Source organism: Lissotriton vulgaris, chromosome 3_1 (genome assembly GCF_964263255.1).
Source record: "Lissotriton vulgaris chromosome 3_1, aLisVul1.2, whole genome shotgun sequence".
NCBI lineage: Eukaryota > Metazoa > Chordata > Amphibia > Caudata > Salamandridae > Lissotriton > Lissotriton vulgaris.
The window spans coordinates 1,728,120,614-1,728,264,792 of record NC_141689.1 but is presented as its reverse complement, the minus strand read 5'-3'; positions in this window follow the sequence as shown (position 1 = coordinate 1,728,264,792).

Genomic DNA, 144,179 nt, shown 5'->3' with positions numbered 1-144,179 from the left:
CAAAGCAGTTTTCTTTATTTTCACCCAATGCATTACGGACTTCGTGAGCCCTTCTTCTGGGGGAAATGTAAACATTAATTAAAAAATCACCATTGCTTTTTGTGTCCTAAATTACACATATGTAACAATTCCTCCAAATCCATATTTATATAACCTCAACAGAATGTTAAATAAATCGCCATTTGAACCATCCATGTTTATGTGTTATAAGTTGCTTTTGACAAAACTAAGCACTCCAACCTTTCAATCTCCAACTAGTCAGCTACCACCCCATAAAGTTCAACGTCCCTTAAAATCACATTTCAACCGTTCACTCTCTTCACTGCACACTTACCATCACACCCAAATCGCTCCCCTCCCTCACTTTCACATTTCCTAAACTTCCCTGACTCGCACCACAACCACTTTCAAGCTCCCAAACTTCCCAGCCAAACTACACATTTACACCAACATTCACACCCAAGCAATCATATCGGACCATTTACGATCTACCAGTTGTCTCCATTTGAACCTGACAATTACAATTAGTCTCTACTCTTGCTTTTACTATCACGTCAGTCACCTCTCTTCACATACCTGCGAATACCGCCTCAAAGCGTCATTCCGAATTCCATTCCAATCAGAGTGATTTCTTCCCCCCGATCACCAACACATTTTAAACCTTCAAACAGCGACAAATACTCTCCCTCATTGGTGCTCAAAAGTTGAACACCTGACCTTCTTTCATCTACCTCTGAACCTCCCCCATTACTCTAAAGAAACTACCAAGCCCATAACCCAATGCGTTCTCAAAAGCCTAATGCAAATAATAACTGATACCCAAAGGCAAAAGTTTTTCAAGCACATTCCTATAATAATATTTAAACATGTGTAAATCAGCAATATTTCAGACGTTCATGATAATCCTGTAAATGTCATTTAGAGATTCTTTAATGTTCCAATTACTCAAAACCACTCTTTGGACATGATGTTATGTCGTACATGTTGTGGTCCTAACAATTGTCACAAAGTCTGTCTTTTCTTGTTTATCGTCGGGTGCAATCCATCAAAAAGGGCAAATATTCACATAGATACTCAGGGTGGTGGAATGCACGCTGCTTTTCCATTTGACCAGTGTTTATCCTGGGTATGTGCCTTGTCCTGTTGGCACACGAGAATTCAAGTGAACGGTGTGGGCAGGGGCGGATTGGCACTGCGGGCATTCGGGCATCGGCCAAAGGGCCCGTGTTTCAGTGCCCTCTGTGGGCCGTTTTTTTTCTCCCCTTTCCCAGTCCACAGAGAGTGCTCTCTGCTGTCTGCTCTCTGTCGACTGGGAAAGGGGAGAAAAAAACGGCCCACAGAGGGCACGGAGACAGAGACAGAAATGAAAGCGCTTCACTGTGCGGCCATACAGCGATTATCAGCTGTGGCCTCTACTCCACCCCCTGCCCTACAAAGCAATCACGATGAGGGTGGGCTGGGGAGGGGTGATTGTTTACAAGAATCGGCCTCCCTGGGGGCCAGGTGTTGCTCAGACCTTTTGAGCCATTTTCACCTTGCCCCCCCTGGGGCCCACACAGCTGGGGAAACAGTGTTAGTCTTAACACCTCGCCCACAGCCCTTCACATTCAGGGCACAGTGGGCGAGGAAGAATGGGTCTGGCTGTGGGGGCTAGGTAATGTTTTGAAAGCGCACAATCTTCACCTTAGCGCCCCCCCCCATCCCCCCCCCCCCGGCTACTGTGGATGATCCAGCAGGTGTGTTTTGTGCTCCCCTGCCAGGACATTGCCCTGAGGCCTGGAGGGCTGATTAATTTACAAATTGCAGGGACCTTACTGCTGTTCATGTGCTCCTGAGCTTAAGGTCTGAGGAGGGCTGAGTATGTTAGTAATAGCAGGGGCTTTGCTACTTTTCAGGTGCTCCTGTGCTGGAGGGCTCGAATAATTTTGTGATGGAAAGGGCCTTGCTGGTTTTTCAGTTGCTCACCATGTAGGCCATTGTCACCTTGGCCTTGTGTCCTGCGCAAGAACAGTATCCTCCCACTTTCATTCCTTGTCTGTGCATAGGCATAGATGGCCTAACGCCAGAGTTGCAGAGATGGGGATTCAAGTTTGAGTCCCAGCGTCTGCTCAACAACCTGTGATTCTGGGCAGATCACTTCCTCGCCCAGGCCCTTAAATAAAAAATCAGATCATGTGTACTGTAATTGGTACTCATGAATTGAACTCAAATAGCCTTTGTCTTGGGCTGAATTTACACTATATAAAACTGCCAAATGGTAAAACAACTATAAAAAATAACCATTTGTTCATGCTTTATGATTCTGCAAAGGGACCATGACACTTAAAGAGGACACTTTATAAAAACATGTCCATATTTTTTAACACATCTTTTCTGATGCACATTTTTTATTTGTATTTAATTCCCCTTAATGCCTCCCTGTCTGATTTTCCTATGTTGTGGAGGCTGCGCTCTTACCCTTGAGTCATTCTGTACCCTTTACTGGGTGCACCATTCTACTTCTATGTTCTTTTTGTTATTCTGGGAGAGTCTAAGCTTGCACTAAGATAACATTTCATAGTATTCATAATTTCCAGTGACTCGCTCCTCAATGGGGGAACTTGTTGGGTGATGTTTGTGGCCTTCCTTTCCCTCCCCAACTCCTATGGCTCAGGAAGAAGACAGTCCTGACTAGGGTGACCAACCATCCGTAAATTTCACGGACCGTTCGTAATTGGAACCTCATGTCCGTTGTCCTTGATGATCCCTTTTACGGACGTCTTTTGTCTATAATTTTGGCCTTTGGGGAACAGCACTGTTCCCCTGCCAGAAGCCTCAACACCCTGATGGGGCCGCCTCGCACTCCTCTGAGCGCAAGAGCAGCCCCATCCCGCCCATTGTCATTCTGTATGCGGCTGATTGCCACATACAGAATGACAATGGTCAGTCTGGGCTTTAAAGCATGTGGTGGCCTCCTACTGCCTCGGGCATCCTGTCAGAAGGAATAAATGCACAATAACATCTTTGCTGCTACAAGAGAATCCAGTTAATCAAAATAAGGCGGTGCAAGAAGTTAAAAAAAAGGGTTACAGTTCTTTCTCAGTATCATCATTTTAGAACTGATGCATTTTCAATATTACATTCAAGGAAGTCATGGTCGCACCAAACCCAGTAGTACAGCAACTAAGTGAATTTACGTCCATGCTCCACTGTCAACCTTATTTTAACACCATTTAATTCCACGTTTCATTCCAGATTAATCGTGTGTTCCTTTCCTCCGTACCACATGTAGGATATGCTGTTTTATAGCTTTCAGTGTTCAAAATGTGCCCATTCGGACCTCTTATCAAGAACATGTAAAACGCATGATTCATCAAAAGCTGTTTTCTTCATTTCCACCCAAACCTCTGTAACTTTTCCAACATCTCGGAGGATAATTACAGCAGGCACAGCAAGTCCATCAAAAGTGAAAGAGAAGGAGAGATCAGAAAGGATAAAAGAGGAAATAAACATAATAAATGCAGTGAGGGCTCCTCACTGTAAGCAGAGGAGAATTGCCCCCCTGACTTGAGGCAGTAAAAAAAAAATGGTAATAGCATAAAGTTATTAACATTTTATTTTGTCCTACTGCTGCAGAAGCTTTGCATCATGTAACAGGGGAGGAGTGGTAGAACTCTCCTAAGTGCAGAATGACTGGTTGGCCCTCTCGGGCAGCCCATAACAGTCATGTGCACTTTTCCTGTTCTCCAAGCAGGCTACATTACACCCTGCATGGAGAACATGCTCAGGCCCCCAGTCCTTGGCTGCACGCCAAACCACGGCGCTCAGGCCAATCACAATGCTGCATTCCTGCTTTGTAATTGGTCAGGGGAGCCTGACTGTGCTTCCTGGAATCTGAAACAGAGTAGATACGCAGCAGAGACACGGGACCCGGTAGCAAAGCAGGTGATTTTTTTTTATCAACATTGTGCCCTGCGCCGCCTCCAGCCCCCAATTTCCGCACCACCCGCCACCCGCGAGCCATGCTGGCCGCCACTGAATGGATAGATGGCAAGAGAGCGAGATAAAGTGAGGGGTTATTCTGAGCATTTTCTCCAGGGCTGTTTTTAATTCCCGATAGACTCCACTCATTAGGCTCTTATGTGTATCCCATCTTTGCTTGGTATACATGAGCAATGAACAGTGATTATCTAAAAAATGACATAGTAACGTGTAAAAACAAACAAAATGCAATGCACGGCCCATGCTACTTTTTATCTTGAAGATGCAATCCTAGTAGACGGTCCTTTCAATCAGATCACAAGCTCAAAAAGAGCTACCAGCTTTCTCTCTCTCCAAGCTCCGCCAAGATGCAGAGAAAAACCGTGCCCTTCCTTGGCTTAACGAACCAGCCTACGTGAGACCCATTAGCCCAAACACTAACAGAACTCTCGTTACCCTCAACAGCCAGGTTGTAGATGATTCATCAAATAATATGCCTCATCCGTCATGGAAATAGTGCATCGAAAATATGCAACAGTAAAAATAATATGCAATAGTAATTACAAATGTTCATAATCGATTGGGAATGGGGGAAAAGGACTACTCCATTGAGTACATTACACATAATGTAATATTGTGGGGCATATTATCAAGGGGGTTTATCTCCGCTTTTTTGGCTTTAAAAGCCAAGAAAGCGGAGATAAAATTATCTCCCTATTACCTAGCTGTCGCTAACACCAGTTAGCGACAGCTAGTAGGAGATAGCGACCATCTTGGGCCCCACTTTGCATGTCAGTGATATTTATCACTAATGACATGCAAAGTGGGCGTGCCAAGATGTTAGCGACTGAAAACAGTCGCTAACATCGCTATCTCCTATTACCAACTTTTGGAGATATTCGCGCTAAGCGCGAATATCTCCAAAAGCTAACACCTGCCCTGAGCAGTTCTTAGCCATGTTATCCAATGGGAGGTGGATAACATGGCTAAGATCATTAGCTCGGTAATGCATGAATATTGCTGACTTTTCAGCGATATTCATGCATTGCGGCGATTTTTATCGCATTTGCGATAAACCTTGGTAATACCAAGGTTTATTTGCGGTAAAAATGGCTGCAGCTCAGCGGTAAATTTTTGTCTCTAACCAAGCAATAGCGATAATTATCGCTATTGCTTGGTAATATGCCCCCGTATTCGTTAGCTTGTAGGCAAACGTAAGTAGTGTAATAATTGCATTACAAAACTTCCACTGGCCTCTATCGCTACTACTGTGAGAAGTGTCTGTTTGTTTTGGGACTACTTTAGGAAAATAATGGCTCGTTTAGTCAATCCCGAAATATGGTGACATATAAGAATTGCATTATGATGGAAAACGTCACATTTAAATGCTCTGTTGTCATTTTCTAAAAGAAAGCATTTAAAGTTAACTTTGCATTTATCTACTGGTGCCGGCCATAATGAAAGATGATCAATGAGGGAAAGGCCTTGGCACTTCAGTGCAGTGACATGAGTTATTTTCTCTTTTATCAGAGGGTATCTCAAAGTACCTCCGGTTAATTCACTGCATTTAATAGGATTTCATTGAGTACACTATGATGTCTTGTGATTAATGAGTACAATTCCTTATCATATCTCCACTATCCAAATTGGTTTTGTGGTATAAAATGGACTGACTTAACAAGAGCACACACATGTCTGATGCAATCATACACAGCTTCATTATGTCACCTAAGAACAAGAACTCAAGAGCTGCTACTGCTAAGATAAATATTTCAGGGTTTACGAAAATCCAATTACTTTCATATCATAGAGTACTTAAAGCATTGCCTGAACTTACATCTAGGATAACTGATGTACTAGGGAGTCATCTAACCCAATTCCATTATATTTCATATTTTTCCCTTTCATTGTTTTTCTACTTAGCTGCATATTTTACACATTTATTGTACCTTGAAAACAGACACTTGCTAACTAAAATAAAGAGAGATGACTATTGATTTATAAAGCTATATCTTATTAATGATGGTCTTGTGTGTAGAATGAGACTACAGTTAGATGTACAGGACGAATTCCAATGCACGCTCAATCTTTTACACCTCTTATAGCATAACATACTACCTAAATCTTGCTTTTACGTTATCCTTGTATTTATTAGCAGTTTAATCATTTTCACCAAAAACCTTGTAGAAGACGTTTTATGAGAAGTGATACGAAATGGCAGCATACATTGGAGGCGTTTACGATTGCCACAAGACCCAGGAAGCAAATAGATCACATTTTTGGAAACTTATATTGAAAGACTTCATTAGTAGAAGTAACAGTGGATCCAAGTTATAATAATTGTAGATTTTTTTTATACAGCTTTACTGAGAGATATGGAGAGGGTGCCTGCCAGGACTATAGAGTGAGATCACTGCCCTGATGTGACTTGTGGCTGACCTCCTACTAGGCAGCAACAGTAAGATTAATATAGGTAAACAATATGAAGCAGAACCTCAAGGTATTCTGCAGAGAATATGTCGAAACAGTGGTATGTTTACGAAACCAACCAAACAACAATGCAATACAAAAAAAGAGTGTCCAGTGCCCATACCATGGATTAGTACGTGAAAAGATTTTATTGTAAATAATTAAGCAAATTGAGGGCCTCATGTACAACCGTTAGGTTTTGCAATTTGCAAATTGCGATTTTGAGTGACTCCCAATTAGCGAGTCTCAAATCCTGATGTGCAACAGTGTCTCAGACAATATTTGCAATTCCCAAATGGGTCGCAAGGGACCTGCCTCATTAATATTCATGAGCTGGGTCATAATTTGCAACTTATTGGGAATGGCCGACACTTGCAGGGATGGTGGACTGCTGGGATCAGCAGAGCACCATGTCTGTGACTGCTTATTAAATAAAGCAATAAAAAAATGCAGCCTGTTTTTCTCAAAGGAAAACCGAATGCATTTAAAAAAAAGGAAACGTTTTCTTATCATTTTTTCAGACGGACCACTTTTTGCTCTGAAAAAAATGTGGGGCCCTCATTCACAAAGAGGGGAGGGACCTTGGGGACTGCTTTCCATTTGAAAATGGCTTACTACCATATTTGAAATTGGTGGTGATCTGCAATTTTTTTGCGACAGCAATTTATTGCTCGCAAAACATTCATACATACTAGTGAGACTCGCTATTGGAGAGGGATACCATCTACACGACTCACAAATCCTATTTTGCAAGTCGGTAATAGATTACCGACTCGCAAAATAGGGCTGGTACACAGGAAAATGCATTTTACTATTCGCAAAGCCCCAATGGGCCCTTTGTGATCAGTAAAATGTGTCATACATCTGGCCCAAATGAATAAATGCGTTAAGGCGAAAATGAAGAAAAAGAGTCCATGTAAAGATACATATCCCTTAACTGGTTTGCTTACAAAAAGTTTCAATAAAACACACAAAAATATTATAATTCTACTATAAAACACCCATTTTTGGAACAAAAATTCTGTTTTGGAAATGACAGCATATAACACCCAAAAAGTAGTCTAAAAGCAAAATTGTCAAACTTAAAAAAATTACCTGCACCCATTTTTCTAAGTGAGGTCAACTTGTGATGCTCCACAACCATAGTACACATTGTGGCAAACCATCTCCCACAGTGGGGTGTGATTTCTGGGTATGCTGAAGTATGGTGGAGGGTTCACTGACACAACATCAATGTAATAAATATTGATTTAAAAATATAGAGTAAAAAATGTCGACAACAAAAATATAGACTCCTATTCGTAAGTACAAAATTATCGACTAAAAATATTGATATGAAAAAATTAGATGTGTAAAATATCGACTGTTTTATAAAAATAAAAAATTATATATTAAATAAATTAAATATTACATTTAATTTTAACAAAATAAAATACATTTAATATATATTTTAATAAATTATAACACATAAACTTAATTAAAAAGATAAACACTCACACATAATTAATTTACATATATATTTACTTTAAAACAATGAATAAACTATTATTTTTATTTATGTTAAAAGTTTAAAATTATACAAAAAATAAAAATATATATCAATGAATTAAAATGTACAAAACCAAAAATCTATATTAAATTAAAACATTTAACAATTAAAAATATTTCAACTTAAATTTCACAATTCAGTCAGTGCAACAGTAGGGAAAGTGCTAGATAGAGGAGGGGTAAAAATTGCTATTCCTACTCCAGTAAGTGCAAAAGTAGGGAAAGTGTTGGATAGCGGAGGGGTTAAAAATTACTATTCTAACTTCAGTTAGGGAAAGTGTTGGATAGCTGAGATTACAAAAATTACAAATATTTCAAACATTGAAAAGAAATTAAATGTATACAAAGAAAACATATTATAATGTTAATTACATATAATAAATACCTACAAATATTATATACATTTAAATAATAAATACATTAAAAAAATCTTTTAAAGAAGAAAATATTTAAAAACAAAAACATTAATTAAAACATGCATTTATTTTATTTCCTACCCTATAACACCACACCAGTATCAACACACTTCAACATTTTAAATTACATTCACTCCCATAATTAACATAATTAATAATCAATTAAAAAAATATTATGAGAAAAAAAGAATAAACATTAATTAACTATACATACTTCAACACTTCGGGGCCCATTACGATGGCGGGTGGACACCATAACGGTGAACGGGACCAACCCCCAGAGGTGCTGCAGTCCTGCTGTGCCCATTAGGATGCAGCCTCCACCCTGGCGGTCGCATCCCGCACATTATACATTATCACAGCACCACTCGCCACAAGGTTAAATATGCATGTTGTGCATTGGCATGCACAACGTGACAGGCACCGTGCGGTGCCTGCCACCGTGTGCATTTCAATGTAGGGGGCTACCATAGGATGTCGGGCGGATCGCCACCACCGGTTGGGCGGTGTCTATACGCCCAACATCATAATGAACCCCAATATGTCCACAGCCCACACCTAAATTAAATTATAAAATAATAAAACACAATTAAAATGTATTTTTTTATTAAATACTATTACTATTAACAACTATTTATAAAGTAATTAAAATCTATTTCAAACCCACCCTGTACCCATTTAAAAGTTAAAAAACACACAAAAATCTAACAATTACTCAAAATAAATATCAAATAATTAATGTTAATTAACAGCTATATATTAATTAATTCAACACAACTTACTTCCCATCATTACCCCTATAAACCTCAAAATACACACCTAAAATTAATTACACAATTACCATAATTAATTACCAGTTCATTTATTATAATTAACAACAAATTATTCGTTCATCAATTAAAAATAAATTACTTACCACCCTTTACACTTATAAACACACACCTAAAATTAATGACACCATTACCATAAGTAATTACAAATCAAATAATTATTATTACTCACCAATAAATTAATTAATTAATCAATTACTAAGTTACTTTACACATTTAACACTATAACATCTCAACTAAACAATTAATAATAAATACAAAATAATTAAATAATTGAATATAATTAAATTAGTTCTCACCCTATTCCCCTATAAACCCACAACCCGCTACAAAAATAAAAACATAAAATTCAAATTTAAAAAAATGTAATAACTACTAAAGATTTCACATATATATTAAAAATACAACCCAAATTAATAACTACTAAAGATTTAACACATATATTAAAAATACAAAAAAAAGTCTTATACAAAAAACATTCATCACATACATTTAAAACATACTAAAATACATAACACTAATTAAAAAATTGATATTTTTAACAAATATAAGTTTGCAAACAATATCAAACACTTTGATATTCTTTAAATCAATATTACTTAACTTAATTCGATATTCTTGACCACAATATTCTTGCTTTCAATATTTCAGAACTGCGAGATTTCGGAATCTATATTTGTGCAACTCCATACTTTAAACTCAATCTTCTGTCTGCACACCATGGTGGAGCAAAACCGCAGCACCCGTCAGCACCCTAGAAGTGTTTACAGAAATATTTAGCGTAGCACTCGCCATTCTCGATACTTCTTTCTGTTAGCTCTGCAAATAGGGATTTTTCCAAGCAAAATGAACAATTCACATTTGACCTGTTTACATCTCCAATATTCAATATTAGTGCACAGATTCACTATACCCAGTCTCCTACGTGTCCAATGCCACCTCTATATTATTTTATGGTAACTCCGTTTTTTGTGGTTTTGTATAAACAAGAGAAATACACCACAATAATTCAAATCAGTAGGAGTATTGTGAAGCAAGGCTAATAATATATCGGTAAAGAAATATTGCATGAATACCAACAATCAATAAGAAAGGGAGATACACTAACATATTAGCTCAATTGAGCTTCATGCAGATATTTATCATGCAATAGAGGTATATCTGCCCTAACTTCATCAGTAATTGCAATCAGCAAAACTCATACTCTTTAAGATGGTGTGTCAGAGAGTTAGAAAATCACTTTTATACCAGTAAGGAGTAGAATCCTGAAACTACTCCTATCTCTGAGACTCAGGTCTGTGTGTATATCAGAAGCTTCAATTCAAGGAGTCGGATCGGTTGCAGACTCAGGTCCTAATTACAATGTCAGTTGGAGTTGCCTCTGACCAGCACGTTTTGATGTGGGAACTGACCAACTGTAGGTCGGCGGTACCACAAACCCTATTACAAAGTGACAGCACAAGGTGCGGTCTTGAACTCCTATTTCCCTATGGAAGCATGTGAGGTAGTCGGAAACTGGCCACAGCTCAAGCTCCCATAGAGTAATGGGAGTTTCTGTACATCCCTACACTGTATGGCAGGCACCTCACGGAGCCTGTAACACTGTGCAGAGATTTACAGAGGGCCCCATAGGTGCGCCCCAGGCCCAAAACCAGAAGCTTTAGAGGCCCAAAGTTGCTTTCTGACAGGCTTTTTATGGCAGTAAGCCAGACATAAAAAACCTGTCAGAAAACATCATTATAGTCCCTCTGGCAGAAACGCCGTCCGTAGGAGATTATGTGCGGCCTCTGACTGGCCGACGGGCTCCTTAAGCCCATCGGAAGCCAGTTGATCTGTCCAGCCAGTTTAAAGTCCGACCATCTACATTGTAATTAGTAGGTTGGACTTTAAGCCATGGATGTCGTCGAAAAACCTCTCACCTATGGTTGGAGGCTTCTCTCCACCGACATCCTAATCAGCCCCTCAGTGTTTACCAAGACAGTGTGACAGATGCCGGTTTCACCTAAATTGTGTTGTACTCAGCCCAAAATCAACTATTGCTACTGCAAATGTTTTCAGTGTCCCAGCTATCAAAAATGGTTTGAGAGAGAGCACTGCTTTGCTTACAAGCTCTAGCCTAAATGCTTCTCTTTTCCCAATCTGTATCCTCCCATTACCCAATATTGGTGCCCCTGTATGTATTTGAGTATGTTCTCCCAATACAGCGAGAGATTTGTGCCAGGCATATCAGGAGGCACGTAACACTGAATGGTCGTATCCAAGAGATCATTAACTCAGGGAGTAGAGTGTGCTGATGCCGCTGATACCTACTATATTACATTTTCTATTTTGACCCATCTTGGTTGTTTTAACGTTTCATGTAAATGGAAGCAAATATGAGCCATCTGAAAGGAGAGCAAGTACGATTCATGGTGGGGTAGACACAAGTCCCCATACTCCTTGAGCCCATACAGCATATCCAGTTTAAGGCACAGTTAATTTTTTTCCCAAATCCATAATTTCAACTCATAGACAGTTCCTATAACATCCTTTTAGGCATTGTGAGGGGTTACATCGCAAACATGTTGTTGAGTAGTGGTGTCACATTCTGACAGAATACTGATTCCAACAATATTGAAGGAAAATAAATATTGAGTCAGAAACATTGATTATTAAAATATTGGTGCCCTATACCTATGATTGTAAGTACAAAAAAACTTTAAAAAATTGTTTTAACTAATCTTGTTCAAAAACATACAAAATATTGTTTTTTAATATATATGCAGTTTAAAAAAAGTGAATCTTAAATAACTTAATATATTGGACTCATGTAATGTAAATTAAATACTTTTAAGTAGCATTAAACAATATATATAAATATTTACTTTTTGGTTTTTCATATGTAGGGGTGGAGCTGCCCAGAATGGGCATGCCAATTCTTCCACCCCCAACAAATGGTACAGTCTTTCTCCCCTTTTGGAGGCAGCTGGGGAAATAGCCCCTTATCTTCCCCCGGGGGGGGGGGGGGCAGAAAGCCGACTAGGCACCAGGATTTTTTTCCTCCAAAGTTCGAGACGGGGGCTGCCCAGAATGGGCATGCCAATACCCCCCTCCCTCCCAAAATAAATACCACAGTCTTTCTGACCCCTAGGACGCAGATGGGGTGTTAGCCCCTGATTTGACCCCCAGGGGCAAAAAGTCCAATAGGTGTCAGGGAAAATTTATTTTTAAATTCAGGGATGTGGGCTGCCCAGAATGGACATGCCAATGCCCCCACCACCACCCCCAAAACACCACAGTCTTTCTGCCACCCCCAGGAGACAGATGGGCCAGTCAACCCTGATCTGCCCCTCTAGGGGGCATTAGAGAGCCCAATAGGTGCCAGCAATTGCACTGACTTTTTTATGCGTAGGGGTGGGGGCTGCCCAGAATGGGCATACAAATGCCCCTACCCTCAAACAAATAGCCACAGCCTTTCTGCTCCCCTTGGGGGCATATCTAGGCAAACCCCCCTCTCATTCCCCCCACCTGGGTGGCAGAAAGGCTATTCAGCACAGACTTGTTTTTAGCAATATGCCTACCTGTGGAATTTGGCCCCCAGGTTGTTTTGTAATAGGTAATTTTGATGTGTCCTCAAAACGTTTTGGGCCCTTGCCTGTCGCGGGTACTTGAACCACCCACGCGAGTGAGGTACCATTTTTATCAGGAGGCTTGGGGGAACACTGGGGGGTAGGACATTTGTAGATCAGTGCAGATTCTAGAACTTTCCCACTCAAAAATTTGAGAAAATGTTTATATTTTCAGCGAAACTTGAGATTTGCAGGGGATTCTGGGTAGGAAAACGTTGGGGATTCCACATAAGCCATATCTTGCTTGTCTCACTCAGGTGTCTAGCTTTCAGAAATGTGTGAGTTTGGTAAGTTTTCCAAGATTGCCGCCGAGCCTGGGGCCAAAACCCATGGTGACCCCCCTTGCAAAACCAGGTTGTTTTGTGTTAGGTAATTTTGAATATGTTTTAGGCCCTTGCCTGTCGCACCATTTTTATCGGGAGACCTGGGGGAACTTTGGGTGGTGGGAAATTTGTGGATCTATGCAGTTTCCAGAACTGTCCCACACAGAAATTTATGAAAAAGGAAATTTTTTTCAGCTAAATTTTAGGTTTACAGTTGATTCTTGGAAGGAAAACTTTGGGGGGCCATGCAAGCCATACCGTGCTGGGTCCCCCGGGTGTGGGTTTGGTAGGTTTACCAAGATGGCCACTGAGACCGGAGCCAAAAACCCAGGTGACCCTGTTGCAAAACTGAGTCTTTTTGTGATAGGTAATTTTGAGGTCTCCTCAATACGTTTTGGCCCTTTGCCTGTCGCAGGCACTTGACCCAGCCACTTGACTGAGGTACCATTTGTATCAGGAGACCTGGGGGAACACTGTGTGGTAGGAAATTTGTGGATCATGCGGATTCCAGACCTTTCCACCACAGAAATGTGAGGAAAATGTGTTTTTTCTTTTATAAAGTGTGAGGTTTGCAAGGGTTTCTGGGTAACAGAACCTGGTGAGAGCCAGACAAGTCACCCCATCCTGTATTTTCCTGAGTGTCTAGTTTTCAAAAATGGGTAGGTTTGCTAGGTTTCCCTAGGTGCCAGCTAAGCTAGTGTTCAAAATCAACAGCTAAGCACTTTGCAAAAAAAGGGTAAATTTTCACTGTGAAAATGTGGTGTGTCCATGTTACGTTTTGGGCCATTTCCTGTTGCAGCACTGGGCCTACCCACACAAGTGAGGCACCATTTTTCTCTGAAGACTTTGGGAAATGCGGTTTGGGTAAAATTTTTGGGATCCACGCAGTTTCCAGACGTTTCCACCGCAGAAATGTGAGGAAAATGTGTTTCTTGTAAAATAAAGTTTGTTTGCAAGGAATTCTGGGTAACAAAACCTGGTGAGAGCCAGACAATTCACCCCATCCTGTATTCCCCTGGGTGTCTCATTTAAAAAAATGTGTAGGTTTTCTAGGTTTCCCTAATTTCCGGCAGAGCTCGGGTTCAAAATCTACAGCTAGGCACGTTCCTGTCACAGGCACTAGGAAGATTTTGGGAAATGCGGGGTGGAAGTTTTTACTGTGAAAATGTGTGGTGTTCACATTGCATTTTAGACTGTTTCCTGTCAAGGGCCCTAGGCCTACCCACACAAGTGAGGTACCGTTTTTCTCTGAAAACCTTCGGGAATGCGCGGTGGGTGGAATTTTGTGGATCCACACAGATTCCAGAACTCTCCACCACAGAAATGTAGGAATTTTCTTTTTCTTTTTACAAAGTTTGAGGTTTGTGGTTTGAAGTGGTTATGGGTAACAGAATCTGGTGAGAGTCAGACAAGTCACCCCATACCGGATTTCCCTGGGTGTCTAGTTTTCAAAAAGGTATAGGTTTGCTGTGTTACCCTAGGTGCCGGCAGAGCTAGGGTTCAAAACCTACAGCTAGACACTTTGCATAGAAAGGGTCGGTATTCACTGTGAAAATGTGGTGTGTCCAAGTTGCGTTTTGGGCCATTTCCTGTCGCGACCACTAGGGCTACCCACACAAGTGGGGTATTATTTTTTGTGAAGACTTTGGGGAATGGCGGGTGGGTGGAATTTTTTGGCTCCACGCCGATTCCAGAACTTTCAACCACAGAAATGTGAGGAAAATGTTTTTTATTTTGACAAAGTTCGAGGTTTGCAAGGCATTCTGGGTAACAGAAACTGGTGGGATCCAGACAAGTGAACCAATCCTGTATTTCCATGGGTGTCTAGTTTTAAAAAAAGCTTAGGTTTGCTAGGTTTCCCTATGTGCCAGCAGATGCAGGGTTAAAAATCTACAGCTAGGCACTTTGCAAAAAAAAAGGTTCAGTTTTCACTGTGAAAATGTGGTGTTTCCATGTTGCATTTTGGGCAGTTTCCTTTTCAGGCACTACACCTACCCACACAAGTGAGGTATCATATTTATTGGGAGACTTGGGGGAATGCAGAATTGTAGAGCAACTGTTATTACCTAATGACTTTCAATGCATTTCTGCCTTTCAAATGTGAGACAATGTGTAAAAAAGAAGTCACTTTGATAAATGTCCTATAATTCACATGCTGGTCCATATGTCCTATAATTCACAAACTTTCAGAGATGTGCAAATAGCTGCTGTTTCTAAACTCTATATTTTGTTCCCATTTCAGAAATACAGAGGTGTCTTTCATAGGGATTTTTCCCTGCCTATATTTTCCCAAATGAATTGCTATGTGCCCGGTACACAATAAAAAACCATTGCAAGACGCTGCTCAGTAATTGGCTCTGGGTTCCTCAGGTTCTTAGTAAACCTGCAAGTCCTATATATTCCCACAACCAGAAGGGTACCGCGGATGTAGCGGTATATTGTTTTCAAAACTCTGTCATACTTAGAAGAAGTTACAGGTGAAAACGTTGGCACAAATGTTTTTTTAGTTTCTATAAGAAATGAAAACCTTGAAGGATCTACACAAATGACACCTTCCTGAATTCGGAAGGTTGTCTACTTTTCAGAAATGTATGCTTTTCTAAGCTCCATCATTACTTTCATACCCATTTGTACTATTAACTGGAAGGAGGTTGAAAGCACAAAAAATAGCACAAATAGGCTATGTCCCAGTAAAATGCGAAAACTGTGGAAAACTGTTTGATCTTCTGACAAAAGTCTGCGTGTCCCTGAAAACTGGGAAGATGGTGATTTCAGCACCACAAGCCCTTTGTTGATACCATTTGCAGGGAAAAAAACAGACGCTTTCATCTGTACCCTTTTTTCTTATTTCCCCCCCAAAAAATATTGTTGTATTCTGGCCAGGGGAATGCACAAACCCTGGGTACCTTTAAAATCCCCATGAAGTTGGAAAAAAAGGTCTTAAATTTGGCCCCAAAGTTACAGGGGCCTTAGATCGAACTACCCCAAATAGCCAAAAAAGGCTTATCATGGTGGTGGTGGGGGGAAGGCCTAGCATGCGAAGGGGTTAATACAAATTCATAAACTTTATTATTAACCCCAAAAAATTATTTGTACAAAAAAATAAAAAAAATGCATAATTATTGACCAATTTAATAATCGTTCATCAATTAGAACAAATTGGCCACTATTTATTCCATAATTAACTTACCACTCTACGCCCCATGGAAAGGGTTATTATCCATGTACCTATCATTACTGCATGGCGTCCCTGCATGTTTCTGACTTTCATCCACTACTGTAAAATTATTTTTGCTGTCACTTCCTGCACCATAAGAGATACCTAGATATTTCTTTTTACTGCTGACCATAGCCCTCTGTGTTACAACATTCTGTGCTACATTAGATGGTGGTGCCATGACTTGGGAGATTACCTTGCCCCGGAAGGATTTTTCATCCAGACAGTCCTGTGGCCTGCTGTAGGAAAGTAAGATCTGCTTCATATTGTTACCCTCAGTTTTTGCTTCGTGTGAAACTGTTTTTGACTAGTCTTACTGGAATCCTACTAATCAGGACCCAGTCAATCTGCTCTCTCCCTAAACTGTTATGTCATGTACCTAGGCATACTCAAGATTGGATACTTATAAATGTAAATGTAAATTGATACTTGTATAGCGCACTACTCACCCGCAAGGGTCTCAAGGCGCTTGTACGAATACCGCTGTGGAACTCATCCTGGCTTTCCCTGTGAGGTGTCCACTCCTGGGCACCCCCAAGGTGGAGGCAAGGCATCCTTAGCGTTGTGGGGGCCGTTGTGGAGATTAAGCAAGCTATTGCCCAGAGTTGCAGAGTGGGACTCCATGATGGAATAGGCACCGAGGCGAGTATTATCAGGTCCATGGAATTTTGAGCCCAAGACCCGCCGAGGCGGGGAATTGAACCCTGGTCCCGGGCCAGACCTCTGCATCAGGGTCTGCCGCTCTAACCATTGAGCCACACTTCTCCGACTACTTGGGTAGCCTTTTCAACCCCTAGCATATGGTACCCATGTACCCAGGGCATGGGTACCCCAGTGGCCTCCCATGGGCTGAAGCATGTATTATGCACCCATGAGAGGCCATGCAAAATGGAACCTACTGGCCTGCCCTTGCAGCCTGTGTAAGTTGGTACATGCACCACTTACTTAAGATATAGGTTTACCATATCTAAGGGTCACTACACTTAAAACCTCTAAGTTACACCTATAGCAGGCCTTGAGAATCCTGAAGGCAGGGTCCTTGGTTCTAAGTGAGAGGGTGCCACTGCATGGGCAGGACACCCCTGCAGCCTACGGAGTCGATTCTCCCGGGCTGTCATTCCAGCAGCCATTTACGACATATAGAGTGGCTTTATGAGACTGCGTGATGACCAACTCTAAAACAGCTGAAAGTAACCCTATTGTGTTTGTTACCAAATATTGTGGAATCATACCCCCACACCGGTAACCGGTGTGGGAGGTATCATTCCACCCCTCAGAAGTGAGCATCATTGGCTTCCTGGTGTCCCAGGTACCAGCCTTCTAGTCCTGGGCAGCACAAAATGGTTGCTGCCGACCAGAGACACATTTCTGCCCTCCTGAAGTAAGGTGGAACAATAGGCATCCTGTCACAGGGAGGTGTGACCACCTCCCAGACAGGATTTAGTGTATTACGGCAGTGTTGGTGCAATTGCCAGTGACCGAAAGTCTGCATGAGGGGCACATTTGGTGTCCCTGTGCATAGTCAAGTACAAACCAGTCCTGGGGGCCATTGGCTCCTGCTCTGGAACAAAACTGGACAAAGGACATGGGACTAACATCCCCACTGTCCAGACTCTCCCCTGGGAGGGTCCCCTGAATCTGTCCAACCCTCTCCCATGAGTACAAATAGCATACCTGGCTGTAGGACCCTAGATTTGCTGTGGTCAAGATTCTGAACCTGAAACCACAGAACTTTGACCGTCTGGACACTCTGTACTTCACTGGATTTAGTTTGGGCCGGACTTAATCTCCCTCTCAGTCTGAAGCATTGTCTGCCCTAGTGCACCATATAGGCTCTGTGGTAGACCTGTGGAGCATTAAGGAACAACCAAAAATATCTTCGTTGGAGTGAAGGAGTCACTCCCCCAAAACTGCAGGCACTATATTTTGACTGACTAGTCTGCTGCTCCTGAACTCCTACGGACTCCGAAGACTCCAGCAACACAGGAGGTAGGTTTACAAGTCTCTTGAGTTCTGAGCTGCCCTCTTACCAGGTTTGAGGCTGTAATCCCTTGTGGGGTCTGCAATACCCATACCCCTGTGCACCACATTCATTTGCAAGTGCATATGCTTGTTGGCATTTCCCGAACAAGTGCACTGGGCTCCGAGTATCCCCAATCTCTGGCACCATTTTTTACAAAGAACTCTGGCCTACTCACACATAGTGATCCGTGGGTAGCTGCTGTGTGAAATTATTTGAGATCCCCTCGCGACTCCTGTGTCACTGGCCTTTGGGTCCACTTGAGGGTAAACACTGCTTTTCTTGGTCTTCCCCTCATTGCTTAAGTCTTGCCCTGACTTAACTGTGTTTGTTGGGTCTCCTGGATCTTACAGGTCCAAACCGTAACCTTCTTTGAATTTCTGTGTGGGTTGCCATTGCCAATGATTGTTGGTGCTCCCGCCAGACACCAACCCCTCAGCACTTGACATCCTTCATGGGGCAACTTCTATCTGGCTCCTGGTTGTCCTCAACATCTCCTGATTTCAGTCACTGAAAAGTCAAGTCCCCCCTCAACACACCTGAAGCACCCGACATCAGTGGGCATTCACCTACCGAGCCCCTGGTCACTCCTGAGTGACCCAGACTCTACCCCCTCTTCTTTCAGGTACTCTAAACAAGAATCCACCTTTGGATTCCAACAGACACTTTTCCTTCATCCAGCAGCGGTCCAGCTTCGAAGTCCTCCATTTGGATCGTGCCACTTAAGACCTATACACCTGGCTTCCCTGGGATAGGTAATTCTGGTACTACAGTATCCACGGGTGAGGTGCCTCTCCTACCTCCTAAGTTCCACAGGGCATCTTTGAAGTCCACTGGGAATGGTCCTTAAACTTTAAAATTTCAACCACAACTTCCCCATTGCATTGTATGGAGCACGCTGTTGTGTTTGGATTTAGATTCCGTATATAGATTTCCCGATTTATGCCCTTATATAGGTACAATTCACATTGCCCTCATTTAGGCATGGAAATCCAGCCATTATTTAGGCATTCTCCATGCTAACCAAATACAGGCATGGCAACCTACATCCGTTCAGCTACGTCACAACAAGTTCTTGGAAAACCAGACTCTTAAGCCTTTAAGACTTCCCCTTGCTCGGATATTGATTTCTCCAAGAACTCATTTATTATCCATTAACATCTATTCCTTAGGGGTTCATTCACGATGTTCTTATGCTTGACTTTTACGTCAATACCGGCATTCCTAAATACCTTCAAGGTATAAATATACCTTCACTTGCCATGGCGAATCACGGTCCACGGTTCGGTTGCCTACTTGCCACAGCAAGTTCGGAAGGAAGACAAATCCTCAACTGACGCACTGACCAGACGCTGCCATCCTCCTTTCAGAGAATCCAGCTCCAGTGTTTCTAACTCCCCTTGTGGGGTGTTCGAGATCAAGACCCGGAAAGAGATTCCAATCGCACTCATTCTAAGGTATGGAGCAGACTAGAACCTAGAGGACTATTGGCAAATCTTGGCACCGATAGCTAAACTAGACTATAGCTAAACAGTACCTACTTCTTCCCTCGTACCACACTTAGGTTAGGTACATTGGGGTAGGATTATTTTAGAAGCATCAGATGAGTATTTTAGCCTGTGTTATTTATTTATGTATTTTTATAAATATATGTCATAGTTACAAGCCATGCTATTGCAATATTATTTCATCTTACTGCTAACGATGTACATATTATACTTCGCATTCTGTCTTACGATTGTAGCAGTTCATATCTCCTGCACGAAAAATAAGACTGTTCAATAAACCTTTTTTATTGAAAACGCCCATCTACATGTTTCTGTGTAAACTATGTAGGTACTAAGCATGCACGATTGACTAAGTGAAACGGTTATCTATTGTTTCCACGATTCTGAAATTGTTCGGATTCTAGGGGAAACAAAGTTGTCATGTTTATGCGGTTGGCAGAAACTAATCCCTTCTTGTTCATTGACCTCTGAGTTAGCTGGCACACACAAGTAATTAAATTTAATGTACTCGATAGAGACACACTGACCTCAGTCCTATGTCAAAACTATAGTGTACATTATTCAAATGCGCAGAGCCTATCGGGGATATAGGAACTACACTACAACGCAGTCGTGTTCCCACACTGCACCCGTCCTCCGTGGGGTCCCTACTTACTCACCTTGGGTGGTTCCTTGGGATCCCAGGATTCTCCATCCTCTAGACACTGTCTTGACTCAAGTCGTGGTTTGTATACTACTATTTTAGTTAATGATTTGGTCTCCCCTGGAGCCCACTGTGTATTAGTGCTGTTTACTATTGTTTCTATGCTACAGTATTTTGTGCTTTGTAATTATCTGCGTGTAGCGGATACTGTGTCATAGTAGAGAGTGTTATATTAATAAATACATATTTCTATAACTACTGTGTGGTGCTCCTTTCATTTAACCAATACTATAAGGTTGCAATCTGGTACAATAAGCTGCTTAACTTTCCTTCAAGACTAAGCCTGAAGGCTGCTTTCCACAACTACCACTTGGATAGCTTTCTAAGGTTATCTTTGACCTCTTAGATTGCCATAAGGGTTTTAAACTGGTGCAAGGTGCCAACTTTAATTAGGGGACAGCATATACCAGGCCAACTTCTCACACCTGCCTTTAGTGCAGGACCAACTGAGCTTGTAGTGCAATTAATATCAACCTTGGTTATTTAGCAAAGTTTAAGTACATTAGCTATGTGGGTCTCAATTGTCACAAAGCACTCCATTATTGGCTGTAGTTGGCCCACAAATCTCTTATAAATCTCCTCGATATCCACATTGCCCATTATAGAATTGCTGGGCTCCTTCGTTGCCATTGTTTATCCCATCTTGAGTTTTGACCGCGAAGCGCAGGCACTGGACTTTTTGCTGTTTGGTGCGGTTTCAGTGTGGGAAATATGTCTGTCCGACCTTGAATGGGGCAGGGAGATGCCAGGATTTGTTTCAGTAATAATAGGTCCTTGCATGGTATTGGTGGACACAGTTTTGCCTGTAGCCTCAGTGATGGCTTCCACCATGGGGCTGCTAGTTTGATCTGCACCAGATCCCTTTGTTAGGCCTCCAACACCATTCCCCAGCCTCAAAGAAAGCCTGTGCTCTACTAGATTGATTTAATTTGACCCCCACCGCAGGACGCGCTCTAACATGGATTCTATACTGGTAGGTATGTTTGGAGGTTTAGGTGAGGGACCAGAGCTTCCAACCATCTTGTGTTTTCCCATACTTAAATGAGAATTGTGAGAAGAGACACAGGAACTATATCACCTCATTGTCCAGTGATAGAATTAACACTCAAATAGGGGTGGCCCAGCCCACCCTCATTTGGATGCGTCCCTCACTTTGGGACTCTGGAGACATTATATAGGCTTGATTGCAAACAGCTGATGATGCATTAAAGGGTTCTGAGAGTTTGAGTTTTGAGCCAAGCTGCTACCCGAGTAGGCGCAAAGAGGCCTGGGACTGAAACAATACAGCCATTTGGTGGGAAGCCTAGGACAGTAAGGGGGTTTGGGAGATAAACTGAACCTCAAAGGTAGAAGAGCAGACGTCACAGGACTCAGGGTAGCCTGCAGCTCCTTGATCCCCAGCCAGATGAGAGCCCCACTAATTAGATTAAGAGATGGGCTGAAAGAGGAGTGTAGGGAAAATATAGCCACACCTGTGTTAGCCAGATCTACACTCCAAGGAGAGAATTTATCCATTTTGATTTTTGGAGAACTGTGCAATTTGGGTAAATAAATATGCCACAATTCTCAGGAAGTGGTCATAGCAGAGGGTGGGAATTTGAACCCCATAAATTGGTGCACTCCCCTACCCTCACTAACCAGCCCAGAATGGGGAATAAATATGGAATATCTTCAGGAGCCTCTCAGATCCCTGCTCGGACAATCTGGAGAAGAAGGACTGCCCTGCTGGCCGGTTGGACTGCACTACAGAAGGCTTGCACTCAGAAGGACTGCACCTGCTACACTCTCAAAGCTCCATATAAGAAAGGACTGCACCTGTCTTAAAGGATAAGGAGTGGACTTCTTGAGCAGCAGCAGGTGGAAAAGTGCTGGAAGAAGCTACTTTCAACAGCTCAAAGAGAGGTCAGACAAGCTGCACCTGTTTTTTTCCTGGAGAACACAGGTGCATTGTGGGAGATTGAGTCCTAGCACCCAAGTGGCAATTCAGAGCTTCTGAACTCTTGGCAAGTGCTAGAGGACACTGATCCTCTTAAAGGAACTAAGCACCAACAGAACTAAAGCGACCTGGACCCATCAGCAATGAGCTCCAGACTTCCAAGAGGCGCCTCTCGGGTTGTGGGCCCTTGGAGTGCTTTCTGAGCTCCTTAATTCAAGCTTTTGAGCTGTTCACAAATGTGAATGGGCCAGTTCGTTCTGGAAATGTGCTGCTTAAATGAAAGATCAGCAGGAGCAGGCGAAACTTAATCTCTTCACTCAGCAATTATAATTGCTCATGACTGCAAGTCTCCAGTCTGTCAGTCCGGTCCTGCAGACTGCCACCAAAGACACGCTCCTTTCGCCCGACAACCATCTCTCTGCAAACGGGACTCTTGTCAAAATTCTTGGGAAGGTAAAACTTCAGCTAGACCAAACTGGAACTGCATTCGACTTGTGCCACATCACGGTTGGCTTGAATTTTCAGATTTGACCCAGTCCAGTGTGACCAGATAGCTGAGGTTGGCACTTTATGCCTTTAAGAGCAATACCACAGTTTATTGTTTTTTAAATCATATCTCCAGTTCCCTACATTGGATTTTTGTTGTTTCATGTGCCATTTTAAAGATACAAATATTCTCTATTTTTTTTAAATTGGTGTTGGACTTAAATTGTGTTATGTCTTTTACTTATTCACAGTTTCGATGATAGTACATGCTTTACACACCAGAAACCTAAGTTTAGCCTGACTGCTCATTTGCCAAGTTGCCATGAGTTAAACAGGGATTCATTTATTAAGACTTGACTTGCCCTTATTAGTGAATGTGGCATTATTACCATCTGTAGGTACCTAACTGTGCCTTTTAATAACAAATCCTTCTACAAGGAGTCACTCCCACCCACAGGCATAAATATGACACCCCTAGGCGCCCATTCAAAACACTACTGTACATGTAAAAGACAGGAGAATGACTGTTCCTGCTGCTGAGACTTGTGAGGAGACCCAAAAGCCTGGACCTGCTCCCACATGTATCCAGTACAAAGAAGTGGCCTCTAATAGTCAGTTAGCTGACCTTCTGTTAGGCTACTGGGACACAAAAGCTGCAGAAAGCCAGCTTTCCGAAAAGAACCCAACTGACCTGTTTCAACTAGACTTGACTTGGGCCCTGCTGGTAGCCTCTGTTGAAGTGAGCCCCAACACTGAAATTCTTTCCTGTAATCCTGGAACCTTTAGCTGGTGTCAATTTGACCTTTTCCCACCTTATCCTAGAAACCTGGTCCTTACATTTTTTTGCACATTTTTTGCCTGGAAAACCATCATGGGACAGGGACTAACCTGCCAGCCAATCCACAGAGGATGTATCAGCTGTCATCCGGACTTCACAGCATCTCCCCTGCAGTCTTCTCAGCAGCAGCAAATCCATTTCAGCAGGCCTGTTGCCAACCGTCGTCCAAGGACGTTGAAACCTCTTCAGCTACAGCTTGTAGCCTTGCCCCACAGAGCAAATTCAACTTCCAGAAAAGAGGCTAAATTTGAAGGCAGAAGGTTTCACTAGGCCCAACACCGAGCACCATCCTATTGATGTCCACAGCTTCCTGAATGAAAACATCCTACTTTTCCCACTTTGAGCACTTCCTGCCTTCGAAAATGGCTTTATCAAGACCTTGTCTTTCATAAACTTGTAGTCAACGAGCCCATCTCAGGATCCAGCCTGAAGCCTTACCTCATTAAAGGAGTCCTTTCTCTTAAATTTTCAAAATGTGAAGGTAACCTTTGACTGGAACAATCTGAAAATGGGTATCCATCCCACGATCCATTGCGGTCGCCTTCAAATAGTTTCCCTGTCTAGTGCAACAAGTTGCCCATGGTTGCTGTTTTGTACTTGTTGGCACTGTCTTTATTTTCAAAAATATAAAATGTATGTCTCCTGTTCCCCTTTTTGGACTTTCGTTAGTGTTTGTGAGGTTGCTTTTTAAATTATATGCTAGTATTAAAAATTGGAGTGGGATTGTTATTATATTGGATTTTCAACTTTTTTAACTGTTTTGATATTCGTATATGCTTTGCAAATGTTCTTAAGTTAATAGATCTGCTCTGTGCTATAACTACCAGGTCTTGAGCTCAGCTTTAAATTTACTGGACATAACAAGAATACTAATGTGTTAACAACAAGGACCCCCTGATACGGATTGATATCCCGAGACAGGGTAAACAATGTATGTGAAATAACACTCCCAGGCATACACTTAAAGCAATTACACAATAGATTAAACAAACAAACTATTTTTTTCATATAAAGCGGTATATCATGAATGCGAAAAGAATATTATATTTTTTTACCAATAGAATGTTGTAACAAACATGTAACTAGTTCGGTTGTATTATTTTATGATAGGAGGCTAAAAATAGTAAAACATTGTTATGATCTTTCTTACAGAAATTTGATGGTAAAAGTCCTGATGAAGGCATAATCTTTATGTCGAAACGCGTCGACCGGATGCCATCTAACCTCTTTTTAACTTTTTTGTGAATACACATGTATCATTATATTGTTATTTTATCAATTTTGATCAATGCACTGACTTTTAATATCTCTCTTTTTAATCAAAATTAAAAAATGTATTTTCTTTAAACTGAACTAGTTTGTTTGTTTAATCTATTGTGTAATTGCTTTAAGTGTATGCCTGGGAGTGTTATTTCACATACATAACAAGAATACTGCCATTTAGACTTGTGTGTGACTACCATCCACCCCAACCATTATAGTATCCTATTATTTGCCTCTTTTGTAAATCATAGAACAGCTGTTGATGAGGTGTATAGCCAAATATTATGGTGCATACTGATCAAAGGGAATGTCCCTATGGCATTGCTGAAAGTCATTCTAGCAGTTTACACAGTCTCTGATAGGATAGATACTGAAATAGGACTGGAATGCGTATTGGCCCCCCTGTTGTTTAACCTTTACGCTGCAGTTATTGGGAACGCACGTATGAAAGCCAGATCATTCCCTCACAGGATCAGTTCACAAAATATTTAAATTCTTCAATATACATATGATCTTGCTATATTAGATCTGACTGACTTGGGCTTACAAGGAGCCCTCCAAGGGGGGTATTCACATAACCAGTTAAATACATTCGTTGTCAATGACAGTAATACAAATGAATCAAATGTAAAAATGAAGCAAAATGGATAGTATCTTGGCCATTCCAAATTGGGATATACATATTCGTTAATCTATCTAGGCATCTGCATTTTGATAACTGGTCAACAGGAAGGCCAATGTTATACTTAAAGAACTAAGCATTGGCATTAAATCTTTGTTTTGTGCAAATTAAATTCAAAACGTTATTGTGTTCACCTGCACAATATTAAAAGTCATGAAAGCGGAACGCCCCCACACTTTCATATCCACAGGATACGTTTCCAGCAAAGCAGATACCGACCGTCAAAATATACTAATGAGCCCCGACACTTAAAAGGAGGGGATTTGCATATGGAAAGATCTAAATTTTTGAAACTGATAGTTTAAATAAAAATCTAATTAGAAGGAAGCACTGAAGCTCTGTTAGAATACAGATACCATTTATGAGCCGTCGTGCTATCAAGAGACTAAACGCCACTACATCATAGATATAACAATGTTTTTGATTTTTTTAAACATGGACCTTTTTTATCCAAATTTTTAAAGGTTTCAGGATTTAGAATTTTGATGATGAGAGAGGATGTGTTCAACAAATTGTATGATTTTAATTAATCCTAAACAGCAGAATTATTCATAGACTCATTCCAACCAAAGTGCTCTGAAGGCATACATAACTTTTGTCCAATAAGATTAGGTTGTCAATATACATAAAAAACTGATATGCGTACCCCTGAACCTTGGAGGAAAAGAATGAACATTAGGAGAGGTGTGTTCCAGCTGGCCACATATAGGTTAGCTAATCCATGCTAATGCACACCACAGCTTTACTACCTAATGAGAGAATGCCTTTGCGGATAAGCATTTTCCTTCATCCAGGCATGTGTGTCCTCAAGTTATGGTAAACATTAACTGAATCTCTTTCAACAGCACTGGACAGATCCACTATTATAAACGTTTATGCCACAATAGTCCCTAATCAACCAAGCCGAATTTCTATGGAAAAACAATAAAGCATGAATGCAGCTGTGGTTCACACTTCAAGGTCTAAAACATTTTTAGGTCTTGGCTAGGTGTCGCATGTGCTGTCTCATGTGTTTGATCTGTGGGCTTCAGCCCACCCACAGGGTTCCAATTTACTCGCTCCATAATTTTTTTATATTCTTTGTCACCATTAGTCCCTGTCATACATGGTCATGCCTCTTCTTGTGTTTAGCCTTCCCCCCAGAACATGGACATAGTACTTGTAAATATCCACTGCTGCCCACTTTAGGACCATTTTAGCACCTTCTGTTTTCTTTCTTGTTTTGCACTCTACAAAGTGCTCATGCTTTTACCAGCCTTGTCTCCTCTCACATGCCCTCCTGTCCCGTCCACAGATCACCCCCTCCACTGTAATTGCTGTGCCCTTCAATGCTGTTGTCCGTTTCCCCAACTCCTCCCTTTTGTCTCTGCTTGCCCAAGCGCACCTCCCAATACTTGCCTCGTCCACACATGACGCCTCCCCCAACCCCAACACTGCTTTAAAACCCCATTGTAGTCTGTTTCGTTCTAGTGAGTGGTGGTATTCTGCTATTTAATGTCCTGTTAGTATGTAGCTGATGTGTTAATTGGAGCATGTGTGCACGGCTAGTATTACTTGGCAGCTGTGTAGTCTCTTTTTATTTTCTGCATGTGTGGGTACTAGGTGTGTGTGTGTATGTATTTACACCATATGTGGTAATTCAGCAATGGTGTTTATAGCTGGAAAATCAGACCTCAAGTGAATCAGTTATGCGTTATAACAGGGCATGTCAGAGCTTCTAAAGTACCTGTGTATTTTTTGTAATTGCATAGCCACGTTTCTCCTGTGTGAAATGATTGGGCTGTTCATGTCTCACCTTGTTGCTTCTCATTTTATAGGGTGCTACTCTATCCTGCTGGGACACTCTCTTACTTTTTCATCATTCACTGTTTACGTTTCTCCATGCGCCATTTTTACTTAACTTAAATTCTCTTCAAAGCAGCCATGCTGAGTCTTGATGTCACCAAGGTCTGCCTGCCTCTCAGTGCTCATTGCAAAAGTAGTCTTTTTAATGTGGTTGCTGAGGTGAACTTTTTCCTCATGTTCACTACTTTAAACCAGTTTTTGTATGCATGGAGAGAGGAAGTGATTTTCCCTGAATCAAGGATGTTAAGTTGACGCCAAAACTCAAACCTGTTTTTCCTAACTCCATAGTCGAAAGCTCTGTTGAACATCAGATGTGCTGCTAGACAACATGGCTAAAAGATATTCACATTGACAAGGCCAATAGCTCGGGCATTGCCGAGGCCTACTGTCTTTGCGAATGCTTGTTATGGATAGAGATTTACCTTTACATGAATCTCGCAAATGCCTCTTTCCCAATCAAGTTATAGAATAGTAGAATCTGGGCCTACAATGAGGAATCCTTTTTTAATTCAGTTAGCAGGGTATTTCTATTGGGGCCCGATGTCCTTGATGATTACAGCTCCCTTATATCCTTTTAAATTCCATTAAAACTTTTTTTAGCGGTCTTAACCAAGGCCCATATCAGTGCCTTTTTCTCAACAAACAGACAATCCCCATTGTCGACTACCCAACATTATGCATCTTCTTCCAAATGTTGAGCAAATAATTAAATCCATAATGTTATATATAAATATCCTTTTTAGAAAGGTAAGCACAGTTTGCTTCCATGGCGCACTTTTTAAAGGCCTTCCATAACTCTTTCCCTCATTACTATGATTGTGGTGGGGAATGGGATATCCCACAGGGCATGGAGGGTTAATGAGAGGTTTGGGTTTTTTGCGGAGATATAATTTAGCCTGCGAGGCCAAGAAGACTCTGTTCCCCCCTAAGCTCTCATCTAGAGAGGATACTTTGTTGTCTGTGCTTCATTTCTATATCCGGCCTTGGCTATCTTTGATGCTCCATGTGATCTTGGTTATCTTTGATACGCCAAGTGGTCTATGAGGCAAGACTGCATACTTGTCTTTGTGATCCCACATACGTACCTAGATTTAGTAAAAACTATTTCGTGTCCTGTAAGGTTTGGTGAGATTTGTAATGCATATTTTTGCAGACCAGCTGTTGTCTGTATTTATCGTCCACCGGTCGGTTCATGCTTCCTGACGTACATTAAAAGGAAATCTCTAGGAGTTTGGCTATCCCTTGACCCGAGCGGAGTGTAGGGTAGCGATTAGCAGTGAAAGCAAGCTCTTTGATTTTTTTAAGCTTTGCAAAGTTTGTACTATTCAAAGCTCGACAATTTAAAAGCACGCAAAATTCCGATTTTCTTCAATTTGCAAAAGTAGGTGTGGATTTCCAGTGGCAACTTCTGTATGTAAAAAAAGACAATGCAGGGCTCCTTGTTTCTAACTGCCTGATTTAGACTTCGATGGGCAGGTACTTCTTCACAAATGTGACAAATATGTGGACCTCCTCATTGCAAGTGCCATGCGACATAATTCACTTTTAAAAATCTGGGCAGGATATCCACCACATTTTCAATGGAGTAACCCTTCTGCCAAACCCTAAATCAGGCCCTAAGTCTATGTTTTCTCAATGCCCTCGTGCCTTTTGTCGCACTGCACGTGTTAGTATTTTGTTCCACTCTCCTTTCAGTAAAAAAATAAAAAAAATTCTTATATAGCAAATATGTTCCTACATTTATGATGTTATCAATGACATTTTTAGTTTCTAATCTAACTCTACCATTACTTTCCCCTAGAGAGACATGAATACGCACTGTATAACTGGATTAAGTTCTCAAATTTCCAACATATCTCAGAACAATAGGACATGTAATATTGTTTCAGCTTTCATTATCACCTTCGAGTGCCTTGGGGGAGCTGAAGGACTCGGCACAGATAACTGAACCAGTGGGATTAATTAGCATGACTTTTTATAAATGTTATAGATGTACAATTTATTCAGAAATGAAGATGGAGAGATTATGCGAGATCCTTGCTGCTTTACAAATGTCTTCATACAATGTGCCAAATAACAAAGCACATCTAGCGAGGCTTTTATTCTAAAATACAAAGTCAAAAGAGAGAATGCGACAGCTTCTGCATATTGTGAATAGTTATGGATTTAAACCACATTTAAATCAAATTTAAGTAAACGCGCTCGCCGTGCATGTTCTAGCAAATATTATTTTTACATTGATAGAGTCTCTTTTTGAGTACACCAGGATTCCTTAATTCAGATATAAACACGAGTTTGGACAGAAGTTGGAATTACAATTCGTACAGTATTATACTTCACCACATCAAACTCAGCAAATAAAGGACAATTAACAAGATTAGTTGTTCTTTTCTTTAACCAACCTCTGCCACATGACTAAGTTAGGGCCATTAAGAAACACTGCCATTTAACATGTAGGCATTTCTAAAGCTGACTTCTTTTACAACACAAAGGGGCATATTGTCAAGGATTTATCGCAGAGTTATCAGCACTTTATCACAGCCAAAGTGGCGATAAATTTACCGCCCCATTCACAAGCTGGTGCTAACAGCTGATACCACCAGTTTACCTGCGAAAGCAGCCGTAAAAAACATCGTCACAGATGACACCGGCAACTATCCCTAATGAGATGCAGAGCAGGCATTCCCGTGCAAAAACCTGGTACAACACCACTCCTCGACATTCACAATGACCAGCCAGATCGGCGATAAGAACCCAAAACAGGCAATAAGGCGCGCTAGCTGCAGGAAAATAACACCTGCTCTGACCTGGTGTAAAGTCGGATGACAACCTACACCAGAAAAGGGAGGCCAGCCCAGAGCCACACCTGAAGATCAACAGATGCCATGGAGCCACTGATCATGCAGCTCGGAGTCCCAACAGGGCCACAACACCCTCCGGCACCACCCCCAGGACCCCTCCAAGACCCCCACTGCCCCCCCCCCGACCACCATAGAAGCAGCACAAAGACAGCGACCTACAGAAAAGGCACCAACCTCACAGACCCAACACCAGAGAATGTCATTGCCCACTACAGGCTCAAAAGGACAACCATCCTCCGCATCCTGAACATCATGCCCACAGGCTGACGGGACCAACAATCCCACCTCAGACACAGCTGCTGGCTGTGCTGCACTTGTTGACCTCTGGTACCTTCCAACCAACAACCGCCAGAGTCGGAGGAGTCTCACAGCCAGCCCAATCCAAGTTCCTCACAACTGTCTTGAATGACATCATCAGCTTGGTACCCCACTACCTATACTTCCTCCACATTGTGCAGGAACAGCTGGAGAACAAGCAAGGCATATACGCCATAGCTGGCTTCCAGCTCCTGTTAGGGGGCAATTGACTGCACACATGCCCCACTGCCCCACTGCCCCATGGTAACACTGCACACAATAACCGCAACAGAAAGCACACACTTTCCATCAATGTGCAGGCAACAGTAGACCACCTGGGAATCTCCACCAACTCGTCGTCAACTACCCAGGCAGTGTGCATGCTTCCTACATCTTCCAACAGTCCATCATCAACTAGCACTATCAGGATGGCACCCATTCAAATGCATTGCTCGTTGGCAAGTACTAAAGGAACACACCACATGCCCCAACTCCACAATCATGCAACTCACAACTCTGGGAATGCACATGTTACAAACTCACATATAACGTGCCACACAACATGCCCACCCACCAGACTCAACAGCACAACTTACTGTGGGAACCTGGGCCAGCCATGTACATAAGCCATCAATGGCATGGCACCTCAGCCTCACAATAGCAGATTGAGGGGAGAGGTGGGGACCAGGAATGTGCGAAGGAGGCAAGTGACCCATGAATGAGAATGTACACAATGCCAAGTGTGACGTGGATATGATGGCCAGACTGCAGCATGCAGACCACACACATATCCATGTTGACATACACCGCTGGTCTGTGGAGAGTAGAGGACAGTGGACGCAACCATGTCACCCCAGCCAGTGGGGAAGATCGGGGAAATGTAGCTTGTTACGTCGCTCCCAGTAAACGTGAGCGGCGTGGGCTGGCCCAGCGTACGCCAGGCCAGCCTCGGGGTGTGAATAAAAAGCACGTAGCTCACTGTGTGGTTCTCTTCCGGAATGCCCAACGTCCCTGCCAGGACGGTGTCTCTGACTCCACCACGAGGCCGACTCCGTCACTGTGAATGGTGCTGCCTGCGATCCTGTGCGCCTGCTGCACCACCGGGCGCTTGCCCCCGAACCCGTCTTGCCCACCCCTGCACACCCAGGCCTCACTGCTCAACTGCCGACACTGGCGTGTGTCAAAGAGTGCCCACCACATGCCGGTGCAAGCTCCAAGCCCGAGGCCAGCGACCTTGGCAGCCTCCTCAGAGCATCATGGCTTCCGCGACACATGCCCGCTGTGCTCCTTTCTCGTTGACGTACTCCACCAGCACACACAGTGGACAAGTAGGTCACACATTTGGAAATGAGTCTTGATTACACTATGGCAGAGTAAATTTTTTATGGCAGAGTTTAGATCACTATACTCCCTTCGATGTGGTGCCGCCAAGTCTGTGTATAGCATTCCAACCACACGTGTGCATGGGCCCTCGCGGACCACTGCCTTCAAGCCACACTGCGCTCGAGTAGGTCACACATTGAAACGGAGTCTTGATTTCTTCATGGCAGAGTTCATATAACTGCATGCAAGGAGAGGTGTAAGAGGAAGACTGGTTTATCAGGAGGAAAAAAGGATCATCGTTACGGAGGTGATCGAACACTACCAACAACTGCCCTGGTGTCACTAACTCTGTGCATCGCGAGCCAATGTGACTGTGGGCCCCTGCTGACCGATGCCTCTGGCCTCCACTGCGGTCGAGTAGGTCACACATTTGGGACTGAGTCTTGATTTACTAACGGCAGAATTCATATCATTGTACCAGCCTCATTGCAGACTGCATCCCCTCTCAGCCCCGGTCCCACTAAGTCTGTTTTCCGACATTCATGGACACTCTCTGGTGTCTATGGACTGGGGGTTGTCTTCATCCTCATGTAGCTGATACCGACTTGGTGGTAATAACGAGGCTGTAGCATTCCACTCCTCCATTTGCTGCTTCCGGATGGCTTCTGCTCTGTACATCATGACCTGGAGGACACCTTCCACTTTCCCCCGCAAACCTCTACCACATTTACCTTCAACATCAACGAGGGCCAGCTCAGTCCGCGTGGCCCTACCTCAGTGCACCAGAAGTCACCATCCCATGGCGGTGTGCCTGTGCCAGCCGCAGTGCATCCTGGGCCACTAACTCTGTGCAGCTGAAGTCAGGTACCACGTCTGATGAGATATTGGATGGCCTCTGGAACGATGGCCTTGGGGGTCATCAACACCATGTGTCTGTGGCCCTGCACCGTACGCTGCCTCCGGCCTCAACTGTGGTCCACCAGGCATCACACATCAAATCGAGTCCTGACAGGCCAGGACATCGCATCACTGTATGAGGCACACACCACCACCGCCAGAACCACCTCCAAATGCCAACTGCCAGAGTCGAAGCAGTCGTACTGGCAGACTAATGGAGCTGCTCACACCTGTCATGGATGCCATCATGTGCCTGATACCCTGCTCAGCACTCCAAGTGCTGCTAAGTCAGTGCACTGCAATTCACGAACACTTCTGTTTGCATATTGGGTGACCTCTGTACTTGATCTGGCTACCACCATGATGCTCCATAATTTTCTCTGTAATGCTGGTGTTTTCTCCTTCTCTTTTAATAGTATTCACTGTTCAAGTTGTTGCCAGCACCAACCATTCCGTGTGGGCTGGCTTACACTCACCCCACAACACACGCCTCCAGAGCAGGCATCACTGTACATGTGACCCTGCCAATAAAGGGGCTGGGCACACATGCCCGTTGCCAGTTCCACAAACTATCTGTATGTGTACGTGTGGTCATAATGAATGCATGAGGTCCCCGGCCCTACAACATTACATTGTGCTGTGTACAGAGGACACAATCATTTCACTGCTGGCAGTGGGTAAGTCCTTAGTCATGTAGCTATGTCATCACCCACTCAATACGTAAAAGGAGTGGACTGGGTCGTTGTACGGAGGTTCAGTGTGGGTGTGTGAATGATAATTGCGGGGCTCTGGGCATGGTTCAGTACAGGAAATGTGCAAATGCATGTGACTGTCGCAGTGTGGGTCTCCTTTGTGGGGTGTAGGTGGTCCCTGATGGGACTTAGACACCCATGTATGTGATCTAGTTCGGCTTCCATGAGCTCTGACCCCACCCGCACCTGTTCGGCCACCTCCTTTTGGCATTCTGACACCTGACATTGGAATGCGATGTGTGCCTCGGTGAAGTGTTGGGAGCCAGCGGTGGTGGCGGGTGCTTCCTGCTGTGTGGTCTGTGCAGGGGCTGGGGTTTCCTCTATGTAAGTTGGCTGCCCTGCTCCTGGGGATGGGTTGCCTAAGATGTCCATGAGCTGTTGTAGGGCGTCGGTGTCGAAGGTGTGATGGTCCTCTCCAGCATCACTGATGAGTTGTCCGGTCTGCTCTGCTCGAGGTTTTGTTTGTCCCTCTGCAAAGTGAAGGGGAGATGCATGTTGATATTGTGTTGGTCCCTTAGCCTCTTTGTTCTTTCTGATGCTGACAGAGCCAGAACGCCTCTTTGCTGAGGTAGCTGTGAGCTATATAAACTCGGATAACAATAACAATAAAATGCATGTTGGCGCATTGTTCTTGTTTACATGCAGACTATATGACAATGCACATTGTTACTGTTTGGGTGGTGCTGAATATTTGATGCGGGACAGTGGACATTTGAACTACATGACAGATGTGAGGTTGTACACGTACATTTTCATCTCACAATTTCCTACTATGTTAGATGTGATTGCCCTGCTTCTGCGCATGAGCAGACCCAGTTGTGTCCTCTGTTCAGCAGTGTCGGTGTTGCACTTTGTACCACATGGTTGTCCGATGTGCTGTTATTGCTCTGTGTGTGTGCTGCAGTGTGCCACGGGGATCAGGGACATGACCCTGTCAGCCGCGGTCTGTAGTAGGAGTACCTGCCGGGTGGTGATGTGGGCAGAGGGAGGGGCGGGGTGGGGGTAGTAAACTATGGATTACAGATGTTTACAGGTCAGTAAACATAAATAAATAAAACAAATTTGTTGAGCGCACTGCATCACATTTGGAGATGCAGTGCATGCAACAAAATTAGTTTTATTAATTTACCTGTTTACTTACCTGTAAATGTCTGTAATCCATAGTTTACTACCCCCCACTCTGCCCCTCCCCCAACCCACATCACCGCCCTGCCCCTCCCCCTCCCCACATCACCGCCCAGCAGGTACTTCCACTACCGACCGCAGCTGGATCCTGGATCATTGTGGGTGTGCAGTGTGCTACACATCATTGTGCATGTGTGTCATTGTTCCCATATTCCCCTGTCCCCCCAGTCCCTGGTTGTTACTCACCCTGTTGATGTTGAGTCAGGTCCTATCGAGCTGTGTCTGTACTCCCAACTCCTTGCACCATGTCCACACTGATGACTGTGGCCTCTATTTCCTCCAGCTCCTCATATGACGCAGGACTCCCACCTCCTGTTGCCGTTGCTGCCTTCCTGTTGGCAGCGGGTTTGTGCTTGGTTTGGCTTTTCACATCATGCCAGCGACTCTTGGCCTCCTCCATTGACCTCCTCGACACTCTGACTGCATTCACGTTTGTCAAATTGACGTTCAGTTGATGGAGTGTTCTGTCACTTCCGTGAGGCTGATCTGCTTTTCCTGCAGACTGCACCCAGTCTTCCTCTTCCTCTTCTCCTTGGCCTTCCCCGACCCAGAGGTTCCTTGCTGGCGGTCTGTGGGGCTTGTGGGGATTGCGTTGGCCTCTGCACTCGGTCTGGGTGCATCCATGGTGCTACGCAGTTTATTTGTTGTTTCTCTTTGTTTTTGTTTTGCTTTTATGGTGCGTTTTCCCGCTTAACGCATGGGAATTGCAGCCCAGTCGCTGGTTTTCGCAGATTTTTGTATCGCGATTGGCCTCATCGCAACTTTTTTTACTTTTGTGTTTTGCATTTTTGCTGAGTCGAGTTGACGTTATCGCAGACATTTGACTCATTATTATGAGCCTATCGCATGGTATCCTCGTGTTGAGAATACAACATTAACACAGAGTTATTTTCCCGCAATAGACTGCGATGTGAAGAGGTGCGTTAAGCTAATTTTGCGTAATTATCACATGTTCTTGAGAATATCCCCCAATGATTTTTGACACACATTTGCTTGCGTGACAGTGCAGGATTAGCTTCTCTGAAACAACATTGCTTACAATTCCACTTTGGAAGTACACTATCATGACACCTTGAACAATCAGTACAAAGCCTAAATACGCATTGTGCAAATGTTGTTGTTTATTATCCGTCCAATGGCAACAGGTTCATCACAGAGACAGTAAACAATGTCGCCCTGGATGAAGCCTCGACATGGAAGCGTGGATACTATTGTTACAAATACACACATATTTCTGTCGTAAAATTAGTGGACCTCTCTGCTGTCACTGCGAGGTCATCGCTACGTTGTAGTCTCTGCCCAGCTGATTTCTGTTTACCCTCTGAGAGGAGGGTTGTCCAACTTGTGACCAAGACGGGGGATATACATATCTTGCCTTCAGGTAATGGTATTTTAGATCATTCAGTAGAGGATTCTTGGCAGAACACCCATCCTAGGCAGCTAGGTTAGGGAATACATAATCGGAGTACACTATATCCAATACTTATATTCCAGCTTACACATTGTATAAGCACGATGGTGGAATCGTTCATTCTTTTCAGTGTTCTTATATTGCTAATCTCTTTTTTCTACTTCTGTCTATTATTCATTGCAGCACATATATTATATACAATAATCACAATGGTTCAATAAATATTGAAAATGCCCCTTTGTGTATTTCTTGTGTATCCCTTTGAGTGAACATGCATGGATAAGCAAAAAGATTCAGGATCTGTTTCCAAGATTCCCTGTGGAGTCAGGGTTGTCATGTTCCGAGTGTGCCCAAACCATTTGTAATCTTGCTAGGTTTATCGGTACTTAGGTGGTAATGTGAGCTAGCAGGTCTATAGGCCGACATATCCTGAGGGGGCATGTGGAATCAGTGTGGCACCATCCCAACGTGTATGTTATCCAACAAATGAACAGTTCCCACTGAAAAAGACAAACCATATGACACCTCCCTACACTATTTAATGTATTCAAACTTGTAAAATCCCAGATTTTTGTGCTCTGCTTTCAGTCCAAATGTGTGATTCTCTTGTATCTAAAAGTTCAACTTTTTTTCAGTTCAAACAACATCTTTTATCAATATGTATAATTCTGAGAGACAAAAAAAAGGTGTGCCACAGACTTTGTTTCTCAAAACAGTACATATGATTCATGACAGTACTATTATTCCTTTTTTTAAACCAAATGTACTTAACAATTTAAAAAGACATTGACTTATTTGAACTCACACACAAAGAAACACAGATGAGCATTCACATGCACACAAACACACACAACACACACTCTATGACAAAATCTTTGCTTGACCTCAATAAACATAGCAACATTGATCAAATGCTACTGCAGACAACACTTGGGTGTAAACAGGAGACCGCCAGAAGAGCTTTAGGCTAAACTGGCTCCTTTCTCCTCTATCACTGCCAGATAGTTTAAATTGGGTTCACAGCATATAATTTCAGAAAGTGTCATATGTTTTTTTGCTCACTCATTTTTAATGCTCAACCAATATACATAACCCCATTCCCACATCATAGGACAACAGGGTACACTTTCAAATCTATGCTGATACCCAGAATCACAGTAAACTGGATACATTCCAGAAGACTAAAATAAGATTAGAATTCGCCTTTTCCACTGTTAGAAATTGGGTTTCTGGTTGGCAGAGGTATGCACCCTGTCCAAGAAGAACCACAATCCTAGTCAGTAGCATACTTTAATTTAACCTGTGCTCACCCTCTGGTAGCTTGGCACAGAGCAATCAGGCTTAACTAAGATTCAAAGTGTAAACTATTTGTGCACAACACTCACAGAAACACAGTGAAAACATCACAAAAGGACTTCACATCACTTTAATTAAATAGCCAATATATTCAATAGCGGAGGTCTGCCCCTTTAATAAAGTTACCTGGCAGTTCAGTATGGAACCCTTGTTGCTCCTGAGGGATACTTACGCATGTACTTTTTTCCGTTTTTAAATCTTTCCATTCTCATTTAAGAACGTTGTTTTCTGAGGCCTTTTACTATTTTTTAAATATTTATATAGTATTGATGTATGTGTAAATGTGTAAATATGTCTTTTTATGGTTTTTAACCGATAATAAAAGCTTTTTGACCAACTGACTGACTGACTGACAATATATTCATGAGTGAAACAAGTCCAAAATGACAAATATCCAATAAGGTGAAGTCAAGATTTAGATTTTTAATCAATAAACTGCTTTGCAGTGCTTTAAAGCTGGAAGCGCCAACCGGGGCTTTCTGCTGCACTTGACTGGGGAAACTCCAAAAGTGCAGGCCAACCGCAATTGTGTGCTGAACAGTACCTTGGATATGTAGGGTATGATGCATGGAGCAAAGGAGGTGATGTATTGCTGTTGATCATAGAGAAGTAGGCGGTGCATCAGATCCGAGCTCCACAGAGTCGAGGATGCATCAAGAGTTCAAGATGCGATGGACATCGAGACAATGCTTAGTTGTTGAACTGCTGGGCTGTATGCAATGTGAGCAGCACGATGCGATGCATTGGCACTGAGCTGTGTGAAGTCAGCGATGCGTCGGAACCAGGGGACGATGCCTGACATACTCTGCGAAGTTGTGGCCGCTGTTTGGGTAGCACACGAGAGTTGTTGGTTGTCGAATGATTCTGATCAGCGCAACATCATTAATTAATGGAGTTTCTTGGGTTGCAGCACAGATACTCACTCCCAAGGGCCCAGGACTGGTTTGGCATCACTTGGCAGACCAAGACTCATAGCAGACAGATTCCAGGTTCTAGTTTCAAGTTGCAGAGGGACAGAGGGAAGTATTTCCACACCTGAGACTTACCAAACAGGAGGCAACTCAGCAAGCCCTTTTGGATACTTAGGTTCTGGAATATTGAGAGTCAGGTCCACTCCTTCTCACTCGCAGGCAGAGAGCTGTAGGCCAACGCACAAAAGCAGACCAGCAAAGTGGCAGTCCCTCCTAGCAGGACAGCAGTCCTTCTTCCTGGTATAATATCCTTAGTAACAGAAGTGCTCCGCATTCATGGTGTCAGATGCCCAATTGGGCCTTTGAAATAGGGAGGCTTCAAAGAGATGCTTTGAAGTGCACAAGGCCCTGTCTTTCATGCCTTGGCTCCAGACTCTCTACTGGGGGCTATGCAACCCTTTATTTGAGGAGTGGACACAGCTCTTTCAGGTGTAAAGTGCCATCTCTTCCCTCCCATCTTGCTCAGAATGACCCATCAACATGCAGATGGCTACTCGGCCACACTGGCCCTTCCTTTGTTTGTGGCTGTCTAGACAGAATACAGGAAGCCAGCTGTCACCAAACCAGACGTGTATTGCTGAGACATGCAGAAGGCACCAAATGGTTAAGTAAGAAATTGCCAACTTCCAAAAAGTGGCATTTTCCGGGCTGCAATTTAAAATCTAATAAGGCAGTCACAATGTTATCCTCTAAGAGAGATAGGCCTTGCAGTAGTGAAAAGCTAATTTAGAGTTTTTCACTACCAGGCTTGGAAAACTTAAGTACATATCCTACTTTTTAAATACAAAGGGCCCTGCCCATGGGCTGCCCAGGGCCTAACTTAGTTATATGTAATTGAAAAGAAGGTTTAGGCCTGGCAAGTAAGTTAACTTGTGCAGTCGACATGCCAGTTCAAAACTGCACATACAGGTTCTGCAGTGGCAGGCCTTAGACATGTTTAAAGAGCTACTTAAGTGGGTGGCACAATCAGTGCTGCAGGCCCACTAGTAACAATTCATTTCCAGGCCTTGAGCACAGGTAGTGCACTTTAATAGGGACCTAGAAGTAAGTTTAGTGTGCCATTCACAGATAAGTAATGTTGCAACATTTTAGGTAAAGAACACAAGCACTTTAGCACTGGGTTCCTGGGACCTGAAAGCCTGGGCAGAGGAAAATGAGCTGCTCCCCTTGTATCGAACAGTTTTCAGTTGAGAAGCCTCTATAAACAGACATCATAGATTTATCAGCTCTCTGCACCCAGCCACCCAGCAGAACCAACCCCCACTTTTCTGCTGCTTTCTTGGCCTGTCAGCAGCATTTGATAGGGTCGACAGACAGACTCTCTTGATGAAACTAGCAAAACAAGGAATTCCATCTTCGCTCCTAAAGGCCATAATGTCCCTTTACACAGAAACCTGGGTACGAGTGAAAACAGGCCCGACATCTTTATCAGCTAAAATCACTACGACTGGAGGTCTGAAACAAAACTGCATGCTGGCATCCTTACTCTTCAACCTGTACACAGCGGATTTGGGAAAAGCTCTGTCCAACAGCTGCCTCGTTCTGCCTCATCTAGGCCATCGCTTACTCCACAATCTTCAATACGAGGACGATATAGTCATGGACCACACCAAAGTGGGACTTCAATGTGCACTGAACATTCTACACTCATATAGTGCAATAAATCACCTTACCATCAAGCCAGACAATATGAAGAGCCTTGTATTAGGGTGGCAAAAGAGCAAAAAACAAATTGCATGTACCATAGGTTCTATGGCCATTAAGTCTTCTCCAAAATACAAGTACCTTGGGGTCTAGTTCACAGAATCTGCTCAACCATCTGCTCAAAAAAAAACATCTGACCACAAAATCGACGCCCATCACTATCGGTTTAATCAAACTCAATAACAAGCTAAAAAGTCTGTCGGCAGAGGGAATAAGGACAGTCATTCAAGCATTCCTCCTTCCAGCACTCTCATATGGTCACCAAGCCTTCCATGGCGCCTGCACAAAAATCTTGGAGCTGGCACAGTGCAGGGGTTATAAAAAGATCTTCAAACTCCCAAAATGGAGGCGAGACTCAGGCTGGAGCTCGGACTGGTAAAACAAGCACTAACCCTTGAAGCAGACCTCCTCAAATACCACATTCATATTTTGAAATCTGCGAAAAAATCCTTAAAATGCTGCCCTAGAGACATATTTGAAAAACCAGGACCTTCCTGGAATATTCAGCTTGCAAAAGCCTTACCACCACAGGAATAAGCAAAGCAGCACTCGCCCTGCCTTTTATCAGATATGCAATCTGGAAAACAACTATTTATAAACACGTGCAAACACCCTTATTTCAGCAAGACCAGGCTACTCTAAAAACATATCCTTTCCTGATCCCGCTGAATGCCTCATATTTGGTAACCAAACCCCAGCCTTACCTCTCTGCTTCTCTCAATTCTAAAAACAGAAGAGAGATCATGTATATGCGATTGCTCCCACTGGCGATAGAGTATTACAGCCGGGCCTGGGCAAATAAAAAAACAGTAGGAGCATGCAGACTATGTGACTTACAAATGAGAATCATGGCTGCACCTCTTGTGCAGTTGCAGAGCCATAATAAACTAAAGGAGAATTATTCTCAGGGAACTAAACCTGAGGGAAAATGCAAGCACCTGCCTAGAGACTTCGGCAATATGTTTCTCACAAAAGGCCCTCCACCCCAGCACGTTGTGGAAAATGTATACAAACAATCGGGGATGCTCTCCAGCCCCGTTCTGATCCTCGAGCCAGGAGATGGACTTATTGCTGACCAGAAATAAAAGCCAGTAGTCCTGTTCATATTCTCCGAAAGACACATGCGCAGATGGAATACACAACTTTTCGGTGGAACTCCGATCCTGGTCAGAATCAAGTACAACAGAGACTGGGGACTCCCAACAATTTCATCTAACTAAGGTCTGTTTTAAACTTCATAAAGCCGCAAAGTACAAACACTTTGGGGCAGATTTATGAGGCCCTTGCGCCACGTTTACGCCGCTGTTGCGTCACGCAAGGCGGCGTAAACGTGGCGCATCCCTACGAATGATTTACAACGTGACGCATCTAGGCAGATGCGTCACGTTGTAAAGCCCTGCGCCGCTTGTGGGCATTCCGGCGCAGGGTGGGCGTTCCGGAGCAGGTGCGCCTCTCAAAAGTGGCTGAGTGAAATCTATGAGATTTCACTCAGTCACTTTTAAGCCAATGCTGCGTCAAAAGCCTGCGCATGCTTGAAGCAGGCGTAGGTTTTGACGCAGCATTGTTAAAATGGGGCACCCCCGAGCCTTGCTGGAGCTGCATCGCGCTTGCGACGCAGCTCCAGCAATGCGCCACATTTCCGGCACAGATGCATCACGCATCTGTGCCGTTTTTGCACCATGGTGCACCGCATTATAAATGCGGCGCACCATGGCTGGCGGAGCTGTGGCGCACTATGGCGCATGTTAACTGGCGCATCCCAACATAAATCTGCCCCTTGATTAGAGAACTAGAATCAAGGCCAGAACGCATGGCGCTAAAGGGCAAGGAAAGAATAGAAGAACTGGAAAATGCATGAGTTAGACTGGGGTCAATTTCCACTGGGGCTGGTTGAATAGAAATGCACAATTGCAAACTTGAAATTCAAGAACCGGACTACATGATGGCACATAGCACCTGCATCTTCTCAGAGAGTGGGGACCATGGGCAAAGCTCCGGCTGCTGAAGGGAGAGGGTCCTAGAGAGGGAGTATTGATGGACCACAAAATTGGAGACTAAGCTCACCAGGCACGGTCCAATGAACAATGTGCAGCTTCCCGCACACAACCAGAAGTAATTTAGCTATTTTTTAACTTTGACGCAATGGCCAAGCGCAAATACGATGGTTCTTTTTTAATGTTATTTTACTGTAATGCAAAGGTTTTAATTAACTTATGCAAATAAACTTCAACTTCAATGGTTAGCAGTGCAAAAGCGCACAGATTTTAAAAGCCAGCAAAAACTAATACAGCAAAGCAGTCAAAAACAGGAAGTCAGAAGGCAAAAAGTCAGGGTAAATCACACCAAGAATACGGGTCTGACATCCAAGCTTACCAAGAGAAGAAAGAAAATGTTTTTTGTCTGAATGTAGCAAAGTCCTGCATTTGGCAGTATGAGCACTGGTCCTTTACCAATCAATGGTGACAGAATCTGTAAAAGTTAAGTTTTAGAGTTCTTTGTGTGGAAGATAAAACCTATTGGAAGATCACTGAGGTCATGCACAATCATGCCCCAATTACTGTCCACTCAGGAAGCATTCATCAGCTACATCATATTTACATAGCCAACAAACTTTAGGAGTCAAAAATACAGTCAGATCTGTAGGAGGTGAAAGCTGAAAAGATATTGAATGAATGGAACCTTTATTTGGGGTCAGGGCCTTAATATCTGCCATCCCAAAAAACGCCTAATAATGGACTTAATCACACTGGCCTTTGACTAGATCACAGAATTGGTGGAAGCACATGAAGAATATTGTGGAAGGTTACCCCAGAATCCAAATGCTTATTCTTGAATTGGACACTGCTCTGAAGTACATGAAGAGATAGATGTACAGCACTATATCAAATCTCTAAATAAAAACATACAGAAATATCCGCATTTAAATGTTTATACGGCTTTAAAACATCAATATCTGTCCAAACTAAAACTACAATATACAAAAAATACAATATATGACAAATATTTAGTTAAGAACATAGGGCCATGTTATCAAGAACAGGCGATAAAATTATTGCCGCTTTATCGGCAGGAAAATGCTGCTAAAGCGGCGATAATGGGCTTGATAATATGTCCTTGTGAATTCCCATAGCAGCCCAGGTTCAGGTGTTAACCTGGGCTGCTATAGGAATTCACAAGGGCATATTATCAAGCCCATTATCTCCGCTTTAGCGGCAGTTTCCTGCCGATAAAGCAGCGATAATTTTATCGCCTGTTCTTGATAATATACCCCATATTTTTTTATGTAAATAACGGCAGAATTAATGAACACCTTTTGCATTCAGCCCTTCTGTATTATTACTAACTTGCAGAGACTGAATAGAGGCCAGGCTATTCATAACCTTGAAGCTCTTGGCAAAATGCGATATGCCATTTCAGAGCAGGTACAACGCGATCGTTTGACACTCTACTCACACTGAAACATTACAGCAATCTTGATGTATTTTCTGGAAAACTTTCCTATTATATTGTCATAAAGGAATCAAGCTGGCTTCTGTTTCCAAGTGCTGTACATTTTGTAATCACCTTTAAATGTCCCCATACGTTTGTCGTTCTCTTTATCTTAAGCATAATTAGTCTAAAGCTTGTCAAACGCAGTTTAATTATGTGAAGGATTATGCAGCATAATTATATAAGGGATTAGATATGAGTCATTCAATAAAATGTGCCAAATAAACAGTCCTGGCTGGTGAATAAATGAAACATGTTATGTTCCTAAGGATAGACACTTTGACAAAACACTTAAGATATTGAAATTGCAATTTCTATCCTTTCTTTTCGCTGATGAAATATAAAAGCCTAATTCTTCTGGGAACTGCCCACATGATGCTGGCCTGCATTTGAGCAATTTCCTGTGGACTTCATTTTTGGCTACTCTCATCTTTTCTTCAGCAATTATGAACAGAAAATGTACATGAACAATAAATAGCATTTCTGTTTTTTTTAAATTACGTCGTCAAATGTGCCAAGCATTTTAGATACGAAGATATGAATACACGAAGTGAACTGCACATTTGTATTGCAGATAAGTTGTTCCATCATTTTGTGCTAGTCTTAAAAGATAAATTAGAAATGGTGAGCCTTTCTTAAGTTACATCGCTTTTAGTTGTGATAGCTGCAGTATTAACATTTAAAAAGAGACTTACACATATAGGGCCATATTAGCAAGAATCTCATTAAAATTATCGCCATATTAGCGTCTGGAAACTGCAGCTAAAACGGCGATATTGGGCTTGCTAATATGCGTTATAGAATACCAAATCAAGCCCAGGTTAGATGTGCAGGATATCTAACCTGGGCTTCTATTGGAATTCTATAACGCATATTAGCAAGCCCAATATTGCCGTTTTCTGCCGCTAAAACAGGCAGCATTTTAACGAGGTTCTTGCTAATATGCCCAATAGCTTCTTAAAAATATTCAGACTTTGATTAAAATACAGATTGCCATCCCCGTTTTAAAAATTAATTGTCCAATCAAGATATCTGCTCTTTTCTAAATCATTGTCTAACAATAGAATCTGGAAGAGTTAAAAGGTGGTACACAAATATCTAAATTGTAAATGAATGATCATAGAGCTAAAAAAAAGCAGATCCACATCCCATAGAACATTCTGGTGTTATTTTCTGTTTTGTGAGGGACCTTCTGCACCCACCCACTACAACAAGAAACTTAAATTATTCATCCATGGAAGGCTTCTTATTTCACTTTCACTGTGTGATATCGTCTGTCTTACTACATGGGTGTGCTTTCTCATTGACAATAGCATATGGTCCCTGACTCCAATGAGGTGCATACTGCAGTCCAGAACTAAACATAAGTTAAAAGTTACCTATTGTTCTACTAGCAAATCCTTTGACCCCAACCAAAATATAAACATTTTTCGGAAAAGGTGCAAAACATATGCCTCAATGTGTTGTCCATTTTGTTGAGTTTCAACACATAATAAGACAAGCTCAAGTGGCCTGGACTTTAAAGGATTTGAGCAGGTGCATTGTGTGAAATGTAGTCCGAAACCTCCAAGAGGCACCTCAGAGCTTCTGGACACGTGTGTGGTGTTGTGGACCGTCAAAGACCCTCAAGCGACATTCTGCAGGAGTTCCAAAAGTTTGAGAATATTTAGATAACTTTAGGTAAAAAGCTCCATAAGTTCACTGACCCCAACAATGAGAGTCAAGCTGGTGACGTTGCACCCCGAATAGACATGAAATCCAGGTTTGCTCCACTGAAATCTCCGGAGCTCTTCCCTGCCAATGACAAAGACAAGGACCTCCATGAGCCGCTGAGGCATTGCACTAAAGCACGCCTCTGTCAATGAACTGCAGCCCAGCTTGCCGAGGAGGATCGCTTGACGTCTAGGGAAAAAAAGCCAAAAAAGTGACTAAGCCAGAAGGTCTAAACTTGACCGGCCCTAAACACTCAACGTATCCCACTTACACTCCATTGCAGTCTGCCTGAAATTTTGACTTGGTCCCAGTCAAGTGCGACCAGGTAGCCTCTGTCGTGCTATTCACTTTTTAGCACTAGAAAGCACATTTTATATTTCATCTTTAAAATTTCTTATCTCTGGTTCCCTTTATTGGATTTTTATAATTTTGTTGTCATTTTATTCATACACATATTTAGCAATTTTATACATTTGTGTTGGATTTTTATTGTGTGTTGTCTTACTTATTTACTGTTTGGTAATATTAAATGCTTTGCATACCTGTCTCCTAAGTTAAGCCTCTCAGCTCCCAGCCAATCTACCAAGAGTTGAGCGAGAATTCATTGATTGAGACTTGACTGGGCTTTATTTGTGATTGTAGAGTTATTACCTGCACCTACTAATAAACCACCTTTCAACATATTTGTGTTATGTTTCACCTTATGACTGTTTTGTGCTGCATAAATACTTTACACATTGCGTCTAAATTATGCCTGACAGTTTTTGATCCGAGCTTCCAGACGTTAAGAACAGGCTAATTTTGGTGACTTTGTGAAGTTCACCCTGCCGAGGATTGTAGTAGTTGCTTGAGATGGGTTTCACCTCCTCAACCAATAACCCGATTTCTCACAAAACCCCTTAACCAATAACCCTAATTTTAACAACCGGACTTTAGTAAATGCCCTGTCAGTTGGAACCAGACATCCTCACATATTTCATACGTGAAGAGTTTCATAAATATAGCAAGCTGCAAGTGCGATATTTCAGAACTGGCCCCCGGGCTCTACCCAAAATGTATTATTTGCAGAAACTCTGGAAAAAGATAAACGTTTGGCCTTTTGTAAAGTGTAAATGGACGGCAATTAACACCTGATGATAGTGCAGGTAATAGTCAGCGGCTGCTATATTTTCAGCTATGAAGCTGAGAAATTAGTCCAAAAGTGTTAGCACTTTCAAACATAGCCTTATCCGTGGTTGTTTCAGCAATACGTCGAAAGTCCTCATTTAAACATGCCAGAGGAAGACGATACCACCCACCCACTACGGTTCCAGCACCCACCACACATTTACCAGTGATACAGATGTACACAATAACAATGGATCAGTTGATACTAGCGAGAAACACGTGCACACTTAATGAAAGCAAAATATAACTTACTTTGAAGAATGCAAACACATGCTGGTGATGACAAAGCTGGTAAATGGCAGCATAGATAATAGTGTTGATTGGAAAGGCAATTATCAATCTTTTAATTATATCCATTAACATATGTTTATCTAAAGTTTTACCAAAGGTAATACTATACTGGGATCTGAGCAGGGCAGGTCAGTTGGGCTTAAACTTACAAAACAATAGCAGAGGTGGGGCTCGAACCAATCAGTTGGCACTGTCCCGCTTCCACCACTGCCAGTAGCCGCCAAACTCTCAACATATCAGTTCTGAGTTGCAGCATCTGCCACTTTGGTCCTATATCAGCTGGCAGGATGGCACAATTGGGATTAGTCACTGTGGGTTCTTCCTATTTTGACTAAATGTAGCTCCGATCTGCCCCTCCTTGCCACTGAGAAACTTGCTGGGATTTCTGCCACATGAGAATTCCCTGAGCACCAGGAAGTGGGAGGCAGCTCCTGCCACCCCGCATATCAAGATAGGTTTGTAATTCCAAACACTACCTTGTCTGGGGTGTGCACATACCACCTGACAAAAGGAATGTTGAGGTTTCTCCTCCCAACACCATGCTATGGTACAAATAGGAAATTCCCTGTGCACAGCACAGGCGTGCATTGTACCATCTATACACTGCATCTCTTAAGAAACCCTAGGATGTGATGCCCTCTGATGGCCTTTATTATCATTAGGTGGCCCTCCAGGGTGCCAGAGGAAACAGACATCTACATAGAGGAGCTTGCACTGCCAAGCTGAAGTCTACCACTGCCCGAAAACCTTGAGCCGAAGCTTAGTCACCCCTTTAGTTAAGAGCAAGTACTACTGGTTGTTATGATCGGGAAATATGGAGTTACAGTTTTAAGGTCCGCGCAGAGACATTAGCTTCACCTTGATCTTTATGATGGTCTAAGTTCTTATTAACATTTCTTTCATTTCTGTTCAGCAAGTTTTGGAATCCACTCTACTCCTGAGCTCATGAATTGTCTAGGTGTAACTTTGCTGTATAAGTACCTATTTACATTAATTTCAACGTCTAAAACTATTATGACCTCAATTGGGAGTATGGTTATAATTTCATAATTGGGAGATTAGCAACTGGCAGCAGAAGAAATTATTGTTTCATTTTATTTACAAATATTATGTTTTACTTTTATATAGTGCATGCACACATGCTCACAAATACAAAATATTCAAACAAATTGAATTAGACAATGCGTACTATTCCTGTGGAGTTGGGGTCACATAGCTACTTATGTCATTTAGAGACAAACCAAAGTAACTTCAAGCATCCACTCAACGAGGCCTACAAGGAAACATGCATGCATACCCATTGTCATTGAGACACATTATTATTGAAGATGCCAGGTAGTAAAGGGACTCTTTGAGTGAAGAGTATAATTGTTTGATGACTCTTTGAGAAGCAAAGTCTACAGTTCTCCCTCAATTACAAGGTAAAGTGTACTAGACAGGGGTTTGTGGACTAGGGTCAGACTGGTACAGAAAATAGGCACAGGCGCCAAAATAAACATTGCCCCCCCTTTGTGAATGAGCTAGTTAAAAAAAGTGTCCCAGGTTTGCAAATTGGGGCCGTTTTGAACTTACAGACATTATGAGCATTTGTTTGGCATGGTATGGTAGACTGTATGGATTTGAGGTTGGTGTTAGGCATTCTTTGAGGCAATTTTGACCTTCTACAGACATGATGTATAATTGTTTAGCAAATATGGAAGACTGCATGGATCTGAGGTTGGTGTTAAGAAGTTTTTGTTTAATATCAGTGAAATCAACATTAAACCCAGCTATGTAGACCATAAACAGGCCCACAAACAGTTTAAAATCCAGTTCACACATTGACCTGTCAGACCAGCCCGTCGGCCCTGCCTGATCACACTTTAGACCAATCTGATGCTTGTGTGGACAGCAGTGGGTAGGGCCAGCTTTAGGGTAGTGCAACTGGTGCGGATGAGCTGGGCCCTGACCTGGGAAGGGAGCAATGACCTAAAGGGGGGTGCTGCGTTTAGGAATAACTTACAATTTAAAAGAACCTGCTGCTAGTTCCTTGCATGTCCAGCATTCAGCTGGCAATAACATGTCAATATGACGCTTGTGGCTAATATTCTTGCTAGGGAAAGAGATCAGAGTTTTGTCTAGTGGCAGTTTTGAATCCATAAACTAGCACAGAGGGTTAATATGTCTGCTGCAAAGAAAGCGTACTGTGCAGATCACAGATCCCTATTTTATGTGGACAGCCGAGTAGATTACTGCTTTTGTCACAGAGATCCTTTTGTTGCTGCAGCGAATTAGACACCACCATAAAATAGAACATTGACAGTTAAGAACTGTCATCAAAGAGCCGCATGCAAGCTGCATAAAAAAGATTATGTTTTTTGCGTCAGTCTTTTATTATCTAATCATAATGTCAAAGGTGTTTTGGATAGATATATGTTCTTATTAGTAAAGCTAGACTTTACCTGTGCTTTTAAACAAATGAGATGTAAGTGAGAGAGGGGCTATAGAGAGATGAGGGGCACTTTTGTCTGGTGGTAGTGAGGGAATCGGAGGAGGTGTTCATGTGGTGGAGCGCCAAAACGTATTACCACACTGGGTGCCACCAGTGCTAAAGCTGGCACTGGCTATAGGGTCCAGTGCGGCTAAAGGTGTAAGATCCAGGTAGGCATGGTGTGGTATTCAAGAGAACAGGGCAGAATGGCTGCTTCTGAGGTCTGATAAATCCTTATAGGGAGGGGTAAGGAGTAGAGGTGAGGAAGCGGTAGCTCAAAATAATGAAGGCGAAAGGCTGCTAAGTAGAGCCTGTTCAACCATTGCCTTGCATTGTCATATGTGGCAAGAGCAACTGTTTCCTGTTTCTGCAAAGAACCTCTGGCCTTGCATCCCTTAAAGTTATCAAACATGGAAATATATCAAACAAATGCAAGTTTGTGAGTCTTAGGAATTAATGGAGTTACACAGCCTGTTTATTAATCCAGCCATTAATAATTTACAATTGCCCAGTGTTTGACTTGGCCCTTTTTGCAGGGTTATCCCCAAGATTTTTGCTTTTTCCTCCTGTTTTTTCCTGACCCATGTTTGTTGGCTATAGGAATCTGGGCACCTTACCACTGCTTTCAGTGTAAATTGTTATCACACTTGGTTCTCCCTGATTGGCATATTTTGTTTACTGGTAAGTCCCTAGGAAAGTGTACTAAGTGTGCCAGGGCTTGTAAATCAAATGCTAGTAATGGGCCTGGAGCACTGATTGTGTCAGCCGCATTAGTAGTACTGAAAAGGTAACTCAGACCTGCCTCTGCGCAGCTGTTAACTGCCATGTCGACTTGGCAAGTGCACCCACTTGCGAGGTGTAACCTTTACTTTTTCTACATGTAAGGCACTCCTATGGTAGGACCAACGTACCCCCCCTTGGAAGGGAGCAGTATATGTGAAAGGTAGCACATGTACTGGTGTGTGTGACATGTCCTGATAGTGAAATACTGGCAATTTTGTTTTTCATATTGAAAGGCTATCTTGCCCCAAGGGATAGAATGAGAGTTTATTTATAACATCTTATAAATATAACTTCTGATTGGAACAAGATAGAGAAATACCGTTTCGGCTCTCTGAACTCAGAATTTAATAATACCTCATTTAGTAAAGATGTTTTTTTAATTGTGTGTTTGAAAATAACAATTTTAGAAAGCAGGCGTTTTCTTGTTTAACCTTTCTGTGTGCCTCTGCCTGTTTGTGTGTTGACCGTTTGGTTTTGGAGTGACAGAGGTTAGGAAGGTGCATTCTCCCAAACAGCCACCGGGTGGGGTTGATGTGTGTCCTGCCTTGCCTGAATGAGTCACACCTGGGCAGAATAAACCCTGGCTGAATTTAGAGCAGTGCAAGGAGATTTCCCTGCACCTGAATTGGGCCTGTCTCCCTCGCACAATGCTGTCTCCACCCCCTGCTGTCATGCTGAAGCAGTGAGGACAGAACTGGTTTTGACTGGGCTCAGAGGCCCTTCCACAAAGGGAACAAAGACATTTTGGGGTATAAGTGTTAGACCTAAACCCCCTAAACTTTAGACTATTTCTGGAATCAAGAGGAACCTTTGCCAAGGAGAAAAGCTGGAGAAACTGATGAGAAGTCCTGCTCCTTTGCTGTGTGTCTGAGGTTAGTCCGAAGTAGCTGTTTCCGCCAAGGAAAGGAGAAGGACTTTGCTGTGTCCCCTGCTTGAAGAAGATCTCCAAGGGCTTGAGTAGTGCTTGCCTCCTATTTTGAAGTCTCAGCGACACAAATACTTCATCCCCAGCTCTCCTGAACTTCCTTGCTGGAAGTTATGGCCTGCCAGGAGGTTCCTATGACAGTCTTGGGCCTCTGGAGATTGTTTCTGCTGTTGCGAGCTGGAAAAACAACACAGCTACAAGAAAATCAATGCATAGCACTTCTTGCAGCAATTTTCCCGCCACAGCACCGCATTGTGAGAAGAATCTCCATGCATCGCTGCACTGCTGCTGAAACTGACGCAGAGCCTGTAGTCGCTGCAAGAACCGACATGGCTAAAGAAACTGATGCTGCACCGCTCATCGCCACCGCATCGATCACCAATGCATCCTGGATTTCCATGCATCGTACCTGTGCAGCAAGTTTTCCCGATGCATCACATGCAGATTGGAGTCATCTCGGAAACGACGCATCGCTGTCCCCTTACAGACCGGACCCAATGCACCTCTCGCCTGCGTGAAGCAGAACTGTCGCATCGCATCCTCAAGGTCTCAGGAAACAACGCATCTCTTTGTTGTTCGATGCCACCCATCACTGCAGCTGTTTGGCCTTGTGAATTTTGTCACAACAACAGGTACTTTGAGTGAAATCACGCATCCACATTTTTTCATGGACCCAGCTGCTTAAGACCTTTTTTAAGTAATTTTCTTAATTCTTGTATGTTGGCTTTTCGTTGTTTTGGTCTTGTTGAGTTTAGATAAAGATAGTTTATTTTTCTAAACTAGTGTGGTGTCTATTTGTGGTGTTATCACTGTATTACTGTATGTTTTGAGTACAAATACTCTACACTTTGCCTTTGGGATAAGTCTGTCTGCTCGTGCCAAGCTACCCAGGGGGTGAACAGAGGTTATCTAAAATGTGTATCCCCCTTACCCTGACTAGAAGCAAGGTTCCCTATATGGACAAAGGTATCCACCTTTGCCAACTAGAAACTCCCACTTCTAACACCTAGGCATTAATGAGCTGCAGTGGCCCACAGACATAATGAACATTAATGATATTGGACACGAATACTCTCAAATTACTGGCCCTATGTAGTAATGAGATCTCTGCATATGAAGCTTTCTTTAACAACAGAACACTTTAATCACAGTGCCAATACATCAATCTGTGCTCTGTAATATTATTTAAGTATTTATTATTTATTAGTAAATATAAACCTGATATTTACCCTTTATGTTAAAGTACAGTCCTGATGACAAACATTAGGTTATTCTTTAATTATAGACTTTATTATGAAAAAATCTTTTACAATATATGAAAAAACAATATGTATGTAGTGCAAAATACAGGTTCCCTGCTTATAAACTGTTGGACTCAAACGTTGAAAATACTCCTCACAAAAAGTGGTGTTTTCAAGAATACTGTAGAAGCATGATCAAAGAGGCAGGCTTCTACAGGCTTGTACCTCATTAGGATGGGCCAGTCTTTATTTGTCAGTTCTGGATGTTTGCGAGCAATGTTTTATCTGCTAGTAGAGATGAGAACACCCAGCAGTAGGAATACTTTCCTTGAAAAGACTGGTTCTGCGTGTGGGCTGAATAATCATAGCCAACCATCAATCTTAAAAGAACGTTTTATTTTTTTATTTTTCCTATGCAGACCATCTTAAGTAAATTATAATAAAGTAAAGAAATACTATTTAATTCTATCCACTTTCCATTCCACCATGTGGATTTACCTGTGCGAAGGCTAAAATATGTTACCTCAGAAAGGAGCCATCAAATGAAAATTTCTACTGCATCATATCTCTGGAAATATGGTCTAAGAGGATGTCACCTTTTTCTATCTTTGCCGCTTGAGATTGGCAACATTTTGGCAGATACTAAGAATGATATATTTGCTTTCAGTGTCAGACTAAAAAATGTAGAGAAAAAAATTTAGGGCCCCATTAGGTTTGCGGGCGGAAAATCACCCCGACGTCCAAGGAGGTGGAAAACAAATGCCCGCCGGGACCGCGGACAAACCGGTGGTTAAATTAGGATCCACCGCCAAAAAAGACTGGCCGCGGTGGTAGCGGGCTAACAAAAACCGCCCAACGATGGCGGTGACGTCCAAAAACCGTCTGCGGCGGTTGGAAATGCAGCCGAAAAGCTGCAACCTGACGCAAGCAAAGCGGAGACACCGCACAGGAAATTAGGAGTTCCCTGATGAGCCCGCAGTACGATCCGCAGTTTCTGACCACTGCGGTCGCACACAGGATTGAATGGGAGAGACAGCGGAAGAGCTGCAGCATAGCCACCACGGCAGACGGTACATGAAAAACATGGCGGACGATGCCAAAACACTGCAACGATGTCTAACTGAGCACAAATCAAAGTAGCCATGCCCTACAAATACACAAAACACATACCAATGATAAAACAAATGCCCAAAAATTAAATACAATTCCCAGGACAACACCCACAACACACCTCACAGCAAAAGCCCATTTGGACACACCCATACCGCTGAGTATAAAATCAGCCCCCTTACTGACCACAATCGGTTGCAACACTCCAGAAGAGAAGGGCATACACCACATCTGACAGGAGAGGTAAAACAACACAACACACACCCCACCAACACCACCACTACCACCATCAGTGGAGAAGTGTGGCTCACTGGTTAGAGGAGGCAGACCTGAAGCAGAGGTCAGCCCGGGACCAGGGTTCAATTCCCAGCTCGGCGGGGTCTTGAGTCCTAAAATGTCCACGGACTCGACAATTCTCGCTCCGGTGCCTACTCGATTCATGGGTTCACACTCTGCGACTCTGGGCAATAGCTTGCTTAACCTCCACAACGGCCCCTCGCGGGGGGATGCCTGGCTTTCACCTTGTGGATACCCTGCCGGGGTTATCTCACAGGGGAATACCAGGACGCGTTCCCTAAGCAAGCGCTTAGATACCGGGTCGGTGATTTGCACTATATAAATACATTTACATTTACATCACTACCACCATCACACCAGCAGCAACAATCCCCAGCACACAACACACCTCACACATCAACACAACATCCTCAAAACACACCCCTGCACCCACAAACACAGCGAACACCACCCACCATGGCAGCACAGGAAATGCTAAAGTTCACAGAGGGTGAGTTGACAGTCATGGTCAATGAGATAGTAAGAGTGGAACCACAACTGTTTGGTAGCCTGATCCAACAGACACTTGATTGGTGCCTAGTCGTGTTATACAGATTACTGCTACCCATTGCCAGTTTGCCCTTTCATCGCCATTTTTGTGGTTCATTTCCATCGTTCGGCTTCCACACACCTGTGAGAGGTTATCTATGTGATCCTCTTTATCTTGCAGGATCTACGTCATCTTATTTATGCGTTATCATTTTCTCCATTTTATTTACTTTTTGGCGTATCTGCCACAGACGATTTGTTGGTCTATCCATTTTCTTATTTGTGTCCTGTATCTTGCAACAGACGGTTACCTGAAGAAGGCTGACAATCCGAAACGCGCGTAGTCTCCATTGACTGCATTGCCGTCATCGTCGTAGTTCTAGTCTAATATTATGTCTGTCTGTCATGTTTTTTATGGATTATTTAATGTGTTGTAAATAATGGATTATCTCTTGAACATATAAAAGTATGAAATCTAAGTGAGAACCATAAAATTAACCTTTGAATAATAAAGAATTAACAACATTTTCTATCAATTTGGTGATTAGTCCTTTTCATGTGGGTTTTCTTTGATTACCCTTTGGTTAATTTTTAAGTTCACCTTTGTTGTTCTCTAACTTAGCTATACACCTTTTCTAAATCCAACAGACACCATTAGCCACAAGGACACAAATGTGGGAAATGATAGTCCAAAGGGTCAATGCAATAGGGACCACCCCGCGATCCAAGAAGGAGATCATGAAGCTGTGGCATGATCTGAAGAGGGTTGTCAAGGAGAGAAGGAGCAAGAACTGTGAGCCGGCTAACTGGACGGGCAGTGGCCCTCCCATCCCACAGAAAACTTTCACAACATGGGAGGAGAAGGTGCTTGCCATACTGCATCCAGAGAGTCTCACAGGAGTATCCGGGGGAATGGAGGCTGGTAAGTATAAACAAATGGCAACCAACACACTGATAAGTACTTCCTTGCACAACCCAAACACCATTGCATTGTTCACCCTCACCTAACAGGTAGCTAGCCATCTTGCTTGTGAGGCTTGTTTGGGGTTGGGAGGCCTGTACCACGACTCCCACCATACCCCCTGTTCCACACTCCAGCAGCATGGAGGCCTCCCCCACCCAGGAGCATGTGTCAGCCATTGCACTGTTCTCCCTCACCTAACAGGTAGGTAGCCATCTTGCTTGTGAGGCCTGTTTCAGGGTGGGAGGCCTGCACTACCACTCCCACCATGCCCCTGTTCCTCACCTGAGCAGGATAGAGGCCTCCCCCACCCAGAAGCATGTGTCAGCCCATGCACTGTTCCCCCTCACCTTGTTTGGGAGGCTTGTTTGGGGGTGGGAGGCCTGTACCACAACTCCCACCATGCACCCTGTCCCACACCTGAGCAGGATAGCGGCCTCCTCCACCCAGGAGCATGTGTCTGCCATTGCACTGTTCACCCTCTCCTAACAGGTAGCTAGTAGGTCTGGGCAGTAAATTCTGTTCCGTTCGCAGAATTTGCGGAATTTGGGCAATTTCGCGTTCTGCGGAGAACATGAAATTGCCCTAAATTGTGCGTTACGCGAACGGTAATTTTTTTTGCTTGTTCGCGTTCTCAAATGCGTATTCGTGAGATATTTCTACCTGAGCGCGCAAACAGTGATTGCAAACAGTAAAAAATCATCGCAAAGAAGCAATTCTGCATGTTCGTGGAATTTCTGCATGTTCGCATAGATTTTTTACCATTTCGCGGAGATTTGCGTAACCCGATTACGCAAATTCTGCCCACCCCTAGTAGCTAGCCATCTTGCTTGTGAGGCCTGTTTGGGGGTGGGAGGCCTGCACTACCACTCCCACCATGCCCCCTGTCCCACACCTGAGCCGGATAGAGGCCTCTCCCACCCAGAAGCATGTGTCAGCCATTGCACTGTTCACCCTCACCTAAGAGATAGGTAGCCATCTTGTTTGGGAGGCTTGTTTTGGGGTGGGAGGCATGTACCACGACTCCACCCATGCACCCTGTCCCACACCTGAGCAGGATAGAGGCCTCCCCCACCCAGGAGCATGTGTCAGCCATTGCACTGTTCACCCTCACCTAACAGGTAGGTAGCCATCTTGTTTGGGAGGCTTGTTTGGGGGTGGGAGGCCTGTACCACGACTCCCACCATGCACCCTGTCCAACACCAGAGCAGGATAGAGGCCTCCCCCACCCAGGAGCATGTGTCTGCCATTGCACTGTTCACCCTCACCTAACAGGTAGCTAGTAGGCCTGGCCGGTAAATTCCGTTCCGTTCGCGGAATTAGGTTAATTTTGCGTTATGCGGAGAACCCGAAATTGCCCAAAATTGTGCGTTCCGCGACTTCTCAAATTTCTTTGCTTGTCCGCGTTCTCAAATACATGTTCGTGAGATATTTCTCCCCGAGCACGCAAACAGCGATTGCCCGAACAAGCAATTCCGCATGTTCACGGAATTTCAGCGTGTTTCTTGGAGATTTTTTACCGTTTTGCGGAGATTCGCGTAACGCGATTACGCAAATTCCGCCCATCCCTAGTAGCTAGCCATCTTGCTTGTGAGGCCTGTTTGGGGGTGGGAGGCCAGGCCTACCACTACCACCATGCTCCCTGTTCTACACTTCAGCAGCATGGAGGCCTCACCCACCCAGGAGCATGTGTACGCCATTGCACTGGTCACCCTCACCTAACAGGTAGCTAGCCATCTTGCTTGTTAGGCCTGTTTGGGGGTGGGAGGCCTGTACTACCACTCCCACCATGCCCCCTGTTCCACACTCCAGAAGCATAGAAGCCTCCCCCACCCAGGAGCATGTGTCAGCCCTTGCACTGTTCACCCTCACCTAGCTAGCCATCTTGTTTGGGCCCCCTGTTTGTCGGTGGGAGGCCTGCACTCCTACTACCACTATGCCCTCTGTCCCACTCCCCAATAAGATGGAGGACTCCCCCCCCACCACCCAGGAGCATGTGTCAGCCATTGCACTGTTCACCCTCACCTAACCGTTAGGTAGCCATCTTGCTTGGGAGGCTTGTTCGGGGGTTGGAGGCAAGTACCACAACTCCTACCATGCCCCCTGTCCCACACCCCAGCTGCATGGAGCCCTCCCCCCACACCATCCAGAAGCACTTGGAAGCCATTGCAGTACACCATACAAACTTACAGGTAGGTAGCCATCTTGCTTGGGATGCCTGATTGTGGGAGGGAGGCCTGCACTCCTACTCCTACTATGCCCCCTGTCCCACTCCCCAGTAATATGGAGGCCTCCCCCCACCACCCAGGAGCACATGGAAGCCATTGCATTGTTCATCAAACAAACTTACAGGTAGGTAGACATCTTCACTGCTCTGGCTGTCTGTGGTTCTGAGACCTGCATCACTACACACTGCACCAATTGCATGCAATGCATCGATACCTGACTTGTATGATTAATTGATGTTCCTCTGCACCATGTAATAACACCCAGTATTGCATTTAACTATAATAGTGAAGTTGTTTCAATTGTGTAGTGTACAGACAGCGGATGACAAGCAGATAACAGAATACTTGTACATTGCCCAACACTGACCATTCCCTATCTAATTCACAGGTGATGAAGATCTCGCCGCTGAGGACAACAACGACCAGCAGAGCCAGTCTCCACCCCCGGTACATGGACTCTCGGATGTTAACTCCCAGAATAGTTTGGACGATAAGCTCCGGGCTGGCCCATTGGGTGTGCCAAGGACCAACAGGTCCCAGGACCCCATCCTTCCCACCACCACATCTGCTGCACCAACAACAGCACAGCAGACCCCTGTAGTCATGGCCTGTGCCTCCACAGCTGCCACCTCAGCCACCACCACCACCACCAGCACCTTCCCTGTCCCAGGGGACGACCAGGACACACCACCAACTGTGGAGGGCAGGGAGAGTGTGAGTGGACCCACCGTGGCTAGGCAACAGGTCCATGGCAGCAGGGCAGGTGGGAGGGCCAGGGTCACCCTTAGACTTCAGGAGGTTGGCACACCATCCCTGGACCACTTCACCAGAGTCATCGGTGCATATGAACAGGTCCAGGGACAAAGTAGCTGGTCTTAAAAACTATGACGTGAGCTCATCCTGCTGATGAGGTCCATCGACACACGCATTGGTCAAATGGTGGAACTCATGGCCTAGCAAGGTGGTTTTGCTGAGGGACAGGCCTGTGTCCCAAACAACACCTCCGCCCCCTCTGTTGTGCTGCAGGATGACAGTGCACCATCCTCCCCTGCGCCAACAGAGAGGGGTGAGTCCTCAGATGCCGCCGGCCATGAAGCAGGCCCCCCCACCCAAGCGATCAAGGGGGCATCCAAAGAAGAGCCTGGGAGTCTCTGGAGGCAAAGCATCAGCCACACCCCAGTCACGGAGCCAGCCCTGATGGCAACCCTCTTACCCACTGCATTGACTGTTTGGACTGCCCTTCCCCACACTGCCTTGTGAATGACACTTGTCTGTTGGACTGGGTCACCACATATATGTGGTGTCTACTCTTGCATCTCATCTACCATGACTGTCAACTCACTGCTCCATGACCTTCTTTATGTAAATATGCCCTCACCCCTCACATGTCCTCTTTGCAAATAAAATACCTTACCCACTAGAATTTGTGCTGTTTTGCTTTTAGTGCAATATTTACAGTTTTGAAAATGTCCATGATGTATCCAAAAGATGTACAGTATGTAGGGCAGGATAATTGTGAAGCACCTAGGGAGACACAACAGAACAACAGTCACTGGCGTCAGTGTGGCTTCACAGACATAACACTACACAAAACATACACATATGTCTACAGGCATACAACACAATGTGCAGCAAGTGTCAACAAACAGAGTTCTGCATACGTTCACATATGCAATGTCACTGCCACCTTTCCACACACAGGTGACTCAACATGTGACCTCTGTACCATCTGCCCATAGCCCTTCACAACAAAAAGAATCACACCAGACCATGTACAAGTCGTACCTCGTCACCCACCTTCAAGTGAAGTAGCAGGTGATGAGCTGTTGACGCATGTCAACTCCTTCCTCCTCTCCACTGTCCTCATCACTGGACTCAGGTTCTTGGGCAGGCGGGGGCCTTGGTTCTTCACCATCATCCAGGAGCAGGGGAATCACTTTGTCAATGGCCATGTTGTGCAGCATGCAGCATACCACAACGATCTTGCAGACCTTCCCAGGCGAGTATGCCAGTGCACCTCCAGTTCTGTCAAGGAAGCGGATTCTTGACTTGAGCAGGCCAAAAGTCCGCTCAATGACATGTCAGGTCCTGTCATTGGCCTCATTGTACCGGACGTCAGCCGGGGTCCTCGGATTCCTTAGTGGGCTCAGCAGCCATGGACGACTGGGATATGCAGAGTCACCTGTGAATGACAAACACACATTGTAATGTTGCTGAGGCAGAGGGCTGGAGGTCACACACACAGCAAGCCATATCACTAGGCATACTCACCCACAATCCAAGCATGCTCGGGAAGCAGATTAGCCATCATCCGGGGCACCATGCTGTTCCTCAGGACGTACACATCTTGGGCTGAGCTGGGTAATCTTGCACACACATGCGATATGGTCATGTCCGCAAGGCACACCACCTGCACATTTTCGAATGATAATGTTTGCGATTCCTAAAAATGTGCTCAGTCGCCTGTGGTGGCACCAGACCTACATGGGTCCAATCGATGGCACCAACAACATGGGGGATGTGCACAATGGGATAGAAGTCACCCTTCACACCAGCCAATTCTGCTCCCCTGGGGAAATTTATGTATCGATCCTTATATATCATCATGCCTGAGAGCACATCCCTCAGAACCAGGCTGAACATGGGTTGCGACATCCCTGCAGCGCTGGCCACGGTCTCCTGGAAGGAACCAGTTGCAAAAAAGTGGAGGGCTGCCATCACTTTGTATGTGGGTGTGAATGCTGTTGGGTAGTGGCGACTAGGCGGCAGGTGGGGGTCCAACAGATTACAAAGGTCTTCAGTTTCGGTCTGTCGAGGCAGAATTTGCGAATGATCGCTATAACCTCCATGTCCTCCAGCACTGTCAGGTGACATATGAGATTTGGCCTCCTCCTAGTTGAGATGTAAATGGACACATGTCAATGACAACTATCATGAGATGGCCTCAGCACATACCATTAAGGATGTCACGCAAAACCCAAAAATTCCATGAGAGATGCGTGGCACACAAGGTTACATGGGTGGACATTTGAGACAGAGGACACACCTCTCCATTTGCAATACACACGTGCCGCAAACAACACATAGGTCAATGGGAATGCACACATACTGAACCCCACATTCCACATGTGCACGCATCGTATCATCCACAAAAGTGTGTAAGATGACCATGACTGTCTCATACCCATCTCCTGTACCTGTCACACCTCAATTCATCATGTGAACCTGGCACACATCAAGAGCCAAATGATCACAGTAGCTGGTAAACTTGTGTGCATGAGCTGATATGGTAGCACAAGTAAGTAACAACACCATACAGTGAGACAAACCTTGCCAAGGTCAGCACTGACCCACAACACATTGATTTGTCACATATCATTGACAACAGCTTAACACTGTCAAGCATCATCAACCATCAAATGCATAAGTGACATTGCAGGGACCAAAGAATAATGTGCGTCACACATAACGTGCGACCACCTGTTCATTAGATAGAATAATGGCAGTGTGTGCACAACGATGTGCCCTTAGACATGTTGCTGCTGTGTACTGATGCAGAGTTCACGATGGAATTTGACATTGCATGTGGCCAAAATCGCTTTTACTACTGCCTGGCCACGGCGGTGGGCAGGCTGCGCCACCCAAATGGTGGTGGCTAACACCTGGCCACGGCAGTGGGCATGCTGCGCCACCCAAATGGTGGATGTTACCACCTGGCCATGGCGGTATGACACCAGCAGCACCCCCTTCACAAATGCGGTAGACATTGTCATGGAGACATGGGTAGATGGCGGTGGGCATGCTGCCCCACCCAAATGGTGGATGCTACCGCCTGGCCACAGCAGTCTGACACCAGCAGCATCCCCCTTCACAAGTGCGGTAGACATTGGCATGGAGACATGGGTAGATGACGGTGGGCATGCTGCACCACCCAAATGGGGGTTACTACCGCATGGCCACGGCAGTGCATCACCGCCTTGGAGCATTGCCTACAGCCAATGGGAGCGATGATTGTGGTGGCATGATGCACTTTTGAAAATTGCGGAAGGCGTGCTCTGCCACCACGGAGGCGGTCATTGGATGGGTGTGAAAGATGCACCATCGAGGTAGCACACCCGGGCCCCTGCGGTGCATCACCGCCATGGAGCATTGCCTACAGCCAATGGGAGCGATGATTGTGGTGGCATGATTCACTTTTGAAAATTGCGGAAGGCGTGCTCCGCCACCGCGGAGGCGGTGATTGGATGGGTTTGAAAGATGCACCATTGTGGTAGCGCACCCCGGGCCCCTGCGGTGCATCACCGCCTTGGAGCATTGCCTACAGCCAATGGGAGCAATGATTGCGGTGCCATGATGCACTTTTAAAAATCTTGCAAGGCGTGCTCTGCCACCATGGAGGCGGTCATTGGATGGGTTTGAAAGATGCACTATCGCGGTAGCGCACCCTGGACCCCTGCGGTGCATCACCGCCATGAAGCATTGCCTACAGCCAATGGGAGCGATGATTGCGGTGGCATGATGCACTTTTGAAAATCGCGGAAGGCGTGCTTCGCCACCTCAGAGGCAGTCATTGGATGGATTTGAAAGATGCACCATTGCGGTAGCGCACCCCGGGCCCCTGGGGTGCATCACCGCCATGGAGCATTGCCTACAGCCGATGGGAGAGATTATTGCTGTGGCATGATGCACTTTTGAAAATCGCGTAAGGCGTGCTTCGCCACCACGGAGGCCCTCATTGGATGGGTTTGAATTAGGCACACCTGGCAACCAATTATTGCAGCTTTAAACCTTACAAACGACCCCAGGGGGCTATAAATCTGTGGGAGTGAGCCTCACATTTTCACTGCTCTGAGAGCCTTCTGCCTGGGACCCTCTCCTGCTACCACCTGGGACCCTCTCCTGCTGCTGCCTGGGACCCTCTCCTATTGCTGCCTGAAGTGCCTGTTCCCTGTGACCCTCTCCTGCTGCTGCCTGGGACCCTCTCCTGCTGCTGCCTGGACCCTCTTCTGCTTCTGCCTTAAGTGCCTGCTGCCTGGGAACCTCTCCTTCTGCTGCCTGGGCCCCTCTCCTGCTGCTGCCTGGGACACTCTCCTGCTGCTGCCTGGGACACTCTCTTGCTTCTGCCTCAAGTGCCTGCTGCCTGGGACCCTCTCCTGCTGCTGCCTAGGACCCTCTTCTGCTGCTGCCAGGGACCCTCTCCTGGTGCTGCCTGGGACCATCTCCTGCTGCTGACTCAAGTGCCTGCTGCCTGGGACCCCTCACCACTCACTTCAAACACAGGTGTTCCATGTCCTCAGGGATGGCAGAGAACAGAGAAGATCCGTGCCAGTCCATTCACAAGCGAGGAGCTGGAGGTCCTAGTGGACGAGGTGCTGGCACGTTACCCAAGGCTGTATGGTGGCCCCAATGTAGTGTAAGTATTCATTGAGGGAGCTGTTGGGCAGGGGGGGTGTCAGACATGCATGGGACTGGTGATGTCTGCAACCCACTGAGGGGGTTCAGTGCAGTCAACCTGCATGTGTGTGTGATTAGCATGTAATCTCTGCACCCTCATGTATGCATGCAATCATATTTGTTTGGGCCATGCAGAGTGCCCTTGTGAGGTGTCCCCCATTTTGGGGCTTGCAGGGAGATTACAATAGGTCCTGAGTCTGTGTATTGCTACTGTTCTGATAGATGTTGGTATGTGACACTGTGTAACTGGTCATTTACCTTACTTTTCTCCCATACCTGCAGCTCAAGGTACACCAGCGTAAGGCCGTGTGGAGGGCCATTGCTGCAAAAGTTCGAGCCCTGGAGGTATCCAACAGACGACACAGCCACTGCCAAAAGAGGTGGGACGACATCAGCCGGCTGGCAAAGAACGTGGCAGAGATGACCTTGGGGCAGCAACCGCGCACTGGGCGTTTCATACGGCGCAACTTAACACCACTGATAGTCCGCATATTGGCAGTGACTAATCTGGAGCTGGATGCACGTCTAAAGGACCATCGCCAGCAAGGCAAGGGTGAGTATTTGGGGAGGGTAACTTTGACTGGCAGCGGATGCATGTGTACAGGGCCTGTGGCAGTGGTGACCCATGTGACGTTTGTGGGGTGGTGCTGTGCTGTGTCATGTGACTGGCTGCAGGGATGTGTGCTAGTGTCAGGCATTGTGCCAAACAGCCCTTACAAAGCTGATCCTCCCTGCTGTGCTTTATCATAGCCAGGTGTGTTAGGATCCATATGGTCATTCAGCATTGGGATAGTGTGGGGAATCTATTAGGGGGTGAACCGCAGGGTCCACTATCTGAGTGTGACTTCATGTATTCCTACTTTGCATGCATGATCGCTGAGGGCGACATGTCCGACAACAAGGTGCCCCAGAGTACCACATGGTGCCTGGTATGGCCTACTTGGCACTGTGGAGTGTCATGTCCTAATAGGTATGTGTGTTGTCCCCTCCTGTTCCCTAAAGGTCTGTCAGTGGCAATGAGTGTTGGGACATGATAGGTGTAGGCATGGCAAGTTGTGTGTCTGGTACACTTCATCCACGGGCAAGGTGTTGTGCTGCGTGCCCTAAACATGGCTCAGTCATGGCATATATTCAGTGTTGCAGGCACTGTTGTCGTCTATGTAGTGTGTTGCTGCAATGTGATGGGAGGGTGTGGTGGTCACCATGTTGATTTGGGCATCCCCTGTATGCACTGATTGGATTGCTTTGTCCAAATAATGACATTTATACAACCCTGCATCTCTCTTTCATGCAGAATCGCCAGTGGACATGGAGGAACGGGAGCTGTAAACCAGTGGTGGCGAGAGTAGAACCACAGTTGCACCAGAGGCCAGTGACACAGAGCTCACCAGCGCATCTGAAGGGGACCGGAGTATGCAGGAAGAATCTGTGGCTGAGACACAGAGTACTACATCATCTGATGCCAGCAGTGATGCATCCATGTTGTCGGGCACAGGTGATGGGGAGTCTGCACCATCATCTACCACTCAGCGGCCACTGCCCAGCCTCCCATCCACTTCATCTGGTGCTGCCCATGTCGGTAAGAGGGGTTGAGTTACATTCACACCTGGCACCATACCACATGGTCCAAACAGCCCTTCAGCTTGCCAAACGACTGATAGCCCTACATCACCGGCTTCTCTGTCTCCCCAGTCAAGTGTTCCTGCTGACCCCACACACAGCCAGCTCCAAGTCCGCCTGACAGCCAAATGTGAGTAGCAGTCCCCCTCATACACCTGTTTCTTATACAGGTGTGCTATTCCTGCCCATTGTTTGCCACTTGGGTGTGTTGCTGGTCATGGAAGGGTACAGTGAAACACAGTCACTGTGCAGCTCCTGACTCTGCTGTATTGTACTCTCACCTGTGCCATGGACGCTGGCCATGTTGTTCTGCTATGTTGTACTCTAACCTGTGCCATGAACACTGGCCCTGTGGCTCTGCTGTGTTGTACTCTCACCTGTGCCATGGACACTGGCCCTGTTGCTCTGCTGTGTTGCAGTCTCCCCTGTGCAGCATCTCATGTACTTGCTGTGCTACCTGCCATGGACACTGGCCTCCCTGTTTGTAGTTTGCCTTTGCAGATTATCTTTCATATGATCAGCATGGTGTGCCTTGATCTTGTCTACTGTTATTCTACTGCCACATCTGTGCAATATGTGAATAAAGACAGTTACTCCTGTTGCCTGTTTTGTCAGTGTCCTTGCTGAATAAAGGTTTTTTGGTGTGTGCATTTGGTTGGTTGCATGTGCCCCATGCTCTATGTGTCACTTCAACATTGCCAAGATCTCTGCCCGCATCACATTTTTATCCAGGGGTGACAGGGTCTTCAGGACATTCAGACACTGATACTAGTGTAATCTGTGTTGGCTCTTTTACCTGTAATGCAGTTCTCTTTTTAGTGGTTTGCTATTGTTGGCCACGTTGTTGCCATGTCAGGTTGGGGTACACTGCCTGCACACGGTGTGCTGCTGTGCACAGGTTTGCATGCAGGCTGGGCAATCTCATAATGTATGTATGCTATCCCTGTATATGTGCCCAGCCGTGTATGGTCATTTTGTGTTGCCTCTTAGTCCTGGTCCCCTGGCATACATGAGATGTGTGCTCTTGGGTAGTGAGGAGGTGTGCTGTGTGAAGGGTGTGACTTTGTTGTGGGTGTGGATATGTATGTGCCCCTGGATTGTGATACAAAAAAGTGGGGAACCTCATTGTGCCCCACTCCCAGTCGCACTGCGTTCAAGAATGTTTAATCCAACTTCCAATATTCATGTATAGTTAATTCAACATTTCTCCAGGTTTAATCCAGGTTCAACAACTGTATATTCCAATTCCGATTTGACATTCCACATACCTGTATCAACTGCATTTTAAATGTTTCCCATATTAAAATTGTGCCCATCCAGGCCTCTTTTAAGAATATGATCAAGACGCAAGATTCATCCAAGGCTGCAATCTTCCATAATCTATTCAATACTTTCAGGCTCGCGCAGTCATAAACACCCTTTGTGCTTTCATACATTCACCAATCACTGCATGCGTAGCACTAATATCAACAGACTCTGATTTCACCATGCTTCTCGATTTACACCAAAGGTGGTGATGGACGGAGCGTTGACAATACAAACACTCACCCCCAGTCAACTGATCTGGGTTTAATCCATCACCGTTCTTTAGCTCACTCCGCCACCCAAGTTCAAACATGGCCATATGCAAATCAGTCTGACCCTGTGCCTCATGGGAACAGTCCAGCCCGAACTGCCAAGCCATGTTTTCCCTGGACCGTAATAAAGCTTCCCAGGACCGGTTTCTGGCATTACAGCCGTCTTCAGCCGGGCTTGCTTGACTCCAGTGGCAAAGTGAGCAAGGGACTCACGTCTGAGCATACCCCGCCAACTTAGGGCTAATAAAGGAAAACCAAAGGTGGTGATGGACTTAGCGTTGACAATACAAACACTCAATTTACACCAGCAACTATTCTCGCTCCTTTAACCCCCACGCATACCTACCGGGAGGTTATGCTCCTCACATCCTCCTACGAGCAAATACAACCTCGCCCTCACGACCTTCTATTTGAAGTTAACTCTACGCCCCCAATTACGTGAATCCTATTCCTATTCGCACCTGGATTGTGATAGACACACATGTGTCACCCAGGAGTTGTGTGCCTGTTGTTTGCATTGTCCTGCCCTGTGTAAATGAATGTATGCACTTGTGTGAGTTGTTTGTGGTGCAGTGTGTTGGTGTGTCCATGCAGTTCTGTGTGACTGCTCCTTATTGTTTTGGTCACTTATGAGTGTGCAAAGTATGCGACTTGCAAATCTGTGTTGTGTTTGATCATCAATGTGTCTTGGGTGTGTTTGTGTAGACTGTGTGGCCCTGCTGCTCCTCACTTGCATTGTGTTTGTGTTTCTCATGCATTACAGGCACATAGTGCCATTTCTCCTCCCGTATGGCATGGTGTTTGTGGTGTGATGCCATCCCCTATGTGTGCCACTTGTGCCTAGCCATTGTGGGTCTGCACTCCCTCTATTTGTGTATGGGACACCGCTTACATGTCTGCTACTGACATGCAAGTCAGTTCACTTTGATGTCAGCTGTCCCCTTTGTTTACATGTGTATATGCCTCCCCATCACTTCATTTGTGAGACTGTGCCTTGTGGTGCAGTTCTTGGGCCAAGAGTGATGTTCCTCTCTGGACATTGGCCCAATGATTTATGTGTGATTTTCTTGAGCTATTCATCACTGAGGATTGCCCATGTGTACTTGAGCTGTGTGTGCTGCCCAGTGCTCTGGTGTAGATGGTTCTGCTCTTGTATCCCAGAGTGTTGCATCCTGTTGTTGTTGTGTTGGATGTCTGTGTGTTGGCTGTGGTGTTGCTTCACTTCCTGGGTGTGCTGTTGCTTTTGTGCTGTGCTGTTTTGTGATGTGTGTGTTGAGGTTGTGTCAGTCATGTATGTATGTAGCTGTTGTGCTTGTTGGGCACACACTGCTTGTTGTGCATACAGTGCTGTGTGTATGTGGGCTTGATATTGCCTGATGTACATCCCCTGATGTCCTGTGGTGTTTGTTGATTTGTGCTTTCATGTGCATGTACGGTTGGTTTGTTGTGGCAGTTTAGTTCTGTGCAGGTGCACTTCTTGTGTGATTTATGGTATGTTGTGTGTGTGTTTTGTTCGTGAGTGATGATGTTGTGCACTCATGTTGTGTTTGTACTCCCATTGCCTTTCCACAGTTTGGCTGGCAGGGTATGTCTGCTTCTATTGGGGTTGTGTGTATGTTCCTGTGGTGTTTGTGTGTAGTTTTGGGCAGGCATCTGTTCAGGCTACCCTGTGTGTGTGTTCTGTTTGTGGCTACACCCAGGGTGTGTGTTTGTTTGTGTGTGTATGTGCTGGGAAGTATTGTCAGCCTTCAGTGTGTGAGGCACTGGTGTTGTGTGTTCCTTGTCAGCTACTCCTGCAGTGGCTGTCTCACTGGTTGTTTGTTGTGTGGTGCAAGGTGTGGAATGTGCTTGCTTGTTGCTGTGCTTTTTTTTTGTTGCTGTGCATGGAGGTGCACAGGATGGGCAACTGGCCTGTGACTTGGTGGTGTGTGTTGATGTGTGGTTGGGGGTGGTGTGTCCCTGTGGTTTCTGTGCCCTGCCCATGTCTTGTAGTGGCCCTGCCTTCTGCATTGTGCACATGTGTTGACAGCAGCTGTGACGTGCCCGGGAGCAGGACGTTGCTGCGAGTTAGCGGTTGTTGTGTGTCCCGGATGCAGAGGGGTGACTTGTTGGCAGGTGGGTACTGTGTGGGTGCCCTTGTGGATGTGTTGTGACCCCCAGCAGGGTGTCTGTGGTGGAACTGGACCCTGTGTCAGCCCATGTGTTGTGTGTTGTACTTGTGTAGTTGCGTACCTGCGGTGGTGTCTGCGGCAGCCTATTTGATGGTAGTGCTGTAGCAGGTACATCACCGGATGCATATGTAGAGCTGGGTCCATGGCGTTCAGGACCAGGTGGAGTGGATCAGGTCTCTGCTATGGCGCTCCGCTATCGAGTTTCCACCGTCTCTGGTTTTGCGGTGTCTCTGCTGCGGTGCGTCTGCCTGTTTGGGCCATCCTAATTTGTGGAGCGGGGCGGACGTCATTCCGCACGGCGGTGAGTCTCCATTGGCTCCTACCGCCGCAGTGGCGGGCGCACTTTGATGGCGGTACACGTTGCTCCGCGGTGGACGGGAAATTACCTATTTTTTGCTATACTAATATGGTGGATGTGAGTACCGCTGCTCGCGGTTCAAAGATGCGTTTTTCCACACCGCCGCCACTGCGGTGGTGCCACCGCCTGACATCCTAATGGACCCCTTAGTGCAGAATCCACTCAGTCTTTACCGAGGTCAGCAGAGGAAAAATCATCTGCAGCATAACTGGCCTCAGATCCCAATGTAAAAACCATGGAAACTTTGACTAGCCTTCTAGCACGTAATAAATAAAATTTGTTTTAGGGCAATTAAGCCTTGGTCAAATCCTGTATCTCAAGAATATTAATCTCCTTCAAATCCTATAAGTTAGGATCTTTTGGTCTACCTAAAACATGGAACGGCCAAATGTGTCTCAACATTTATTGTGGGTGGGTCTTTCTTTCAGATTCATACAGTGGTAGGACCTGTGATTAACTATTAGAATATCCAAATCTATTTCTACAGATTATTTTCTCCTTGGATATGTATCTGGCTCTGTCTTTTTATTTTCATCCTACACTTGAGGTGCCCAGTAAGAGCCAAATGCTGAAGCATATGATGTGAACGGATCTGCAAAGGACCATCAGGAGTTGGTACTACATTGAGGAAAGAACAGAACCGTTGGCAGTGTACTCAGCCACGTTTACATATGATGCCAGGATACAATGAGATTGTGGAGAGAAATGTCTGCTGTCGCTGCTCCCTAGAACTTAGTGCATTTGTTGTCCTGGCTCTGCTTATTTCTTTTTTTTTGTTTAAGAAGTTTTATTGAGTTTCTAGGAATGACAAGATAAAATCAAGAAAAAGAGAACAAAATAACAACATTCTCTGAATAATAAACATATTGCAAATGATATAAGAACTGTCCTTGCGACAAAGTCTCCTCCCAATCAACTATGCATGTAGTACTGTTTTGTCATTACTATGCAGAAATACGCAAGCGCTGGGTTTTACCATTGCTGCGTCAAATGGGGTTGAGGACCTGTCGCCCAGCTTTTTTAGCCCTGCAACATCTTGATTCACAGTATGTGGCAAAGAACTTAGCTCTCTTCCTGAAATCATGTATAACCATTCGTAAAACGTTGGAAACAAATCTCTTTTGATTACATGGACATCTGTATTATCGTTGTAAATATTTTAAAATTGTACTTTCTTGGACAATGTATCTCTCTAACTTTTATATTTTTAGGTGTATTAATAGTAACCGTGATTTTATGATGTAATGTCTATATGTGATGTACTTTTTATGTTTAACAAAATGGTTAAACGAATAAAAGATTTGAATTGAATTGGATATAAGAACATAGAATATATAAATATGAGGAGAGAAAATGCTATAAAAAAAGAAAGAGAACAAAAGGGAAAAAGAACGTATAAGAAAAGAAAATTAGGAGAAATGGAAACTAAAACGATGTAGGTGCATGTGAAGAAAGATAGGAAGTAAAATGCAGCCAAAGAAGATCTGATTTAATTTTCTGAGATAAAGTGGAAGAAGAGATAGTAGCAATTATATGTTCATCACAAACAAAATTCCACCAAATAACAGAAGATAGTTTAGACTTATCTTTCCAGTGTGACAGAATAACTTTAAATTCTAATGCAATAAATAGGTCGAACAATAAAGATATAGGATTACCAACATCTAAATCGGGTGTAGATGTACCAAAAAACACATTTTTCAGTGAAAGTGTTATATCACAATTATAAACTTTCATACATATAGACCAAATAGATTGTCAAAAGCCCAAAACATTAGGATATTCATAAATGTGATGCTTTAAAGTTCCAGTAACTTCAGAACAGGACCAGCATAGGGGAGATGAGTAAGGAGAGAACTTGGATATACAAACAGGAGTAATCACTGCTCTGTTATAAATAAAGTATAACAACTGAGTTATACTAGCAGCAGCTGAAGTTTTGAATAACTTAGACCATAATTTATCCCAATCATAAATAGATAATGTAACAGATAGATCAGTTTGTTTCCCATGCCAATTCTGTAGGGGATTTAGGCATTTCAGTAACATGTAATGATAGTAATTTATATATTTGGGCTGCTTTAGGCTTATGTTCAAGAGAAATATTATTCAACAGTGTAGATAGTGAAAGTGAAGTAGAAACATTATTAAAATCATAAGTAGCTAATTGAGACTGTAAGGCTGTTGAAATTAATGTACATTTGTGAAGGAATGTGTTGGGTAAATGATATTGTGATTGTAGGTCAGAAAAGGGAATAACAGAGTTTTGGTGAATGAATTGATGAACAAAAATAATTCCCTTCTCTTTCCAATGTTTGTAGTAAAACGATTTACTTTTATATTTAATGTATTCATTGCACCAAATAGTAGAGGATGAGAAACATTGAAAGGGATCGAGGCCATCCATGAATATGTTATATAGTAGGTTTTGCGAGTATTTTAAAATGGAATGATTAGATATGAAGGTACAATTAGACATGAAAATTACATTACGAAACGAAAAACCTTTTAATAGGGAGCGTTCAAAAGAAATCCATCTTGGTATAAGGGTCTCAACAACTTCATGAGAGAGGGCAAAACATTGTTTAATTTAGAATGCAGAATGATAGGCTTTGAAGTCATGAAATCGCACACCTCCCTCAGATTTAGGCCGTTGAAGTTTTGAAAGGTAGATATGAGGATGTTTTTCATTCCATAGGAATTGTATACAGATGTATTTAATTTGTGAAAAATATGAAAGAGGAATTTGAAAGGGCAACATAGATAATGAATAAACTATATGAGGAACAGTCATCATTTTAATGGTGTCAAGCCTACCCCACCATGACAAATGGAGAGGTGACCAGGAAAGTAATAGAGATTGAATCTTAGTAATGCATTGAACATGTGTTTAATTGTGATATGCATGGTATCAAAGAACCATATCCCAAGTATTTGATTTTAGTGGGGCACCAAGTGAAGTTAGTGTCCTTAAACATATATTGATGACATAAGGAGTTCAATGGCAGTACCTCTATTTTTGATAAGTTCAATTTATATCCAGAAATACTGGAATACAGGTGAACCTTATCCAAAAAGGAAAGGAGGGAGGTAGGGGGATTAGACATATATATTAATATATCATCAGCATATGCTGACATCTTAGTTTCTAAAGAGTTATTTGTAAGACCAGAGATACGCTTATTGACACACATGCGTTCAAGGAAGGGTTCAAGGCATAAAACAAATAATAAGCAAGATAATGGACAACCCTGACGTTTACCTCTAGATAGGGAAAAAACATTTGAGAAACGATTATTTACAAAAATACTAGTGCGGGCTGAGAGTAAAATAATTTAATATACGAAATGAAGGTTGGGCCAAATCCAAACCATTGAAGTGTTCTAAACATAAATTGCCAATTAATTCGGTCAAAAGCATTTTCGGCATCTAGGGAGAGTGCTGCCAAAGGGGATTTCATTTTTTTGCCTAGGGAGATGACATTCGCTAACATTCGAGCGTTGTCGGCATACAGTCGACCTTTAATAAAGCCTGATGATTGATTTAACCAATAGTGGGATGATGGTTTCAAGACGAGTGGCAAGAATTTGAGCAAATATCTTACAATTGAAATTAATTAATGATATGGGGCAGTAGTTTTTACATAGGGAATGATCCTTATCAGGCTTGGGTATAAGAACAATCAAGGCTTCCATAAAGGGCCAGTAGCTTTTGAGTCAGCAATAAAAGAATTAAAAAGAGCTAAGTTTGGGAGTAAAGATGGCGGAAAAAGCAGAATAAAATTCAACAGAGAGGCCGTCAGGTCCAGGTGCTTTTCATTTTTCAGAGACCTAATAGCATTAGTTATCTCCTGTAAAGTAACATCCCTCTACAATATATCAAATTCATCAGATATGGTAGGAGGAGTGGGAAGACCAGAAAAGAAGGTATCTACATTTTGAGGAGATGGATGTGTATCATCGGAATATAAGGAATGATAATATTCATGAAACACACTAACAATATCATCATCCGATGAACCAAGGACATTGATAGATTAATTTAAAATAGGTCCAATATTTTTGCGTTCAGATTTAATTTTTAGTAATTGGCCTACATCCTACCAGCTTTATTTTGACCCCCATGTTATTTAGATTTACTTTTAAGAAGGACATTGCAAGCTTCAACAGTAGCCAATTTATTAAGTTCAGACTTAGCCTTTTTCAATTCATGAAGGGCAGAAGGGGATTTTGAGGTAAGAAATGTATGTTCCAATACTTTTAGGTATTGTAATAACGCTGTGTACTTATTTCGATTAGTTTTCTTTTTCTTTGCAACATATGAAATAATGAAAGCACGAAAAGAGGCCTTGAAGGCATCCCAATTATTGGAAATAAAGGTGTCAGATGGGTTATTAAGCATGAAAAATTCATCAATAAACTTAGTAGCCTCAGAAATGAAAAGGGTATCAGACAACAAAGATTTGTTAAACTTCCAGCAACTAAATTTAGGGGAACTTAAGGAAAGATCTAAAACAGAGAAAATGGGTGTATGATCAGAGATGAAAATAGATCCGATCTCTGAAGACAAAAGTGAAGGGAGTAGGGATTTTCCAACCAAAATATAGTCAATCCTGGAACAGGTTTTCCAAGTATCATATAATGAACGAGAGGCAATGGCACATTGAAAGGCTTTGTGGGATTTCTCTGGATTAAATTTACACTTTGATAGTCTGTCAGAAAAAGGGTCTTTCCATTGATTAAAAGTCACAAGCAATAATAATGTTTGGATAATCACAGAAGAGAGTAAAATTCTAATAGAATTCCAAAAATCAGGGTCAGGTCTGACAGGGCCATAAATATTCAATAGAACTAACTCTTTATTTTGTATAATTACTTTAGCCATTACCCATCGTCCATCAATATCATTTTGTGTAGACAAATTATGCACATGTAAAGATTTATGAAACAATATCGTTACACCCCCCTTACTTCCAGATAAAGGAGAAAAAATAACGTGACCCACCCACTGATGTTTTAACTTAAGCGATTCTGTTTCATTACAATGCGTTTCCTGAATAAAAGAAACCTGAGCATTTAATTTTGATAAATGAGAGAGTACCTTTTGTCTTTTGATGGGGTGTCCACGGATAAGAACATTCCATGTGACAATATAACACATCATGGAAAATTGGGAGGGTATTACTTGGAAGGAGATGACACAATGTAAGGAAACAGCTGAAATTAGATAAACACCGCATATGAGAGGAGAATAAAAAAATACATCAGCAAACATAAAAAATAAGGTATATAAACAATATGCAACACTTGTTGACACATGCAACAAATGGAATAATGTCAAACAGAAAAAGCAAACAAAAAGAGAACGAAAAAGAAAAAGAAAAGGGAAAGAGAATAGAAGGAAAAGAAGATAGATCAAGGAAAGGGGTCCAGATCTAAGAGGAAACAGCAAAGACTAAAGAATGAGGAAAGCTGTACCGACAAAAGATGAAACGACAACGAAGGAGAGAAAAAGAATAGAGTTCTGAACAGCCATAATGGGAAAAGAAGAAAACAGATACAAGGAGCTTAGAAATGATGAGAAGAGCCAGGGGCAGAGTGCAAAGACAGATTATGCAGAAAATACCTTAATTTAATAGGATCATCAAAGGAATGCATGGAGCCTTCATGAGTAATTTTACAGAGGCAAGGGTGAAGAATCCCCTAACAAATGTTTAATTGTCTCATCTGTGGGAGGAAGAGCTAGAAATTCCTTAGAGAGATCCTGTGACAAATAGATTGTATGACCAGACCATATGAGAAGACGTTTTGCTTTAGCTTCTGAGAGTTGCAAAAAAAAAACGTTGATGGACAGAATGCAGAACAATGTCATACATCCACCCCAGTACAGAGACCTGGGACTAAATCCATCATTTTTTTTGCTCACCACACCACCCCAGTTCAGACATGGCCATATGCAAATCAGTCTTGACCCTGTGCCTCATGGGAACAGTCCAGCCCAAACTGCCAAACCATGTCTTCCCTGGACCGGAATCAAGCATCCTAGGACCGGTTTCTGGCTATCAGCCATCTTCAGCCAGGATAGCTTGACTCCAGTGGCGTTGAGAGCACGGGGCTCATGTATAAGCATACCCGTCCCACTCGGGGTGACATATGCAACAAAAAGAACGTTGTTGGACAGAATGCAGAACAATGTCATACATTCACCCCAGTACAGAGATCTGGGCCTAAATCCATCATTTTTTTGCTCACCACACCACCCCAGTTCAGACATGGCCATATGCAAATTAGCCTTGACCCTGTGCCTCATGGGAACAGTCCAGTCCGAACTGCCAAGCCATGTCTTCCCTGGACTGGAATCAAGCATCCTAGGACCGGTTTATGGCTATCAGCCGTCTTCAGGCTGGACTGTTCCTATGAGGCACAGGGTCACAGCTGATTTGCATATGGCCATGTCTGAACTGGGGTGGTGTGGAGTGCAAAAAAACGATGGATTTAGGCCCAGATCTCTGTACTGGGGTGAATGTATGACATTGTTCTACATTCTGTCCATCAACTGTTGTTTTTGCATTTAGATTCTGAGAGGACACACATAAGATCCGTAAATTCCTAAAATACCATAATGATTCCTCTAGGTCTAGAAGCATTATGTTGAAGACGTCCAAGACGGTGTGCATGCTGAATATTTAAGGATGGTTCTGAAAAAATCTCCAAAAGTTCTGACAGGTATTTCTTGAGGAAAAGGAGTATATCCGGACCTTTAGCATTTCTGGTAAGCCATCAAGACGTAGATTATTGCGTCTATTACGATTTTCAAGGTCCTCAGTATGGAGTTTGAGACAATGGATTTCCTGTTCCAAAACTGGGATCTTAGTGGATACATCATGTAAGTCACTAATGCGTTGCTCCGTATCAAGAACCTTAGCCTCCATATTAATCCATCTATCCTCAATTTGTTGAAGTTTCTCATTTGTCGTGGACATAAAGGATTTTAACCCCCTCACCTCATCCAAAATGATGTAAAGAACAGGGTTTGAGATGATAAAATTGGAGAGGGGGGGTCATTTATAGCTCTCTTGGGCTTAGTACCAGATGACGAGGCTTTAATCGAGAGCAGAGATTCATTGGCCATCTTGGAATAACGTGAAGAATGAAATCAAACTTTTAGTGAAAATTTCAGTCTGCCCATAAGATTAATAAAAACACAGTTCAAGTAGAAAAGGGCCAGACATATCAGAAATATATTAAAAAAGAGAATTATGACAACCTCCGTCAGCACCAAGCATATGCCAAAAAATGGCAAACAGGAAAGAGGACTGAGGAGCATTTAGTAGATCAAATGCCTGCAAAACAGTAGGTGCTAGGAAGTATGACAAGTAGAAGAAAACCTCCGTAACCATTTGTATATTTAAGAAGAGGCCAAAAAGTCAAATATGAAGCTGATAATAAACATCGTGAGAAAGTTCCATTTAAAAGAGAAACTGGTACTTTTGCTTAGAAAATGCAGTAAAAAGAGCATCTGCACAAGTGATGCATTATACTTGAGGAGAGCCTTGTAAATTGGTGATGAAGTGATGGTTAAATTGTTGAAATGAAAGTCATGTTCCCAAAATAAGCAGCAGGAGTTGTTGAGAAGAAGAAGCAGAAATAACAGTGCTGCGTGTTTAAATATCAAGAAATGCCGGATTACCTGAGTAGTAATTATCGAGCGGCTGCCGAATCAAAATGGTGGCCACTCACGGTAGAAGTTAGGAGAAAGTGTTATCGTCGCCGCTGGTTCGACTGGGTACTAATTTGCGTCAGAAGGGTTCCATCAGCCGCTCCGATCCTTTACAAAGCTGACTCATGCATCCGTCTGCAGCAAAACATGATTTGGACGGCTGTAATCTGTAGAAGAACTTCAAGGGCGAGCGGAGCTCAGGTCGGAGCCGCCATCTTGTTGCGGCACAAGACCACGCCTTCCTCGGCTCTGCTTATTTCAAACAACAACATCCTGGTGACATATCTCCAACTCAGAAGATATAGAACCAGACCTTCACTTGCTGACTTTGAATGTATCTTTTGCTGCTCAGGCTACCTCATGTAGAATATCATTGAAATTCAAGCTTATCAGTCCTACTTCAGGAAAAACTGATGTTATACCTCGCAAAATGGGCTGCACTTCTCAAGAATCAAGATGGCTACTGAACTGCCTGCCATCTTGCTACAGGGATACACTGCTTATATGGAACCAAGGCTCTGACGGCATCACATTTGTCACTGAGTTTGTAGGTGCCCCATTAGCGAGCACCAGGATGACCTTGTGACTTGAAACCCAATCATTGGGAATGTGTGTGAGTGAACACTTCCATTAGGAAGACATGAGATGTTTACATCTACTTTTTTCTTATCCCATCCCAATTACAACTGGGACTCACACTGCCAGTGTGTGGAGACTACTTGCAAGATCTCCTTGAGGGCTGCAAGCATGGTCTTTTCCTCCCTCCCACCCCCATAATTGCGGCAAGCTAGACTTTGTGACAATTGTGTAAATATTGCCAGTGGGACACTGATTAGCTCCTTCATCTTGAGGGGCAATAAATTGGTCAAGTCCATGATTCCTTACTCAATATGTGTCTTTAGCAAAGGGCCATTAATCATACATTTCCTGGTCCACGATCAGCCACTAAGCTCATACATCCAAAAGACAGCCAAAGCAACACAAATCGAAGCATAGTACAGGTTCCAAGGTAGAAATATACATAAATAAGAATTTGGAGCGTAATTTTCCATAAGGCATCTGCTTCAGAAAGAGATAAAAAAAAGAACATGGGTGTTTATGGCAGAAATGGTTTCCCATGGCCATTCCAGAGTAGCAGAAGTGTATTTAGTTTAATATTTTATTTTTGATACAGAGACAGACCCTTCTCAGATTGAGACTAGACTGACAAAAAGAAGAATACGAAGACATCAATGACATTAAGAGTATGTGAAGCAAATAGACCCTTATACAACAGGACACCAAAATGTGGAATACCACTACTTCTTTTTAAGTCTGCTTTCACTCATATTGGTCATGAAGGGTATATGGGATAAAGTACTATCTGCTGTACATTATACGGTTATTTCACGTCACTGAGGAGATGAGTAACCATATTGAGGAATGAGGCCGAAGGCTAAGCTCCTTTATATAGTTATAGAACTCTGTGGTGACTTGTAATATCCTTATCATGTATGCCAGGGGGAACTTTATCCCATATAATACATGGTTACACCATCAACTTTCCTACAAATAACTTAAACTTTTGGTGCATAGCTCTTTTATATGAAAAAGTGAGCATATTTGCAAACATGAAGAACAAAAATAAAGCCTTTAGGGCAAAATTAAACACATCAAAAACATGTTATACATTTGTTGCAAAAAGATACTGGAATCAGTTCAATACGAGTGATCTTTAAAAAAGAAGCTGCATTAGCTTGAATGCGTAGAAACATGCAGAAAGGTTTTGGCTTTTCTCTATTTAAGGAGTGCAAAAAATATAAATTTTCTTTCAGCTTGTCATTGTAACCTACAAAACCAGAGCAGAAGAAATATAAGCAATGTTCCGGTTTTCATTGCTTTAAACAGCTGCTTTAATTATGCTCCAAGACTTGACCTGCTGCTGCTGGCTTTTGCTGCAAGTATTGTGATATCAGAGCTTAACTGTAACCCCTTATGATAGTCAAGTTCTGACATCTTTCCTGCGACTGGGTTTCATCACAAGTCATTTATAAGAAAATTAGAGACTGACGTCTATACATGGATTACAGAATATAATGTATTATAAATATATTTTTCACTAACCATCCCAGGTGTAAAATAGTATTACTATTTACCTCTTAAAGCAGCAGTGATCTTCTCTTGAACTGAGATGGAGGCACATGTTTTCAGTGAGTGGATACTTTTTCAAGTGACTCAAAAGTCAGTGGTGGGGTATGATGCACCTTCTACAACAGTATTTCTGAAGTCCCCATGAGCTCCTGTTGAACAGTTACTTTACTTAAGTATTTATTTTGTAAGACTGCCAATGATCATTCTTCAGTACACCATAAGGAGCTGCTCCCCAAAACAAGACGGGCAACATTTGGCCACTGCAAAGGATCCATAACGCGCTGAAAATATGAAAGGGTGACGTGATATTCTTGTATTCACCTGCACAACAATAATGACATTTTCAGACACAGAGTCTGCTCGCATTAGTTACTCTCAATTGAAAACAAGCAAATTACATTGGATTTTGCAAACAACATTTCATTGCCCTTTTAGTAATTACCACATTTTGATTTTATGGAAGAAAATTGCACTGAAACAAATAATATAGTTCCTGTGACGAGGTACAATCAATCTTTCGTTAATTGTTCTAATTATATAACCATTAAGTGCGCAATTGAATTGCGCATCAACAATTTGTGAATCAGTTTTGAAAATCTAATTACGGCACCTAAAGGACTCTACAAAAATTATGAGTTTGATGTAGGAAGTAATTAGGCTTTTTTTTTTAAAGACAGTACCGCAAACCGTTGGTATATCAAAAAGCCCTTCCAAACTATTTTGCCAGGTTCATGTTAAGGGAAAATATTAGATGTGAATTCAGGCAACCGGGCTGATTTAGTATTTTATTTCAATTAGTTTCAGATTAAACCATTAGAGGCAAGAGTTTTATCACACTTGTCATATTGTTTGGGCTAAGTTTTAAATAGTTATCCAATGAACAACGCTTCTGGCCTTAAGGAGAAAGGGTTAAAGTATTTTATACCAATTTATCCAGAAAGTTGGACCCGTTTAGGCACTGCTAGCGGTTTTAAGGGCGATTAGTTAAACTTCAACTTTATTTTTTGTTCACAAATCCTTCCTGTTTTAAGTGATCAAACTGAAGTGGAATCAACTCCCGAAAAGGCACGCGCAGACGCGACTCTACTATTCCGCAGCGCGTGCCTGCAGCTCCACGGAAGGAAATCTATTTCTGTAGGTATATTGTTAAATAGGGATGAATATTGATTACTTTTAAGGGGAGGGTAAGCACTACCAGTAACATGAAGAGATATCTAGCTGTACCACCTATTGTTTTAAGTTATCTTAATGGGACATTTTGAAAGGCGATAAAGCAATAACACAGCTTTTTTACCAAGCCAGTCTCAAACAACATTAATCTAGGCATATGTCAAAGGATGTACCTATATTAATAAATACATATTTTTTTCTAGACTCCCCAATAACTACATATTGCTTGATGTTATTGAACCATACAATGTATTTGTCATTGTTGCTAAATGTATTTAAATAAAATTCATTTTGTGTAAAAAATTAAATTGACACCAACTGTTTTTATCATTAAGAAATTCTAATTATTGGTCTATCTTCCCTTGATGATGTCAGTAGTCTCTTTTGTTCCTGTGAGGTGTCATCGTTCTAATGTACTTTTATTATTTCTCTGCTCTGTGTTCTATTCTGTATACAACTAATTTGCTAGTATTTTCTTTGCGTAGCTGTTTAGATTCCATGCCCAAAAACTAAATAAAGTTGTTTAAGTAAAAATGCTGAGTAATATAATAAAAGTTGGCAAATCTTACTGGATACAGTGATGTAAGAGAGGTAGATTTGAAAGAATTGCTTACATGCCTCACTGCACCTTCAATGCACATGTAAATTGGAAGGTACGTTATGGACATGATGAAGAGGATTAGGCATAAATTTACCATTGAATCCTCCACAATAGAAAAACAGAGTGATAGGCAACAGGGGGCCAGCGACCTCAACCAAGATGGTGGAAGAGGAGCTCCTTAAAAATTGAGTTTCATGTGCAAATTAGCAAGGTGTTACATATTTCCTATTTATAAAGCATCCTATATTATGATGTAGGTGAGTAACAGGGGGAGCAGGAGGACCCACTCCCTAGTAAGAGCATTTTACAATGTTCATGTGCGAAGTTGCTATTGTAGAAACACAGACATACACCCAAAAATGAATTATCCGCTTACAATCGGGAGAGTTGTTTTAACTGATTACTGAGAGTAAGGTATGACCCATTGTGCGGTTATAAAAAAACAAGCAACGAGAAGAGTTCCTTGGTTTAATGCAAAGATGTGCAAAATGCAGAGTGTAGGTGAAATGAAACTCAAACAAAGCTGGATGAGGGAGTTTTAGTCTAGTGCAAAACAACAGTATACTTCATCTCGGTCCAAGCTTGTACTATGGCTTTGTGACGATTGTGAGAAGTTAGCCTGGCATATGATGTCCACTATTCTAGTGGGCACCTTGCACCAGTCTAAATGACCCTTATTGATGGTGGTTGTAAAGTCAACCTTATAGACAAGCTATCCTAGTGGTAGCATGGACCAGCAGTCTTATGCTAAAACTTCAGAGAGCATGTAAAGCAAGCTGTTTTACCAACTAAAATCCCTTGAATACCAAATGAAAGGACACCACACAAGGTATATATATCAAATATATATGTATTTATTTCTAACTCAACCCCTCTGCACTCTTTATGAGGTCAGAGATCGAAATCCATCACAAGTTAATCAATTAACATACGATAAGTTACACAAATACAGTTATTCCCTACGGGCCTCACAAACCATATACTAAGTAAGTGGTATAAGAACCACTTCAGAAATAGTGAATAGGCCTAGGACCTAGGAAATCACTGGGGCTACACTAAACAACCTATGGTTAGGAAGTAGGAGACCCATGGGAGACGCATGCAGTGTCTAAACACAGTTGCGAGTTACCATTGACTTATAAAGGAGAACGTAAGAGTTGCAAAGTTACTGTTTAAGGGCACTTCCGGATGGACTATGACAAAACCCCTTTAAACTAGGACACTTCGAGAGTCAAGGCCCACGGGATCACCGCAGTACTCGTGTTACCTCACCCAGGGAAGCCGGGTGCATAAGTGCCTTTTGGTGTCTGGTTTTGTCTATGTTTTCTATGGAGATCTGCAAAGAAGTGCTGCAGGCGACCAGCGGAAAAGTGTCCGGGTGGATCCAAGGGTAGATCAAAGAAGTGAAGAAACTGAAAGCAGATTGGACAGCGTATGGGTCACTAGCCAGTGACCAGGAAGGAACCAGGTGATGTCGCGATGATCTCAGGTGAAGAGGTGAAGCTTGTCTCTGCAGCCGCCATGAGGAACAGGAGGCATTGATGACAACCAGGAGCTTGATTCAAGCTATCCCACAAAGGATCTAGTTGACTGCAGTGTCGGTATCCGGACTGGACCCAACAAGCCTTGGCAAACGCAATCCATGCAGGAGTTGAAGATTGGCTTTGAGTCAAACCAGCAAGGTCTGAGGGGCTTCTTCTTTGCAGGGAGGCTGGAGAAAGCCTGGAGCAACCAGGAAAGCAGTTTGGTTTTAAAGGTTTGTCTTCAGGGGGCTCACTAGCCATTGGGCTAGCAACCAGGAAGACGTGTTGAGCTGAAATGCAAGAGCGGGCCCAACGTGGCACTCGTGGAGTGTGGAGGGCTGAACTTCAGTGCAAATGGTGCTCGGGTCTGGGGCTTCTTGTACCCCAATGCACAACTGGGAGGGTGCCTCAGTAGTTGCACTGTTAGCAAAATGCAGGATGTCCAGGGTGTCCGGTCCCACGTCTCTTGTGTCCGCCACGGGTCTCAGCTTTGCTGTGGATGTGGGTCGGAGTCAGAGAAGTCTGAGAGTCCAGTTCCTGTGTCGATGAGTCTTCGGGTTCCCGTCAACAAAGCAGACTGGCAAGTTACTGGTGGAGCCTGTTTGCCCAGGGTGGCCACTCCTCGACCACAAGGGAGATGTCTTCAGTCTTCTAGTCATAATAGAACGTCGAAGGTCCAAGAGTTTCGTATGAGAGTTTCGTTCCAGGTTAATCTAAAGTCCTAGGGACACAGCACCTATCTTTATACTAAGAAAATGGGCTGGATTACCTGCTAGGTCCCTCCTATGGGTGGACCTGGGAAGGGGGTAGTTACACCCCTTTACCTTTGTCCAGTTTCGCGCCTGATGCAGGGCTGGAGTGCCCCAGCAACTGGTTTGAACCGGGCTATGCATGGAGTACCTTGTGTGCCCCAGGCAGTGTCTGGAAAAGCATCTTTCCATACACTACAGGCTGTCTGGGGAGGTGCTAGCACCTTCCTCGACAGGAAACCTATTGTCCAGGCCTCCCTTGCTGGTGTTTCCCCCAGCAGCAGGAGGTCAGACTCGTATCTGTGGCAGCAGCATCCATTTAGTGATGCTGAGACTCTCTTTAATTTTAACCGGGTAAAGCAGTAACTACATGTCTTCTCCATCTAGAAGGGTGGAATGCAACCCCTGCCGCCAAAACTGGCAGGGAGGTAGTATTCCTAAGTGTTTGACACCTTAAACAACATGTTTTAATTAAGCCAAACCAAAGTTAGCATAAACCGCGAGGATTATAATGCACTTAAGAGTATATGGTATGGTTATATCATAGAACAGCTATAAGGAGATGGTTCCAAAGGCTGCTGAGGGGCTTAGCTCATGCTAGAGCACCCTCTCACATAAAACCAAGCACTCTGCCTCCAGAATTGTCGAGGCCTACCATAGGAGTGACTTATAGGTGCATATGTGTCTATATATAAGGTAGATATAGATATACGATATCTAAGTAAGGGGTGATTACACCACCTTACCCAAGCTGAGTGATCAGCCTGTGGTGTCAGTTTGGATGACCAGCCAGGGGTGGCATAATACATGCTGCAGCCCCTGGTAGGCCTTGGATGCACCCATGCTCTGGGTATCTATTGTACATTATACAGGGGCTCACAAAGGTGACCCAATACCCAATCAAGTATGTACCTAAAGAACATGGAGTCCATTTTATAGGGAGAGCACATAGCCTGGGGCCCTGAATAGCAGGATCCCAGGCCAACTAAGTAGAAAACCAGCAAAACACTAGGCAAAAAGTTGGGGTAACCATGTAGTCAGATATCCACCTTCCTACAATGATTTTCAATTTGCTCCTGTCTGCTCCCAATTCTCAGGCACCAAGTCATGTGTTTATGCTTTAATGGCATCATCCATTTGCTAAATGGCATTTGTGAATCCCATAAAAGCATTTGGCTTTATCCACTGCTCATGCATGCACCTTTCTTCAGGTCATTCTGGACCTGTTGTGTCCTCAAGAAAGTGCAAAACTGTAGCCATCAGAGATATCAGCACCTTGGTTTAATGAAGCCCTTAGAAAAGCATAACAAATCTTTTTTTATATTTATTTATTTATTTTGTTGTCCTCATTGTCCAGGAATACCGGAGATTCACTCCTAGATCACCTCGGAAGTGAGTCACCCCGACCAGTGATCTTATTTACCGGGACGGAACACTCTACACCTTGCCATCCTTACTCAACCATCGGTGACTATTTCGTTAAGGCATTTATAAGCCATCATCAGAGTATTTTAGCAATATGGTACAGAGGCCTAATCATCAAACTATTATATAGATGATTCAACCCAGTTCTCACAAGGAAGCCAGAAATCATTCCGCTTGCTTTTACGAACTCTGTCTAATACATTAATATACTGTATTGAGGTCAACCATTCTATTTTGCTTGGAGGAGTAACTTTAACTCAGTTCTTGCATATTTCGCTTGAGAGCAAGTAGTATAAATAGAAATATCAATGTTTTTGTATTTTTTTATCAATGATTCATAGTTATCGGGAAGCCCAAAAAAGACCAAGATTTACTTACCTGGAGCGTTTCACCAAGTATTAGAGAGATTGTATTACTCATTTCCCACCAGAAACCTTGAATCGCAGAGCATTCTAATAACATATGGATATCATTGCCTTTCTCTTTACCACAGTTGAGACATTTTGGCACCTCTCCATTCCCCAATTTAGATAATTTGTAAGTGTGGGTGCAAAATTCATTCCGCTCGCGGATTTTGCGGATTTTCGGCAATTTCGCGATCCGCAAATCGCGCGAAATTGACGAAAAATCCGCCCGCGAGCGGATTTGCGGATATTTATTTATTTATTTATATTTTCGGTAGAGGGTGGCATCTTCGTGGATAAATATGCAGGCAGGACTCATTCTGGCACGATGCTCCTATGCCCGAGTTGAAGCTCAAATTCAGTAACGCATTAAAATCAGCCCAAACAACTAGTGAGCATGGGCTAGGCTAGGCAGGTGTGCTTCCTCCCCATATCTACCGCCTAAATTAGATGTATTCCTTGATGAAGGTCTTTGCATCCACAGCGCAATCCCCGTGTACAGCCTGTGCCAGAAGGCTGCTTCCTTCGCATCGGCTGCTCTGATCGGTCTCTGACCCTTTAAACAAGAGGCATGTGAACTCGCATGGAAGCCCCACCCATTTGGCCCCACACACACTAGGGTATGCAACGTCTTTGCGCCCTTTCCTTACAATGATGGACCGCTCACTTGAAGGACCTTCGCGCCTGTCGGCGCGGTGGCAAAATTACAGACACACGTGGTCACTGGAGACAACTCTTCTTCTGGCCCTTTACGCAGCTGTAGTGTAGCAAAAGCACTATACATTTACCCAACGAGGTAGCACTTTCTGATTAGACAGTAGAAAGTACTCCAGCTGAGTAGAGGTATGGCAAAACACGGTGGCATCTTCGTGGATAAATATGCAGGCAGGATTCATTCTGGCACGATGCTCCTGTGCCCGAGTTGTAGCTCAAATTCAGTAACGCATTATAATCAGCCCAAACAACTAGTGAGCATGGCCGAGACTAGGCAGGTGTGCTTCCTCTCCATATCTACCGCCTACAATTCGCTGTAATCCTTGATGGAGGTCTTTGCATCCACGAGTTTCTCGAGCACAATCCCCATGTACTTCCTGTGACCAGGAGGCTGCTTCCTTCTCATCTGCTGCTCTGATCGGTCTCTGACCCTTTATAAACAAGAGGCATGTGAATTTGCATGGAAGCCCCGCCCGTTTCAGCCCACTACACACACACTAGGGTACACAACAACACATTATTGCAAATGGCCAAAAAATCCACGAGTTTGCAGGAAAATCTGCGAATTTGCAGATTTTTTTGCCATTACGAGCAAATTCGTGGACCGCGGATCCACAAAATCCGCCCATACTTAATAATTTGTATGGCGTCCAATAGACCCTGTGGAGACAAAAGAGGTGGTTCCACCTTAAATTTGCAGGTCGTACTGTGGAGTATAATGCGTTACAAGCTACTTGCCGTAAGTCTTTGATCTGTTCCCCTGGCAAGCTCTTCTCCCACAGCTCCATTGGCAAGTTGAAATCGCCATCTGCTATTTCCATTAATAACCAATATCCATGTGCCACCTCTTTTTTCGGAGTTACTCCCGCTACCAAGCATGATTCCAATTTATTGGATAGTCTAATCTTAATAGTCGACCGCTGAGTAAGACTTGGCTCTGTTCCCATGATATTAATGCTCCGTTCTTCATCAATTTGTTTCAGGTAAGTATTCCAGCATCTTTTAATGGAAGTGCCAAACAATCCTTAACTCATTCCGGAGATCCTGGTGAATCGAAAATTGGCACCATCCCGCTATCATAGTTACTTTTTAATTCCCTTCCAACTTTGTACCATGTTATTGCCAGGCCCTCCAAGGTTTTCAATCAAATCTTCTTAAAATAGCACGGGTCACCATACTTATGAATGAAGTCAAATTCTCCCCCTTTTACATTTTTTAACATTGCTTTGTACATTTTCCCAATTTCCGAATCATCTGGTGCTTTAGCAGACCTTTCCCTACTTTTAATAGGAACACCCAAGCATAATAAAGTAGGTCTGGCAACTTCAAGCCCCCTTTTTCATATTGTCGTCTCAGTTTTTTCCATGAGATGTGCACTCCTTTAGAGGCCCATATGAAACTGGTGATTTTTGACTGAGATTTTTTAAGCCACTCTTCCTTGAATGCCATAGGGATGTTCTGAAATAAGAACATCATTTTTGGGAGAATCGTCATTTTAATGATATTGACTATTCCATAAATAGATAATGGCAGGTGAGACCAGCCCAGCAGAAGTTTCCAAATTTCCTTATTAATCTTCTGAAAATTGGTTTCAGAGATTTGTTCAACATTCCGTACAATTTTGATGCCCAGATACCTAATTTCCTTTTGCACACAGTTTCCCTGTATATTGATATTCCAGACCATTATAACTGTTTTGCTTTGATTTATTTCATACCCTGAGACCTTCCCAAAGCCGGCCGCCAACTCATTGACCATTGGTAATGCAAGACTGAGATTTAATGTATACACCACAAAGTTGTCCGCATATAGTCCCACTTTCGCTTGCCAGCCCCTTGCTTGAAAGGGAATTATCTTATCATGTTTCCTGATGTTCTCAGCTAGGGGGTTCAATGTAAAGATTAAAAAGTAGTGGGGATAATAAGCACCCCTGTCTCGTCCCCCTACCAATGTTAAAATTCTTAGATAAACTCCCATTTAATAATATTTTGGCTGTGGGGGCTTTATATAACTGCCTTATGGTCCTACAGAAATGTTACCCCAGGTTGGATAATCTCAGGATTTCCTGCAGATAACACCAATTAACGCGATCAAACTCCTTGGTTGCGTCTACTGTAATAACTGCTAATGGCTCTTTATCTGTAGAGGCTTGGTCAATAGCACAAATAAGACTATAAGTTAAGTCTTTGATACCTCTGCCTCTCACAAAAGCCTTCTGATCTTCGTGAAGGAGTGCTCGCACCACCCCATTTAATCTATCAGCTAGTATTTTTGAATAGATCTTATAATCCGAAGTTAACAGCTAGATGGGCCTGTAAGAAACGCAACAGTCTGTTGGTTTATCCGGTTTAAGTATCAGGGCGACAGTAGCTTCGTTACATGAGGGAGGAATCTCTTCCCCTCTTTCAAATACTGCCGAAAGCAGCTTGCTTAGACCTGGTACTAGATATTTCTCAATTTTTTTATAAAATTCCATAGGGAGACCGTCTGGGCCTACTGCCATACTCGATTTCAACTCTTTAATGGCCTTTTTTATTTCTTCCTTAGAAATCATACCATTGATACCGACCTTTTGGGACTCGGATACTTTATGAGGAAGTTCTTGATCTAACGATTCTAATTCCTCTGCTCTTGTTATGTTTAGATCCTCTGTGGGCTCTTTCTCAATTATTTTAATAGAGTAGCCTCTATACTGCCCCCCCACGTTTATTGGACCTCCAGCTGTATCATACTTTATCTATTTTATAAAACTTTTCGCCTGATCACTTTTTGTCTTCCGTGCAAGTAACTTACCACACCCCTCCCCGTAAATAAAGTGAGCCAATTTACTTGCTTGCCATTTTACTTGTTATCTCCCTTCCACTACTGCCAAGAGATTGGTTTTATGAGTCTGAATAGATAATTGTCCTTCCTCATATTCTATTTCATTGCGTTATATCTTTTGCTCCAACATTTGACTTGTGTTTTCTAAGTCTAGGATTTCTGCCTTTCTCTGTTTATTTTTATATGATTGCAGTGATGTAATTTTGCCCCTTAAAAAAGGCCGTATATGTATCCCAGACTATCCCGATAGAGGCACATTTTTATCAGGCACATTGTTATCAAAGAATTCCTGGGAAACCAACCCTAATTTGTCCATGATGGCATCATCAGACTGTACTGTACGATCCATAGTCCATCTCCGTTGTAATACAATGCCCGGAGGGACTAAAATTAGAGTTATGGCAGAGTGGTCAGACATATGACCTGATTCTTTATGTTTTGATTCACTAAAACAGATCTATTCTGGACTCATGACCGTATTTTTTGTTATTAAAAGTAAAACTTTTTAGAGATCCCTTCTTTTCTCTTCAAATATCACACCATTCCAAGCTCTTAATTGAATTTATTATTAGCAATCTAGATTTATTGTGTATTATACTTCTGCTTTTGGTGAATCGATCCAGACTTCCATCTAAAACCACATTAAAATCCCCTGCCATTATGACCAGATCAGGAAAGTCTAACAATTCTGAGAGTAAATGGCCAAATGGCGTGGGGTCATCAATGTTGGGCCCATGGTACCCAACCACTGTGTATGGATTGGTGTCACTACAACGCATGCTTTTACATCGCATGCCTTTACAACGCGGTTTTTACCACGCAGTCCATTACAACGCATAATGCTTTTAGGCGCTGGATAGTGAATTATTTAATTTACTATTCCAACTCCAGTCCCCGTGGATAGCAGGGAAGGTGTTGGATAGTAAATTAAATATATTCCCTATCCTAGAGCGCCCCCCAGTGCAATGCGTTGTAATGGTATGCGTTGTAATGGTTGCGATGTAATGGTAGTGCGTTGTAAAAAATGCGTTGTAAGTGATGTTCCCCCTGTGTATAATTGGTTGTAGCTTTTTATCTTCACAATAACCCACCTATCTGCCTTATCCACTCTTCTTTCCACAACCTCGATCTGGGAGTTGACTTTTATCAATATCGCCACCCCTCTTATAGTAGCTGCTCAGTGCATATCATACTTTGCACCCATTTCCTATTCTCAAAAAAACTCTCTCATTTTATTGCTGGTTAGATGTGTTTCTTGGAGCAGAATAATTTGAGCTGAGGCATCTTTTAAGTACTGCAAAATTCTTTCCCGCCTATGAGTCACCCTAAGGCCATTTACATTCCATGATAGAAATTCTATCTGTAGCTTCTTATTTACTGTCATTCCTTTTTATTATTTCGTTGCTTCGTTACAACCGGGGTTTCGATGTATGTAGAGGACGACATTTTTGGGGGGGTTTTCCCCCATGCTCCGACACCCATGCGCTATAAACTACCCTTGATCCCCACCCACCTCCCCTTTGTTAATAGCTAAGGCCTAAGGAGGCCCCGATTAGGAGATCTGTTCTTTTTAAATATCATGCCCCTTTTACTTATGTTATACCACTAAAGACTATTATCTCAACATACTGTGCCAGAGGAAATACCATAGTTAAAGTTTGTTCCACCTATCCTGTACCAGCTCCTGATATTGATTTTAAAAACTCCTCCGCCTCCTCAACTCTGCGAAAGGTCTGTGTAGGAGAGTAGGATCTGCTGCCTATGGTTACCTCCCACTTTTTGCTGTGTTTCACTACTTTATTGACTTTAGTCTGGCTGTGGCCATGCTAATCAGGACCACAGCCTAGCTGTTCTCTCTCTAAATTGATATCCTGTAATGGGTACACACCAGATTGGTTACTGGATTACCCTTGCGAGCCCCTAGTATGTGGTACCTTAGGTACCAAGGGCATAGGTACCCCAGAGGCCTACCAGGGGCTCAAGCATGTATTATGCCACCCCTGGGAATCCTTCCAAAATGACACCACAGGTCTGCACTTGCCGCCTGGGTAAGGTGATGTAAGCTCCCCTTACTGGGATATAGCATACCTACATCCACCATTTAAAACAGACATATTAACCTATAAGTCACTCTTATGGCACGCAATGACAATCCCTTAAGGCAGAGTGCTTGGTTTTGCGTGAGAGGGTGCCCTAGTATAAGCTGATCCCCTCTGGAGCTTTCGGAATCCCTTCCTTATAGCTGTTCTTAGATATGACCATACCACATACTCTTTTTTTTATTTCAAATCTTTTTTATTTAAGAATTGAAAGAGTACAAAAGAGACAGAAGAATACAAAGAGTAATGCATGGGCGGACACATATGTTACATACATGAGGCAATAGATCCCAGAGGCATGTCACAGGAGAAATAAGTATGGTGAATCACAAACAGATATTACGCAGCCAATGAATGTCGGGCATAATAACCATGCATGAAATGGTGGACCTGGAGAACCTAAGTAATAGAGGATAGGGAGAAAGGAAAGAAGAGAGAGCAAAGGAGAGAAAAAGGGAGAAGAGGAAGAAAACTAGACAGCAGCAGCGTAACCTGTGGCACAAAACTTAGGTCAAGACAGTGGGTTCACAGCACCGATATACATGTCCATCCATGTGGTGAAACGATGAACGGGTCAGAGGTATAACCACCAGATTGGCCTACGGCGGGTCATAGCAAAGCTCCAGTGAGACAAGTAGGCTCCAGAGTTTGGCGTGGGGTTTCGCCAAGGTGAAGAATGAAGAACGTCGTTATCTGCACCCCTTAATGCAGCAAGCCATTCCTGCCAAATTTTGAAAGAGACATCGGAAACACTCTTCCACTTACTCAATACGACTTTACATGCCAGCGTTAACATGAGATCCAGGAGGTGTCTCTCATGCTCCTTTGTTATTCTCGGGTCAGTTACCCCCAGTAAGACATACGCGAAGTCTCTGGGCGGACGGTAGTGGAAAATACATTAAATATAATTATAAATCCTGTCCCAAAACATTTGGAGTAGTGGACAGTAAAAAAGCATGTGGGCCAGGTCACCAACATGGGATTTACAGTTCCAACAGAGGGGGCTATCAAGGAGTTTGAGTTTAAAAAGTTTGTTTAGGGTCCAGTACGACCTGTTAATCAATATGAATTTGGTCTGAGAGAGTATCAGAGATATTTTGTTTGAGAAAGGTGTGAGATAAATCTTATCCCAATTGAATACCATATTAGAGGAGTTAGCTTCTTTCTCCCAGTCTCGTTCGCACTTCCTAAGTCCTTTCTGAAGCATAGGGGAAATAATTTTGTAAGCTTTCGAGACCATGTGGCCCAGTGACATTAGGTGTAATAATTTGTTGCAAAGTGTGAGTTTGTGTGGTGATATGGCTCTGGCAGAGACGAGGGTTTTGAGGCGTAGGAACCTATAGAAATCCATTGGCTGGAGATCAAGCCGTGTCTGTAAGGTGGCAAAAGCTAGGGGTGTTGGCCCTTCGTAAATGTCCTTCAAGAGTTTCAACACCTTGTTAGACCAATCGTCCCAAAAGAGATATTTGCCCTCATCTTTCAAGGCCGGATAAAAACCAAAACGAGGCTAAGTTGGATTTGGTGAATTTGATTTTAACTTTACAGTGTCTCTCTAGGTTTAGGAGAGCCCTTTTAGTGTTAAGGAATATATACTTGGATTGAGGGAATGCTGTGACGTCCATCGTCCTTATGGTGGAAAGCGGTAAGTTATTGATAATAGACTTCTCTACATGAGCCCATACAGGAGTGTAGTGCTGGTGCGCTTGAAACCAATGTGCTCCTTTCTTACAGAGGTAAGCCGTCTGGAAGCTTCTGAAATTTGGTAAACCTATTCCCCCTTTGTCTTTTGGAAATTGCAGTTTCCGCATGGGGATTCTTGGCTTCTTCCCCTGCCACAACAAAACATTAAAAAGCTTATATATCTTGGTGAGGAAATCTTCAGAGTGTAACATAGGCAGCATACTTATTAAATAATTGACAAGGGGGCGTGATCATCATTTTCAGAGTTTCCACTCTGCCCCACCAAGACAGAAATTTCGGGGACTAGCCATCTAGCAAAGAGGAAATCTTTTTATGGAGGGAGAGCTCATTAATTTTAAGAGTACTAATTAAATCTTTCTCAAACTCTATACCCAAGTATTTAAAGCTCTTCGGTTGCCAACACAAGCCCGAGCTCCCCAGGATTCCCTTGTCACCTATATTATTAAGCAGCTTTACCTCAGTCTTATCTTTATTGAGTTTATAGCCTGACACCTCTGCAAAGTCTGCAATAGAGGACATCAGAGCCGGGATTGCTAACTCCGCATTCTCAGAAACAACAAAAACGTCATCAGCATAAGCCGAAATTTTGACTGTAAATCCTTCAAAACAGATACCCTGGATGAGGCTGTTATTCTTGAGAGAATAAAGAAAGGGTACGATTGCTAATAGAAAGAGGGAGGGAGAAAGGGGGCAGCCCTGTCTTGTACCTTGTTTCAGATCGAATGAGTCCGACAGGCACCCACCTGCTCTTACTCTCGCGGTCGGGTTAGCGTATAAGGTCATCACCGTAGGGATGAAATCGGGTCCCAGAATAAATTTACGTACAGCGGCTTCCAAGTAAGACCAGTCGACCTGTCAAAGGCCGTCTCAGCTTCTAAGGTCACGGCCACTGTGAGGGAGGTAGACAGTTTTGCTCTCTCTAAAATGTGAGCAAGGGTTCGCATGTTGTCGCTGGACAGTCTGTTTTTGAGAAACCCTACCTGTGACGGGTGAACAAGCTGGGGCAGGACCTTTTGAATCTGTTTAGCCAGTATCATAGCGTAAATTTTTTCAGTCGAGGTTGATCAATGATATGGGCCTGTAGTTCTCGGGAGATGTCGGGTCTTTCGCATCTTTCCGAAGAACCGCAATAATGTCCTCTGCGGGGGTACCCTGTACTCAACCACTTATGGTAAAGTGTTCGTATAAGTCCTTAAGTGGCTCTGTCAGGGCAGAGGAAACGCTCTTATAAAACATAGCAGTGAACCCGTCCGGGCCCGGAGCTTTCCCAGTTTTGAGGGATTTAATGGCCTGGTCGATATCCTCAAAGGATATGGGATGGTTGAGTTCGGTCTGATCATGTGTCGAGAGAGAAGGGAGTTTACATTTCTCTAGATACTTCCATAACTTGGAGCCATCGATCTCCATGTTTTTACTGTAGAGGTCGCTGTAGAAGTCTTTAAAGATGTCAGCTATTTTGGTGGGGTCTGAGTGCGGAGTCCCTCTTTTATCCACAATGCTTTTGATAGCCGTTTGCTGCAACTTGAATTTCAAGTAGGAAGCAAGGCTCTTACCCGCCTTATTAGTATGAGACAACCTGAAATTTTTATGATGTTGAAGCCAAATTCCTGCCCTTTCGCAGACTATTTTGTTATATTCGTACTTTTTGTTCATCACCTCGTTTAGGATCAGGGGGTCTTTACAAGCTATGTGCTGTTTTTCTAGTGCTGAGATCTCCTATTCTAAGTGCATTAAGTGCATTATAATCCTAAAGGTTAATGCTAACTTTGATTTGGATTTATCAAAACAGGTCGTGTTTGGTGTAAAACACTTTGGAATACTAAACCCCCTTCTAGAGGGAGAAGACATGTACACACTTACTTTCCTGGTAAGAGTTTAAAAGAGCCCCAGCAGCACAAAATGGATACTGCTGCCACGGATAAGAGTCTGACCTCCTGCTGCTGGACGAAACTCTGGCAGCGGAGGCCTGGACAATAGGTTTCCTGCTCTGGAAGGTCCTAGCATCTCCCCAGACAGGATTTAGTGTATTGGGGAAGGGTGGATTGCATTCAGTGAATGCTTTTCAGACACTGCCAGGGGCACAGAAGGTGCTCCATGCATTTCCCAGTTCAAACAGGTTGCTGGGGTACTCGGCTCCAGCTCTGGCATGAAACTGGACAAAGGGGAAGGGGTGTAACCACCCCCGGTCCTTCAATAGGCGGGACACTAGAGTTAGTCCATCTTTGAATCTTAGTGTAAATATAGGAACCCAGTCACTGAGACTTTAGATTACCCTGGACGAAACTCTGAAGATGAAATCCTGGATCTTCGACATTCCATATCGACTGGAAGACGGAAGAAATCTCCCTTGAGGTCAAGGAGTGACCTCCCTGTTCAAACAGGCACCTAAGAGCATCTTGCCGGTCTGCATTTTCAAGGCTCCTGCCAGATCCAGAAGATTCTGTGACACAGAACATGGACTTCCAGACATCTTTGAGACTGACACGAGATCCCAGCAAAGCTGAGACCCACAGCCGATACGAGAGACATGGGACTGGAACTCCTGGACATCCTGAAATTTTGCAACTGCACCTATTTCCCAAAGTTTCCTGAAGTTGTGCAGTGGGCTATTTGTTGCCCTTGCGCTGTGCTCCTTTTGCACCGAAGCTGAAAGGCCTCCACTCCACGAGTGTTCCGTGGGCCTGCTTTCGTTACCGCAGCTCAAGGCTCCTTTGCAATCTCTAGTCAATTGGCTAGTGGGTCCCCACAAAAGACAATCCTTTGTTTCTTGAGCTTTTCTGGTTGCTTTTAATGTGCCCTGACTCCCCTCCAAAGGGTGAGTCCCTCAGACCTTGCTGGTCTGCACCAAAGCCAATCTTTGTATCTTGTGTGGGTTGCTGTTGCCAAGGCTTGTTGTGTCCTACCTGGATTCCGACACTGCAGCACTCGACATACTTTATAAGACAGCTTGAATCCAGCTCCTGGATGTTGTCGACGCCTCCTGGTCCTTGTGGCTGAAGAGTCAAGCTTCATCTACTTCACCTTAAAGCACCCAACATCGTCTGGCATCTTCTTGTCGCCATCCTGGTCACTGGCTAGTGACCCAGACTCTGTCCCTTCTGCTTTCAGATTCTTCAGATCTCCGATCCACCCTTGGAGCCACCCGGACACTTTTCCTCTGGTCGCCTGCAGCAGGAGTACTCCGGTGCTCCCATGGGTCTTGACTTTCAAAGAGTCTTAGTCTAAACGGATGTTACCACAGTCCACTCTCTCTTAAGTGTCCAAAATCTTTAAAACTGTAACTTGAATTTCCTCCATAAAAGTCAATATTGATTAACGGCTGTTTTCAGACACTGCACGCGTCCCCCGTGGGTCTCCCCACCTTGGGTGGTTCCTAGTTGCCCCAGCGGTTCTACCGGCCCTAGGCCTAACTTCTATCCCTTACGTGGTTCTTATACCACTATTTTAGTATATAGTTTATGAGGCCCCTAGGGCAAAATGTATACTATGTTGTTTACTGTAGGCTATTTAACGCTCTTATATTGTACTTTTGCCTCTAGCCTCATAAAGAGACTGCTGGAGGGGTTTCGTTTAGAATAAATACATATGTATTTGATATATACCTGGTGTGGTGCTCTTTCATTTGATAATTCAAGAGATTATAGACTGGTAAACCAAGCTGCTTTACATTCCTTCAAGACTTAACCTGAAGGCTGCTCTCCTCACCTACCACTAGGATAGCTTTCTCTAAAGGTTGTCCAAAACCTACCATCAGTAAGGGTCGTTTGGACTGGTGCAATGTGCCCACTAGAATAGTGGATATCATATGCAAGGCCAACTTCTCACGGTGTGCATCCTGTTGTTGTACATTACCCGTAAGCTGGCAGGAAATTTTAACTCCGCTGTTTCTCCCAGATTCCTAAAAGGCTCTATCATATTTCCTGATTCCCATTGCTTATTTTCCGTAAGTTGGGAAATATCTGACCTGATCTCAAAATGTATACCATCTACCATCAATAGTCTCTGTTTCAGTGCTTTCAGAAGAATTTCTTCTTTTAGGTTATGGTATGAAAAATTTCCAACATTTTTCTCGGCCTACTTTTATGTACATTCCTCCTGTAGGGATCTCTATGTACCCTCTTTATGTCTTTAGTTATTTTTTCCTCTGACCATTTTACTTGCAACCCTTCCTTAATTAAATGCACCACAAATGTTTTTATGTCCTCTCCTTCTGCTCCTTCTGGAAGCTTTAACACGCGGAGGTTACATCTCCTTTGACTATTTTTCAGTGATTCCATTTCTTCTGTCAGTTGCTTCTCGTTCCCACCTGAGGTCGCTAATTTCTTTTGTATTAACCTCCATTTTCAGCATTAGGTCTTTCATTTCAACTTCCAACTGTGAGGTTCTAGCCGCTACATCATTCAGCTTTTTTCCCAGACTGTCACATACAGATCTGATCTCTCTCTGAATTTGCTTGGATATTTCAAATGTGTTTCGTACTTCTGTTGTCAATAGTTCAAACAACTCTTTTTTAATTTTTTTTAAAATTTTATTGGGATTTTAAGTGCATCACAGAAATAGAAAACATTATTGAGATAATCCGGACATTAAAACGTCAATTGGTCATCAGACTCAGTACATAAATACAATCCATAAGTAATACATAACTGCATAAAAACAAACAAAGCCAATTATACAGGACCTAGTTCATCTTATTCAACAATTCATAATATCGGGACCTTTAAAACTGGGAGATAAAACGCAAAGTTACGTCTCAGGCAACAACAACTGATTGTGACTGGTCTTGTGCTAAGGGGAGAGTCAAAGGCATAGGGTGGGATTGTGGTTGAGACAGCCGTTGAAGTTGGTTTCCTAATTGTGTTACTTCAAGTAAGCTTGAGCCTCCCCCTTCTTTAAAACGTGTTTTAGAAGTTATTATCGGCTCTTCAGAGGGTGCTACCCCTATCTGATTTTCAGACTGAATCTGCAGCTGAAACTGAAGCTGAGGCTGAACCTGCCCAGACTGTGGCTACATTTCTCCAAGAATAGCACATGCCTCTATCCCCGCTTGGCCCGGCTCTCTTTTTATTAAGCATGGGCTGAAAATTCGTTGGATGCTCGTAGGACTTGCTCGTAGGATTTGTGGATTTTCTGCGATTTCGCGATCCACCAATCTCGCAAAATCGCGGTAAAATCCGCAAATTCGCGAGCGGGACGAATTATCAGCCAAGCACTTACAGGGTTACAGCAGTAGGTGCAAAAGTTGAAGCAAATTTTTTGTAACCTTTTACAAAAGGGCTACAAAGAAATTAACTTCAACTTGGGCACCTTCTGCTGTAAGCCTGTAAGTGCTTCCTGGCGCCTCGTTGCCTACTTGCAACTATTCTCTGACCCTGGTCTGACCCTTGAAGCAGGGTCGGAGAATAGTTACAAGTAGGCAATGATGCGCCTGTCATGGAAATTAAACCTCAAAAGGAAGCACTGACAGATAAAAAAACAAGCATTTGCAATTCAATAGGTCTCGCATTAGGAAAGTTTGAGCTATTGGTCTTGTAAATGTTAATTTTTTTTATTTATGTGTTGGTTTTGAAAATAGCTAAATTAATAGCTTTGTCATTTACAATGCCAATAGTTATAACTTTCGCAACTGTGACACCTATAGCATTTGTAATGCAACATGTTTTGTATTTACGTGACTTAGATGTATTGATATTACAAATTACAATGGCTTATAATTTTTTTAAATAATTAATACTTAAATAAAAGTGATTTTAATTTATAATGGCAATAGCTTAAACTTTTGTAAATAACTTTTGTGAAGATTATGTTCAGTGTATATTATTGTGACGAAAATCCAAGAACAGAAGTGAAATACTAACATCTTTTTGTGACATTTGTAATAAAGATTGAAACATTGAGAGAACATATTTGAACCAGTTGTTGTTGAATGGTTGCGCAGATTGATGCTGGGGTGGTGCTGAGTGGTGCTGTGGTGGTACTGAGTGGGGCTGTGGTGATGCTGAGTGGTGCTGTGGGGATGTTGAGTGGTGCTGTGGTGGTTGTGAGTGATACTGGGATGGTGCTGAGTGATGGTGGGGTGGTGCTGAGTGGTGCTGAGTGATGCTGTGGTGGTGCTGAGTGATGCTGTGGTGGTGCTGAGTGGTGCTGTGATGGAGCTGAGTGATAATGTGGTGGTGCTGAGTGATGCTCTGGTGGTGCTGAGTGATGCTGTGATGGCGCTGAATGGTGCTAACTGATGCTGTGGTGGTGCTGTGATGGTGCTGTGATGGTGCTGAGTGGTGCTGTGTGATAATGTGGTGGTGCTGAGTGATGCTGTGGTGACGCTGAGTGATGCTGTGGTGGCACTGAGTGATGCTGTGGTGGCACTGAGTGATGCTGTGGTGGCGCTGAGTGATGCTGTGGTGGCGCTGAGTGATGTTGTGTTGGCGCTGAGTGGTGCTGTGGTGGAGCTGAGTGGTGCTGTTGTGGTGCTGAGTGATGCTGTGGTGGAGCTGAGTGATGCTGTTGTGCTGCTGAGTGATGCTGTGGTGGTGCTGAGTGATGCTGTGGTGGTGCTGAGTGATGCTGTGGTGGTGCTGAGTGGTGCTGTGGTGGTGCTGAGTGATGCTGTGGTGGCACTGAGTGGTGCTGTGGTGGTGCTGAGTGATGCTGTGGTGGTGCTAAGTGATAATGTGGTGGTGCTGAGTGATGCTGGGGTAGCGCTGAGTGATGATGTGGTGATGCAGAGGGCAGAAAGGCACAAAAAGCAGTCTAACAAAGGGCAGAAGGGCAGAAAAACAAGGGGAAAACAAGTCTAACAGAGGGCAGAAGGGCACAAAAAACGAGTCTAACAGAGGGCAGAAAAACAAGGGAAAAACAAGTCTTACAGAGGGCAGAAGGGCACAAAAAACGAGTCTAACAGGGGGCAGAATGAATCCCGCCCTGCGTGTTTGTCCACGAAGATGTCACCATTTTGTGCAATACCTCTACTCAACTGGAGTACTTTCTACTGTCTAGTCAGTATGTGCTCCCTCGTTGGCTAAATGTATAGGGGCAGATTTACAATAACTGGCACATCCCCAGGGATGCACCAGTTATTGTGCGCCGCAGCTCCGCCACCTATGGTGCACCGCATTTACAATGCGGCGCACCATGTGGCAAAACCGGCACAGAAGCGTCACGCATCTGTACCGCAAAAGCAGCGCATTGCTGGAGCTGCGTCGCAAGTGCAACGCAGCTCCAGTAATGCTCTGGGGGGCACTATCACCCCAATGATGCGTCAAGCCTGCGCCGGAACGCCTCCTGACGGTGCAGGGCTTTACAACGTGACGCATCTCTCAGATGCGTCATGTTGTTAATACCCAGCACCATGGCCCATCTTTTGTGCTGCCGCTGCGTCACAAAAGTGACGCAACTGCGGCGCAAAAGAGGCGCAAACGGCTTTTAAATCTGCCCCATAGTGCTTTTACTTCACTGCAGCTGCGTAAAGGGCCAGAAGATGTTTCTCCAGTGACCATGTGTGTCTGTGCCTGTGTTACAGGCACACATGGTCACTGGAGACACATCTTCTGGCCCTTTACGCAGCTGGAGTGTAGAAAAAGCACTATACACTTACCCAATGAGGGAGCACTTACTGGATTAGCCAGTAGAAAGTACTCCCGGGCAAATCGCAAAAAAATCCGCGATTTTGCGAGAAAATGTGCAGATTTTTTTGCGATTTCGCTGGGAAATCCGCGAATTCTCAAATTTCGCCCCTGCCTACTTTTTATAGACACTCTTTCCTGGGATTCAGAAATCTCTGCCAAGATCTGATATTTGTTGGAATTTACTACATCTACCCTCTTAACCCCATCTTGGGAGGAATTAAAGCAGGATTTTTTAACCACAATGTTCTGGGCACTACCTTAAATAAAATCCTTAATGAGGAACTAATCTTAAGATTAGAAGCATGTATTTCTCCTCTCTTCAACCTACGCTTTCTATTTTTTAGGGGTTACCCACTCTCCTGTACCGGACTCCCCTTGCTTTAAAGAGTGCAATTTTCCTGCTTCACTGATTTTTTGTGGCGTGCTTTGGGTGCCCCTCATACACTTTTTCCCCTTACCACTTCTCAAATGATATCTATTTTGCTGGCCCTTTATAGTCTCACCCTCTTCCACTTCTCCTACAGGTTGTGAACTTGCTACAGCCAAGCTGTCTTCCCATTGTCTTCCCTTCTTTGGGAGTGCACACAAGTTTTGTTCTGAAATGGTTATAACACCACTATAATGTATTATTGTTTTCCCTATACCTTCACTCTCTCTTTCAGCCTGTTATCACCCTGAGTTGCGCTGCTCAGCTCCCAGGGGCTGCCTTCCACCTCTGCACCTGCCCCTGTACCTGGCGTGCTTCTCCTCACTCCCTGCAGGTTACTGTCGCTTGTCCTCCGCACCAGCGCCCTCCGACCCCTGCCGAGCTCTCGAGCTACTTGGGCCCAGCAGGGGTCCTGAATCGGAGACCTTGCGATCTCCACCTTCACCTTCCTCTGAGAGGGTCCGTCCTCTCTGCCTGTGCTACGCCTCCCGCTCACCTCCACACGTCGTGCACACCACACCGAGGAAACAACTGCCAAAAGAACCGGAAAGCCGCCAGCAAGTGTGAAGTGCGGAGCCAACTCCAACAGAAGAAAAACCCAGCGCAGTTCTAAATGTATCGCTGAGTATTACTTTTAGGCAAATTATGATTTTAAGTATAATATTTTCCAATATTCTCAGGGCCCACATTGAACTTAAGCTTTAATGGTCCTTTTCCTGTGTTTAAAAGCACTTAGGGCTTATTTCCGCGTTTCTAAAACTGTTCCACATTCTCCTCACAGGGAGCCTCTGCGACCGCGTCCTAAGCAGCTGTCATGTTTCCCGGCGGAGAAAGAAACCACATCTTGTAGGTGTCTAGAATGCATATGGAGGATAGCGTTTTCAAACCATAATAAGCCTGCCCACAAGCTGCATTTAAAGCACTACCTCTCTCTTATCAGAAAAAGTGTGCTCCATGCTATAATGAGAGAATAGAACAGGCAGATAACTCTTCCAAAGAGTCATCTACCATCTTTAAAGATTTATCCTCCATGTGTGGCTTCTACCACCTGCTCATCTGAGTTATGCAACCAGATTGCAGATTTTTTTGCAGAGAAGGTAGTCAAAATATATGATACCTTTCTAGATGAGGCTCATAATGGGATGCTCTGCTAAAATGAGAGGACATCTGTGGATGGGGCCAACTCCCTCTCTAAATTCTATCCACCCTTACTAGAAGATCTAAAAGGGGTAGTTTTAAGCATTAAATCTGGCTCTCCCACAGATCCATACCTAACGGGAGCGGATGGATGGTACGGCTGACCGTCGTCTCTCACACAACGTTCAAAACTTGATCCTGCTTATAGATTACTGGCCATTGCGCCAATCTATCCTAGGCTGAGACCTCCGGCCTGCACACAGGACTGTCTTTACAATATCTCTACCACACCTGTCTTGAGAAAGACCCATTGTGACCACCCATTGGGGCACCATAGGGTCAAAATGTTAACGCTTTTTCTAGGACCAGTACCACCAGGATCCCATACTGGTAAAGATAGGAATCTCTGGACTGAATTCTGTATCTGGCCTACCCCAAAACTTGTATATATGGAACTGCTTTCACTGTACATAATGTTTACTGTTTAAGCACCTTGCACTTATGTCACCCATTCACACTTTATATTGATGTTTTCTGTTTTTGTTTTGACAGTCTTCATATGTAATGTATATATATCATTGAATTAAGTAATTCTGATATAAATAACATTGCACCAAATCCTTGAATCCCATGTCTTATTAATTAAGTGTGAAGAGGTAATTCTATGTGTGTTAGAGAGCCGTCTCAAGTTCTTTGATTGCATTAATAGCTTCCCCAATTGTATTCTTGTTCTACCTGACAGAACACATTTTTTGCTTAAACATCTTCCACAGATCCAGCTACAACTAAGATTATGAGAGAAGACCTGGAGATAATAATACCTTACATACCGCAGCTTCTTGATCTCTTCTTTTCTGATGGCATGGTTCCAAATAAATGGACGCAGGCAATTGTCCTCCCTCTGAAGAAAAAGCCAGGAGCTGACTCGAGTCAGCTGGAGAACTTACGCCCTATTTTGCTTCTGCCCTACTTTTCTAAAATAGCAGAAAAGGTGATGAATACACAATAGTTGCACATATTATTCGGTAAAATCTACTCCATCCCACACAATCGGGCATCAGAGCCACATACGCTAGGGAGTTAGCACTGCTCCTGGCTACGGAGACAATACACAGGCGTGTGGATGAAGGTGAGACTGTTGCTTTGGTCATATTGGACCTTAGCGCAGTTTTTGATATGGTGTCCCACAAACTACTTTTACAAAGTCTCATATTAGGAGGGTTGGACGAAGCCACATTAACATGGGTGGCTTCCTTCTTGCAGGATTGGAGTTTCCAGGTTACACAACGTCCATATATTTCCAAAAGAATAGCTCTACCTCAGGGGGTTCCTCTAGGCTCCATTTTGAGCCCAACTCTTTTTAACCTTTAAATTGCACCCTTAGCAAAGATTGTGGACAGGCAGGCTGTCACCATTCTGTCATATGCGGATGACACAACTTGTTGGCTCCCTCCTTTAACATGATTCTGACTTAGCAGCCATCAGGTTTTCTACTAGCCTGCAAGCCTTAGCGCCCGGTATGACAAATAACTGCCTTAAATTACATGATAATAAAACAGAGATCTTAGTGGTGGGGAAATCCCCCTCCATTTGGTCATCCATATGGTAGCCACAGACTCTGGACCCTACCCCTAACCCAAGACAACAGATGAAAAACTTAAGAGTCTGGTAGGACTCCACTGTTTCTTTTGAGGCACGTACTAGAAAGGTGGCAGGGCAATGCTTTGGAATTCTCAGAATGTTAAGGAAAACTCTGGACGTTCTCCCCACCCCAGCCACGAAAACCCTGGTCCATGCCATGGTAACATCACAAATGGACTAAAGAAATGTTCTCCATCTGAAAGCAAAAAAATGACTTCACAGGCTGCAATGTATTCAGAATGCTGTAGCTCACTTAGTTCTGACGCTCCCTAGGGGAGCGTCCACTGGGAAGGCTCTTGACGACTTGCATTGGCTGCTGGTTGAGAAAATAATTTTTTTAAAAGCCTTTTGCATTAATCATCGTAGCCTGCAGGGCAAAGGTCCAAGTTATCTTCATGACTGACTTGCCTCTTATAACCCTACTCGCTATCTCAGATGGGACTCATCTAGTCAAAGTGCTTAAAGTACAAAAAGTAAGAATGGGCGCACGTTCGTTCAGCTATATGGCTGCCAAATATTGGAACGCACTTTCTTTCTCTCTGTGCTGAACCATCGGAGACTCTCATCTGGAAAATCTTGAAAACCTGGCTTTTCGTGCCATAGGCCCTCTTTTCTTTCTTTCTCCTCTTCCGATAATTAAGTCTCAGCGCGGGGACACACCAGCTGGTGTAACCAGGCGCTTTATTAGTGATAATATTATTATGATATGATGTTGTCTAAAGTATCAACCTTGATACTGTAGTAAGACACTCAGCCACTACGTAAGAAAGGAACAACTCACCCAATCTGGTGGCCAGATGCAGCCAAAATAAATAAATAAATAAAAGGTGCTATGACTGCTCGAGGTCAGAACACAATATAAGCGCTGTACTGTCTTGTGTCACCAATCTGCACCTGTGGGCTGTGCAAGTAAAGGCCTTCATCCTCCAGCAACCAGGCCTTTCACATTTTTGACAAGTGGGGGAACTCCCCCACCAAATACTTTCATGTGCTGACAGCCGTGAGCCCAACACCAGCGAGAATCGGTACACAGGCGAACGCGATCGGGTGAAGCTGACAGGCCCATCTACTCTAGAACATGTGGCTACAGGGTAAAGGAGCAACGATGACCTCTAGCAGCAGTGTGCTGAGAGAGCACGGGCAAAAAAGGTTGGGTGGCAGACCTGTAACACATGCAGGGAAGCGTGTGTGGTTTGAGCCTACCCTACTGTTGACACCAGAGGGGAGAGCTGATATGCACTATCCTGCATGAGATAGACTGTGGTTCAAGTCGTGCACTGCTGTTATTAATATCAAGGTTAATCTGTGGCCGTGCTCCTGGGAATCACTCCTCACTCAGAGTGTATTACTAGATACTGAAATTCCAGTCCCAAGTGTCCTTGGTCTGTCTCCCTGGGCACAGGTTTGATGAAGTGCTGTAAATCCAGCCAAATTCAACACAAGTAACTACTATAATTTCTTCCTAACCGTTTTTATTTCAATTTTATCTTCAACGTGTTTCAATTCACACAATGTTGCTTCATTTGTTCATCACATTACGTACTTCATTACCCATAATGCATTAAGTTTCCATTATTCAAACAGTTGAACAGTGCCCTCCCAATGCATTTCGGCAACTTTTGCCTTCATCAGGGGATTTGTCTACAAAATGAATTCCATGCATGAAAGTAAATCTTGGGAAAAACATTGGTTCTTATACCAGCACCGTATGTTTTCAGTAAAGTGTAAGACAGATGGATCAAACGCTTCTGCCCGTATCGTTTAAATCGTGTTTAAATGTCAAACATTAGTCTCACTCTTACTGTGCGTTTCTGAAGTGCGTTGTTAAGTTGCTGTTATGCAGTCTATGCACATTTATCAGAGGTGCTCTTAATGTGTGGAGATCTCTCCACTACGTTACTGGTAGCGAAGGTGCTCGTGCTGTTTGGTGCTGCGCTAAAAGGATGTTAAATCGTGCGTGTTAGTTAGGTGGATTACCGAGATATCTCCGTCGTGTTGTGATCTCTGTTTGCCTGTTCTGCTCGATGTGTCAATGATTTCTTCGTGTGTTTGTTAAAGTTAAATCGCGCTTGTTAGTTTAGGTGGCTTACCGAGTTACCTCTGTTGTGTTGTGCTCTTTGTTTGCCTGTTCGGCTCGATATGTCAGCGATTTCTTCGTTTGTTTGTTAAACGCTCCCCAAGTGGCCTTTCGCACAATAAGAACAATCCTCACCATATATTTATAGCAAAAAATGTCACTTTTATTTAAGACAGTCAAAAACAGATATCCAATTCTTTGCAATTGTTATGATTGAAGAAAACCCCATTACATTCTCCCCCAAACATTTTCCATAAATAACTGTAAACTTGCAAATACCTTTCCAAACCACTTCTCAATCAATGCCCCAAATACTGAACAATCCTCCAACATTGTTTTATCTCCTTGTTCTCTTTCCTTGCCATTTTTCTCCTCCCTCCCCCCACCCCCAGAGGGAAAGGATAAGCCCGCTCTAGACTATCCAGACCCCCACAGAGCGCCTAATACCAAATTAAACTAAGAAAGGATAAACTGTAACAACTGTCTTAACGTAACATTTTTTTTTATAAACAAATACAGAAAAAGAATAAAAAGATAAAAAGAAAAAAAGAGGGAGGGTGGGTGGGACCAACAAACTGCGCCACAACGCCTCCCGTCTACGCCGCGATGACGTGATTCCCGCCCACCTCCGCTAAAGTACCCTGCCTAAGTCCCGGCCCCTTTCCTGTCTAACTACCAATCACGCTAAGGTGGATTGTTCAACCACGCAAAACTTCCCAGGGGGACACCGGCTCACGACACGGTCCCACTGGGTGCCCATCGCGCAATAAGAATAATCCACACCATATATTTATAGCAAAAAAGGTCACTTTTATTTACCTTTCCAAACCACTTCTCAATCAATGCCCCAAATACTGAACAATCCCCCAACATTGTTTTTTCTTCTTGTTCTCTTTCCTCGCCATTTTTCTCCTCCCTCCCCCCACCCCCAGACGGAAAGATACGCCCGCTCTAGACTATCCAGACCCCCACAGAGCGCCACCCAGGAAAACCAAAGAGTTTTCCTGGCCTCACCCAAAATGTGAACTTAGAAAGAAAATTCATTTTAGAGTGCTTTCACAAGTTCTCACCCAAAAAACCCGTCACCACTCTGCAAGCGAAATTCAAAGAGCCAAGCAAGCGCTGCCCCTGTCTAAGCTCAATCTTCTGTCTGCCTAGCACTTCCCATAAAAAGGAACTAATTTCCACCACTTTCTCAACTGGGAAACAAACCATCATCTTCTCTATGTCAAACTCAATACCCAAGAATGTCAACCTGGTAGCCAGTCCCTCTGTCTTTTCTTGAGCTAAAGGTACTCCAAAAGTTTCTCGCCAGCTCTTGAAAACAATCGAGAACTGCATGACACTGCTTAAGCTGTGCCTGGCCAATGAATAAAAATTCATCCAAGTAATGACAGACTGAAGTATGTCCACATTTCTGTACCAAGCACCATCCAGTTTCAAGTACACAATTTGGGGCAAATCCTTATCAGACTTCAAGTTATCCGCCCAACGATGATAACGGGGTCCTTGATACTATCCTAAAACCCACTCTGCAGCCCAAGAATAACTTAGCTGCTGCGTCAACATCTGGATCCCTGTCCAACCATACCAACATGGCCTGTAAATTAACCAGGATATGTGCCTTCTGGAATAACAAGTGGAGTGGACCCTCTTCCCCTCTGCCCTCTCTCATGGTCACCAAAGGATTGATCGGGGAAGCACTGCATGATGGGATGTCTACCACCACATTGCAAGCATTTGAATTTACAGAATTGCCTGACGCAGGTGCCCAGGTTAAAATTCCAACATGCACTTGCTGCACGCAACTGTGCTCTACCCAACCCACCCTCCCCCATCGAGGCAGGATGCTGCAGAAAGGGACGGTATGTTATGGGCAGCCCACTAGCAGTATGTATTGTTGTCGATGTCTGACCAGTAGACATCCACTGCAATCAAAGTTCTTGGTCCACTTCCCCCCAAGGTTTGTCATTGAAAATACAGACCCTGGCCCGAAATTCCTCATTATAGTAGAGCCAAGCATAGCCACCCACTTGCAAATGCGCTCTCCTGATAATATCCATATATTTAAACATTGCCACTGCTCTTTCCGGATGCCTCTCACAGTACACGCTAGCGTAGATGAGAAAGGCAGCTGTCCAATTCTCAATGTTCTTGGGTACTCTAGGGCGACGAGACGGTTTCCATTCTTCTTCCTTTGAACCCTCCCTGGCTTGAATGTTATGTTAATTGTTTTTGTACCGCACACAGCTGCCCCAGCAAAGGGGCGTCCTGGCGCCACAAGAAGGTATACACAACACAGCATTAAAAGAGACTCAATCAGGAATTTTTATTAAAAAGAAAAGTTTTGATGGCCCGTCTGAACTGGAGTAGATCATCCAGTGCCCGAGTCTCAGCGGAAGGGAGTTCCACAACTTTGAGGCCACTACTCGAAAGGAGCGGCCGCCTGTCCTACTCAACCTGAAACGTGGGACCGCCGACAAGTTCTGACCCATCGATCTCAAGGATCGCGAGGGGACGTAAGGGGTCAAGAGGTTCGCCAGGATTAGGGGGGCAATGCCTTTTAAGATTTTAAAAGCCAGGCAAAGCACCTTGAACTTGATCCTCTGGCCAACAGGCAGCCAGTGGAGCGATTGCAATGTTCTCGAAACCGAACATCGCCTGGGCAAACCCGCCACCACTCTGGCTGCGGCGTTTTGCACTCGCTGCAGCCGCGTAAGTTCAGCCTGGTTGATTCCTGCCAGCAGCGCACTGGCATAGTCTATCCTGGATAGTACTGAAGCCTGAACCACTAACTGTCTGGTGGGGGCATCGAAAAACTTTAAGTATTGGTCTAAGGCCCCTAATAATGCCATAGCAAGAGGCTGCCACTCTCTTGGTATGGCAGGTGAAACTGAGTGTAGGGTCCAACCAGACCCCAAGATGTTTTATCTCCATTACAGGAGAAGGGGTAATTCCCAATTCCGAAGGCCACCAGTTATCATTCCACCATCCTGCCTGCTTTCCCACAACCATAACCTCTGTCTTCTTAGTTTTCAATTGGAGACAGTTCAGATTCATCCAATTGGCCACGGCACGTAAACCCTCGCAAAACCTGAGGGCCTCCACATCTGAGTCCCCACTCAACGTGACCGCCAGCTGCGTGTCATCCGTGTACGAGACCATTGTCAGGCCCCAACGCTTGACTACCGCAGCCAGCGGTCTAACGTACAGGTTAAATAAAGTGGGACTCAGAGGTGATCCCTGTGGGACCCCCAGTGTCAGCGGGTAAGAGGTAGATTTGCCGGGTGGAATAGCAACCTGGAATGATCTGTCTGAGAGGAAGGACCGGAACCAACACAAGACGGACCCTCTAACACCCGCTTCCTCTAGCCGCCGCAAAAGGATCTCGTGTGAAACCGTGTTGAACGCGGCACTCAGATCTAATAACAGGAGTGCCGCTGTTCGACCAGTATCCAGCACGGAGCGCAGATGTTCAACCATAAACAGCAAGGCAGTCTCCGTGCTGTGGCCCGCACAAAACCCATTTTGAGTGGGGTCCAAGATGTTAGCTTTGGCAAGATGGTCAGCCAAGATCCCATTCACATGGGCCTCAGTAACTTTGGCGGCCCAAGGCAGCAGTGAAATGGGGCGGTAGTTCTCAGGTTTTACAGGATCTAGGGAAGCCTTTTTTAGGTTGGGTGTGACTACCACCTGTTTCCACCTGGTGGGCACGATCCCTGAGACCAGCGACAAGTTGATGAGGGCTAGCACTGGAGTACGACATGCCGCCTGCATGTTCCTAAACTGAAGTTTAGGAACTATGCAATAAGCAAAATACATCTACAAACTTGTGGTTCCAAATCTTTTTCTTGGTATTGTCAGAGAGATGCATACTTAAAGGCATTGCCAAACCCATATAAGGCATTCTTGCCCGATTAATACCAGTACCTGAAGCTCACCTGACGTTACCTGCGTAGCCCGCTTCTGAACTTCTTGTGAATCATCGCGCCTATGATGTCTGTCTCGCTGAACCTGATCCACTTTGAAATCCGCTCTTGATCTCTGAAACATACTAGCAGACGTGAATCTACCCCAATCCCCGATCCCAAATCCTGACTGACAACTGAAGAAGCCGCTTTTTTAACCATAACTTCCATATAATTATCACCATTGTCAATACCATGGCCATAAAATTACTCATTTTGATTCACTTGTACGTAGCAATTCACCATCCCCAATTCCACCACCATATTCCATCCAAAAGGTCACAGGCCTCCGCTGAGAGAGCCCGTCCGTTACTCCTAAATCCGCACTAGATCCGCCTTGAGAATAACTTGCCTTACCAAAAGGCGCACTATACTTCACAACAGTTGAACAAGAATCCTTATAACCTGCCCTAAAAGCAAGTTCCGCCACCAATTTCTGACCGCTCCGGCCAGAAACCGCTGCAGACTTACCCTTCGCCGCATCCCTGCTGACACCCTCCGTTTCCACATTTGACATGTCCGAGTGTTCAACCCATACCCATTGGCCACATTGCGAACCAAACGCAGAGTCAAAGTCCACCTGAGGGTTGCAGGGTGGGTGTCGAGATTCTGGAAAAATGTCCACAACATCTGCTTCATTACTGCCATCTATTGACAGTCGCTGGCTGTAGTCCTCTATAGGTCATAATGCCATTCCTAGGTCTAAAAGACAATCCTCTTCTGCAATATTGACTGGAAAACACACAACAGAATGAAACTCCCCCTGCAGTCGGTCATCGCTGTACCTCGCTCTTGGGGGACCTCTAGGTACATTGTTTAAGTTTCCATAGAGCACGGTCCTCTGCACTATGATCATCTTCGGAGCTAAGAGACAAAAAAGTGAATGCAAATGTCTTGAACAAAAATGAAGGACTTTTTACACCCCTCTTGATAAACTGATTTCTCTAATTGCCTGCGGGACCACAAGAAACTCTTTCACCACGACTATTCTGTAGTATGTCAATAAATTAAAAAACAAACAGTATTCTAAAGTACATGAGCAATTCAAAATGTGGTCAGCAATCACTTTATAAAGATTTGTCCAATTTTTTTCTAATATTAATATTATTAGCTTTATTCTGGTTATGTATCTCCTCTGTTTGCTTAAAGCATTAAGATATATCTGCTTCGTGAATTGCCTCCTGTTGATAAACACTATGTGGCACATCATGGCTCAAGGATAAACAGATGCGTGTCACATCTGCCGGCGTACGGTTGGCGCAGTGCTGGAGTTGTGTCGCGGGCGCAACGCAACTCCAGTACTGTTCCAACCCTGCCTATGTACAACATGGTGCGTCACACCTTACACCTGCTTCAAGCCGGCGCAAGGTTTTGACGCAGCGGCATTGGAAAAGGGACTGAGTGAAATCTTGTAGATTTCACTCAGGCACTTTTCCGAGGCGTTCCTGCACCGGAACGCCCACATGAAACCTGACGCAGGTTTCATGTGGCACAGGGCTTTACAACGTGATGCATCTCCCTAGATGCGTCACGTTGTAAATTTTGTCGGAGCATGGCGCTAGATTTATGCCGCCGCTGCGTCACAGAGGTGACGCAATGGCGGCGCAAATGAGGCACAAGGGGCTTGTAAATCTGCCTTAATCTGTTTATTTGGAGAATATTCCATATCAAAAGTTGATTGGTAGGCAGCCTCCGTTGAATCTCCACCTTCTTCCTTGGTCTCTCTCAAAAATAAATTCAAATACTGCGATCTATTCAAAATGAGATGTCTCGGCTGCTGTTAGTTATTAGGACATTTAAGCCGAATTATCAACAGGTATTGTCTAGTCCGTTACTTGCGCCCGATTTTAAGGAAAATACAGGTATTCACCATTCTCTTATATCCCAGTTTGTTTTCAATGGTTCTTATTCTTCCAAGAAGTGAGTTCCAAGGTGTGGCAGCTTGGATGGAGAAATTGGTGCCACATGCACATTTATTTTCGAATGGCTGGTCTTCTGATGACTTTTTGCCAGTTAAGTTCTTCTAAAGCAGGGGATCTCATAGATTTACAAATAGGAGTTGTCTTGCTGCCTTGTTCTGCATTTTTTGTAACTTATGCATGGCAGTAAGTGTTACACCCGTGAAGAGACCATCTGTGTAATCCAACTATGATATTACTAGACGCACGTCCCGACCTTGTCCGGGAGCAATCATGGCTTAGGGCCCCCGCCCGCTCTGACATAGTGCAGTATTATGGCTGTATGTTCACTTTTGGAGGCTTTTGTAACCTGCACACGTTTCTTAACCTGCATGCTCCTCACTGCCCACGTCACTTTTTGTCACCTGCAGACGTTTCTGTGACTTTTTCCTCCTGTAATGGGCAGTTTGCTACCCGCTCCACGTTTCTTTTTCCGTAGGTTGCTCACCGCTCCTCCCCGCCGCCGCTTTTTCCTCCTGTAATGGGCTGTTTGCTACTCGCTCCACGTTTCTTTTTCCGTGGCTGCTGACACCCTGCACACGTTTCTTAATCTGCACGCTCCTCACTGCCCACGTAACTTTTTGTGACCTGCACACGTTTCTGTCTTTTTTTCCTCCTGTAATGGGCTGTTTGCTACCCGCTCCACTTACCTGCACGTTTCTTTTTTCTGTGGCTCGTTCACCGCTCCTCTCTGCCTCTGCTTTCACCTACCTCATCCGCCGCTCAGCGCTCCTCCCCGCCGCCGCTCCTCACTGTCTGCCCTCCGATCGCTGCTCATGTCCGCTGCTCCCCGCGCTGATCATCACTGCTCCTCCCCGCGCTGAACGGCGCTCCTCCTGATGTCAGGACGCACGTCGCGGCCGGCGCTACTTTGGAGGGACTACTTTTTTTTATTATAAATTTTTAAATAACGTTTATTTTGAAAATTTATATAGCCTATAACCATCTACACACCCTGACGATTTCAACGGTGTATCGGGTGTGTAGATTGGCGCTGTGGTTCCCGAGTTTACCCACCTCAAAGCCTGAAAGTTCTTACTTTATTATAGTAGTATAGATAAAGGAGGCGGTCCCTGGATCTACTGTGAAAAGTGCAGATGTGTTAAGTTTCTAGCATCCAAACACCTCTTTGTTCAACTTGCTTACTTGCAGGTCCTGGAGAGATCTGAGTCCAGGATAACTCAAAGAATTCTTGCAAATTGTTTTTATCGTTTAAGGTTCTTAGCATCATGTTGTCAGATGATCATCATTCTTCCAGTCTCCGCATATAGGAAATTTTTCATTTGGATGCATTAAGTGTAGGTGGTTTGTTAGCACCCACTGACCAAGGGTTCAAACACAGTTATTTAGTTTTTATAATCAAAAGCACCTGGTATTTCCATTGTCCTAAAGGGATATCACGGGTGCTCTTAAAAGATTTAGGTAGTTCGAAGAGTGAACGAAAGTGCAAATTGAGGAGGAGCCTTGTTCGATCCTTAAGGTATGTCTGACTTGATGTTGTACTGTGGGGATGTGAATGTAATTACTGAGATGATGTTTGACCTGCCATTAAGGTAGAAGCTAATTCAGTCGAGTATGACTCTATTAATTCTGTTTTTAGTCTCTCCCTGAGAGAATTGTTAGAAACTGTGGTGAAAGCTACAGTAATGTAGAAAATAGACCTTTTTTATAGTCACCCCCCCACTTATTGCTCAAATGCTATTGGTTATAACTGTGAAAGTGCACTAGGTCCTGCTAACCAGGCCCTAGTGCCAGTGATCTCTCCCGACAACTGATACATGTGAATTGGTAACCCCAATTCGTAAGGACTTTTACTTCCTTATAAGTCCCTGGTAAATTGTACCAGTGGTACCCTGGGCATGGGAGTTTAAGGGTTCACCAGTGCCTGAAATAAGGTTTAAGCTACAGTCAGTGATCCAATAAACAGATGACAGCAGTCCAGCCACTGCAGACTGCAAGAGCCGTGCAAACTGCTCGAACTTGACTTTGCCCTCAACATGTGTGTCAAGGCCAGAGCGCAATTTTTTTTCTCCAGAAATTTTTTATTGGCAATTGATGAGAATACCATAACAAGCAGTGTAATCATGGGAGATATATTACATCTCATATACATCCTGTGTTTCTCCTCTGTAAAGCTAATGTTCGGTACAGCATCAGACACAATATCTCAGTATTGCCCCTGATGATACCACTTTGCTTTCTGCATCAACAATATCAACATGCTAACATCAAATGCATCTAACATTTAAATTTCCTTTCTATATCACTCCAGCCCCTCCTGCCCTTAATCCAAGGTAATCCCTCAGAAACTAGAAAGAATAATAAGAAAACAAAAAAATAGGAAACTAAAACACAATGTAATCAGGGAACATTTCTAGATTGAGGTTGCTCATAGGTGTCATTTGTGGCAGACTGTCATATTAGATATGAAACAGGTGTAGTGCTCGGGTCCTGCTGGGGCACACATTGAGTGGGAGGCCCTGTGACAAGCAGGTGACCAGTGGGCCCCAAATGTACTCAAAGTTCTTTAATCCATTCAGAAAGATGGAGCTCATTCTGTCCACAGTGATTGCATGCCACAATGTTGCACAGCCTAGGAGCCTCCAATTTCAGCCATGCACCTGCTAGTGTCAACTTGGCTGTCCCCAGGCTTAACCAATTTACTGCTTGATCTGATCAGGTCTGGTGGCATAGATACTCATCCCTAAGGCCCAATAGGATATAGTCCCGGGTGAGAGGCAAAGGGTATCCAAGCATCTCCTTGGGCTGGGCCAGGATCTCAGCCCTAAACGGTCATATCGTAGGGAAAATCCCACCATATATGTTGAAAATCTCCCCGTAGCCCAAAGCCCCTCCACCACAGTTCTGATGTGTTGAGGAAAAGTTTATGTAGCGTCGTAGTATAGAGGTGCCAATCATAAAGCACTTTGTAATAAGCCATTCTCATGACCATTGAGCGGTTCTTTCGTATTATATCTTTCCATTGTGCCTTCCTTTGGTGAACCTGTATTTTGTGCTCAATGTTTTTCCCAAAAAGTTGTGTAATGTGGCTAGGGGAGGATAGAGTGTGAAGCAGCAGAGAGTATAGAAAAAAGATTGTGCCTCTGCTCCATCTTGTGCTTTTCACAGTGTTCAATTTGTGACAAATCTCTTGTTGCCACTTCTCTCACCTTTGGCTGCATTGTCCAGTGACTAATTGTAAGTAGTGATAATGTTCATTTTCAGGAAGCCAAATTCTCTTTTGCAGTTATCAAAAGTGAGAAAATCCCAGTTGTGAAAAAGATGTGAGAGGATCAGGCAACCCCGCCCTCCAAGCCTCGAAGGGCCCTTCCTGTTGAGGCGAAGTGAAGGCTGGATTGAAGTGAATCAGGGTAAAGGGTGAGGGGAAAGATGTCCACTGGCTGTTCTAAGCACCGCGTCCCATACTCTTAAAGTTGTGCCCGTTGGGGTGCTGAGATAGGCATTGCGCGGTCGGTCCACCTTTGGCTTCCACAATAGGTCTCATATGACCTTTCCGGCTATCGCCCGGTCCATATGAAACCAGTGCTTGTCTGATACCCTCTGTGACCATTCCATCATTACCCATAATTGAAATCGGGCAAAGCCAGTCCACCTTTGTCTTTCGGGCATCGGAAAAGTGTATAGGTCAGTTGACCTCTCCTGCCTTGCCATATGATTTTATTTAAAAGAGTGCACATGGATTTAAAGAAGTCCCTCTCTATAGTAATTGGAAGACTCTGAAAGAGATGTACACATTTGGGAAGCAGTACTATTTTAATTGCTTGGATCCTGCCCTTCCAGTTGATGTATAGAGGAGGCCAGCACTTTAGAGCCCCCTGCAATTTCCGAATGCAGGGGGATTAGAAATCTGGGATGTTAATTTAATACCCAAATAAGTGAGCTCCTCTGGGGCTCACTGGAAGGGGGTTGGAGTTTTAGTTGTTCCACTTCTCCCCGTGCCAAAGTCAGCTTTAGAATAAAGGATTTAGTCAGGTTAACACAAAACCCTGCTATGGGTTCAAAATGTTGCAGCTGTTCTTGCAGTGCCATGAGAGAGTAATGAGGGTTTGAAAGGGCCAATATAATATTGTCGCGAAGAGTGATATCTTATGCTCTATCCTCTCAAAATAGAGGTCTGTGATGGACTGGTTAGTTCTGATCTTAGCCACTAGAGGTTCTATACTTAATGTAAATAGGAGAGGGGAAAGTGGACACCCCTGTCTAACCCCCCTCTCATTTTGAAATATGTTTGAGCTTGTCCCGTTAACCATCCATGAGGTCAAACGCCTTCTCGGCGTCTAATCCTAGTAAGACTCCTTGGATTTTTTTCTTGTTGACCTTCTCAATAAGGGGGATCACATTTCGCACATTATCATGCATTTGGCCTTCCTTGATAAATCCTGACTGATCAGGGTGTATGATTTCAGGTAGGAGGCTCTCAAGTGGTGCTGCTAATATTTTAGAATAGAGTTTAGGATCTAGGGTTAGAAGCTCTATAGGGAGCTAATATCTGCAATTTTGAGGGTCTTTGCCACGTTTTAAGAGTACATATATCACTGCTTCAACCATAGTAGCTGCCATCGGGTTCAGCACTGACAGCCACCATGATGTCTCTGTCTATCCTCATGCTAGAGCAAGTGATTGCAGCAACTGCAGCAGTGCAAACTGTTGCTTTTGTGGCTTCATCAGCCATGTGATTCCCTAAACATGAAAGCCAACAAATTGATGACTCAGTGTGTGTGTTACATGAGTCCATGGCAAGCAGTCTTTTCAGATTCGCTACCTTCTCCCAAATAACGTGTGCAACCCTTTGAATCTCCAAATCTATTCTTGCTTCAATAGTGTAAGTATTCCATCTTAGGACTGGACACAGTAGTACTAACCACACACTATAAGTGTGGGAAATCAATGGTCTGTATTTCTTAGTGCCAGTATTAGAGCTTTTAGTTCTGCCAGCTGTGCTGTGCAGTCACCAAGTACCTGTGTTTAGGCTTTCTCAGGATGGAATTCTTCATTGTGCATGCACCCCTGTATGATTATGCAAGCTGCTGAGTATTGGTGCTTTATTTCATTAGGGAGAGGATATTCTTGGTCAGGCTTGTGTTTGTAGTATAGAATCAAATATGTAGTCTACATCTGTTACAGTGAGTGAGTTGTTTTATTGTATCCATCGTTGATGTAAAGCTTTAGTGTTTGAAACGCTTGCTTTGGTGACAGCCTCTAAGTTCCGCACCGGGGTCACACCTATAATGTATTTACCCTGAGCCAGGGCTTTCTCTCTCACTACAGCAGTTTGTACTGCTAATAAGATTTTTTCAGTAGGTGCAAACATCATTACAGCATTGGTGTATAAATGTGATTTGTATCCTGATGTTCCCCCAATGACGCGGATCACCGGGTTCAGTGTGTTGACACATGTTTGTAAATGTTTGAAAGTTATCATGTCAGCTTGTGCAGAACATAAAATGTTTGTGTGTTCCTGTGTCCAATGTGTGCTTGTGAAGTCTGGACATATCAAGTCGTAAAGCGGTATAACCCGTTCAGCATAATCTAGAATGTATGTTCTGCCATAATTTAGGAATCTCAATATGGATTGTAGTCTTTACAATGTGGTTGGTGGTTGGAACAGCACATATTTCTCTAGGAATTGTGTTGCAAGGCATTTGCATTCACTTGGCACCCCATATCACAAAAAAAGGACATTGAGGTGGGCAATTTTTCTTTATTTTTTATATTTTAATTTGTGAGCAAATCCCAAGATTATGTGATCCACTTTTGTCCAGTGTTCCATAAGGTCATCATTCAACAGATACATGTCACTGACATAGGACAATGTCTGTTCATCAAATTTTTGTGGTAGCTTTGTTACTCTGGCTGAGAATAGCCCAGGGCTATTGTTATACCCCTGGAGCAATTAACAGAATTTCTTCTGAGATCCCAGTGCACTGGAGGGAGTCAAATATCTGCTTCAGGGTTCTATATTTTGACAGACAAATCCATTCAAGATTTCTAGCGTTTTTTGTTTTTTTCTTCCGCACACTGTTGTTCAGTAGTGTAGCCCTGTGTGCAATCTCTACTGCAAATGTACGAGTAGCTGTGTTTAAATTTCTGTAATCTAATACTAGACATATGAATTGTCTGATTTCTTTACTGGAAACAAAGGATTATTCATAGATTGGGTGCAACGTTTTATTACACCCTGGTATTCAATTTAATCAAGGATGTTTTTAACTTGTTTTTTAGCTTCATTTTTAATTGAGCATTTTCGTTGAGGTTGTGGGGTTGTCCTCAATTGGACATCATGATGATGGAAACCTTCATCCCACCCCACATGGTTGTTGTATGAGACAGGATTTAGTGCTAACACACACTCCTTGGTGTGCAACTGTTTCTGTAGTGAGACCCAAGAAAGCAGGTCAAATTACCATTTACCCATGCGGGAACTCCATCACAAAATCAGGTGCCAAAGATTTTCAGCCAAAAAGAAAATTGTATTTGTGAGTTTAGTCCTCTCAAAAGAGAACGCTGATGTATCTGGGTAAGACGCCTCCAATTTCGGTTGCATTTCGTAATAACAATGGAGAACTCTTATCATAGTATCAGGTGTTTCCACCTGCATATGTTTACTCAGCGCTATTACCACAAGACAATCCATCAGGTTCCAGTGAACTATCTTCACTTCTGCTGTGTGTCTAGCATTGTCACTTGCCATTCCCCGCTCGGAAGCTGAGTCCTCAATATCCAGAGCATGCTTGACCTTCAGTCTGGCTACCTTCTTCTTCTCTGAATTTTGGTTAAGAAGTTTTCTGTTTATCTTCCTGTCTTATAATGTAGTCAGATGAGCATTGTGAGTCCTTCTTTGGATTCATGTGCTCCTCCGATCTTTGCTCTGACTGCCCACCTCACTCCAAACGTTCATCGGACGACTCCCGAAAGGAACAAGAAAAATGTATGTCAGTTTCTTGATACCTCACAGGGGGTAAAATATTATCATGGTTTCAGAGATTGTGTCATTTTTCAGTGGTTTCCTGTTGAGCAGAATCACTCTGTGATTTTGTATTGTCTTTATTATTTTTTTATTAACTATCCCACTTCTTTGTTGAAGTATCGGGTGCTTGCTTAGAGTTCTCCTTTTTGGAAATACTCTTTAGTGGTGGTTTACCAAGTCAGGCTCCGAAATTATATCTACCTAGCATAACATAGTTTTCTTTGATAAATTTAGGTAATAGCCCTCCTGCTGTGCATGAGTCAAATCCCTTAGGCATTGAAGTATGGTCAATACTGCTGCTTCCCCCTTTATGTTACTCAACATAAGGATGGATACTACTTCAAATATGGGTAAACACTGCTTCAAGCTGGCTTGTTTTTGTGTGATCCAGAGGGGAATCTCCTCTCGCCTGATGGGAACTTTTCCCATGACTGCATTTAGCCTTTGGGCTAATGCCCATTGTACCTGATTGTGGTTGTGCATCTAGAGCAGTCTGTGCATGGATAAGTGTCAATGTTTGCATGAAAAACTGTGTAAGACTTCTACATGTAGTTACTAAATCTTTCTATAACATTTGCACATCTGCTGCTGGTAAATTATCAACATTAGGATGCTGCGTGTCCCACTAAGAGTGGCCGTGTCGCTCCATAATTGCTGAGCAGACAGAATGTAACTTTTCTTGTTGTGTGTGGGAGGGTGCCTTTAAACCAATTTATTTGTTTTTGGTAAGTGAGAAGAACTTCAATTTTGTCATACGGAGTTAAGATTTCTCGTATTTCATTCTCAGTGTAGGTGTGCAATAATTGTGCAAAATTGTCCGCAACTGGCAATGTAACCCAAGAATATAACACCTGTCCTAAATGCTTTGTGTGCCTCAACCACGATGGTAACATCTCCACCCCTTAAGGAACAACAACTTCCAGCTGTCTGAGCTTAACACCACCAACAGCCAGTTCACCGGCTGACAATGCTGACAATCCTGCACAACCCTCCACATCCCCACAGCGCTTCACCTGTGCCAGATGCCAGCACCCCGAAGCCCTGAGGTGCATCGTCCTCAACATGCGCTCACTACACAGGCATGCTGTAGAGATTTGGGACCTCCTCAACACCCTCTTGCCAGATGCCACCTTCCTCATGGAAACATTGACCAACCCCACCTCCAACTCAACATAGCCACCGCCATCCCCAATGGATACAAGATCCAGATGAATGCCTGACACAACCGCTGAGGAGGAGGACTGGCCATCCCACACAAGAGCTCCCTCCGACTCATGCCCTCCAGCATGAGTGACTCACCACCCACCACCGAAGACCTCCACTTCCAGATCCAGACCAGCCCCAGAATGACCCTACATGGCAACCTCACCTACACACACCACGGACCTCGAACCGCACTCACCATCACCATCACACCTTAACGCGCCCCAGCCATCACCACAATGGTCTACATACTCATCGGAGACATCATATTCCACCTTGACAACCTCAGCGACCCCGACTCCACCCCCCTCCTCGACAACCTTGCTAGCCTTGGACTGAAACATCTGATCACCACCCCCACCTACAAGGCAGGACACACCCTCGACCCCATCTTCGAAGGCGGTAACAAAATCCACTTCAGCCACATCATGCTAACCCCCTGGATGGGCCACTACAACATACACTAAACTTGACCCGCCCTCCGCAAAGGAACTGCAGCAAGGTCACTGAGGAGCACCTCAACTCCATCCCCAACAGCGAAGACGCCCCCACCTCAACCGACGCCACAACACAGACAAATAACTTCACAGATGGATCACTAACTGGGCAGACAGGCTGGCCCCCCTCCCCAACCCCGACAAACAGCGCCCCAGGAAGGCCACATGGTTACACGATAACCTCCAAGAATCCAGACACACCTGCAGACGCCTCAAGAAGAACTGGAGAATTAGCAAAGATTCATATGATCACAACACTTATAAGAACGCCATAACAGAATACTACCAAATCATCAGATCCACAAAAAGGACCTTCATTCGAACCAAAATCTACGCAAACGCCAGCAACTCCAAGGAACTCTTCAGCATCATTCAGGAATTCACCAAGCCCCCCAGCAAAGCCACGTACATCACACCCTCACAGGACCTTTGCAACAAACCCAGCTCCTACCTGAAAATAAGATCCCTCTATGACAATTTCAATGAACAGACTCCGGACACTGACCCCACTCCTCCCCCAAGCAACGACAGCCAGCCCACCATCCTGACCTGGACCCCAGTCACCACCGAAGACACCGCATCGACCATGAAAGGCATTCATTCAGGAGCCCCAACGGCCCCTGCTCTCTGCACATCAATGCCATCTTTGAAGCTGGCACATTCCCCGACGACGGGAACCATGCAGAAGTCAAGCCCCTCCTAAGAAGCCCTCGGCAGATCTGATGGACCTCAAGAACAACAATCTCTCTCCTCCCTTTCACAGCCAAAAACACAGAGAACATCCTCAACATCCAACTAACAAAATATATCAAAAGGAACTCCGTCCTTGACCCATCCCAATCAGGATTCTGCAGCAACCACAGCACTAGACTGCCCTACTTGCCACCAAAGATGATATTTGCACCTTCCTCGACCAAGGCCACACCAGGGCCCTGATCCTACTTGACCTCTACGTAGCCTTTGAGACCATCTCCCACCGCATTCTCACTGCCTGACTCCATGATGTCGGCATTCATGGAACCGTCCTTGACTGGATCCACTCCTTCCTCACCATCAGAACCCAAAGGGGCATATTCTCAGGAATGTGTGATAACCATCGCAAAAGTAATAACACAACTTCCAACATTGCAATCCATAGTGGGAAAAATACGCAGTGATAATGAAGCATTCTCAACACGGCGGCACCATGCGATATACTCCAGATAAGGCGGCAACTGACAGCGTTAAAATCAATGCCACACCGCAAATATGTGAAACGTGAACACAAAAAAGGCTGGATGAAGCCAACCGCAATACAAAAATCAGTAAAAACTAGCTACAGGCCTGCAAATCCCACGTAGGAAAAATCACCATAAAAGTAGAAAAAAAACTGGCAAACAAATGCCAAATAACAGGGAAGCACAATGGATGCTGGCGGAGCAAGTGTTGAGGAGAACTAGAACCCCACAAGCCCCCCGGCGACCCAGCCTGGGACCACAGGGTCAAGGAAGGCCAAGGAGAAAAAGAGTATGAATACGCTCTTCAGTGCGCAGGAAAGCAGGATCCTGATAACGGAGGAGGTAGAACACCATGAACAACTGTTCGCCACCTCCACTGTGTCATTGTCAACCAAAAATGAGGTATGGCAGTCCATTGTGGACAAGGTGTATGCAGTTGGAGTTCTAAAGAGGACAATGTAAGAGGTCAAAAGGCACTGGAATGAAGTCAAGAGCAAAACCAAGCTGAAACTCACCAACAAACAGAAGGCAGCAATGCAGACTGGAGGTGGGAGTCCTGCGCCACAGGAGGAGCGGGATGATATGGAGGAAATGGTGTCCACAGTCATCAGTGGGGATACGGTAGCTGGAGTCGGGGGACCGGACACTCCTCAACATGACCGGACACAACCGCACCAGGATGAGTAGCGACCAGGGACTGGGGTACAGGGGGAGATGAGCACAATGGCACATATGCACAATTGAGCTGAGCACATCTGAGGACAAACCATGCCCAAGCCCCCAACCCCCTCCAAGAGACTAATGTACCCAAGTATGCAACATATCAGCACTGTATTAGCACAGAAGTCAAAGGCACATCGCAGGAAAGGGATAAGGAGATGAAAAATCAGAGCAGCAGGGTCCACTCCCCCAAAATGCAGCACACACACATTACATGCAGAGCACCTCAACACTGACAACAATGTGGCATGGGGTGGGGGGTTCTGGGGGTGGTGGCGGTGGGTGTTGTGGCTCTCTTGGGTGTCCGGCCTGCATGATGGTGTAATAGTTTTAGAGTAACTGCATTTCTGCAGTTCTCTGAAATGTTTGATTTGGGCATTGGGGTCTCCAGACATGATAGGGAATGAATTATAGAGAGGGTTATATGCTAAATCCTTTAAAGTTTGAACAGCCTACAGGTAATACATGGGGTTACATACTCAGCTGAGGAGGATGTTCCCTACTACCGTAGACATCTCCAGTTTGGAGGTAGGTAAAGGCCTCTGAGAAGGCACGATAGAAGTCCTCAGGCACCCCATTAAAAAAAGTGCCTAACCAACGTTGGCTACGCAAACAAATGATGGACAGAATGCTGAGTAAATCATACATTCACCCCCAGTCAAGAGATCTGGGTTAAATCCATTGGTCTTTTGCTCACCATGCCACCCCAGTTTGCCACCGTGCCACCAGAAAAAAGCATTCTGGGACCAGTTTCAGGGTAACTGGAGTCAAGCGATCCTCGCTGATGAGGGCTGAAAGCCCAAAACCGGTCCTAGGATGCTTGTTTCCAGTCCAGGAAGGACCTGACCTTGCAGTTCAGGGTGGACTTTTCCCATTGGGCGCAGGGTCAAGACTGATTTGCATATGTCTAGGTCCAAACTGGAATGGCATGGTAAGCAAAACAACAATGGATTCAGGCCCAGATCTCTGTACTGGGGTGAATGTATGACATTGTTCTGCATTCTTTCCATCACTTGTTCTTTTTGCATTTGTCACCTCGAGTGGGACGGGTATGCCCAGACGTGGGCCCTGTGCTCTCCATGCCACTGGAGTCCAGCTATCCCGGCTGATGAGGGCTGAAAGCCCGAAACTGGTCCTAGGATACTTGTTTCCAGTCCAGAGAGGACCTGGCCTGGCAGTTCGGGCTGGACTGTTCCCATTGGGCGCAGGGTCAAGACTAATTTGCATATGTCTAGGTCCAAACTGGAATGGCTTGGTGAGCAAAACAACAATGGATTCAGGCCCAGATCTCTGTACTGGGGTGAATGTATGACATTGTTCTGCATTCTTTCCATCACTTGTTCTTTTTGCATTTGTCACCTCGAGTGGGACGGGTATGCCCAGACGTGGGTCCTGTGCTCTCCATGCCACTGGAGTCAAGCTATCCTGACTGATGAGGACTCAAAGGCCGCAAACGGTCCTAGGATGCTTGTTTCCAGCCCAGCGAGGACCTGGCCTGGCAGTTCGAGCTGGACTGTTCCCATTGGGCGCAGGGTCAAGACTGATTTGCATATGGCTGGGTCCAAACTGGAATGGCATGGTGAGCAAACAAATGATGTATTCAGGCCCAGATCTCTGAACTGGGGTGAATGTTTGACATTGTTCTGCATTCTGTTCATCAATTGTTCTTTTTGCATTTGTCACCTCGGGTGGGACGGGTATGCCCAGACGTGGGTCCTGTACTCTCCATGTCACTGTAGTCAAGCTATCCCGGCTGATGAGGGCTGAAAGCCCGAAACTGGTCCTAGGATACTTGTTTCCAGTCCAGGGAGGACCTGGCCTGGCAGTTCGGGCTGGACTGTTCCCATTGGGCGCAGGGTCAAGACTGATTTGCATATGTCTAGGTCCAAACTGGAATGGCATGGTGAGCAAAACAATGGATTCAGCCCCAGATCTCTGTACTGGGGTGAATGTATGACATTGTTCTGCATTCTTTCCATCACTTGTTCTTTTTGCATTTGTCACCTCGAGTGGGACGGGTATGCCCAGACTTGGGTACTGTGCTCTCCATGCCACTGGAGTCAAGCTATCCTGACTGATGAGGGCTGAAAGCCCGCAAACGGTCCTAGGATGCTTGTTTCCAGCCCAGCGAGGACTTGGCCTGGCAGTTCGAGCTGGACTGTTCCCATCTGGCGCAGGGTCAAGACTGATTTGCATATGGCTGGTTCCAAACTGGAATGGCATTGTGAGCAAAAATATGATGGATTCAGGCCCAGATCTCTGAACTGGGGTGAATGTTTGACATTGTTCTGCATTCTGTTCATCAATTGTTCTTTTTGCATTTGTCACCTCGAGTGGGACGGGTATGCCCAGACATGGGTCCTGTGCTCTCCATGTCACTGAAGTCAAGCTATCCTGGCTGATGAGGGCTGAAAGCCCGAAACCGGTCCAAGGATGCTTGTTTCCACTTCAGGGAGGACCTGGCCTGGCAGTTCGGGTTGGACTGTTCCCATTGGGCGCAGGGTCAAGACTGATTTGCATATGGCTGGGTCCGAACTTGAATGTCAGGGTGAGCAATAAAACGATGTATGCAGGCCCAGATCTCTGTACTGGGGTGAATGTTTGACATTGTTCTGCATTCTGTTCGACAATTGTTCTTTTTGCATTAACCAACATTGGCAGCATCATGTTGTGTTTTTTCCACCCTATGGTAGGAACTGGATGTTTGACATAACCGTTGGGATGGTGCCAGGCTGATTCCTCAGAATATGTTGTCTTATAGGCCTGCTAGCTCACAGTGCCACCATAAGTATTACTAAACCTATGCAGGTGGCAAATGGTCCTGGCAACCACTGAACTTGACAACCCAGATCCCCCAGCAATTGTGATAGCAGATCCGAAACCATTTTGCTCACTCATTCGTGCTCTCTTATTATCAGACAAATATCAAAAGAACACACGGAGAGATGTTTTAAAGTTTATTGAACCAACGTGATTCTTGAATAGAATATAACTGCAGCAATGAACATGCGATAGAACTAGAGTAGATGATAGTTAGTAGAAGTACCAAGACAGTGAACAGAATAAAAAGCTTCACCATTGTGATAAGACAAAGCATATATGCAGGCTGTACTCCTAGGACTCTAGGAAAAAATCCTCTATTTATTTCCTCTTAAGTCATTGAAAACTATTGTTCATGCCCATGTGATGTCAAAGCTAGATTACTGTAACATCTTATACCTGGGAGCCACCAAGGGCAATCTGAAAAAGCTTCAATGAGTCCAAAATGCGGCATCACACCTGGTACTTAACCTCCCTCGAAGATCATCAGCATCAGGAGCGCTTGTTTATCTTCAATGGCATCCAGTGGAAAAAATAATTCTCTCCCAGCAAGGTTCCAAATATCTTTTCTCCTTGATCCAACTTGATGCTCATTCCCACAACCTTAGGTCTTCCTAAGCCAAGCTAACACAGATGCCCCTGGTAAGCAAGGCCAGACTTGGGGCATGTTCTTTTGCCTTTCTATCCTCTAAAGCCTGGAACTCGCTTCCACCTTACCTGAGAGCAAAACCATCTGAGAAAATATGCAGCTGAAAACTTGGTTGGTCTGCTCCCATTAGTATTCTGTTTCTTGTGCTTCCAACCTACATGTGACAACTCTGTATCTCTTCAGCCTTTCACAGGTTTTGGTCTCAGCGCTGGGATGCACTGCTGTAGTGTAACCAAGAGATTTACAAATCACTTATTATTATTACAAATATAGAAAATTGGACATACTCCTACAATGCAGTCCCTAATATAAATGTGTGGGGCATGTGTGTATGCCTCCTGGCAAGAATCCCCGTACTGGATGATCCAACCCTGGTTACCTGAAGGGAAAGAATGTAAGACCTTGTCGTGGTCATGGGCATGACAGTTGCGGAGATATCAGCAAGCTGCTGGGCCAAAGCTTGAGCGTGTAGACATCTCGCTAATGAAAGAGAAGCACTCCTCTAACTAAATCCAGAAATGCTTATTTATTTATAATGAAAAGCATTCTTGCAATTCCTGTGCAAGCCAGCATTGTTATGGTCTATAGATAGCTATGTTGCCCCATGGATGAACAATGGAGCGACAGTAACGCAATGTATGTCGAGCCCTTGTACATGGTGTTCAAGGAGTCGTGAAAATGTTAAGCAAAGCAGAATCTGCAAGCGAAGCAGTTTCAGAGAAACTAATCCAACATTTTCATGCACGCAAATGATAATAATACTTTATTTGATTTGCAAATGTGTGCAAAACTTTACTGTGTGAAAGGGAAGGCAATGTAAGGAACGTGTTCACAGTAAAAGATGGCAGTGTATTTACATGGGCCTTATTAAGACACATAACAAGAGGACCAGTCAGAAAATACTCAAAGAACTTCCAATACACAGATTCATTTTTCACCCACCAGCTGCAAAAAGTAATAGTGAAAGACAATTCACCTACTCATTACTGTACTCTGTTAATCTACATAAATTGCTATTATATTTTTTCTTTGCTTAGACATTTAGCTGCTTAAAAATGATCCCCTCCTTCTGATCTTTCCATTTTGTGCTGTTTTTTTTATTCTCCTTTTTCCTACTTTTAGATTGCTCTTAAGTGACAAGTTTGGCAACAGGAAAGGGCTCTACAAACTCCTTAAATATATAAACGAAGAAACAAAAAAGCTAACAAACAAACAAATACATTATTGCAGATATCCCCAGCTGGGGAAATGACACTACAGCCTTACATGTTGGACTGTGTTGCAATCATAGTTCAGAATACATGAAGCAAACCACACATAACTTTTTGTTTTCGACTGTGTGACACCCTAGGTGCCATCAGTTTGACCAGACAAGAGATGTAGGACCTATGATCCAAAGAGTTGACTGCAGTAGGTGGCTCTGATGAGCCAGTCTTGACATGGTGGTTCTTGGCAGTGGATCATGCAACAGATGCTGCTGCAGTGTGTAGTCACTCTTCTGTTTGTGTACAATATCTAGGCAAAAGCTACAACCTAGAAGTCACGGAAGGGCGACCCTGTCACTTATCATGGTGGCAGGTTTTATCATGTGAAGCACATCTCTACTACAAGATAAATAATCATTTGAAAAACAACCTTATGGCGCAAATGATTATCTCTACTTAAGCCCTGATAAAGTTCCACAACTTTGTGTTTTAAGGAACAAAACGCGTTGGCTGTTTTTATGAACGATTATCGAAGTTGAAATAAAGAAAGCATTCAAGAAATTATATTGGACTAAATTGTGCTTTGTTTTGTCTCATGAATCTGTAACTAGTGGCACCAAAGGGTGACAAGTGCTGGAGTATTGTGCACGAAGACTATAAATCCCGTAGCAGTAATGTAGTAAGCTGCTATCTGAGAGGTCCGACACCCTGCATCTTCTTTGGTTTGATAATATCTAGGCAAAAGCTGTCTGTAGCCAAAATCCATAAGTATTGTGCATAATTAGACAGCTCAAAGCAAAGGCAAAGCAAACAATTATAGATTTAATCGAAAGGTCGACAAAGAGAGCAGTAAAACTGTCTCCACATATTCATGACATATAGAATTTCCAATAGTATGTATTGGTAAAGTACAATGATTCCAATTAGACACACTGGTGCTGAATAAGGGACGAATCTTATTATGCAACTCTGGGATACTCGCTGCCTTGACATCAGAAGTCTGTAAGGTGAAGTGGATCCATCAGGATTCGAACCTGTGAGCATCTGGTTGTACACAGGGTACGGAAGTGGTTGTATGTTTGCATTGTATCACCAGACCAGGCTCAATAAAGTCTTCTTTTCCTATGGTTGATTGCTTTCAACTGTGAGGAAAACAAAAAAGTGATGTGTGTATTGCTTGAATGTAATCCTAGGCGCTAATACTTCCTTAGTGGCGTTTGCCCACCATGCTACCTCAGAAAGAAATGAACCATGCACACATCAGGCTTAGTCCATCTCCAATGAGAACAGTCCAGTCTGAAATTCCAAACCAGGTCTCCCTGAATAGAAATGTAAGCAACCCCAGAGGATTGTTGGCCTATCTGCTCCTCATCAGTAGGGTGCAGCTTGAGTCCTGTGGTGGAATGAACTCAGGCCCGATGTCTGGTCATGCTGATGGCACACAGGGTATCTCACTGTGGAAAACAAAAATGTTATGAGTGGATTGCTTCAAGTAATCTGAACTATGACTGCAACAGAGCCCAACATTTGTTTGCCTATCATGCCTATGCAAACAGGATTCAACGATATGCAAATCAGTCTTGACCCAGCTCCATTAGGAACAGCCAAGCCTTACCTGCCAATCCACATTCCTCTGAAAAAAAATGCAAGCAACTCTACAGAGGTATTGGCATATTTGGACATTTTCATTTGGGTGTAGATTGATTTTGATAGCACAGTGAGCACAAGATCCACTTCTGGGTAATTATATCGTACTTAGCGTGCCACACTGAGGAAAACAAAAGAAGAGAAAGACAGATTCCTTGAATACATCTTAACATTGGTAACTACTCTGGGAGTAATCCAGTCCATAGTTTCTTTTCACCAAGCCACCTCCAACAGGAAATGGCCAAATCCAAATAATCCCTAGTCCTATTATAACAGGAAAAGCCCAGCCTGCACTGTCAGGCCAAGTCCACTCTGAATGGGAATACCAGTAAACCCCGGCAGGTTTCAGCCTATTTGGCCCTGGTCACTAGATTGCAGATTGAGTCCTTCCCACTGTGGAAAAAGTACTGACCTCCGGGTTATAGCCATAGCATCTAGGGCATTGGACTAGGGGAAACAAAACAGTGATTCATCAATTGTTTAGACTTATCTGAACCACACTTGCAACACAGTCCATCGTTTTTGCCAACCATGCTAACTCAAACAGGAAATCAGCCATGTGCAAATCATTCTTGGTCCTGCCCCAAAAGGAAAGGTCATGCCTGAATGTCGAAGTCTGGTCAACATGAATTGGAACGCAAGCAACTCCAGACTGGTCAGTAGAGTACAGCTTGAGTCCTAAAACAGATTAAGCACAAGACTTACATTTAGACCTACTTGTTCCACTAAGACCGTACTGAGGAAAGCAAAGAATGATGGGTAGATTGCATTGATTAAACTCAGTTACCCTGATTGCTCTGGGACACAATCCAGTTGCTCATATTTTTGGGCCATCGTGCCTTCATGTTTTTGTCCACCCTACCACCACAGAAAGGAGCCAGTCACAAGAAACTCAGTCTTGACCCTGCTTCCATATAAACAGTACAGTCTGAACTGACTGAACAGGTCCAGGCGGAATGACAAAAATATATACTCCAAACATATTTTGCTTATTTGGACCTTGTCAATTGGGTGAAACCTGAGTTGTGTGGCACAGTGAGCATGAAACCAGATGATAAGCACACCCCTTTTATGGCCGGATCTAGCAGCCTGATTCATCATAGACCCGTTTTGCGAGTCTATAATAGCGATTCATAAGGACACAATCCTTATTTGCGATTAGCAAATTGGTAATCGCAAATAAGGAATAACTCCCCATTCATTCCTATGGGCCAAAAGCCCATAGGAATGAATGGGGAGTATTCCTTATTTGCGATTAGCAATTAGCTAATCGCAAATAAGATAGCGATTTAAAGGGTGCCAGGGGTGTTCAAAGGACACCCTGTAGCACCCCTTAAATGAAAATTTAAACAGGTGTTGCTATTTACCACGAGGTTTGACCTCGCGGGAAATAGCGGGCCGAAATTGCGAATTCGCAATATTTTATTGGATGATGAATTGCATTTAAGGAATCTCAAATAGAAATTCCTTAAATGTAATTCTTCGCAAAATTGCGACATCGCTATTACCGATTTTTGCATTTGGGATGATGAATCCCAAATGCTAAAATAGAGCTCGCAAAGGGCCAGATTCTCAGAATCTGGCCCTTTGCAAGCCGATTTCGGCTTGATGAATCATGCTGTAAGTCTTAAGCTCAGTTTCCAATAGAACACAAGCTGGAAGGATGGACTGGATTGCATTCCAGAGTAATTGCCAGTGAATTCGGTGTATTCAGGCAATCCAACCCTGACATCTTTGTTTTCCTCAGTTTAAATATGGTGATTGACATGCCAGATACATTCTTCACTTTCATTAGGTTGAGAAGTTGATTATACTGAGCTGTGCTGTTGCATCATTCCTTCATGATCAAAAGTGTGTCCTTTCTTTAATGATAAACATTCCTTTGGAAGTGCATTGTTTTTGAAAATAACAACATATATTTTTCTGGCAGTGAAGGTCATTGCTGAAAAACAGACAGCTGCAGAAATCAAGCTAAATAGTTTAAGCAACAGAACCATGTCCTTAATGGTCATTACAATAGCTTTGAGAACTCATTGTGTAAAGTATGTCTGCGTGGCAGCTGCTGGCTCTTCTGCATTTCCTTGTACAAGATTGGTTGTGCATACATTCACGGCCTGATTCCCAAAAGTAAACTTACACGTTTGTGCAAGTTTACTATTTATTTTTGTATACACAAACTACGAGTATTTGTAAGTCTAGATGGAGAACTCTGCACGCCAATCTTTTTAAGTGTGGAGTTCTCTGTCCTGATTTTGGAGTCTCTGGGGCTGATTCACAGAACTAACTTAAGACAAAATCCTAAACTTACTAATTTTGGTATTCACAGAAGTTAGGATTTTGTCTTAAAACAGACTTAAGACAGACTTAAGACAGAATCCTAACTTAAGTCTGTCTTAAGACAAAATCCTAACTTCTGTGAATACCAAAAGTAGTAAGTTTAGGATTTTGTCTTAAGTTAGTTCTGTGTATCGGGCCCTAAGTTTTCATAATCTTTCTAATAAGTCATATCTGTATCTGAGAGAAAGCCATCAGCCTCTGCATCTCTCTTTGTTGTTTTGAGACTTTAAATTGAAATGAATGTGGTTACATGATAGGGGCAGTGATTCAGAGTGACTAATGCTTTACACCCGCACAAAGTGGCATAATTATTTACTGTGAGATATTGGGTTGTTGGTTGAGGAGGGTGAACCCCTACTCAAGCAACAGCCACCTGCCTTGTCAGGGAGAACCACAAAACGTTACTATATGTGCTCCACCCACTGGTAACTTAGCACAAAAGTAGTCAGGCTTAACTTAGAGGCAAAATGTGAAGTATTTATGCAGGACATAAACAGAAACAAAGTGAAAACATAACTCAAGAAAAATACCACACCAATTTAGAAAAACTGAGTATAATTTATCCCCTTCGATGCTCATGACGAAATGGTTCCGACATGAGCATCAGTGTTCCTGTGCTCATGACGGAACCATTCCGTCATGAGGACAGGGGCACGAAATCCCTCTGCTACAGACAGCAGAGGGATTTCTTTTTCTCCCCTAAAGCCTCGGGAGCTGGAGAAGAGCTTCCCCAGCTCCCGAGGCCCCCTAGTTTATGTGCAATGACGATAAGCACGCACGTCGCGCTGTCCTCATTGCACAGAAACCAAAACTGAAATGAGCCTTTAGGCTCATTTCAGTTTCACTTTCTATGTGCTCAGGGGGCTATCTCAGCCGCTCCGGGCACGTCGAAAGATAGGAGCGGTATCATTGGAAAGGGGAGAATCTCCCCTTTCCAATGGTACCACTCCACAGTGGATCCCTTCTTAGGGATCGCCCCAGGAGGGCGAACCTCAAGCAGGGATCCACCCACTAGACACCAGGGAGGGGGGAGCGGCCCTTTGGGCAAGGGTCTTTGCTCCCCCAAATACATTTGGCATAATTTCGTTTTTTTGCCCCCCTGGGGGGCAAAAATTCCACTAGACACCAGGGATTCTTTTTGCACATGTATTATTAGGTAGGGGGATGCTCATAAAGCGCATGTCCGTGCCCCCATACCGGCAAAATTTACAGCCTTTCTGCCCCCCTGGGGGGCAGATGGGGGCAGTAGCCCCCAATCTGCCCTACAGAGGGGGCAAAAAGCCCACTAGATGCCAGGGATTTTGTTTGTGCAAATTTGAATTAGGGTGGGGGCTGCCCAAAACGGCCATGCCCATGCTACCACCCCCTCCCCCACAAAGAATTACAGACTTCCTGCCCCCCCAGGGGAAGATGGGGCAGTGGCCCCCAATCTGCCCTCTCGGGGGGCCAAAATCCCACTAGACGCCAGGGATTTTTTTAAGGGCAAATTTTAATTAGGGTGGGGGCAGCCTAAAACGGGCATGCCAATGCGACCACCCCAACCAGCAAAAATGACAGCCTTTCTGCCCCCACCTGGGGGGAAAGATGGCGGCAGTAGCCCCCAATCTGCCCCCAGGGGGGGCAAAATGCCCACTAGATGCCAACGATTACACTGTCTTTTTTTATGTGTGGGGTTGGGGGCTAACCAGAATTAGCATACCAAAGCCCTCACCCCCAAAAAAATAGCCACAGTAGTTCTGCCCCCCTTGGGGGCATATTGGGGCAACCCCATCCCCAATATCCCCCCCAGGGTGGCAGAAAGCCGACTAGGCATGCATTCGTTTTTAGCAACATGCCTACCTATGGATTTTGGGCCCTAGCACAGCAGGCACATAGGGAAACCTAGCAAACCGGTACATTTATACAAACTAGACACCCAGGGAAATCTAGAATGGGGTGACTTGACTGACTTTCACCAGGTTCTGTTACCCAAAATTCCTTGCAAACTTACAAATGTGTCCAAAAAACACATTTTTCTCACATTTCTGGGGTGGAAAGTTCTGGACTCTGGGTGGATCCACAAAATTCCACCCACTCTGCGTTCCCTAAAGTCTTCCGAGAACAATGGTACCTCACTTGTGTGGGTAGGCCTAGTGCCTGCCACAGGAAATGGCCCAAATCGCAATGTGGACACGCCACATTTTATCAGTGAAAACTGATCCTTTTTTTGCAGAGTGCCTAGCTGTAGATTTTGAACCCCACCAAACCTATACATTTTTTTAAACTAAGCACCCAGGGGAATCCAGCATGGGGTTACTTGTCTGGCTGTCACCAGTTTCTGTTACCCAGAATTCCTTGCAAACCTCAAAATGTGTATAAAAAACACATTTTCCTTACATTTCTGTTGTGGAAAGTTCTGGAATCTGTGTGGATCCACAAAATTCCACTGACCCCACATTCCCCAAGTCTTCAGAGAAAAATAGTACCTCACTTGTGTGGGTAGGTCAAGTACCTGCGACAGGCAAGGGCCCAAAACCTAGTGAGACGACATCAAAATTACCTATCACAAACCAACCTGGTTTTACAAGAGGGGTCACCTGGGTTTTTGGGCCCGGGCTCAGCGGCCATCTAGGGAAACCTACCAAACCGACATATTTCTGAAAACAAGACAGCTGGGGGATTCCTGGGAGGTATGGCTTGTGAAGATCCCCCCTAATATTTTCTTACCCAGAATCCCCTGCAAACCTCAAATTTTGCTGAAAAATCACTTTTTCCACACAGTTTAGTGTGGGAAACCTGTAGCATCACGGGGCTGACACAAATTTCCTAAATTTTATTAAGAGGGCAAAAACACTTTAGTTTTGGTTGGCAATGGTAAAGGTTGCAGAATTCCAAGGCCAACAACAAATAATTCAGAAAAAACAGTTGAAGTAAGGCACAACCTTGGGAAAAGACCACTCTAAGGGTGATAGGTCTAACATTTGTCCCAATGAACTGAACATAGGGAGAGCTACCTAACCTCCTGGGCGTTTTCATCACTTAAGGACATATTAGCAATGGCCAGCGATAATTATCGCTGGCCGTGCTTAGCGATAATTAGATTATCGCAGGCTATCTCTGCTTTTTATCGCCTTGGTAGCACGTAATTAACAATGTGCTACTCCAGGGCAATTAAAACTTCCAGCGATAGCGAGGTTATCTCCCTTTTGCGCGGAGCATCGCTGGTTTTCCAGTGATGTTCCCTGCAAAAAGGCGATAACCTTGCTGATACGACCCACAGGGCCGTACCAGCACAATCCACCCCCTATGCTAGGGGTGGCTAAGGGAAGAATTTTACAGACGTTAGTTTTTGGAGAAAACAGCAGTTTTCTCCAAAAACTAACGTCTGCTAAAATGCTAGGGCATCCTTGCTGATAGCGTTAAGCCACGCTATTGATGTCCTGACATGTAGTGTATGTCAGGAACGCCCACTTTGCATCTCATTAGAGAAGCAAAGGTAGGTGTAGTGCAAAAGGGTGCTAACATGTGATTATGCCTGTTAGCACCCTCTTGTAAATTGGGATATATTTTTATCTCCGCTTTCTTGAATTTTAAAGCCAAAAAAGCGGAGATAAAGCCCTTGTAAATATGCCCCTAAGGTGGAAGAACCTAGATAAACCATCCACACTGGTGTATTCTGACCCCGGGCGCTGTTCCACTGTAAAGTCTATTCCCTGTCAGGAGATGGACGACTTCAACAGTTTAGGACTTTTATCCCTCATTTCCATGAGCCATCTGAAGGGCCTTTGGTCTGTCTGAATCTGGAAGTGAGTACCAAACAGTTATGATCCCAGCTTCTTCAGCACCCAGACCACCGCAAAGGCTTCCTTCTCGATAGCACTCCACCTCTCTTCCTGGTGAAGTAACTCCCTACTGACGAAGGCTACAGGTTGTTCTAGGCCCTCCTCATTTAACTGTACTAAGACAGCCCTGGTGCTATTCTCTTAAATCTTTGAAGAAGTCATTAGTCTTGAGTACAGGTGCCATACACATGGCGTCCTGAGGGTGTCGAAGGCTTTCTGACAGGTCTCTGCCCATATAAACTTTTTCGACTTCTTCTTAGAAGTTAGCTCAGTTAAGGGGGGCAGCACTGCTGCAATAACCCATACCAAACCAGCAGATTCCCAAGCCAGGATGGTCTCAATCCAGTTCTGGAGTTGCTGCACATTGCCCCCACCCACCAGGTGTCCCAGGTACACTGGAAAGCCTTGCCCTAGCTAGCACTTATTGAACTTGATAGCCAGGCCTGCTTGATGCAGGGTCTCAAGCAACTTCAGGAGGTGATGCAGGTGTTCCACACAGCTTGAGCTGAAGGCAGCTATGTTATTCATGTAGGTGGCACAAAAGGCTTCCTTCCCAGCCAGAAACTGGTTCGCCAAACTCTGGAAGGTGGCAGAGACATTGTTTAGACCAAAGGGAATGACCCTGAACTGGAGGTGGCCCTCTGGGGTTCAGGAATGCTGACCTATCTTTTGCCCCCTTAGTTAGAGCCATCTGCCAGTACCCTGATATGAAATCAATGGTACTGAGGAACTTGGCAGCACCCAGCCTGTCATTGAGCGAATCAATTTGGCAATGTGATGAGCGTCAGTCTTGGTGACTGAATTGAGCCCTCTGTAGTCCACGCAGAATCTGAGTTTGAGGGTGGTGCTCTTTGAGGAGCATTGGGAACCAACACAACTGGGCTGGACCACGGACTGCCAGAGGGCTCAATCACCCCTAATGGAAGCTGCTTGAAGACTTCAACAAAATACTAGCTCTCACCTTGTCCAACAATCTGCAAAGTTTGCTTTTCACAGGCATGCTATCTACAGTATCAATGTTTGTGGTTACACAAGTGTGTAAGTCCAGGGGTAAGGGAGAACTGGGAAGCAAGCTGACCCAACAGTCAGTGACAATCCCTCTGCTAGTCTGGAGTCAGAATAATGGAGAGGTTGACAACCATAATGACCCATTAGGCTCCTGGTAAGGTAGGAGTTCAGGGAGAGGTTCACTCCCCTCTTCCATCCCATCATCTGTCAGTTCACAAGGCCAGACTGGGTACCCAAAGCACCCCTGGCAATTTTGTACGACTGCCTCAGGAGGGGCGAGGGGCAGTGCAAGTGTGAAGCACTACTTCTTTTGGTACTGGGGGCTGCAAACCGGCTCCCAGAAAACAACAACAAAACACCCCCACTGCTGTAGAATGTCCCCACACTCTTCCAGTGACCAGGGGAAATGCCTGATGCCTGCTACAACCAGTCCAGCCCCGCAAGGAGCCTGGTAAGCTTAGACCTCTTATAGTGTGGTTTCAGACAGTTGACATGGAGCCCCCCTTAGGGTTTCCTACAGCCACCAGCTAGGTGACCCCTCCTGTTTGCTCATTTACCTCGTATGTTCCAAACCTGCAGTCTTGGTGGGCCCTCAGTTCCAGGGGCTCCTTAATCTATACCTGTTGGCCAGGTTGATACTTGACCACAGTGCTCTTCCCGAGAGAAACAAGGTCAAGACTGATTTGCATATGGCTGTGTCTTAACTGGGGTGGCAAAGTGAGCTAAAGAATGATGATGGATTCAAGCCAGATCCTTGACTGGAGGAGAGTGTCTGAAAAGTTTCAGAGCTCCGTCCATCATCTCCTTGTGTTTGCTCCCTTCTTGTCATACCTGACTTTCATGGCCGCCTGCCTGGCCTCAAGCATTTGATTAGCCTTCTCCAAAATGGCTGTGCCTGGTTGCATAGAGCTAGTATCTGGATGACTATATCCTTGGGGGTTTTGGGAGCTTGCTTCCATCCCTTCTTCACTGAGGTTAAGAGAGATTCCCTGACAGGGTGTCTATAGAAGAGCTCAAATTGACTAAACCCAATTCTTTTCTGTGGTTCCTCCCTGTAGGCAAAGAAGACATCCCACTTCCACCTTGTGGGGTCAGGCAGGCCCATAATTGGGTCTTTGAAGGCCTTGTTGTATGTCTCCACAAGCCCATTTGCTGGGTAGGCTATGGAAAACTTGTAGTTTACCTCATACTCATCCTGCATGGACTTCCTGCATGCTGAAATGAAGTTGGAGCCTCTGTCAGACACCATTTCTTTGGGGAATCCCACTCAGGTAAAAATTCCCTTCAGAGCCCTACCCACTGCAAGTGCAGTAACAGATCTCAGAGGAATGGCTCTGGTTATCTGGTGGCATTGACAGGAAAATGTACCAGAGGAGTCTTTAGCTTTTTCCCTGCTTTCCCACTAGCTCGACAGGTGGGACATGACCTGCAGAAAGTATTTGAGGCCGTTTTCATCAGGGGCCAGTAAAAGTAAGTGACAAGCCTGGCAAAGGTCTTGTCTTGTCCCAGATAAAGTGCCAGGTGTATGTTGTTAGGCTGTAATGATGTGGATTCGTCCTCAGGGTTGGTCTGATGCTCAATAGGTCCACCTCTTAATAGCCTCAATTCTGCTTGCCATAATAGACCAGAGGGCGATCAAGTGACAGAAAAACAGAGGGAACAGCAGGGAAGGAGACCTGAAAAATAAACAACATACTATCAATATGTGTAGTTTTATCCATCTGTGCAAAATATATCATGCTAGCCTTAATGTGCCTGTAAACAATAATAATCACCCCACTCCAATAGGAGAATTATATCATTATTATTATCATTATATCATTATTTGGGTCATAAAAACGGACTACTATTAATATTTTGGGCATCAATATAATGCCAGATGGTCGGATCTCAGACGGCTATTGCAGCCGTCAGGAGAACGCCGACCTGCATGCGGTTGGTTTGACTGCCGCATTATGATGCAACTGCCAGGTTATTAGTTGGAAACTCTGCAGGGGCATGTCATGGCCATGAAAATGGCCACTGCACTTGCCTCCTCAGGACTGCCCCTCCTGCACGTCAGTGCACCGTGCGCCATGCATATGGTACACGATGCACAGAGCTGTGTTGGGGACCTATATGTGCCCCCACTTTTCAGTGGCCCATGCCAAACTCGGGCCCTGTTTGGGGCCCCCATATCTGTTTTTGACAAACTTTTCATGGTGGTGTTCCCTCCATTAACAGGCTGTTGAAAAGAGATCTTGTTATCCCGACACTGGTGCCTACCTCAGCACCACCACAATTCTAGGGTGTAGGTCCGACTGCCTCCCATAGGGATCTCTGATCCTGGGAGAGGCAGCGGTGTTGCATCATTCAAAAGTGGGTCTGACCGTTACTATCATAATGCAGTGGTCAGACCAAAGGGATGTCAGCGGTTGGACCAGCACCGACAGCCTGTTGGTGGCCGAACATCCAAATCAGACCCCCTGTCTAAAATAAAGGAATAACAACGACCCATCATATTAACTTATCAGATTTAACATCTTGAATCACCAAGCTTGATTTTTTCTCCTCAAAATAACAATACCTCTATTTGTTGTTTCATGACCGGAGGCTAATAACGGTGAGGCCCAAGCAGTTTTAGATTTATTAATTTGGTTTAGAGCAAAATTAATTTCTTATAGTAATATGATTTCAGCTTTAGTATTTTTTTTTCAAAATCTGGAAAATTTCATATCAGTTCTTTCCACTAAGTAAAATGCCATTAAAATTTTAGAAATTGGATTTTTTTTTATACCCAATCATTAACCAACGAAATGTCACCAACTACAAAATTAATTATGTGGGGGACTGTGAGAAAGTGGATTAGTTGGACTGAATGATAGTTTATCCACATGAAATAATGTCACTATTCTTCTTAGGTCCAGAAAAGGTTTCAGAAACTCAGGGCTTTACTTAAATGTTGGCAAAAAGGGTACTCCATCCCAGGGTAAGGGGATAGATTTTCTATTGTTAGTTTCAAAAAGAAAATACCACTTTGGGATTTTCTTTATGAAAACATAAAAAATGTAAGTTTGCTGTACTTTGTTGACAGAGCAGTTCATCAAACTAATAATGCATTTACAAGAACAGCCATTCCAATGGTTCCTGAAAATGCAAGAAATGTCCAGAGGAGAAGCAGGCACCTCTAAATATGGTACGCAGAATACTCCATCATGGTAACAGTAATGACTCTGCCTCCCTAAATTTAAATCAGCCCCTTAAACTTGAGCTTAATTAGGGTATTTTCTGAAGGTTTAAATTAAAATGACACCAAAAAGTGTTAAACCTCAATTACAGTCTAGCACCTAAGCATGGTTTAAAGGAGACTAAAATGGAGCACAGGCCGGATACAGAAACCATCAAGATAAGAGGGGGTGGTAGGTCCGAATCCCTTACTGACCATATCAATTGAGTAAAATCTGGATATAATATTTGTACTTGACATTGGGAAACCAGTTTCTAAGTCCCAGGATTTTAGGATGTTCGGAGAAGTACATTCTGACACAGCCAAGGGTCACAGGGTCAGGACCTCAGGAACAGCACTAGGGAGTCAGAACTCACGGCAGCAGGATCCGGTAAAACGTCCAGTGGGAACTGGTCAGATACAGAAAAGAATGCTTCTAGCATCTTGTTGTGAGTCCGCAGGCAACAAGTTTAACAAGCTGACTCTTGATGGCCACTTCTTTCTCCTAGGTATTAGTAGAAGCAGGTCTAGTTTTTCCTGTCACCTCACAGGTCTCAAAAGCAAGTGCAGTCCTTCTTCTATCTTCCACAGGTCAGTAGTGTTATGTAGATACTAGCTTGTGTACAGTAGGCCTGGGCAATGAACTCCACTCCACTAGCGGAGTTTGCTGGGATTTTTTAACTATGCATTGCATTAAAACCACGAAATTCAGGCAAAAACTCTGTTCATCCACGTAGCGGACTCAGCTATTAAACTGCATCCACAAATGCATTAATAACGCAACTTTACATGCTAAAAAGCATATAACCAATTCACAAAATTGAACTTTGAAAATTAAAAATATAAGGCAATGAGAGAGGTGATGATTTTGGGGTCCCCCTTAACCTAGGGGGAGGACCAAGCAGATGCCTTGAACATAAAGAGCATATCATGCTGAAAGATTCAGTGGTGGTCCTATCCTCTTAGGACCATCCCAAGCACAGTTATGGGCAAAAATACAATCCCAACCAAAGTCCCTGAAAAGCATTATGGAACGAGATTAGCAGTGGGCAGTGAATATTATAGTATCCAATATCCAAATAATTCTGCAAAGAGCTGCAGTTCAACAAGTCGTTACTAGGTGTCCCTCATGAGTCAAATGCAAAAGAATTGAAATTATTACATGACGCTGCAGTTCAACTAGTCGTTGCTAGGTTTCCCTCAAGTCAAATGCTTTTCCATTTGACTCATCATGACGGACACCTAGTAACGACTAGTGGAACTGCAGCTTCATTAAAGAGTTTCAATGCTTTTGCATTTGACTCGTGAGGGACACCTAGTAACGACTAGTGGAACTGAAGCTTGATGTAATATTTTTAAAGCTTATGCATTTGACTTGTGAGGGACACCTAGTAACGACTAGTTGAACTGCAGCTCTCTGTGGAAATATTTTGATATTGAATACTACAATATTCACTGCCCACAGCTAATCTTGTCCCATAATACTTTGCAGGGCCTTTGGTTGGTATTGTATTTTTGCCCATAGCTGTGCTTGTGGTGGTCCTAAGAGGATGGGACCACCACCGAATCGTTCAACAATATGTGCTCATTGTTTTCAAGGCATCTGCTTGGTTCTCTCCCTAGGCTAGGGAGGATCCCAAAATCATCACCTCTCATTGTTTGCTAAATTTTCATTTTCGCTTTTGTGAAAGGACTGTATGCATTTTAGTATGTAAAGACAGGGATAAATGTTCTTTTACCAAAAGTATATGAGGTTTCTGTTTTTTTTGGGAGTCTTGCGGAGTGAAGTTGCGGAATTCACTGAGTTTTTGTTTAACTTTGCGAAATTCCGTGTGGTAGTACTTTGCCAACTACGTCCCCCCTTAGGGCCAGATGTAGGAAGCCTAATACCGGTCGGTAACTGCCGCAATTACCGAATTTCAGCCCTTACCGACCGGTATTAGGCATTTGAGATGTAGGGGCCTAATTTAAGGATTCGGTAAGTAAACGAATCGTTAATTTAAGGAATCGGTACATTATCAAATTCTTAAATACCGAATCGGTATTTACCGAATTTTACCGATTCTGTAAAAATTACCGAATTAATACCTACAAACCATTTATCCATTCTAAAATACCAAATTGGTAAAATACTGTATTTTAGAATCGATAAATGGTATTTACCTACATCTGGACCCCAGTGTTTATGCCCTTGGATCCTACCTAGCAATTAGGGACCTTTTTCCCAGTGATAACACTACCCACTTTTGCAGCATTTCCTGTGTATATGACTGCAGGCAATTCCAATGTGCCCACTTCTACCCAAATCCAACATGCTAACCCTTTCTTCCCTTGTGCAGAGATCTGTTCCCACTCCGGGGGTATGTCCTGAGAAATGAGCAACCCCTCCTCTGTGGACTGTACAAATCAGTTCTAGGGGCAGCTCAGCTCTCACTAGGTTTGGTGTCTGGCTGACTAGGTGGATAAGACAAAAGAGGACCGGGTTAGAGTGTCAGCTAGCATTTGCCTATGTTACAGTAAGTCTCTTTGAAGTTAATAAAGTTCCTAGGCACTGCTCAGATGGTTCTCCTGCCAGATGAACCAAACACTTCCCCACACCCAAGGTCTTTGTCTCACGACTTGGAGCAAGTTCACACCTCATAAAGAAGCATTTCAACTCCGGGTGACAGGTGGAATGCTGTGCAAATGGAATTTTTAGAGGCTTTATGCAGGAAACTGTGACTCTTTAAAAGTCCCTGTTAAAAATATTTATGACAAACTCAACTGATCAGTGAATTGGGCTATTAAAAATATTAAAAGGCCAAAGGAGGGTATTTTGAGAGGTCATAATAACAGTTATAAAATAGCACAGATGTGTGGATCTGAAGTCATATTTGCACGATAACTGTAGTGGGTTGCAAAACACTAGCAGCATTTAACTCACAGGCTCTGGGTACACTTTGTACCATACAATAGGGAAACACAGGTAAGTTAAGTATGCCAATTATGAGTATAGCAAAACATTTCTAAGTGCATTATGGGTAAAAACACTTGCATTGGAGACTGTTAGCAGAGTTCCAGTTCACAGAATCAAACTACACATCAAAATCAGTCCAAATAAATGGGGTTAGTAATGTAATATAAAAAGAGGTATCGTTCTACTGGGACATACATATATTTTCCTATTATCTCACTGACAGCTATGTTCATGTCAGTATCTTCTTACCCTAGTGACTCTCCCTCCATAGACATGTACTCCTTTTCCCAGAGGAACTCCCATTTTAGAACTCTGAACAACTATAGATATAAAAGGGGAAGCTAATGACTACTATATAGAATAGTAATGTGTTTTCATTATTTGTTACCATCCAATCACAACTTCTAGCTGGAAGTGTTGCAAGATAGTGGCATAGCCTAAGGGCTTGAATCTATGGATAAATGCATGCTACTGCTATCTTTTTTGATTAATTTTCTTGGAGCTCTCTTCCCATACTCCTAGCAGTCTGATTTCGTTTCTCCTAGGGAAATGCTCCAGTCTTCACAGATTGGCTGTGATTAACTCTTGATTTTTACTCAGAGAACTTAACTCTTTTACATGATTTTGAATTACAATATGCAACTCATTGACCTGAGTTGCAATCTGTTTCAATTTCAGTTAATCTTGATTCTTGTTGCTGGAAAAATGTACATAAATCTGTCATTTGAGAGTTCGGGGTAAAGTGTGACAATTCTATTTTCTCAGCAGTTTTGCAATTTTAGATGAATATATAAATAAACCAAAGATAAAAGTAGCATTGTAGTCATTTATTAAAACATCTGCCTATATTAAAAAAAACTCTAGATATTCACTGAAAGAAACAAAGGTGAAAGGAAAGTTATAGTTAGGTGTTCACATAAGATAAAAACGAATGTTTAAAAAACTAAAAACACAAACATTCACCAGTTACAATTGGTTGAACCAAGTGTAACTTGCACAACAGCCATTTACTGTTTATGACCTGACATATAAGATCACACTTGACTTGTTATATGACATCATTGATGATATCAATGATTATATGTCCCATGATATTTTTAGTGACATCACTAATGACACCACTGATAATGACATAATCATTTGCAGCATAGAGGGACTGAGTGTATTCGAACTGGGTCTATACCATGGAATAGCATAAGATCTGGAGGCAAGTGCCATTGGGTTTGGTGAAAATTATGTTTCTCTGTTTGCAAATCACTAAAGGTTTGTGTTTATGTGCTGGTTCATGTTAAAGAAGGTAAAGGGTGAGTGCACCCGATTTGAGAGGTATGTTTGGAAGTAGTCATGAGTCATGGAGTATGTGAGGTCATAAATTGTGCATTGCAAGGGAGTAAGTTATAGTTAGCTCAGGTAACTCTAATTGCTGAACTTCAGTGTTTTTGTATGAGTGAAATCAGAGCCTAACTCTAACATCCCTATAACCCTTTTTTTTCCTAATTATAACGTCCCTGTAACCTTTGGTCTTTTTCAATACAATTCTATTGTTTTACAAAGTAATTTCCTAACTATTAAGACCCTGCAACCTTTAGTTTTATTCAGTGATTTTGAATAAAAAAATATATTTCCTAATTGCAACTTGTAACCTTTGAGAGTGCTGTGTGAGTGTCTGAGTGTGTCTGTGAGTGGGGCTGTGAGTAGATGCATCGGTGTCTGAGTGAGTCTGTGAGAGAGTACATGAATATTTGTGTGTGTCTGTAAATGAGCGCATGTGTATCCAAACTGATGTGTGAGTGGGTGCATTAGTGTCAGAGTGGGTCAGTGAGTGGGTGTGTGAGTGTCTGTCAGACGATGTTTGAGTGGTGCTAAGTATTTTGGGGATTTGCATACTAATGGCATTTAAAAAGGAGAGCTATGGACTCTGCTCTCACCAGGACAGGACAAGAAAGAAACCACCTGAGACAGTCACTATTGATGAGATTGCGCTTTAAAAGATCAAGAATGCATTCACCTCCATTAAGGATTTAATATCATTTTGTAGCATGGACTATGAAATTAAACACACTTGCTTTATCTTTGCAAAGGCCAAGTTAGGATCTTTTGTGCTTTGCTGAAGTGGAGCTTAGGCTGGGGCACCCGCTATGTTTATATTTGTAAGATGTTCCTGTTGAGGTTACATTTTTATGAAATGCGTATCAGAGTCAGAAAGGAACCTCACCTACAACAAAAGTCAACAGTTTTACACAAAATGTCCACGCAGCTGAACAAGAATATACTGATTAATAAGTAAGTGGTACCTCATTTGGTGAATGCTACATTCGAATTCTACACTATAACTGCATAATGGATCACAAGAAATGTCTCTAGTGAGCTTCTGTGGATTTTTGCAATGTGATTGTTGCTCTTGTCTCTTCATCCAGAAATCAGTGATAACATGAATAGTTCTACAGAGAACACAATGACACTACAAAGAGGTACATCTCTACTAAACATGGATACTTTCTCCTAACTATATGAAGCAAGAGCTTCTTTGTTTGGTGGAGATGTCCTCGTTTTATTGTGTGATCAAGAACTCAGCATCATTTTATTCTGGAACTTCTCACTCAACACATGGGAAACTTCGTGACCAAGACGCAATGAAATCTCCACAAAATACGCTTACTTGAAATTCGGAATGGTTCTCTTCACAGAAGCTACTCCCTTGAAAAGGCTGCTTCGCTCGCTCACTCCTTCTTCTCGTTCCAGAGCACCCAGCGGGAAACACTTCTCAACTGCTTCAGCGGTAGTGAATCTTTCTGCTATGGGAATTTTGAACTTTGGTTAAAAGATGCATTGTGACAAACAAAAAACTACAAAGCCTTATTTACTTTCCTTCTGAACAAGGTCACAGCTGCGGAACTGGTTTCCAAGAATATTGTTCTCCTTGACTAGAAGCGCAAAGGGAAAGGTGCTCCTGACAGGAATCTCCTTCAGTTGAAGTGTGCGGTGCGATAGCCACACATGCGCATTAAACACTTAGAAATGTCTCTACAAGGAAGAACTAGACCACGCACCTATAAAGGAAGTGGGTGCAGTCGAGTTTTGGCCATCATTAACGGAACGCTTCAATACCTGCAATATAGCACGAAGAAAGGCTCTCTAGCTTGGGTTCAGTCTTCTCCAACGTGGATACTTGCCAGCATGTCATTTTTACAGAAGTGGGAACATATTGCCTGTGGCCAATACT